Source organism: Mesoplodon mirus (genome assembly GCF_964341445.2).
Source record: "Mesoplodon mirus genome assembly, chromosome: 5".
Classification (NCBI taxonomy): Eukaryota; Metazoa; Chordata; class Mammalia; order Artiodactyla; family Ziphiidae; genus Mesoplodon; species Mesoplodon mirus.
This window is the reverse complement of record NC_138980.1, coordinates 104,224,925-104,369,103: the sequence shown is the minus strand read 5'-3', so window position 1 is coordinate 104,369,103 and position 144,179 is coordinate 104,224,925. Positions and strand designations below refer to the sequence as shown.

Below are 144,179 nucleotides of genomic sequence, written 5' to 3'. Positions count from 1 at the left end.
AAAAAAGATCAATACTGTATGCTTTATTAGAGAGAAAGCAGAATAATTCGGAAGAAAAACATGTCCAAACAGCATGATTACCAGCTATCTATAACTATATAACACCATAACAATTAAAACAGTGTGAAACTACCTCAGAATGAGAAAAATAAGCTAGGAAAACAGAATAGAGGTCAGAAGTTGACCTGAGCATAAATAGGAACTTGATATATAATGGAATTGATCATTCAAATCAGTGAGAAAAGAATGAAGTATTTAATAAAGTGTGCTTGAACTGTTGCTTATTCACATGCAAAAACTGGCATTGTATCCTTACCTCACTCTAGATGAAAATAAATTCCAGATGATTTAAAGACATAAATGTTAAAAGAAAAACCTTTTTAAATTTGAGAAGAAAATATAGATTGATTGATTGATTCATGACCTTAAATTAAGTAAGAATTTCTTAAACCATATACTAAAAGCACAAGAAGCAAACTACATGAAAAAAAGATTGATACGTCTGCAATATTTAACTTTGACATAAAATTTTAGGACATATTATTTTGTTATGTGAACAAAAATATTAAAAAATGAATCATTGTGAACTTGGGAGAGGCATGAAGGGAAAGAGTCTGAGAAGGTATCCAGGAGATTTCAATTATATCTATAATTTATCTCTCAACAATATGTATAACAAGCATATATGGCAAAATGCTATGGTCTGACAAAGTTGATTTACTGGTATGGGTTGTATTGTTTTCTATAACTTCTCTATTTTATGCTTAAAATAGTTTATAGTAAAAACAACTTAAAGAATGCTTAAGAGGCATGCTGATAGAATGTGAGGTCCATCATACGTAAAACACAGGTTCCAGAAGGGTATGTTAGAGCGAATGGAAGAGTGGTATATTCAAAGAGATAATGGCTGAATATTTTCTAAAATTGATGAAAGACATGAATGAAGACATAAATATACACACACCCTCTCATGAATTCTTATGAATACACACTTTTTTAAAAGAGAAATTGAGTTTGAGCTGAGATCTTTTTGGCTACAATTTGTACCAAGAGAATAAAAGTGTCTGGGATGGGACATAACAAACGTATTATGAAACTTGAATACCAACAATTAAATATTCTCATGTGCCTGCCAATGAACAAATCGCTACTGGTAAAATTCCTTATTCAAATGACACTGTTAGTTGTTGTATAATATGAATGGCACATAATGTGGATGAGCAGTCATTTTCTTCTGGGTGCTAGTAGATCGTTTGCTTCATTGTTAATCACCAGTGGTCAAAGTATGGTTCAGATTTTGGCATCTATGCGATACTTATAAGGTAGAAGTATTTGATGATTTACTGTTTATTTGCTTTTTACTGAAAACCCAGGCTACGTAAGAACAGACTTTTCATTTTGTTAACTGGTTTCTTTTTGAGCCATGATATGGGCCAGGGGTTAGAAAACTATAGCCCACAGGCCAAGTCTAACTCACCACTTATTAGCCTACCAGCTAGCAGTAGCTTTTATATTTTTAAATGGGAAAAAAAATTTAAGAGTAAATTTCCTCATATGTGAAAATTATGTGAAATTAAAATTTCAGTGTTCATAAATACAGTTTTTTTTTAACACAAGCACTTTCATCTTTATATTGTTTATGCTACTTTGATGCTACATTTAGGCCTGCAAAACCTAAAATATTAACTCTCTGGACATTTACAGAGGGTTTGCTGACCCTCTGATATAGAGTATAAATGTAGCTCAAAACACTCCAGCTGACATGCAGGAAGGAAGAGACGTAAATTGCAAATAATTTATACATTAATGCAAATTTACACACTGCTTTCTTTACAGAGAACAGTTATGTAGAATATATGACATTCAATCATGATTTGCCACTAAATGAAGTTGTGAAAATTATTAATATAATTAAATTGTTGTGATGACTACAGCTGCTTTTCGTCATGTTATGTGAAGAAATAATAAGTAAATGATTCTGCTTTTACATATCACAGTAAACTGGCTTTTGAAGGGAAAGTTGCTCTCATGAGTTTGTAAAAGGAGAGATGAAATAAGACACTTCATCATGACAATGAAAATGCCAGTGAAGACAGTATTTTTACTTTCATGTTGTGCTATTATTCTAGTGATTAGCCAGAATCTAATAATTCAAGACCAAAATTCCACAAGGCTTAAGGTTGAAAATAAGAATTTGAATGAAAATAATGTTGAAGATAAATTATCCTAAGAAGACAAAATTTGGGTTCAAATCACTGCATTGCTGAGTTTGACTGTTTACAAGCACTTGACTTTTTTTCATCCTTCAGAGAATGAAATCAATGATATATTACAGTCCAAACCTTGTCTCTACTTAAGTGCTAAAACAGAGCATGAAGAAATGTTCCACAGCTAAATGAAACCTATAAGTTCAACTTTATATGTTGAAGCGATCAACTTTATAGGTTTTTATTGTTGCTAGTGTTGTTTTCAGTGTAATAACTCATCTACACAGTGTCCAGCAAAGTGATGAAAGTTATTTTCAGTGAGCAATCTAACTTCAATGTTATGTACAATACAAACATGGAAAACTGATTATCAAAACATTTCTCCCATTCTCTTTTTTTTGCGGTACGCGGGCCTCTCACTGTTGTGGCCTCTCCCGTTGCGGAGCACAGGCTCCGGACGCGCAGGCTCAGCGGCCATGGCTCACGGGCCCAGCCCCTCCGCGGCATGTGGGATCTTCCCGGACCGGGGCACGAACCCGTGTCCCCTGCACCGGCAGGCGGACTCCCAACCACTGCGCCACCAGGGAAGCCCTCTCCCATTCTTAATGATACACAAATGTGATTTTCTACTCCAGTTAAAATAGAGATCAAAATAAGAAATACCCCAGATGTGGAACCTCATTGTGCTACCTTCATGAAGACTGCAGACACTGTCATTCTTCTCCATGGTTTGAAACAAAGATCATTCATGTTTTAAGTATTGTTCCCCTTTTGTAAGTTGTGATGAATTCTTGTTTTTTGATCTGCCTAAAAATTAGTGGCTAAACTTTGGCTATAAAGTGACCCACAGCCACTGTTAGTTTACATAAAATGTTCAAAATGTAATAAGTATCTTTTTTTTTTAAGAAGTAAATGGTGAAAATGCCACAAAGAAAATAGGAAATAAAGTGGGAATTGAAGGACAAGTAAGACTTTGCTAATAGATATATTTCAGGACTCAGAAATGTACATGCAAAGGTACAGAAGCGTGAAAAGTGAGGTAAGCTTGGGGGTGGTGAGTAGACCAGTGCCTGAGACTGAAGAATTAGTATATAGGAGATTGAAAACAACTGCAAAGGTTATTCAAAGGGCAATTCTTTGTTTCCTCATTGATGACTTATAAAACTTCCATTTACTTTGTTTTTGAAACTTTTGAGCTCTTTTTTTTTTTTTCCAAAGCTTTTTCAAAGGTGGAAGCTTATATGATCTTAAAGAATTTGCAGATCAGATTGTGAGTGTCTGGCACAATGAATGATTCAAGAAGGAGGAGAAGAATATGTTACAATATGGACAAGGATTGGAAAGCAACATATTCTCCTAAACCATTGGTTTGAAAAAAGAAAAAATGATTTCCAACCTAGATTTTTAAAGCCTTCTCTATTATCAATTAAGTTGCAGATTTGAAAAAAAAAGATATTTTTAGAAATACACTTTCAAAAACCTAATTCCTATTCATGCTTTCTCAGAATGCTACTGCAGAATATGTTCCACCAGAATAAGGGGATAAACCCAGGAGAAACTAGGGGATCCAAGAACCAGGAGATCCACTGCAGGAAGGAAGCCAACAGAATTCCTAAATGAGGCCATGGTCATGCAGCAGGCTAGAGGCAGCCCCATCCCAAATAGAAAAGGTCAGAAGACTTTGGAAGAGACTTCTTCAAGAAGATGAAATTGAAACCTAACATGCCTGAACATATTAACAGAGGACATACAATTTAGTTCAGGGGGAGTTTGGAACTGAGTTGAGTACATAGAAAACTATTAAAAATTCCAAGGAAAATGAAATGTTGTGCAGGCAAGACAGAGTAATCACAGTGCACTGAGTATGTGGCTCAGGTGCAGATAGTGTTTAATATGACCCTCATAATGTGGAAACTGAAAGTGTTTCCTGCTGAAGTTGCATCTACACAGGAAAGACTGGAGCACGGGAACTCTACGGGGTGCAGATGGAGGTAAAATTGAACTGAATCCTCATCTTTCATAATGGAAAGTTATAATAGTTAATGCCTAAAACTGTAAGACAGAAAAGCAGCAATACCCAGATTTTATCTTGGTATATGTCGGTTACAATCATAAGATGGGGCAAGAGAGTTAAAAAGGGAGGTAAACAATGCTGTGGTGAGGTGATTAAGACCCAGGACTGTTCTTTTTCATAAAAGCTTTGTGGAGGTATCTCTATCTTTATATCATGAGTATTTTTAATTTCAATAAAAAGTATATTTCAAACAGTTAAAATGCAGAATACAAAAGCATATCTATGATGATAGGAACAAGAATTAGAAGAAGGTATAGACTAATAAACACATTGATTTGGAGAAAGAAATTTCTTCATTGGACCTTAAAATAATATGTTTACTTAGGTTAAAATCAGATTTTGGGGCATGCATACTTCTCAGTTTTCATCTCATGTTCTCAACTCAATTGATTTCAAAGGTCTGGAAGTGAGAGAAGTTCTGTGTTTTCATTTTGTTTTAAGTTAGGACAATAATCTTCCAACTGATGCACGTGAAGACTTTCTAAGGCATATGTGCATGTGAGTTCCAGATCCTCTTGTTTCATAGGTAGTATTTCTTAGAACTGTTCTGCCTGAAGCCATCCCTGAAGTTGAAGATCATGCTGGTTTTCCTTGCCTGCTCCCTCTTCATAATCAGCCTTCTCCCAATTAACACCTGAAATGCATATCCCTCAACCATCCCTAGTCTTACCATGGAACAATGCTCTGATTTGAAAAACCTCTGGAGCTTCAAGCCAGGGGACAATTCAAAATATTGCTTAAGCAAGTGAATGACTCTAATGAATGGGTAACAATCATTATGCAAATCAAATAGTTTTCAATTATTTCTTAGCACAAAATAGGAAGATCTAATCCAGTCATCAACTATAAGATCATTAAAACATTTCTGATGATCAATCACTATGTGACTTTCAGCATGTAACCTGGGAGGGGTTCAGATAACTTTGTGACATTGCCTGAACAAAACTCCTTCCATTTCCATCTACTTATTGATATGATCGAGTTTGTCAGCATAATAAAAATAAAATTGATGCTGAATCCTGTCTTATTCTAAAATAAATATATCCTCATCCACCTCATTAATATCTACATTTAAAATACAATTTTACTTTTTAGGTTTAATAATTCTATATCAATGTTTATAATACATGTATGCTATTGTGATTAATTGTATATTAGTAATAACTGTAATAAGTATGGTCACTTGAAGTTTTTAAAAACTACATTTCGATTTATGTATGTATTTTTGTTGTAGGAAAGTGTGAGAGGGTGATCCAAAAAACCCTACAAGTATATGTGATGTAATGAAAGTGGAATTTATATTACAAGTTAAGAAGAAAATAGAAAAATGCAAATTTTCCAATTGCTTAAGAAAGCTTTTTCCATGTATATTTTTTAGGGGTTAAAAAACAAGAGATTGTTTAATTAATAAAGTACAAGGATGAGGCCAGGTAGGGCAGGGGTAGCGGGGAACCACCTGGGGGCCTCCCTCCACTACATCCACCATTTTATTTTTGAATGGATGGTGATGGGTATCAAGTTGCCATGGTATTTAGTTTCCTTTGGATGGGTGGAAAAGGTGATATAAATTTTATTTTAAAATATAAATATTTCAAAATATACCAGAAATGATATCCTTTATTATAACATACAAAAATTATGTCCTTATTTTGAAATTTTTTAGATATGACTTAAACTTTTTGGAGGGATTCATAATTTTAAAAATTATTTTTAAGAATCTCAGAGCAAAAATGTTGCAGAACACCTGTCTTTTCTATGGTTCCTTTTAATGGGTGGATTCATACTGCCCTCTGGTGGTTATAGAGGTTGGAACACATGAAGTACAGATTTGGACCTGTGGCATTTTGGAAACAATTCCATTTCCTTTTTGCTGCATTGAAAAAATAGCAATTTGTCGTAGAGATGACTATATTTCACACATAATCAAAGTTTTTATGAAATGTGGATATAGTGACAGGATTTTGAAATTTAGGATTTGACATCCAATGGATCAAAAAAATCAGCTTGTCCACCTTTAATAACTGTAATTTGGCATTGACCAAGCAAGCAGATTTTTGCTTTCAAGAGATATCCAGACAGTACTCAAGAGTCCTCAGACAAGGGGACTTCCCTGGTGACACAGTGGTTAAGAATCCGTCTGCCAATGCAGGAGACACGGGTTCGCGCCCTGGTCCAGGAAGTTTCCCACATGCCACGGAGCAGCTAAGCCCGTGTGCCACAGCTACTGAGCCTGAGCTCTAGAGCCCGCGAGCCACAACTACTGAAGCCCGCGCGCCTAGAGCCCGTGCTCCGCAACAACAGAAGCCACCGCAAAGGGAAGCCCGTGCACCGCAACGAAGAGTAGCCCCCGCTCTCCGCAACTAGAGAAAGCCCGCGCACAGCAATAAAGACCCAACGCAGCCAAAAATAAATAAAGAAATAAAGAAATAAAGAAATTTATTTTTTAAAAAAGAGTCTCCAGACATAATAGAGACATTCCATCAGCTGAATGTAAAATCGGGCGTTTAGGTTCGGGTTTTTCTCCATGCAATTGTGGAGCTTTACCTTCGTTTAACTCTCCCTATAGCATCCTCCCTCCTTGCCCTTCTCTGCCCCCTGGGGCTCCATGCCTTGAGGCTGTCAGTAACTGGGATGAACATAATGGAGAAAGTGTGGCATAGTGGAAAGAGTGGGGCATAATGAAATTTGAAAGAACTATATCTGAATTTTATCCCCAGCCATCACTAGCTGTGATCTTGGGAGAATTAACTTCTCTTGATCAGTTTCCACAACAGGAAAACGGTTAAACTACTGGCCTCGTAGGTGCCATGGAAAACTAAAAACCACACAGGTAAGGTGCTCAATAAGAGCAACCAACTGTACTTATTCCTATTTTATACATTTGAAAGATAAGCAGGTTTGACCATTTGGGGGATAAGAAATAGAGTCACAGGGAGTCACTTGTTGGGGTATCTTGGTCATTTTTATTTAGTTAGTTACAGCAGTGCCATTATATGTATCTTGCTTAAATATTTCTTTCCCCTTAAGAGAAATAATTCACCATTTTCATCTTTATTAAACTTCCTCTCCCTTCTCCATTTCTCAGATGATTGAACTTGGTTTATAGTGAGAAAATAGATACAGCCTCTAAAATTACCAGCCTGTGAGCAATCACACCCATGTGCCACTCACAGTTCTTTTACTATGGACAGTAACTCCTTCCCCTGTGCTCTGAAACTCTCTCTTCATAACTCCCACCTTTATAAAGGCTTGATCCTTGCAATTATCCCCTCTCCTCTGCATCATGTTTTTTTCTTTCTACTGGGTCATTTCCACAAATGAAAAATATCCTCAAGTATCTCCTTCTCTTTCAAACAACCTCCGCCCCTAAAAAATCTTCCTCGATTCCACATAACCTTGTAGTTGATGACCTATTTCTCTGTTCCCCTTCACCACTGAACTTCTTGAAAATGTCTGTGCGTCACAGTTTCTATTTCCTCACCTCACACGCTTTCTTCAATCTACTTCACTTGCAATAATATCTTTCCATTTGGCTGAGACTTGTCAAGGTCAGAAATTTAATTCTCTGTTACCAAATCCATTAAAAAAAAAAAAAACCCTCTCTGTTCTTATCTTAAGTGACTCAACAACTTTTGACAGTTGACCACATGAATGAGAAAAAATATGGTATGTGAAAATGGCACCGTAGGGATGACTTTGTGGTAAAGAATATAAACTCAGTCAAAGTAACTTAAATAGAAAAGAATTTGTTTGGAAAAAATCTAATATTATCTCACACAGTAAGAGGAGGAAGTACAGCCAAGCCCCATAAGATAATTCACTGGGCTGCTCTAAATGTGCATGGTCTCTTGTTTTTGCTTCTCTCTGCATGTCTGCTTCGTGCTGATGCTCCTTTAAAGATGACCACTATATACACCTTTCTAGGTCAGGGGATCAACAAAGACCCACAAGAGTCCCTAAGTCCCTCATAATAAATTCCCATGAGAGAAACTTGATTAGTCCTGCTTAAAGCGTGCATCTTTTCCCAATTAGCCATGGCCAAGGAGTGGCAGGGTCATGGTGATGGTTAATTTTATGCAACAACTTTGCTAGGGTACAGTACACAGTTGTTTGCTCAAACACCAGTCTAGATGTTGCTGTGAAGGTATTTTTTAGATGTGATTAACATTTAAATCAGTAGCCTTTCAGTAAAGCCCATGACCCTCCCCCCCCACCCCCATTATGTGGGTGGGCTCATTCAATCTGCTGTAGGCCTTAAGAGCAAAGACTGAGGTTTTGAAAAAAAAAAAAAAAAGAAGAAGGGCTTTTGCCTCCAGACTCTGCAACCTAGAAACCCTGACTCACTTTCCAGGCTGTGGGCTTGCCATAAGAATTTTAGACTCACCATGCCCTGCAGTCACATGAGCCAATGCCTTAAACTAAATCGATCTCTGAGAGAGAGAGAGAAAATCTATCCTGTTTCTCTGGAAAACCCTGACTAACACAGTCACAAAGAACAAGCTTGGCCATAAGCGTCTCCCCTATGGCTGGCGAGCAGGTTTAGAGCTCAAGATATGGGCAGAAGTGACCCAGATGTATTATATTTAGGATTACCAGAGAATCTCAAACTTATAACCAGTTTTGCATGCTCAAGTAGAGATTGGCCAACACTAATATTAAAATATTAGCATGTGTTCATTACTATTTATTGTGTCATCAGTTCAAATAAATACAATTAATATTATTAGTTACATAATTTAATTTCAATCTCTTCTATCATTATTGACATAGCTAGAATTAAAGTAGGAAAGATTCTTTGGAACCCTCTGCATTCTTGGAGTAAGAGAAGAGGTGACTGTTTCAAAAGATATCCTATATATAAGAAAGGTTCATTGTAATGGAGCAAAGAGATGAGAAGCACAAGGAAAAGAGTAGGAAGGAATCTGACCTCACTTTCTGACAGCAACTAGTCACTAGTAAACCTCTTCTCTTGCTCCCTTCTTTCCAGGGTAGCAAAAGACTATCTTGAATTCCATTCTAAATATAAAATACTTATCCAGATGCTAAAATGACTGAAGAAATACAGATGAGGTGGTGTTTTGTTTATGTCTGTGTGTCTTATTTTCACGTCATTTATAGTTAGAGTAGATCCATAATTTAACTAGAATTCTACTCACTAGAAAATAAGTTATGCAGGAACTGAGGTGTGGAGAAACGGTGTGAGGAAGGCAAATGTGATGCTAAATTAAAAGCTCGGGGTGCTAGAAGACACCCGTTATGACCCTCCCAAGTCAGCTCCCTACAAGGGGTCTTTCTGCCCAGTGTTGCTCCCGTCAACAGAACGAGATGCAGTTCAGTTCAGAAGTAAAGGAAAGCTTTCTGCTTTGGTCAGAGAACAAGCAAGCTCTCTAGCACACGTGGTCTCCAAAGCCCGTGGGCGGGGCTGCTCTGTAGGGCTCTGGTCCACAGCAGAAGGGGCACAGCTGTGAAGGATCTGCTTCACTGTGGTCTCCTCAGCGGGGAGGGGCGGAGTTCTCGAGGGCTGGGGGCAGCTGAGCTGCTCTGGCTCCTGGTGGCAGAGGCCTGTGCCCGCGCTCCGCTGAGCTGAGGTGTCAGGCGCAGCCATTTCGCGCTAGGAGCTCCAGTCTGCAGCTCCGGGTAGGAGGCTCTGCACGCGCCATCCTTTGAGCAAGTGAAATTATATGACGCACGAAGGAAAAAAAAAGGTTAGACTTTATTTTATTACCCAGATTCCATGTTTATTTCCTGGGAATTGTTAACGCGCTTTGCCAGTGACAAGTCCGTCCTCTGTCTTTCGTCCTGGTCTTCATTCTTGAGGGGCGCTGCGGGGTGCAGCTGCATCTTCTGAAACTGCTTCCTGCTGAGTCTGTGTGTTGTCATAACCTTGGGTGGAGGAGAAGAGCTTCTCCCCAGTGCCTTTAGATGCGTCTGATGGTCACCAGGCCTTAGCCCTGACTGTTCGCGTTCCTGAGTGACCAGGATTTGGAGCTTTATAGATTCTGTTACTGAACCAAACTTGGGTCTACCGCTCGCCCTTGTGCAGTAAAGCTAAATTACCCACCTCGGGTTGTGGTGAAGAAAAGCGCAGTGTTTATTGCAAGGCCAAGCAAGTACTGGTGGCTAATGGTAAAGAGACCTGAACTCGCTGATGGCTTTCAGGTGTCCCTGGTTTTTAAAGACAGGGTGAGGGAGAAGGTTGCACGGTGCACGATCAGCTCATAGATGTTCTTCTGATTGGTTGGTGGTGAGGTAACAGGGTGGTATTTTGGGAATCAACATCATCAACCTGCTGGTTCCAACCGGTCTGGGGTCTACGTGCTTGTGGGCAGTATGCAGTTAACATCTTCCACCTGATCGGGCTTTTAGTGTCTGTGAAACGGCTCAAGGAATTGGCTCAGAATGTTACCTATGGCCCTTGAGGAGGAACTAAGGGTCCTTGACTTTGTTTAATGGCTAAAGTATTATTATTTTGTCTTGCTTGACTCTTTTCCTTTGTTTCTGTATTTTCTCACTTCTCTGATTAAATTTATTCTTTGGAACTCAGGGAAGGCCTAGGAGGCTAAAGATTTTCTACAAACAAGAGGCAGGTGGAGGACATGGGACAGAGGGGGCGTCTGTCCCAGAAAGGCCCCATAGGCTTCTCCTCCCTTTTATAAAACTTTTGAACATGAAGGACACCAGACAATTTAGGATGCATGGCCCAAGTATTAGCAAGGGAATCATGGTCATTAGGGGCCCAGGAAAAGTAAAAACCAAATGATGCCAGGGAGGACTTGTTTTACGTTGCTCCACATTTGTTTGGTCAAATTCGGCTGACTGGTTTCTGCTAGTCAAGTTGCTTTTTCCAGTAGTCTGAAATACCTGACAGGGAAATCAATCTGCCAGTCTTCCCCAGGGTATGCCGCTCTGGCTGAAAAGGCCTTATGTGGGAGCCTCCTCATGGGGGACAGGGGAAGGTGGTCTGGTATTTGTGTTGTTTATTGTGCATATGGGGCATGTCTCGACTATTCGACTGATTATACTTTTCATGCCAGGAGTTACCATGAGCTCCACTAATCAATTATATAGGGCTTCCCTCCCATAGTCAGTTCTTTGATGAGCCTCCCTGATGGCTTGACAAGCTGCAGTTTGGGAGAAGAAGTATTGCTCATGATCCTTAACTAGCCACACATGGCTTCCTAGATTTCTGTTGAAGCCCCATTTCTGGGCTTTGTCTAATTCTTACTTTGTGTAGATTGGGGAGTAATTGGGTGGATCTGGCCTTCAAGGTATAAAAGGTAGTTGCCAAGTTAGTGGTTCTAGGGCCACCCTTTTGGCAGTTGCATCCACTTTTTTGTTTCCCTTTCTTGTCTCTGCATCTCCTTTTGGTGACCCCTGCAATGAATCACTGCCACCTCTTTTGGAAGCTGTACTGCATCTAGGAGTCTCAATATGTTTAATCCATGTTTCACCTGCTTATTCTATGCAGTAAGCACACCCCCTTTTTAAAAAAAATAGCTCTGTGTGCATGTAGGATGGCATATGTCTTCCGGGAATCTGTAAACATTTAAGATCTTCCCTGTCCCGAGCTCTACAGCCCAGGTGAGGGCTATCAGCTCAGCCTTTGGGAAGAAGTCCCTGGGGGTAGGCTTCTTGCCTCCATGACTTGAGTCTGGGAGGTTACTGTGTATCCCACCAGGCTTTTTCTCTCTCTCATAAAATCACTCCTGTCTGTGAACCATTCCTCTCTGGCGTTTAGGAGAGGCTCACTTCCTAACTTCCTAGGTTGGGGTGACTGTAATAGATCATGTCTATAGTTTCTATACAGTCATGCTCCAGGGACCCCGTTTCTGTGGGTAGCAGGCTGTCAGAATTTAGCGTGTGACAGGTTTCTATGCTAGCCACTGGGTTGTCTAAAAGCATAGCCTGAACTTGAATCGACCTTCCAGGGGATATCCACTCTGTTCCCTTAGAACTTACTAAAGCCTGAACGTGGTGTGGGGTCCATATAGTGACTGGCTGGCCAAACGTTAACTTTTCAGCCTCCTTTAGCAGGGTTGTAGTAGCTGCTACTGCCCCTAGGCAAGGAGGCCATCCCTCAGCAGTTTGATCTAACTGTTTAGAGGAATAAGCAATCACCTGAGCAAGGGGCCCCAGTTTTTGAGCTGATGCCCAAAGGGCGATTCCCCGTCTCTCATGAAGGGTTTAGTTAAGGTCAAAGGGTTTAGTTAAATCTGGAAGGGCCAGGGCAGGGGTCTCTAGTAATTGCTTTTTCTTTTTCTTATTGTTTTTTTCCTCTGACATCTTGCACTTTATTTTTTTTTAATTTTTATTTTATATTGGAGTATAGTTGATTTACAATGTTGTGTTGGTTTCAAATATACAGCAAAGTGATTCAGTTATACATATATATATATATATATTCTTTTTCAGATTTTTCCTATAAAGGTTATTACAGAATATTGAGTAGAGGTTTATGTGCTATACAGTAAATCCTTGTTGATCATCTATTTTATATATAGTAGTGGGTATATGTTAATCCTAAACTCCTAATTTATCCCTCCCCTCTATGTTTCCCCTTTGGTAACCATAAGTTTGTTTTCTATATCTGTGAGTCTGTTTCTGTTTGGTAAATAAGTTCATTTGTATCATTTTTTTAGATTCCACATGTAAGTGATGTCATATGATATTTGACTTTCTCTGACTTACTTCACTTAGTATGATAATCTCTAGGTCCATCCACGTTGCTGCCAATGGCATTATTTCATTTTTTATGGCTGAGTAATATTCTGTTGTATATACATACCACATCTTCTTTATCCATTCGTCTGTCAGTGGGTATTTATGTTGCTTCCATGTCTGGGCTATTGTAAATAGTACTGTAATGAACACTGGGGTACAACTATCTTTTCGAATTATGGTTTTCTCCAGATATTTGCCCAGGAGTGGGATTGCTGGATCATATGGTAGCTCTATTTTTAGGGGTTTTTTTCTTTTCTAATTATTTTTGGCTGTGTTGGGTCTTCATTGCTGCGCGTGGGCTTTCTCCAGTTGCGGTGACCGGGGCTACTCTTTGTCGCGGTGCACAGGCTTCTCATTGTGGTGGCTTCTCTTGTTGTGGAGCATGGGCTCTAGGCACTCAGGCTTCAGTAGTTGGGGCTTGCGGGCTCAGTAGTTGTGGTGCCCAGGCTTAGTTGCTCTGCAGCATGAGGGATCCTCCCAGACCAGGGATTGAACGCATACCCCCTGCATTGGCAGGCAGATTCTTAACCACTGCGCCACCAGGGAAATCCAATATTTTCAGGTTTTTAAGAAACCTCCAAAGTGTTCTCCATAGTGGTTGTACCAATTTACATTCCCGCCAACAGTGTAGGAGGGTTCCCTTTTCTCCACACCTCCTCCAGTATTTATTGTTTGTAGACTTTTTGATGATGGTCATTCTGACTGGCGTGAGGGGATACCTCATTGTAGTTTTGAGTAGCATTTCTCTAATAATTAGCGATGTTGAGCATATTTTCATGTGCTTTTTGGCTATCTGTATGTCTTCTTTGGAGAAACACCTTTTTAGATCTTCTGCCTGTTTGATTGGATTCTGTTTTTTTTGAGATAGAGCTACATGAGCTGTTTGTATACTTTGGAGATTAATCCCTTGTCAACAGCATCCTTTGCAAATATATTCTCCCATTCTCCGGGTTGTCTTTTTTTTTTTTTTTTACATCTTTATTGTACTATAAATGCTTTACAATGGTGTGTTAATTTCTGCTTTATAACAAAAGTGAATCAGTTATACATATACATATGTTTCCATATCTCTTCCCTCTTGCATCTCCCTCCCTCCCACCCTCCCTATCCCACCCCTCTAGGTGGTCACAAAGCACCGAGCTGATCTCCCTGTGCTATGCAACTGCTTCCCACTAGCTATCTATTTTATGTTTGGTAGTGTATATATGTCCATGCCACTCTCTCACTTTGTCCCAGCTTACACTTCCCCCTCCCCATATCGTCAAGTCCATTCTCTAGTACGTCTGTGTCTTTATTCCTGTCTTACCCATAAGTTCTTCATGACATTTTTTTTTCTTAAATTCCATATATATGTGTTAGCATATGGTATTTGTCTTTCTCTTTCTGACTTACTTCACTCTGTATGGCAGACTCTAGGTCCATCCAACTCATTACAAATAGCTCAATTTTGTTTCTTTTTATGGCTGAGTAATATTCCATTGTATATATGTGCCACATCTTCTTTATCCATTCATCCGATGATGGACACCTAGGTGGTTTCCATCTCCTGGCTATTGTAAATAGAGCTGCAATGAATATTTTGGTACATGACCCTTTTTGAATTATGGTTTTCTCAGGGTATATGCCCAGTAGTGGGATTGCTGGGTCATATGGTAGTTCTATTTGTAGTTTGTTAAGAAACCTCCATACTGTTCTCCATAGTGGCTGTACCAATTCACATTCCCACCAGCAGTGCAAGAGTGTTCCCTTTTCTCCACACCCTCTCCAGCATTTATTGTTTCTAGATATTTTGATGATGGCCATTCTGACCGGTGTGAGATGTAGTTTTGATTTGCATTTCTCTAATGATTAATGATGTTGAGCATTCTTTCATGTGTTTGGTGGCAGTTTGTATATCTTCTTTGGAGAAATGTCTATTTAGATCTTCTGCCCATTTTTGGATTGGATTGTTTGTTTTTTGTTATTCAGCTGCATGAGCATAAGGTGACCATATGTGCATGAGTTTATCTCTGGGCTTTCTATCCTGTTCCATTGATCTATATTTCTGTTTTTGTGCCAGTACCATACTGTCTTGATTACTGTAGCTTTGTAGTATAGTCTGAAGTCAGGGAGCCTGATTCATCCAGCTCCATTTTTTGTTCTCAAGATTGCTTTGGCCATTCGGGGTCTTTTGTGTTTCCATACAAATTGTGAAATTTTTTGCTCTAGTTCTGTGAAAAATGCCAGTGGTAGTTTGATAGGGATTGTATTGAATCTGTAGATTGCTTTGGATAGTAGAGTCCTTTTCACAATGTTGATTCTTCCAATCCAAGAACATGGTATATCTCCCCATCTATTTGTATCATCTTTAATTTCTTTCATCAGTGTCTTATAATTTTCTGCATACAGGTCTTTTGTCTCCTTAGGTAGGTTTATTCCTAGATATTTTATTCTTTTTGTTGCAATGGTAAATGGGAGTATTTCCTTGATTTCACTTTCAAATTTTACATCATCAGTGTATAGGAATGCCAGAGATTTCTGTGCATTAATTTTGTATCCTGCTACTTTACCAAATTCATTGATTAGCTCTAGTAGTTTTCTGGTAGCATCTTTAGGATTCTCTATGTATAGTATCATGTCATCTGCAAACAGTGACAGCTTTACTTCTTCTTTTCCGATTTGGATTCCTTTGATTTCCTTTTGTTCTCTGATTGCTGTGGCTAAAACTTCCAAAACTATGTTGAATAAGAATGGTGAGAGTGGGCAACCTTGTCTTGTTCCTGATCTTAGTGGAAATGGTTTCAGTTTTTCACCATTGAGGATGATGTTGGCTGTGGGTTTGTCATATATGGCCTTTATTATGTTGAGGAAAGTTCCCTCTATGCCTACTTTCTGGAGGATTTTTTTCATAAATGGGTGTTGAATTTTGTTGAAAGCTTTCTATGCATCTATTCAGATGACCATATGGTTTTTCTCCTTCAATTTGTTAATATGGTGTATCACATTGATTGATTTGCATATATTGAAGAATCCTTGCATTCCTGGGATAAACCCCACTTGATCATGGTGTATGACAGTTTTAATGTGCTGTTGTATTCTGTTTGCTAGTATTTTGTTGAGGATTTTTGCATCTATGTTCATCAGTGATATTGGCCTGTAGTTTTCTTTCTTTGTGACATCCTTGCCTGGTTTTGGTATCAGGGTGACAGTGGCCTCGTAGAATGAGTTTGGCAGTGTTCCTTCCTCTGCTATATTTTGGAAGAGTTTGAGAAGGTTAGGTGTTACCTCTTCTCTAAATGTTTGATAGAATTCGCCTGTGAAGCTATCTGGTTCTGGGCTTTTGTTTGTTGGAAGATTTTAAATCACAGTTTCAATTTCAGTGCTTGTGATTGGTTTGTTCATATTTTCTATTTCTTCCTGATTCAGTGTTGGCAGGTTGTGCATTTCTAAGAATTTGTCCATTTCTTCCAAGTTGTCCATTTTATTGGCATAGTGTTGCTTGTGGTAATCTCTCATGATCTTTTGTATTTGTGCACTGTCAGTTGTTACTTCTCCTTTTTCATTTCTAATTCTATTGATTTGAGTCTTCTCCCTTTTTTTCTTGATGAGTCTGGCTAATGGTTTATCAATTTTGTTTATCTTCTCAAAGAACCAGCTTTTAGTTTTATTGCTCTTTGCTATCGTTTCCTTCATTTCTTTTTCATTTATTTCTGATCTGATCTTTATGATTTCTTTCCTTCTGCTAACTTTGGGTTTTTTTAAATTCTTTCTCTAATTGCTTTAGTTGCAAGGTTAGGTTGTTTATTCGAGATGATTCCTGTTTCTTAAGGTAGGATAGTATTGCTATAAACTTCCCTCTTAGAACTGCTTTTGCTGCATCCCATAGGTTTTGGGTCGTCGTGTCTCAATTGTCTTTTGTTTCTAGGTATTTTTTGATTTCCTCTTTGATTTCTTCAGTGATCACTTCGTTATTAAGTAGTGTATTGTTTAGCCTCCATGTGTTTGTAGTTTTTACAGATATTTTCCTGTAATTGATATCTAGTCTCATAGCGTTGTGGTTGGAAAGGATACTTGATACAATTTCAATTTTCATAAATTTACCAAGGCTTGATTTGTGACCCAAGATATGATCTATCCTGGAGAATGTTCCATGAGCACTTGAGAAGAATGTGTATTCTGTTGTTTTTGGATGGAATGTCCTATAAATATCAATTAAGTCCATCTTGTTTAATGTATCATTTAAAGCTTGTGTTTCCTTATTTATTTTCATTTTGGATGATGTGTCCATTGGTGAAAGTGGGGTGTTCAAGTCCCCTACTATGAATGTGTTACTGTCGATTTCCCCTTTTATGGCTGTTAGTATTTGCCTTATGTATTGAGGTGCTCCTATGTTGGGTGCATAAATATTTACAATTGTTTTATCTTCTTCTTAGATCGATCCCTTCATCATTATGTAGTGTCCTTCTTTGTCTCTTCTAATAGTCTTTATTTTAAAGTCTATTTTGTCTGATATGAGAATTGCTACTCTAGCTTTCTTTTGTTTCCATTTGTGTGGAGTATCTTTTTCCATCCCCTCACTTTCAGTCTATATGTGTCTCTAGGTCTGAAGTGGGTCTCTTGTAGACAGCACATATATGGGTCTTATTTTTGTATCCATTCGCGAGTCTGTGTCTTTTGGTAGGAGCATTTAATCCATTTACATTTAAGGTAATTATCGATATGTATGTTCCTATTCCCATTTTCTTAATTGTTTTGGGTTTGTTATTGTAGGTCTTTCCCTTCTCTTGTGTTTTTTGCCTAGAGAAGATCCTTTAACATTTGTTGTAAAGCTGGTTTGATGGTGCTGAACTCTCTCTGCTTTTGCTTGTCTGTAAAGGTTTTAATTTCTCCATCAAATCTGAATGAGATGCTTGCTGGGTAGAGTAGTCTTGGTTGTAGATTTTTCTCCTTCATCACTTTAAATATGTCCTGCCAGTCCCTTCTGGCTTGCAGAGTTTCTGCTGAAAGATTGGCTGTTAACCTCATGGGGATTCCCTTGTGTTGTTTTTCCCTTGCTGCTTTTAATATGTTTTCTTTGTATTTAATTTTTGACAGTTTGATTAATATGTATCTTGGCGTGTTTCTCCTTGGATTTTTCCTGTATGGGACTCTCTGTGTTTCCTGGACTTGATTAACATTTCCTTTCCCATATTAGGGAAGTTTTCAACTTTAATCTCTTCAAATATTTTCTCAGTCCCTTTCTTTTTCTCTTCTTCTTCTGGAACCCCTATAATTCAAATGTTGGTGTGTTTAATGTTGTCCCAGAGGTCTCTGAGACTGTCCTCAGTTCTTTTCATTCTTTTTTCTTTTTTCTGCTCTGCAGTAGTTATTTCCACTACTTTATCTTCCAGGTCACTTATCTGTTCTTCTGCCTCAGTTATTCTGCTATTGATCCCTTGTAGAGTATTTTTTATTTCATTTATTGTGTTGTTCATCATTGCTTGTTTCATCTTTAGTTCTTCTAGGTCCTTGTTAAATGTTTCTTGCATTTCCTCTATTCTATTTCCAAGATTTTGGATCATATTTACTATCATTATTCTGAATTCTTTTTCAGATAGACTGCCTATTTCCTCTTCATTTGTTAGGTGTGGTGGGTTTTTATCTTGCTCCTCCATCTGCTGTGTGTTTTTCTGTCTTCTCATTTTGTTTATCTTACTGTGTTTGGGGTCTCCTTTTTGCAGGCTACAGGTTTGTAGTTCCCGTTGTTTTTGGTGTCTGTCCCCATTGGCTAAAGTTGGTTCAGTGGGTTGTGTAGGCTTCCTGGTGGAGGGGACTAGTGCCTGTGTTCTGGTGGATGAGGCTGGATCTTGTCTTTCTGGTGGGCAGGTCCACGTCTGGTGGTGTGTTTTGGGGTGTCTGTGGACTTATTATGATTTTAGGCAGCCACTCTGCTAATAGGTGGGTTTGTGTTCCTGTCTTGCTAGTTGTTTGGCATAGGGTGTCCAGCAGTGTAGCTTGCTGGTCGTTGAGTGAAGCTGAGTGCTGGTGTTGAGCTGGAGATCTCTGGGAGATTTTCACTGTTTGATATTACATGGAGCTGGGAGGTCTCTTGTGGACCAGTGTCCTGAAGTTGGCTCTCCCACCTCAGAGGCACAGCACTGACTCTTGGCTGAAGCACCAAGAGCCTTTCATCCACACGGCTCAGAATAAAAGGGAGAAAAATAGAAAGAAAGAAAGAAAGAAAGAAAGAGGATAAAAGAAAATAAAGTAAGGTAAAATAAAATAAAGTTATTAAAATAAAAAAATGATTATTAAGAAAAAAAATTTCTTAAGTAAAACAAACCAAAAAAACGGATGAATAGAACCCTAGGACAAATGGTGAAAGCAAAGCTATACAGACAAAATCTCACACAGAAGCATACACACTCACAAAAAAAGAAAAGGGGAAAAAATAATAAATCTTGCTCTCAAAGTCCACCTCCTCAATTTGGGGTCATTCGTTGTCTATTCAGGTATTCCATAGATGCAGGGTACATCAAGTTGATTGTGGAGATTTAATCCGTTACTCCTGAGGCTGCTGGGAGAGATTTCCCTTTCTCTTCTTTGTTTGCACAGCTCCCGGGGTTCAGCTTTGGATTTGGCCCCGCCTCTGCGTGTAGGTCGCCGGAGAGCGTCTGTTCTTCGCTCAGACAGGACGGGGTTAAAGGAGCCGCTAATTCAGGGGCTCAGGCTCACTCAGGCTGGGGGGTGGTAGGGGTATGGAGTGCGTGGCGAGCCTGCGGCGGCAGAGGCCGGTGTGACATTGCAGCAGCCTGAGATGTGCCATGCGTTCTCCTGGGGAAGTTGTCCCTGGATCCCAGGACCCTGGCAGTGGCGGGCTGCACAGGCTCCCCAGAAGGGATGTGTGGAGAGTGATCTGTGCTCACACACACGCTTCTTGGTGGTGGCAGCAGCAGCCTCAGCATCTCGTGCCCGTCTCTTGGATCCGCAAACAGCTGCTAGTTTATGTGAGCTCTTCCATGACTTGATTTGAAATGCTTTCCTATAGTATATCCAATGTCATTTTAAGAGCAATGAGAGACTCATGACATATTTTTTGGACTGTCGTGCATCTCAGAAGGAAAATAACTTTGATAGATGGATGAATGTTGTTAATGGAAATGTTTTCCTTCAAAAGGGAATTGTTAGCTTGAAATTGTGTGCTCTCAGGGTGAGTGTGTAAATGGCACAACCTCGGAATACATGTGCAGGTTAGACATCTAGAGGACTTTCCCAGAAATGCATCCTGTTTTAGGAGCAAACGGCTCACTTGCTAGTTTAATTTACCTCACCTCTGGAGTCAGCCATTCTCGGACACTATGTAACACAGATATAGTGAGATACACATGTAAATTCTCCTAGATAGAAATTAGCATAAGCAGGACAAGGCAAAATCAGCCCAAGAGACTTGTCTGCTCACCCCCTCGGACAGGTCTCTGGGTTGTCTTTTCATTTTGTTTATGTTTTCCATGGCTGTGCAAAAGATTTTAAGTTTAATTAGGTCCCATTTGTTTATTTTTGTTTTTATTTTCATTACTCTAGGTGGATCTAAAAAGATATTGCTGCAATTTATGTCAAAGAGCATTCTGCCTATGTTTTCCTGTAAGAGTTTTATAGTATCCAGTCTTACATTTAGGTCTTTAATCCATTTTGAGTTTATTTTTGTGTATGGTGTTAGAGAATATTCTAATTTCATTCTTTTACATGTAGCTGTCCAGTTTTCCCAGCATCACTTATTGAAGAGACTGTCTTTTCTCCATTGTATACTCTTGCCTTTTTTGTCATAGATTAATTGACCATAGGTGCTTGGGTTTATTTCTGGGCTTTCTATCCTATTTCATTGATGTGTAGGTCTGTCTTTGTGCTAGTATCATACTGTTTTGATTACTGTAGCTTTATACTATAGTTCGATGTCAGGGAGTCTGATTCCTCCAGCTCCGTTTTTCTTTCTCAAGACTGCTTAGGCTATTTGGGGTCTTTTGTGTTCCATAAAAATTACAAAATGTTTTGTTCTAGTTCTGTGAAAAATGTCATTGGTAATTTGATAGTGATTAAATTGAATCTGTAGATTGCTTTGGGTAGTATAGTCATTTTGACAATATTGATTCTTCCAATCCAAGAATATGGTATATCTTTCCATCTGTGTCATCTTCAGTTTCTTTCATCAGCGTCATATAGCTTTCAGAGTACAGGTCTTTTGTCTCCTTAGGTAGGTTTATTCCTAGGTATTTTATTCTTTTTGATGCGAAGGTAAATGGGATTGTTTAATTTCTCTTTCTGATCTTTTGTTGTTCGTGTATTTGAATGCAAGAGATTTCTGTGTATTAATTTTTTTATCCTGCAACTTTACCAAATTCATTGACTAGCTCCAGTAGTTTTCTGGTGGAATCTTTAGGATTTCTATGTATAGTATCATGTCATCTGTGAACAGTAACAGTTTTACTTCTTTTCCAATTTATATTTCTTTTATTTCTTTTTCTTCTCTGATTGCCATGTCTAGGACTTCCAAAACTATGTTGAATAGAAGTGGTGAGAGTGGACATCCTTGTCTTGTTCCTGATCTTAGAGGAAATGGTTTCAGCTTTTCACCATTGAGTACAATGTCAGCTGTGGTTTGTCATATATGGCCTTTGTTACATTGAGGTAGTTTCCCTCTATGCCCACTTTTTGGAGAGGTTTTATCATAAATGGGTGTTGAATTTTGTCAAAAGCTTTTTCTGCATCTATTGAGATGATCATATATTTTTTATTCTTCAATTTGTTAATGTGGTGTATCACACTGTTTTGCGGATATTGAAAAATCCTTGCATCCCTGGGATAAATCTTACTTGACCATGGTGTATGACCCTTTTAATGTATTGTTGGATTCAGTTTGCTAGTGTTTTGTTGAGGATTTTTGCATCTATTTTCATCAGTGATATTGGCCTGTAATTTTCTTTTTTTGTGGTATCTTTGTCTGGCACAGGTGTGCTGCTCCCAGCACTCCAGATCAAAGTGCCAGATTCTTCACACAGTAAGCTGCTGCCATCTTGAAGTGTCCTGAGCAGGGCTTGTGCACATGGCCCACTGAACTGAAATGCATGTAACCATTTTGCACTAGAAACTCCAGTCTGAAGCACTGAGTGCAAAGCTTCCGCACACAGCACCCTAAGAGCAAGTGAAACTAGACTAAGTGCAGATTCTATTTTCATTTCCCAGGAACTGTTAATGGGCTTTGTTGGTGACATAGCTAGATGAAAATATCCCATGAGCTTCTAAAAACAGCACTCTAGAGTGTGGGAGAGGTTACCATTACAATGCTGTGGAAACCATGCTCTGAAATATAGTACTTAAAGATAGGAAAGTCGATGGGATTGCCAAGGGAGAATGTGTCAAGTGAAAAAGGAGAGCTTTGTACATTTTTATGGATTTCAAACAGGGAAAGAGGTCTGAGATAAGGGAGATAAAACATGCACTATGTAGCAGGCACTATTGTTTGCCTCTCAGGCACATTTTTCCTCTTTCATTTTTGCTGTCCAAGTCCCAGTTTATTCCATGTTGCCGTACTTCACTCAGGGAATGGTGAGCTACTGCCAGCTCCAGGGGTAAATTCTAAGTGACCTATGCTGATCATCATGCTCCATTCCTCTTGCTGTAGATTGATTTAGGCACATACACATACATATATACACATACACACACACGTATACATATACACAAGTCTGGCCAATGGATTATGAGGGGAAACCTGCTGTGGAGACTGCCAGGAAAGATATATTTACTACTAATAAAAAACACATGTGAAGAGGAGGTCCCCTTCTCCTGTGGTTGTTGTGCCTCTTTGAACTGCTGCAACAACCTTGTAGCAATGAAGGAAACTAGCCCAAGGATGGCAGAGTAGAAAGTGGAAGGAATCTTGGCTCTTGATCACATCACTGAATTGTTGTTTACCCTAGAGACAAAATATTTCAGAACTATGGGAGGTAACTTCTCCCCAACGTTTTTAAATCAGTTGAGTAAGATTTTCTATTATTGTATTTGCAGCCAAAAATGCAAATTAATACATGAATTACAGTCAGAGCCTTCAAGTCAAGGTGAGTAAGGATCAATAGTGTCAAATGTTTCTGATAATTCAAGAATAAGGAAAAAAAGTCATTGGTCTAGGTTGAAACTCAAAAATCTAATTTTGTAAAATACACATATGCTATATTAAATGAATGCAGGTTAGAAGTACATTTTAATCATACTTGTGTGAATAAATGAAAAATATATCAGTCAGAGTTTAATTAGAAGAAGAATGACTAAGAGGTAGATGATGGATGGATGGATGAATGATGAATAGGTAGGTAGATAGATAAAATAAGGGCATTTGGTACAAGGATTTGACCTTATTGATTGTGAGAGCTGGTTAAGTAGTCTCTATAAGGTTGTTGACTTTGCATCTGATGCTGTAGCTTGAAGTCCACATAGCAGACAGTTGGGAAGGGAAAATGGATATAAAGTGAGGAAGAGCAAAAACAATCTCAAACTCACAAACATGAGCTAGAGCCCATGAGAACAGTCTGACAAATGTGTCTGTTCTTGTTGCCTCTCACCTTAATGGAATGACTGTCCTGTGGGAACCAGGGCCCTTCATCAAGTCAAGGAGACAGAGACACTAACTCCAGGGGTGGCAGCCTCCAGGGGTGCAGTCCTGGCCACTTCCTCACCCTAGGTGAGCCAGCAGATAAGGAACAAGATGTCTAACACACATATGGCTGCTTCTTCACCTCTGCTCTCCAAATACCCCACAGAAATATTCCTTGTGGCCCACCCTAACTGGCAACAAACAGGTAAAGGAATTTAGGGGAATGTAATGTAGCCTAGCCAAGGTGGCACATTACAAAGTCATCAAAACTTGCCTGTCTCTTATGAAAGAAAGAGTCAATAATATCATTGTGTTACTTTTTGTAATCTAATAAGATGGCCTTTGGAAAGAACATTTAAATATTAACATGCATCCTTACCAGAGCCTTTTAGTAGCATCTGTTTTGAAAAATACTTGCACCTGCTCAGACATCCTACTATTTCAATTAGAAGTTATAAATAAGAGAGCATTTATCACCACTAAACTTGGTGAATATGCAGATAGTAAGAATATATATTCTGAAAGCACTTGCTTTTACAGACATATATTCCTTGCTCTGATGGCAAGAAACTTCTATCAAACTTCCATCCTCTAGTCTTAATTTTGCCCAAATTTATCAAAAGTACTGTTGTCCCCACACAGAAGATTTAACCCCATAATGAAGGTCATGTGGGAACAAAGTAAATGTAAAAAAGATATTATTTAATATCTGAAAAACCTATTTTGCCAAACATGTTTTTCTATGTTATAGTCGAACTAAAGTCTCAGTGGCAAATAAAACATAGATATGTTCAGAACTATATAAAAGGCAAAGAAGTATGTATTTTCTACTGATTTCACAATTAATTAGCCTATATCCACTTAGGCAGGTCAGTTGACCTCTTTGTGTCTCTCTTATTTATTAATTGAAACACATGAAGCAAAGTCTAAGATTAATCTCTGACTCTGATTCTATATAAATAAAAACCTTTAGATGTATCCATATATTTCATTCCAAAATATTTAGGGAGTATAGAATAAAACAATTTAAAACATAAAAATACTTCTACTAATTCCTCTGACACTGGCATATATATAGTGTAAGCATATCATTAAAAGAGGTATTAACTATTTTGTTTTATTTGCATAGACCAAAAAACATAAATCCAGCCAGAGAAATTTTGCATCAATTGTATCACACATTTTTCCTTACACATTTTTATTTGTACAAATTAATTAGAAATGTTTAGTCCCAAATAAATAGACAATATGCAAAGAAAATATATATTGATACATATATATATATATATATATATAGATAGATACATATGTGATACATATGTGACATCAGCTTTGAGAACAGCAAAGAGGGTAGATTTGCCCTGCTACGTAATAACAACTCTGTGATATAATAATAAAGTGGTCAGACAAGTGGATGATGCAAAAAAAATAGGAAGCACAAACTTAGACTCACGTCATGTATACGTAGGAACTTGATATATCGCAAAGTTTACACCACGGATCAATGGGAATAGGAAGGACTGTTACCTGATAGTGTTAGAGGAACTGGTTCACAATATGGAGAAAAGTAAACCTATATTCTCACCTAAAACTATGAACAAAGTAGCTTCTAAATGAATTAAAAAGTTAAATGTGAAATCTAAAAACTATAAAAAGTGAATAGAAGATAATGTAGGAAAACATTTTGTGACCAATGTGCAGATAAAGGACTTTTGTACCAAAAGTACAAACCATAAGGCAAGGAAAAGATAATGGACTTGATTATCATTAAGAATTTTTATTCAATAAAAAATACCATGAAAAAGTTAATGATAATAAATTGGGAGGTGATATTTACAATATTTTAAACCAATAAGGGACTAATTTTCTGGCATCCCAAAGGAATTAAGAATCAACAAGAGAAAAGAAAAGCAATAGAAAAAAATGGTCAAAATATATGATCAGGCAATTCACAGAAGAAACATAAATGAATATGAGATATATGAAGATATGTGAAGAGGATGCTCAAATTCACTGCTAATCCAGAGAAATGCAAAACAAAAATGAGAATTAAAAAAATAACATATGGAAAGACATTCATCATCATGTATCATTAAGGAATTGCAAATAAAAATAACGATGAGATATTACTACACCCTTATTAGTGTGACCAAAATCCAAAACACTGACACCACCAAATGCTGGAAAGGATGCAAAGCAGCAGGAACTCTCATTCACTGCTGGTGAGAATACAAAATGGTAGCCACTTTGGAAGACCGTTTGGTAGTTTCTTACAAAACTAAACATACTCTTACTATACAATCTCTTTGGTATTTACTCACATGAGTTGAAACTTAGGTCCACACCAAAACCTGCACATGAATGTTTATATGAATGCTTCATTCATAATTGCCCAAACTTGGAAGCAACCAAGATGTCCTTCAATCTATCAAGGGATAAGTAAACTGTTACTTCTAGAAAATAGATTATACTTCAGTACTAAAAACAAACAAAAAATTATCAAGTCATGAGAAGATGGAGGAAACTTAAATGTATATTACAAAGTGAAAGAAGCCAATGTGAAAAGTCTACATCCATAAGATTCCAACTGTATGATGCTCTAGAGATGGTGAAAGTATGGAGAGAGTAAAAGGATCTGTGGTTGCCAAGGGTTGGGGGGAGGAAGGGATGAGTAGGCAGAGCATAGGGTATTTTTAGGGCAGTGAAACTATTCTGTATATTATAATGGTGGATACATTTTATTATACATTTGTCAAAACCCATAGAATGTAAACAACCAAGAGTGAACCCTAATGTGAACTATGGACTTTGGGTGATAACAGATGTGTCAATATAAGTTCATTGATTATAACAAATTTACCACTCTGGTGAGGGATTCTGGTAGTAGGGGAGACTGTGCATATGTAGGGGTAGGGAGTATATGGGAAATCTCTATACCCTCCAATCAGTTTTGCTGTGAAACTAAAATGGCTCTATAAAACAAAATCTATTTTTTTAAAGACAGAAGCAAAAAAAAAAAATCAATAAAACCAAAAGCTGATTTTTATTTTTTAAAGAGCAACAAAAATGGTAAACCTCTAGCTAGACTGAAGAAGAAAAGAAGAAGCTACAATGTTCCTGATTAATATCAGGAACAAAAGAAAAGGAAAACATTACTGCAGATCCTACAGAAATTTAAAAGGTAATAACTATAGGCCAAAAAATTTAAAACTTAGAGAAAATGTACAAATTCCTTGAAAGACACAAATTGTCAAAACTGAAAAAGTAGAAAATCTGAATAGTACTATATCTACTAAAACCAGTCCACATGGCTTCGCTGGTAAAGTTCTATCAAACATTTAAAGAAGAAATAATATGCCTACACAAACTGTTTTAGAAAACAGAGAAAAGGCACAGCAAAGGAAACCATCAACAAAATGAAAAGACAACCTACTGAATGGGAGAAAATATTTGCAAATGATATGACTGGTAAGGGATTAATATCCAGCATATATAAACAGCTCATACAACTCAACATCAAAAAGACAAACAACCCGGGCTTCCCTGGTGGCGCAGTGGTTGAGAGTCCGCCTGCCAATGCAGAGGACACGGGTTCGTGCCCTGGTCCGGGAAGATCCCACATGCCGCGGAGCGGCTGGGCCCGTGAGCCATGGCCGCTGAGCCTGCGCGTCCGGAGCCTGTGCTCCGCAACTGGAGAGGCCGCAACAGTGAGAGGCCCGCGTACCGCAAAAAAACCAACCAACCAACCAAACAAACAAAACAAACAACCCAATTAAAAAATGGGCAGAAGAATTGAATAGACATTTTTCTAAAGAGGAAATGCAGATGGCCAACAGGCACATGAAAAGTTGCTCAATATTGCTAATCATAGGGAAATGCAAATCAAAATCACACTGAGATACCACCTCACATCTGTCAGAATCTATCATCACATCTGCTATCATCAAAAAGAACACAAACAGCAAATGTTGGTGAGAATGTGGAGAAAAGGGAACCTTTGTACACTATAGATGGGAATGTAAATTGGTGCAGCCACTGTGGAAAACAGTATGAAGATTTCTGAAAAAACTAAAGATAGAACTACTATATAACCCAGCAATTCCACTCCTGGGTATAGATCTGAAAAAAAACAAAGACATTAATTTGAAAAGATATGTACACCCCAATGCTCATAGCAACAATATTTGTAAACTGTAATTGCCAAGATATAGATGCAACCTAAGTGTCCATTAACAGATGAATGGATAAAGAGGTTGTGGTGTATATATATGGATGGACTTGGGGTGCATTATGCTAAGTGAAATAAGTCAGAGAAAGACAAATACTGTATGATATCACTTATATGTAGAATCTAAAAAATACAACAAACTAGTGAATAAAACAAAAAAGAAGCAGATTCACAGATACAGGGAACAAACTAGTGGTTACCAGTGGGAAGAGGGAGGGGCAATACAGGAGTAGGGGATTAAGAGGTACAAACTATTAGATATGAAATAAGCTACAAGGATACATTGTATAACACAGGGAATATAACCCATATTAACTATAAGTGGTGTATAACCTTTAAAATTTTAAATCACTATATTGTACACCTGTAACTTATATAATATTGTACAGCAACTATACTTCAATTTTAAAAAAACTAAAAATTACACAACACCATAAACAAAATGACAAACGGTTAATACCCCAAATATGTAAGATCCCTTATAAACCTGTAAGAAAATGACAAAATATTCAAAATCAAAATGGGCAATTAAAAAATTAGCCAACATATTTTAAAAAATTTTCACCTTCACTATTTTCAGTCATCAAAAAAGGAAACAGGGATCTGCTGGTGGGAGTGGAAAATGATCTCTCAGAAAGGCAATTTGGAAATATTTGCCCCAAATCGTAAGACCCACAAATTCCACTTCTAAAAACTTATAGTAAGGAAATAGTGATGTGCCAGGTATATTTATTAAAGTTTTATTTATAATAAGGAAAAATAGAGTCTATATGCCCAACAGTGGGGATTGGTTAAACAAACTTGTGTTATGCAGTTATTAAAAAATATATAAAACCCATTTTATATCATATTGCTGTTATATCACATTGTAATATCACATTATTAAGTGGAAAGCAGGCTATAAATTAATACACATCGAACATATAAATACACATACATGTGTGACCACAATATTTTAAACATTATATTTAAAATATTTTAAAAAATATTAACAGCGGTTACCTATAGACAGTGGGGACAGTGCTGGAATTTTTTTACTCTTCTTTGTATTTTCCACATTTTCCAGATTTTCTACCATGGGAAAAGATACTTTTTTTTCTGGGAGTATGAACTTTGTCATTTTCACTATGTCTTATTTTCACAACTTTTGCCCTTTATTTTTGATCCCAAATAAACATTAATAGCTCAAAAAAAAATAGAGAAAAGGAATATACTTCTCACCTCAACCTACAAGATCAGCATTATCCTACTCAAACTAGAAAAAGTTATAAAATAGTAAAACAAAACTACTGACAAATATCACCATGAATATAGATGTAAAAATTTAAATAAAATATTAGCAAATTGAATCAAACAGTATATGGAGAAGGGAAATACACCTTGATAAAATAGGGCTTATCTGAGGAATGCCAGGTTGGTCTGACATTTAAAAACCAATGTAATTCATATTAATAAGAAAGAACAAAGAACACATCTCAACAGATATTTATGATAAAATGTCTCCACAAACCAATAAGAGAAGGTTAACTTACTAAGCCTGATAAAAGGCATCTATGAAAAACTTACAGCTATGATCATACTTAACAGAGCAAGACAAATGCTGAGATAAGGGATAAGCCAAGGATGTCCACTCCCACCCCCTCTCCCATATCAACACTGTACTGGTGGTAAGGAAAGGAAAAAAGTATACAGTTAGGAATGAAGGAATTACAGCTGTTTTTATTTGCAAACAGGATTGTGTACATAGAAAGACCTAAGGAAATTATCCTCCCCCTCCCCTGCAATCTACTGGAATTAATAGTTTAGCACATTGGCAGGATGCAAGGTCAACACAAAAATCAACAGTATAACTATACACTGGAATCAAAAAATTGGTAATTGAAATAAAGTACTTACAATAGCATCCAAAAATAAATAAATTTGGGACTTCCCTGGTGGTCCAGTGGTAAAGCATCTGTCTTACAATGCAGGGGATGCGGGTTCCATCCCTGGTCAGGGAACTAAGATCCCACATGCTGTGGGGCAACTAAGCCCGCACACGACAACTACTGAGCTCAGGCGCACCACAACTAGAGCCCGCATGCCGCAAACTACAGAGCCCAAGCACTCTGGAACCCCCGCACCACAACTACAAAGCCCACGTGCCCTGGAGCCTGTGCGCCACAACTAGAGAAGAGAAAACCCACACGCCACAACTAGAGAGAAGCCTGCACACCTCAACGAAGATCCCGCGTGCTGCAAGTAAGACCTGACGCAGCCAAAAAAAAAAAAAAAAAAAAAATCCTATCAAAAGTCATCTAAAAAAAATACTAAATTTGTAGAGATAACTTTAACAAAATAAATGTAAATCCAATTCACTGACAACTAAAAAAACACTGCTGAGAGAAATTAAATACATAAATAATTGGAGAGAGAAAGCATGTTTGTAAACTAGAAGATTCAGTGTTTTATTAAGATGCCAAGTCTCTCCAAATTTATCTGTAGATTCAACAGAATTTCAATAAAATCCTAAGATATTTTTGGTAGAAATTTACAAGCTGACTAAATGTATAAAGAAATACAAAGGACCTAGAGTAGCCAAAACAATTTGGAAAATGTACAAAGTTGGAGTACTACTCTTAGTACCTGACTTCAAGAATTATTTATAAAGCTACAGTAATCAAGATCACTTTATTTTGGCCCAGGGATATTAGATATATAGTCAATAGAAAAGAAGACAATGTCCAGAAATAGACACACACGTGGTCAATTTTTTTTTTAAATAAAGGAGTCAAAAAATTCAATGAGGAAAGGTTACTCTTTTCAATAAATGATGCTACAGAAACTGGACATCCATATGGAGGGGAAAAAATGAATCTCAACTCTTCACATTGCACAGAAAAAATTAACTTGAACTGAAACAGTGACCTAACAGAACAGCGAAAACTCTTCTAGAAAAAAAAAGCTTTGAGATTTTAGGTTAGACAAAGATTTCTTACATGGGATACAAAATGTATAAAATATTAAGGAGAAAAATTAGAAAATGGACTTCGTAAAGATTTAAAACTTCTATTCTTTGCAAATTACTGTTGGGGAAAAAAAAGGCAGACCATAGATTTGGAGGAAATATTTACAATATACATATCTGATGAAGAACTGGTGTTCATAATATATTAAAAGTGCTTATGGAGGATGTTGATAATGGGAGACGCTATATGTGTGTGGGAGCAGAAGGTATATGGTAAATCTCTGTAGCTTCTGCTCCATTTTGTTAACCTAAAATTGCTCTAAAAAATAAAATGTATTTAAAACTACAACAGAAAAAAAAGCTTACAACTCACTAGCAAGAAAACAAACTACAAAACAGGCAAAAGATTTGGCAGGTACTTTATATAAGACATACAAATGGCCAAAAAGCACATGAAAAGAGATCAATATCATCAGTTATCAATAAAATGCAAATTAAAACCATAATATGACTGCATTACACAACTATTACAATAGCTTAAAAAAACTGACAATAGCTCATGCTGACAAGGATGCAGAACAACTGGACTTTCATACATTGCAAAGTGACACAGCTGTTTTATGTAAGTTTGGTAGTTTCTCTAAAAGTTCATTAAGTACTTACCATATGACTTACCAACTCTTTTCCAAGGTATTTAATTAAGAAATGAAAACATGCAAAAAACGACTTGTAAAGGAATGTTCAAAGAAATTTTATTCATATTAGCTAAACACTGGAAACCCATTTGTGAGGTGAGCAGTATATACATACAATGGAATTTTACAAAGCCATAAAAAGGAACGAACCACGATATATGCAACAACATGAACTAATCTCAAAAACACTATGCGGAGGAAAAGACAAAGTGCATACACTGTATGATTTTTATTAATTTACGTATTAAACTTGTTAGACAAATCTAATATGTAGTATTTTAAAGCAGACCAGTAAGTAGTTTCCTGGGCTACTGTTTAAGTATGGAGTTTGACTGGAAAGGGGCAATGAAAACTTTTGGAGTGACGAAAATATTCTATGTCATGAGTATATGTTTCTCAAACCTCACCGAACTGTACAGTTACAGATCATGCAACTTATTTTACGTATATTACACCCCAGTAAAGTTGACTCAAAAAAACTCTCATTTGAGAGTTTCTCTTCTCAGGATGTAAATAGCTCCAAGAGAACATTCCTCCTGTCCTAACAAGAAAAAAGATGGTTAATCTAAAAAAAAAAAAAAATCATAGTTTTTCTTGAACCCATTAGAGAGCAGAGGTCACCAGGCAACCAAGTGAGCCGAATTATAAAGAATGGCAAGACTCTCCAAGAGGAGCTAATATACATTAACTGTATACTATATTTGACATATTATGACAGGAAGAGAGAGTTTATAAAGCAGGTAAGAATAAATCAGTTCAGTTTGAATGAATTCTTAAAGACTGTGTGTGGGCTACTGCTGTGGTTTGCAAATGCAGCAAAAACACAGGGATGCTTCAGGAAATTTTAAATTTTCAAGGGAAACACAGTGACAAATATCTACTGGCCCCAAACAACACTAACTACCAGCTTGAGATGGTTCAGTTTCATCATTATATCCCATTACATTGCAAAGCTGTTTTTTGATGGTTTCTTTGATAAACAAGTACTGGGAGAAAATCAGTATGAAACAGGTGATAAGGGTGGCTGTCTCCAATCTGATTCCATGATCTGAGAAGTTGTACAACAGGCACACATATCCCATGAAAAAGTACTTAAGGTTATTTTAAGAATAAAAAACAGGGGCTTCCCTGGTGGCGCAGTTGTTGAGAGTCCACCTGCCGGTGCAGGGGACACGGGTTCGTGCCCCGGTCCGGGAAGGTCCCACATGCCGCGGAGCGGCTGGCCCCGTGAGCCATGGCCGCTGAGCCTGCGCGTCTGGAGCCTGTGCTCCGCAACGGGAGAGGCCACAACAGTGAGAGGCCCGTGTACCGCAAAAAAAAAAAAAAGAAAAAAAAATTCTTTTAATACTCCAAAAACTAAGATTAGAAGGGAACTTCCTTAACATGACAAAGGTCATATACAAAAAACCTATGGCTCATACCATACTCAGCAGTGAAAGACTGAATTCTTACCTTTTCCAACCCACATGGGAATAAGGTAAAGATGCCCATTTTTACCAACATTATACTAGAGGTCATTGAAAGGACATTAAGGGAAGAAGAAAAGGCATCAAGATTGTGAAGATACAATTTTTTTCTTTTCACAGATGTGTTTACGTAGAAAATCTCAAAGAATCTGGAATTAGAACTAATTAGTGAGTATAGCAAGGTCACAAAATAAGGTCAAATCCAAAGAACAATGAACATTTAAAAATTGAAATTAAAAAAACATAATAGTAGAAAAATATGAACTACTAAGGGGTACATTTAACAATATATGTGTAAGATTTGTACACTGAAAAACCACAGCACCTGATGAAATTAAAGACCTAACAACGGACATATATACTGGGTTCATAAGTCACAATATTGTTAAATTGTCAATATTCTCCAAATTGATTATAGATTTAATATAATCTCAATAAAGATCCCAGCAGGCTTTTTGGTAGAAATTGAGAAGTTAATCCTAAAATGTATGTGAAAAAGCAAAGGAATTTAGAATGCCAAAATAATTTTGAAAAAGAACAAAATTTAGAATTCATACCACTTGATTTCATGATTTACTATAAAGTACAGTAGTCAAGACAGTGTGGTGTTAGCATAAGGGCAGAAATATAAATAGGCCAGAATAGGGAGCCCAGAAACAGACCCACACGTATATGGACAACTGATTTTCAACAAGGTGAAATAAAAATTCAGTGGAAGAGGACAGTCTTTTCAATAAATGGTGCTGGAAAAATGGGATATACATATTCCAAAAACAAAATACGAAAAACCCACCCGCAGTTTTGATCCATATCTCATACTACATACAAAAATCAACTTGAAATGAATCGTAGACTTAAAAGCAGTTCCTAAAAGTATAATCCTTCTAGAAGAAATCACAGGAGAAAAAATCTTTGTGACATCACGTTAGGCAAAGATTTCTACACACAAAGAACGAATCTTTAGAGAAAAAAATGGATAAACTGGACTTTATCAAAATTTTTTAAATTCTGCATTTCAAAAGACTGTTAAGAAAATGAAAACACAAGCCACAGATTAGGAGAAAATCTTTGCAGCTTTTCTGATAGACGACTTGTATCAACAATCCTGTTTTATGAAGTTGGAAAAAATGTGAACATACTTTACCAAAGAGATAAGGATGACAAATAAATACACTAAAAGATGTTATCACTAGTCACTAGGAAAATGCAGATTAAGTTACCACTGCACACTTATCAGAATGGCTAAGATGCTAAATGCTCACATGAGTAGGGAGTAATAAGAACTCTCATCTATATCTGGTGGGAACATAAAATGGTACATCCACTTTGGAAAATGGTTTGGCAGTTTTTTATAAAGTAAAACATATGATTTACCATACCACCCAGCAATCCCGCTCCAAGGTATTTACCAAAGAAAAATGAGAATATGTCTATCCAGAGAACCTTACATGAAATGTTTATAGCATCTTTCTTCATAACCCGAAGACTGGAAACCCAGTTGGTGAATGGTTAGAAACAAACTGTAGTACATCCAATATGAGAAATGCTACTCAGTAATAAAAAGGAGGGGATTTTTGCTATTTCACTTGGAAAATATTGCAAATGCAACCTATTTCTCTTGCATTATAGTGTCTTTACAAGTTGTGTTCTTTACTTGTGAGTAGGAAAAGATAGTGGCATGCCATCTAAAAACATAATTCCTCTCAAAAGATAAATAAAAGACAAATCAAAATGTTTTATATTTTCCTACTACATACCCCATCTCTGAATATCTTTTCACAAAGTATCATTAAATTTCTTAAGTAACCATAAATAACAGAAACCAATTTTTCATTTATATGTAAGCACATGCATATTATTTGTAACAGTGGAATTAACCTCTATTATTCAAGTCAATAAATATTAAAATCCCTAAAAATATTACTTGGGCCCTTCTCTGCCAATTTTAATTTATGGAAATGACACTTAGGTGTTTCTCTATTTCTCAAGTGTCTCAGGTGATTTGTCAGGTTTAAAAACTGGAAGATAGTAAACAGACTCTAGTAATAGAGATGCTGATTAGGCATACAAAAGTTTCCAATAATACTAAAAGATCACGTAACAATGACAAGAAAGAAAAGTTTGGTAATGCTAGCCATTTATGGAACATAGCATTTCTGGGAGACATCAAAATAATAAAAAAAAACAGATATGTGAGGCACTGTTTTAGGTGCTGGGGATACAGCAATGAACAAAATAAAGGCCCTGTCCTACTAGAACTACATTCTAGTGAAGAGACAACGACAAATGAAAATAATAATAATAAAAAAGTCAAGTAATGGTTAAGCGTTAGAAGAGAAAGCAAGATAAGGAATGTAAAAATAAGGGCACAATACTAATCTGGAGACCTGAGATGACATTTGAGCTGAGACCTGAATTGGGTGAGGGAACAAGTTTTTTGCAAATCAGGGATAAAAATATTCTTAATAGAGGAAACAACAATCCAAAGACCCAAGAGTATTCTCGGGTGTATTCTAAAAACAATGGAAGTAACATGAGTGAGGCAAAACAAACAGAAATAGCTAGGGAGAAGGTGTCATAGATTAGAGAGCTGTGAATGCTGGGTCCATTCATCAAAAATTATGGAACATCTGGAAGTTGGTTTTTTTCTTTCTTTTTTTTTTTTTAACTGTCAGTGATGGAGAAGAGTTGAATCAAGTTTTATTATTTTAAAATTAGGTATCTATTAGATATCTAAGTGGAGAGGACTTCATGGGGAGTGGTTGAAGCTGAAGATACTCAGCACAGAAATGGAAGGAGAAGGAAAAACAGTAAAGCTGTTGAGACAGAGAAAAGAAATTCAAAAGTCGTACGCTAGCAATACCATAGGAATTCCAAAAAGTAAAAAGAACTGGGCAAGAGGCAAGACGTGAGCAAATAAATAATAAAACCACACCTAGACTTAGCACAGTGAAACTGCACAACACCAGAGACAAAGCAAAGGTTTTAAAAGTAAAAAGAGAATAAAGCAATAAGTGCCAATTCAATTCCATAGCTCATTCTACAGATTGGAAACCTAATGGCAGCCTACAATAATGAAATTACAATGCAACCCACATTTCTGCATGTGAAGTGTGTATGTCATCAATACAATCGATTATCCTTAGCTCATTTAATAGAATCATTATAAGCTAGGGAGCTTCTTGAAACTGTTTATACCTCTTCAATTTAATATTTAGATCAAAACTCAAATGTAGAATAGAATTTGGAATTAAATTAAGCATCTCCTTCATTTGGGAGTTTGAACTACCAATCCCATTTCAAGTAAAGGTTGGGTTTTTTGTTTTTCTTTTTAACTGAAGGACAAGATGGCCTTTTACAATAGAAAATCTGGCACATGAAGCCCCACTGGAGAACTTGTATGGATACTTGAAAAAAATCTGAAAAGTATTTTTAAAATTCTACTTTACCAAGTAATCTCATCTTTCATTATTTAACATAGGTATTATTTCCTAAATCTAGGTCTTTCTTTATAAAGAATCCAAAGATTTTCTGTAATAAAATCTACCTTTTAGGTAGGTGCTAAAAAAACAAAAGAAAAAAGAAACAAAATTAGCATAAAGCGTTCTGCAAAATCACTCACTATCAATATATAGTCATTTCCAGGAGAAAATGTAATTTCAGTTGAATTATTTTCTTTTAAATGTCTAAAATAAATGCCTTAAGAATTTAACACAGACGTTTTGACACTGTCTCGATATTTTTGTTGTTGCACTATTGCCTAGTTGCTTCCTTTTAAACATGTTCCATCCATCAATCTTGCATAAAGTGCTGCAATAATATGTAATAGGTTTTGTTTGTATTTTTGAATTGTCTTGAATGTAAATAATCTGTTTGATAGAGGTATCTATGTTAATATGCTTGAATGTATCAATTCAGAAACATTTAAAAATTTTTTTTGCATTATTTGCTAAGTAATGAACTACTCAAAATTTTAACAGTTAAGCCACATTAAGCAGTTTACATTTAACTTTCAGATAAAGCTGGGAAAGTCTAGGAAAAAAATCCTATGTTTAATGATTAGTTGCTTTTTCAAATCCCTCCACCTTAAAAACCCTCATAAAGTTATTTATAGTCCAATGATCATTTTCTAGTCAGAAACAGTAATGTGGTGCAAAGACAGAATTATGCCGTTTACCCTTTGTGCATACTCTTGATAAATTTCAAGGAAATAAAATCTATGTAAACCAGCCTATAATCTACACAAAACTTTCATTACTTAACCTCAAAAACAGATCACAAAAGGGAAATTACATAGGTAATCTATGTTTTATGCAACTTTAAGGTTCTAATTTTATTAAGCCCACTCACTGTGAAGTTAATGAATCATTCACCCTCATTTTCCACAGCTTTCCAGTCTGAAAATTATCTTCTAACATACCCTAAGCAAATAATATTTTCTTTATACGCAAACAGGCCATTGCTTTTAGTAAGAATCATTTATTGTATATTATTAAGATGGAGGGTTAATTGGTACAGTACTATGCATAATCTCTCATTCTCAAAAAATTAAACACAAATGGATAAAAATGGCAGATCAGAATGAGCATGTAAAAAGACAAAAATTAAGCATATTTTATAGAGAATTTTTCCCATTATATCTATGTACTAATGTTCTTCTCCATGTGTCTTAAAAAATTTATGGCTTGTTCCTTTTCTACATAATTGCTGATTCTTAAAAATAATGAACATATTTTCCATCAATTAATAAATGTTATAGTTTTAGATTTTTCATTCAACTCAGCTATTAGTTGACTGAAATATTCAACTAAACGTAGCATTATTAAGAAAGTTAGAGCCCATTCCATTGTCTCAAAAATGTAATACTGTTTTATGAAATTTTCACAATAGGATATAATGCAAATGTCCCAGCTACAAAGTGATGAATTAAAAATGCCAACCCTGATCTGTTTGCTATGTTAATATTATGATTTTATTAAGCATTATAATTTTTTATTAATGCTATCTTGTAGAATAAAGTAATCATTTATACTAATATAGTGGGAAAAAGTGAAAAAGCTTAAAAAATGTGTACCAGCACTAAACTGTCTTATCACTTTTATATGTAATTATAATCAGATGTTTAAAAATTTGAGTTATTCCTCTTGTTACCTGACATACCAGGAAAAGACATTCAGGGTAACTCTGGGTCGGGGGTGGGAGGTGGGGGATAAAGAAGCTCTGTTTTGTACACGTAGTGTAAATTTTAGACCTAATTGGATAAAAGGAAAATATTAAAAAATATATCTATGGACAAATTTCTGTATATCACTCCCACAGCTAATCAAGAGATACATTTAAGAATATTATAGGAATATATCAATATACTTATATTTGTTAAAGTTAAGGTTCAAATTTATTACATCACAGCACACATCCAAGAATGTATGCCACATGATTAAAAAATTCCCACTGAATATAACAAAATAAAAAAATCTGTAAATAAATACAAAGCATTCTAAAATAATATCTGCAGAAAATCAGGAGTCCAACAGAGATTTCTATGATCTAAATTTTACTTCATAGATTCATATATTCTTCAAAATAGATTTAATTATAGTGCTACACATTAACAATATTCAACTGCTTATCAAAATATCCTTTTCTATAAGCTAAATGTTACTACTTAAAAAAAAAAGTTAAGTGCTTGAGGGAATAAGAATGCAGCAGAAAATTACAGGAGCCCACATGTCCTTTTTCTTAAATTTAATTTGTCATATATAAGGTTTTTATATACAATCAGTGTGCATTGTAACAGTTTTTATTAAAAGTCAATCAAGTTTATCTAAAATGTTACCTGGCTGCATAGCACATTTGACATTATTGCCCACATGAAAAGGAAAACAAATGGATTTACAATAACTTTTGGCCATTTGGATTCTGAAAGTGTTCATACACCTACCCTTTTAAACCAAATGCATCTGAAAAAAATGTTTCCAGAGCATGCAGTTTAGATTTTACATTATCATCTCACCATTTTGTTACACAATATTGACTAAAAAAGGGAAAGGAAAGAAGTAACATGTATCTAATAAAATAGTCAATATAAAAAGGACTAATGGAATTAAGTGGCCCCTTTCCCCATTTTTTTACATTCTAAACAATGATTCCATCAAGACAAATCATTAAAAAGTGTTATTACACTGATATATATATTTTTAAATGATAAGAAGGCCTGAGTTGGTAGGGAAAGGAACAGTCAAAAAAAGCCTGAGAAGGGGAAGCAAGTAAGGAAAGCTCATTTAATCCATTTACAGTAATTTACAGCCATTGTTTGTGTGTGTAAAAAGGCATAATAATAGATCACAAACAGGAAATTCCTGGCTATTTTACAGATATAAGTACAGAATTTAAATATTCAAGCTTGTGATGAAAAGCGGCAAGGTGGTCGCAGTGTACATGTAAACAAGTAGCTTTGGAAAGTGAATAAAGTCCTTGAGTGTGTTTTCTTTATTAAGAAAAGAACTCTCTTTCATTCCTTCCTGAAACATGATCACAGGTCAGAGTAAGGTTCATATACAAACATAATTTAAATGGATGTCAGTCTAAAACCACTGACTTAAAAACAGTTTTATCCAGCCTATATGGAAGGGCAGTGTTGAGGTCCCTGTAATAGTAAACATTTTCCATTTCTTTAAAAAAGAAAAGAAAAAGTACTACAATATTTGTAGTACAGTGCAGCATAATCCTTAAATATAAAAATATTTTCTCTTCTGTTGGGATAATAGACCTTGCATCCTGGAAAGAAGTAACAATACTGCTACTGATAGAAGATCTGTTTATATCTTTCAAGTCATGTAAGGCAATTACTGTGTTGGTTTATGATATATGGCTAAAAGAAAAGTCCAGAAAGACACTATCAGTTTTTGTTATGTTTTCCGACTACTCCAGGTATGCTCAGGTGTACTTCTGTGTTCAATTGAGTGTTCAAATGGAGATCTGGAGCCATAAGGAGACCTCTGATCTAGTGGTGATCTAGAGCCACTACTGGAAGCTCTATGGTCCAATTGCCAATCTGAGTGATACCTATAATCCCTGGAAGATTTATGGTGTGTATATTCAGAACTTGACCGATGGTCTGAATGCAACCGATGATCTGAATGAGAACGATGATCAGAATGAGTTCTGTCTTTTAAACTTCCTTCCAAATTTGACCTGTGGTCTCTACTCCTGTGATCATCCAGTTTTCTGTGTTTCTCTCTATCATTATAGTATCTAACAAAAGAGAAATTAGGAATTTTAGTTAAATTAATAATGCTAATTAAATGTTTCCAAATAAAATCTTATTAAAAATAAAACAAAATTACTTTAAAGAATTGTATACAAATTCAGTGTTTAATCACAAAACTTTATAAGTGAGCTTAAAAATCACTGGAAATATCTCTGCATGCCTTTGGAAAAACTATTCCATTCATTAAACTAAAGTGAAACCATACAAAGCACTTCAGGTAGCATCTAATTTCTCATGCTCATTTTAGATTGGTTGCTACTTTTTATTCTATGCATCATTTGTCTTAATACATCTTAACTATCTGAAAGTTGGAATTAAGATAACTACATGAATCTAAAATACCCCTGAAATCAGAGCCTTTTATGAACCTGTAAGCAGGAAAAAAAATAAAAACCTCTAAAACAGTCTATGAAATAAATTTGTAAAAGAGCATTTTTATTGGTTGGTGATGCCTATTAAAAGCTTCCTTAATTTGATTACTTATATAGTAAGACTTGATATATAAGTCATTGTGAAATTTACTCCATACATAAATGTGGCAGTTGGCTAAAAAAAATTATGGCAGTTTAATGAAGAATAATCTCTAAAATGTTTGCCTTTTCAAATAAAATACACCAAATATATTTAATTTAATGGGTTTTGGTTCACAAAAGGTCATTATAAACAATATAAATTGTTATGTAAGTCTGTGAAATTACAAACATTTACCACTACAAATATGGCTTTCCCTTTTCATTGTGTGCCTTTTTCCAATTTTAAGAGCCATTATACAATTGACAAGTTTATAATGTGGCTGTGTTTCTCAGAAGAAATTACTGCAGTGAGCACAACTAAAATACAAAAAAACCTACTAATTTCCTTATTTCTGATCTTTACTTTTACTCTTCTCAGTATTTTTGTTTGGCTTACAGTAATGATCACTATAATGAAAATATTCCCTTACCAACAAAGGAGTAAAGTATATTGTTATTATATTCCAGTTCTTTACTACTTAAAGGCTTCAAAAAAATAATAATATATGGAGAAAAATTCCTGATTTCAGGACTATCTCAGATTGCTTTAAGTTTAACCTCAATAAATTGTTTTCACATAAATCAATTATTCACATAAATATTAGGAGTTTTTTTTAATGGAATAGAATGTAGAATTCACCACCACCTCACTTCAGCCACAGTCCATCAATCTTTTATTTTACCTTACTTACTATATTTTGAAGAGTATTTGAGCCAATATTCTCCAAAACCAGCAATAATGAATCCCATGACTTACAGAACTCCCTATACGAAACTTTTTCTCTTATTGTATACTTTGATCTTAAATTTATAATTAAAAATCCATTTTTATAGAGAAATTCAGCTCTTAACCAAAAGAACTATATTTCAGTTTTTCTTATTTACAAACAAAACCTTTACCTTACATAAGACTTATTTTGATTACCTGAAGACTGAATTGGCCGATAAAGTCAAATACAACAAATAAAATAAAGAAGACATCAATAAGCAAAATTTTAAAACTGTCAAGTTTACCTGCTGTCTTGCTTGTAGTGATCCCAGTCACGATGATCTTTACCATTACTAAAAGAAGAATAGGGTCTTTTCCTAGAGTCACTCTTTTTATAAGAATCTCCCTGATGTCGGTCTTTATGATGATCATGATATTGAGATAAGTGTCTATCAGATGAATAACTGTCCCTGCTGCTATCATCATGATTTGTATTCTCTTTTAATCTTTCCACATCTGTTAGATAGAAGTGTCCAACTTTTGTTAATGACTTAAAAAAATACATGGTAAACAAAAGTAACTTCACTGCTAGATTATAAGAACTCCTGTTTCAACTCCAACTAACAAAACCAGTTCTCAAATACAGGCAGTTACAGCATTTAGAAATGGCTTTATAAAAGCCATACTAAGGCTTACAAATAGGTTACTTTAATCTGAAATGTGAAAAATCACAACCGAAAAGTATAAGGCCCTTTTCCTTCTCAGACTATACTTTTGTGACTCTTACACAGAAAGAATACATTATTATTCCAAATAATGTTTTTTTAGAAATATGTTCAACAATTATTCTATAATTTCTAGAAACTGGTAATAGGTTGATTTATGGGAAAGTTAATAATAAGCTAAAAAGGATTATTAAGATACTAGATTCGATATAATAACATGGGTATATATCATCTAAAACACCCCCTGCCAAAAAACCTCCCCAATTTTAAAATTTACTTTCTAAAACAATTAGCAAGACTTACTTACCTGGATTTCTAATCACTTGAGTATTCAAGTTGCTGTTCTGGTCATTATTTTGCTAAAATAAACGCACATATGTAAGAATCTTTTAAGTGGCTTCAAACACCCTTATAAAAAACAGGATACAGAAAATCCTTATGCTAAAAGAAGTTCTCACTTAAGATATTAGAATGTATAAATGTAATATTTGCAGATACTTTTTAAAAGCATAAACTATTTGTCCCATGACTTTTAAAAAAGTTTGACTTTGAAATAATTTTAGACTTACAGAAAAGCTGCAAAAATAGTACTGAGGGTCCCCATATGCTTTTTACCAGCTTCTCCTACTGTTAATATCTTATATAACCATGGTATAATGATCAAAAGTAAATAATTAATACTGGTACAATACTATTAACTGAACTACAGACTTTATTCAGATTTCACATTTTCCACTGAGATCCTTCTCCTCCAGAATCCAATCTGGTACTCCATTACACTCAGTTTTCATGTCTTCTTAGTTTCCTCCAAACTGGGACAGCTCTTTAGGTTTTTCTTGTCTTCCATGACCTTGACACTTTTGAAGGATACTAGGCAGCTATTTTATAGAGTATTTCTCAATTGGGGTTTGTCTGATATTTTTTCATGATTGGACTGAAGTGATGCTTTTTTGCCAGGAATTCCACAGAAGTGATGTACCTTTTTCAGTACACAGTGCAGGGGGTTCATGATGTCAATGTCTTATTACTGGTAACATTAACTTTGATTGCTTGTTTACGGTGGCGTGAGGCAGGTTTCTCCTCTACAGAGCTATTATTTTTCTCTTTGTAATCAATAAACATCTTGGAGGAGACACTTTTAGACTATGCCAATATCTTGTTTTCTTGCCCACTAATTTTAGCTTCCCTTGGAGGATCTTACCTGCAACAATTTTTATTGTGAGATTTTCTATTTCCTTCATTCCTTCTACATTTATTAACTGAATTCTTCTGTAAGGAAAAATATTTCAATAACATAAAGAAAAAACGATGCATTAATTTACCTGAGATTCCTGCCGTTTTTTAATAGCATGCTTATATAATTTATGTAATTTTCTTGCATCAAACTCAGTAAACTTAGATACAAAAATCCACAGGTTTCTAGAAGAAGAAAAGGCAAGTTAGTCTGGTGGAAAATATTTAGCTTTTTAATGAAATCCCTTCCCTCTACACAGAAATACACACATCTTAGCCCTCTATGGAACAAGGTCTCGGGAGATTATTTCTAGCATTTTTTTTTTAAACTTCATATATGGATAAGATTCCAAATAAAACTGGACATTGTTAACTTTTACTTCTCTTTCAAATTCCTTCATTTTACAATCTTTGGATTTGAAAAGTAGTAATCAATCCTAATTTGAAATCAAAGGGAAGTAAACTTACTTACAAATCAGGAAGGGACTCACATTGTGGTTCAGATTAGATACAAGAGGAATAAACTGTGTTAACAGTTTGAATAAAGATACCATCAGATAATATGGATTAAGCCTGTGAATGAAAGGTCCTGAATAAGGCATTAAAAAGCAACTGTCATTTTACAATTGTGATGTAATCATCATGAGAGTAACATGATCAGACACTACAAACCAAGGACAGTATTGTATCTTTAGGTCTCTCTTCCCATCCCAAGGCTGGGATCAGTAATTGATCATGGTACTCCTTCATGATAAATTCAGATGCAGTCTCTGAATCCTTCTCAACGCAGCTTCCTCAGAGCCACTAATAATCAGTGACACTTGAGTTGAAGTCTATCTGCCATCACTGAAAAAGTAACAGCTTCATATATTTACAATTTTTTCTTGAACCACTAGCTTTACGGTAGGTATGTTAAAGATTTTGAATCTTGCTTATATAACCAGAGGAAAGAAATTACTAATTAGCCAATGATGGAGGTTTAGTGGACTACCCAATATCAACATCTTTGCTGAGTCAAGCAATAGATTTTAAGTGATTTTTAAAAAATAATAAAACTCTGTGTGTGTGAATGACTTCCCAAAAGAAAGCCATCTCTCAAGATATTAATGGAAGAAAGAAGGCCTAAGGAAGCAAAAATTCTTAGCTAGAAAATAACTATTCTCATTCTTTTTTATGGGAGAGATAAAGTTATACAGGAGCACTTAATTGGGGGATTTTTTTAAAAGATTTATTTATTTATTTATGGTTGCGTCAGGTCTTAGTTGTGGCACATGGGATCTTTCGTTGCGGCGTGTGGGTTTCCTCTTCTCTAGTTGTGGTGTACAGGCTCCAGGGTGCATGGGCTCTGTAGTTGTGGTGTGCGGGTTCCGGAGCACGTGGGCTCTAGTTTGTGGCACACAGGCTGTCTAGTTGAGGTGTGCGAGCTCAGTAGTTGTGGTGCGTGGGCTTAGTTGCCCCACAGCATATGGGATCTTTGTTCCCTGACCAGGGATCGAACCTGTGTTCCCTGCATTGTAAGGCAGATTCTTTACCACTGGACCACCAGGGAAGTCCCAATTTGGGGATTCCTAAACAGCTGAGACATATTTCTCTCAAATACCAAGCATCAATTGCCTATGACTACAAAACATACATTGTTACAAAGGCTTGAATGAGATAACTGTATAAAGTACCTAACCTGTGTCTGGCTAGGTACTTTATACAGTTTTCATATTTTCAAAGCTCTTTTCTATTACTTAATTCCACAAATAACCAGCCTTTAGGTAGGCACAGTCAACGTAGCAGACAATTTTTAAAATAAATGAACAAATGGGGTAATGAGGCTAAGTGACTTGCCTAAACTCATATAGCTAGGTAAGGCTAGAAGGCAGGGCTCTGGCTCCTAATTCTCTTTCCACTAAGATGAGTAATTCCCAGCCTTTTGATTTTGGACATTGATATGTGTGAAGAGCTGCTTGCTAGTAAACTCCTAAGTGTTAATAAATTTTGGAAATCAGAAATCTGTGAGTCATACAATAACTGCAAAATTATCCCAGCAAATGTGCATACAGAGATGGATATCTGGTGATTTTCTAAAAGAATTCTTACCAGTGTTGTTAAGATAGTTGTGGCTTTCTCAAGTGTTTTCTTTCCTTTTTATTAATTATAAATTACCATTTATAATTAATTTAGTTTGTGACAGCTCTTTGCTTAACTGTGTATATGATACCTATTCCTTATCAATATTTTGATCTATAATTTTACAAAAACTAGACTATAAAATTGTACTGCAGTTTAAAGAGCAGTCACCCAAACCCTTATATTTAATGTGCATATGTGTGTGTAATACTCTCAAAATTTGCTTCTATAGTGATACTTCATATAGCCTGTAAAATTGGGCTATTAAAATATTATGGCATATTAACAGGAATATCAAGTTATAAAGACTAATATTAGCAGGCTATTTTAAACTAACGGGACATTTTCATAATACATATGCATAGACTATTTTGTTTCTTAATTTTCAATATCATGAAAACCTTCATACATCAAAGATAAAAGAACTTTACAATGATCACCCACCCATATACCTAATACCTAGATTCTCTTATTAGCATTTTACTGTGCTTGCTTTATCACATATGATTCCATTATGTCCATCCCTCTGTAAATCCCTCTAGTTTTTGTTTGATACATTTCAAAGAAAAATTATAGGTATTAGTATATCTCCCCCCTAAATACTTCAGCATGCATATCATTAACTGGAGTCAATATTATTTAGTTTTTTCTTTTGAAACGCTCTTTAGATTATACTACTTTCGGTAATCAATTATCAGTGAAACGAAAGAATGAAGAAATAGCTAATACTGAGTCAAGAAAGATAATTCTTTCAACAAATTTGATAAAAGTTTATCAGATGGCAGTTGGGAAAATGAAATCATTCAACAACTTCAATACTAAATATAGTAAAAATCTCTGTAATTTACATCTAACTTAATTAGCCAAATCCTATTATTATCCATTGTTTGACATTAAATTAGAACAGCTTATTTAAAATTAAAGTATCAAAATGCTGATTAAAAATGGGCAGAGGACCCGAGTAGGTATTTTTCTAAAGGAGACATACAGATGGCTGACAGGCACATGAAAAGATGCTCAATATCAGGGAAATGCAAATCAGAACCAAAATGAGATATATCACTTCACACCTGTCAGAATGGCTATCATAAAAAAGGAAAAACAAGTGTTGACCAGGATGTGGAGGACATGGAGCCCTCATGCACTGTTGGTGGTAATGTAAATTGGTGCAGCCACTATGGAAATCAGCATGGAGGTTCCTCAAAAATTAAAAATAGAGCTACCATATGATCCAGCAATTCCACTCCTCCCTACTTTTCTGAAGGAAATAAAAACACTAATTCGGAAAGATATATGCACCCCCATGTTCACTGTAGCATTATTTTTACAATAGCCAAGACATGGAAGCAACCTAAGTGTCCAAACATAGATGAATGGATAAAGAAATGGATCTCTCTCTCTCTCACACACACACGCACAAATATTACACTGCCATAAAAAAGAATAAAATCTCGCCATTTGCAACAACATGGATGGACCCAGAGGGTATTATGCTAAATGAAATACACCAGACAAAGACAAATACTATATATTTCACTTATACGTGGAATCTAAAAAAACAAATGAACACGTAACAAACAGAAACAGACTCACGGATACAGAGAACAAACTAGTGCTTGCCAGAGGGAAGGTGCATAGGTGCCTGGGCAAAACAGGTAAAGGGGATTAAGAGGTACAAACTACCAGTAAGAAAATAAATAAGTCACAGTGATATAACATACAGCACAGGGAATATAGTCAATAAATACAACAACTCTGTATATTTACAAATCACTATGTTATATACCTGAAATTAATAGGGTAAGTCAACTATTTTAATAACAATAAAGTAAAATGCAAATTTGGTCCTGTTTAAAAATAAATGAAATTAAAATTATGACTAGGGCTTCCCTGGTGGCGCAGTGGTTGAGAGCCCGCCTGCCGATGCAGGGGACACGGGTTCGTGCCCCGGTCTGGGAGGATCCCACATGCCGCGGAGCGGCTGGGCTTGTGAGCCATGGCCGCTGAGCCTGCGCATCCGGAGGCTGTGCTCCGCAGCGGGAGAGGCCCGCGTACAGAAAAAAAAAAAAAAAAAAAAAAAATTATGACTAATGTTCATGGGGTTCTATTAATTTATAAAATACTTGAGTTATTTATTAAAGATAAATGAGTGTAATCTGGTTTTCATTTTGTTACTACAACAAAAAGCTAAAAAGAATCAGCATGTCTTTAAATTGTTAAGAATACTGTGTTAAGGCAGTGGTCACCAGAAGATATTAAAACTTTCACTATAGGTATGATATTAACCTTGAAATAAAATTTATAAGCAAACTTAGAGAAAATTAATTAAATGATACCTGAGTGAAGTGAAATCCACAGCAGCTGAGAAAATTCATCGCCTTTAAATGAATTTATAGACTATCTCTAGACTATCTACATTCTATAGTTAACTCAAAAGAGTAAAGAGGTAGGAATTAATAAACTGTGTTTTTGTTAGTAATTAAATTTCTTTTTAAGAATACTTTTTCCCTAGAAAAAATCTAGTTGAAATTAGATTCTGGTCCTAATTATATCACCTGCTTAATTGTGTAATCTTGGGCAAAACTCCCGACCTGGAACTAGCGTAAGAGTGAGCGCCTTGTTGTTAAAGTTCATGCCCTATGTGCCTCCTTGGCCATACCCCAGTCCCAGACCTACAAAGCTGTTCACCTGAGTCCATTTTTTTCTTCTGTAAAAATGGAAGTATTAACTATTAAGATTTCCTAAATACAGCATTTTTAAAAGGATCAATTAGAATGAAGCATATGAAAGTACTCTGATATACAAACAAAACACAAATACACATTATTATGGTTATCACTTGATTGTAAGTGATTTTTAAATAAAAACTAGTGTTGCATTTCCTCACCAACTATTTGGCCAAAATATTTATATATAAACATCTATAAGCAAGAAATAAAGCAGATAATTATGGTTACCGTAAAAATTTGCTTAACGTCAACTGCTGTATAATTATGGGTGAAGTCCCTATCTTTAAAATTACAGGTAAGGTCTTGCTTGATCTTTCCTTTTGTAGAATCAGTAACTGTAGCTGTGTTCTGTGGGTTGGAGTGGAGTAGGGCAGGGTGGTCAGAAGTTCAACCTTAACACAAGGGACTCTCCCTTGCTTCTACATTTTTCCCCAATCTTTCTCTAAAGACAGCACTCAAACCAGAGCAAAAACTAATTTGTTTCTGAAATATTTTTCAGTTGGGGTCTTTCTGTTCTCCTTTCCCGTTTAAAGGAATCTGGTATAACCAGAGACAGTGGCAGCAGGAATAAGTACCAAGGAATATGAAATCAAGGTAGATTGGGAGAAAAACAAAAGCTAATTTGCCCAGCTGGGTAAAAAGAGGAATAAAACCTTGGGAGGTAAGGGTGAACACAAAGAAAAATGTCTCCTGGCTATTTGGTCTCTCTTCTTTTTTTTTTTTTTTTTTTTTTTTTTTCTTTTTGCGGTATGCGGGCCTCTCACTGCTGTGGCCTCTCCCGTTGCGGAGCACAGGCTCCGGATGCGCAGGCCCAGCGGCCATGGCTCATGGGCCCAGCTGCTCCGCGGCATATGGGATCCTCCCAGACCGGGGCACGAACCCGTATCCCCTGCATCGGCAGGCGGACTCTCAACCACTGCGCCACCAGGGAGGCCCTGGTCTCTCTTCTTTTAAAGGTTTTTTTACCCCCCTCCCCCATTTCCTAATAACAACCTAAACCTGAAATAACACCCAGTTGTATTAGTCGACATGTAATTTCAATGAGATGCTGCTTATTTCTAATCTAGAAAGCAGGTAAAATAGATATTCTGCCTTCTTCACAACCTCAAAAAGCTAAACTCTAATTATATTAAGGTTTAAAAACTGGTATGCAGTACACAATTAAGTTTTGTCAGAGAGAAAATAAGCTCCTTTACACTAAAAAGTAGAAAATAACTTTAATATAATCCTTTAAGTTAACTAAATTTAGCTTTAAAAATAACTCACTGCATTTCCTTTTTTTCCCTAATTTTATCACAGACAAGCAACAATTAAGAATATGTCCGGGAGCCACTGACAGAGAACATTTATTTAATTTTGGATCTTGAATATAAAAAGATAGAGGAATTTATATTCTCATTTAATCCTAGTATATATAATTAAACTCTACTGTATTCATGTCCTGTGGTTCTGTACTTTAGGGGTCCCTGTATGAGTTGATAAGAGCTTGAGAAGGATGGAGTAATTCTATTTTATGGTATTTAAGGAAAGCATTAAGCTCCAGTGTATATATATTCCAACCATAAATAAAAGATTCAACTAGACACTATGAATAGTCCTTGAGAATTATTGCCTCTCATTCTGCATAATACATCTTATCATTATCCTTCAATAACTGAAAAATATGCAGTGCCTTATCATTTTACAGATGATAATACTGGGGGGTTCATAGATACTGGTAACTGTTTAAGGTCACAAAGCCAAAAATTAGCCAGGATGGTTCCTAAGCATGCATGTCTTGTGATGCCAACTCCAGTGATCATTCCATGTCATTATAGGCACATGACTTTAGGCTCTTCTTCATGTCTATGAATGGCTTCAGTTTCTTTAGACATGAGCTCAGTTTCACTTGTTTTCAAAAGCCTAGTGACCACGATCAACTTCTATCTCCTCTTTCTAAAATGGGGGTCCTGGTTGAGTTTAAGAAGAAAAGGGACAAGGATAGAATTTTTTTTTTAACTTTTGTGTAATCATCATGCCTCCTCCAGAAATGTGTCATTGAAGTTTTTTGTTTTGATATGTAGCTGCACTACATGTAGCAAAGAAATCAGAAGGAGGCTAATAAACAGATGTCAATGACTGGTTTATGCTCATTTTATTTCTTTCCTATCCTGTCTAGTAGTCTGGCTTAAGAGTGTCCTGGATTTGGTAATCATTAAGTGATTAGTATCATATTATAGCAGTTCAGATTTATAATTTTAAAATCAACTGTAATTTTAAAATCAATCAAATTGCTGCCACTTCTAAGATGAAGAGGAAAACAGAAGTCTGCATTTTACATTGCTTGAGGACATTGAGTTTTACAAGGCTTTACAATCATACTTAGAAAATGAATTGCTAAATTTATGTAACAAATTGGTACACCAACCTCTGAAGATATTACTGAGAATAATTTGGTAAATTGTGGAGATTTTTAAAAATAAAATGCAACTTGAATTTTAATGAAATGCCTTTCACTATTTAAAGGCAGAGATGCCACCTGTGGTTTATCATGATGCACAATTAAGTAATCACTTATTTATAAAAAGCTTTAAAGTTAAAGGAAAAAGTGAAAGCCATCATCCTCAGGTTACCTTTTTAAACTTTTTGTTACCTAAACTTCAGAAGTAGAAAAAAAATTGAAATACAAGAGACAAATAGATGGTTACAAAATTACAAAAGAAAAATACATCACTTACTTTCTCCACTGCTTGATTTGTTCAGGATTTGTATACTCTTTCAGACATTCCGTGATATGGTCTCCAATTTTTATTAAGCACTGTCTAGTATGTTCCAGTTGTTCTCTTTCTGAAAGGCCTTTCTCGGGCCTATCAAGTTGCTTCAAAGCTGCTTTGACAGGCCTCATTCTTTCTTTACACTTTAAAACAGGAAAATAAGAATACAAATACATGTATTAAAACCATGAATTCAACAAAGATCTACTTCTTTCAATGATACTTACTTACCTGAGTAAATATAGCATTGTCTAATGCTAAAATGAGCATTAACTCTCACCTCACAGCTCTTAAACATCAAGCATTTTTCCTTCAGACTTTATTCAGAAAGCAAGGCTTTCCATTATCACTTAAAATCAGTCTTTGCCTAAGTAAAAGCCTTGGATTTTACTTACTTTTTATAAAAATGGTTACTTTTTACACTCTAGAACACCATTCTAAACAGACTTAAAGAATGTTAAAAGATAACAAAATATTTCAGAGTATAACAATATTATGTATTGACTATAATATAGAATAAAATGTAAAAAAGATCTTTATATAATATATTGGCAAAGCTATTTTTATATATAAATACATAAATAATAATCTTTATATAATATATTGGCAAAGCTATTAACATCAATATAGCTACAAGTATAAACTGTCTATTCTTGGGGCCAAAGTAGCTAATGATGAATTTTGCTTCTATCATATTTGGGCAGTCAGGGACGTGGGGGTGGTTGATGGAAACCAACCTCTTCCTTGGCCTACAGAGCACTAGCATGCTAGTAAAAGGACAACACACCCAAACTGTACCATTCAGTAAAGTCCAATTTGTGTAATAAAAACTGTTAATCTTATACCAAAACCAGAATTAAAATATTACTAAAAAAACAAACTGCAGATAAATTTTATTGTATACAAATGCAAAAACAACTTTATAGTAATTATATCCATGAGTAGCAAGTTGGGTTAGTTTGGGGAATGTAAGGATGGATCAATATATTTAGTTGACCCAATGCCACCATTTATTTGAAAAAAGAAACCCTTACATCACTGCTGTGAAGGGCCTTTCTTATTATCAATTAAGTGTCTATATTATACATGCGAATTTGTTTATGAGTACTTTATTGTTTTATTGACCTATTTCTCCAAATCAGTTGGGAAACTTTCCATCTTTTGTCAGGAATAATTTAAATAACACTGGAATCATTTATTCTTTAGTTAAAATTAGAACTCAGCCAAGCCTAATGTCTTTTTTAAAAAAGGGAAATTTTTAATTTCCTTTCTAAGTTTTAGTGTTACTCATATTTGTTCTCTACATTTTCTGTTTCTTGTTCAATTTTCTAGTTTATATTCTGCTAGAAAATTATTTATTCAACATATGTAGGCTGAATACATACTATATTCTAGGCGTTGTTCTAGACCCAGAAAACAGAGTGGTAAATAAAACGGAGACCCTGCTTCTATAGAACCTGTAGTCTAGTAGGAGAATAGAGCCAATAAGTAAACAAGACATAGTGTTTAAGATGGTGACAACCATGATAAAAAAATAAAGAAAGCAAGAAAGAACAGGGAGCTTTCTACCTTAGTTAAGATTTCAGAGAAGGGTGATGCTTGAGCAGGTATCTAAAGAAAATGAAGGAGTAAGCCATTTCAAGCAGAGGGAAGAGCAAGTAAAAATGTCCTATAACTTGTCTGACATGTTCAAGGGAACAGGATGAATTCCAGTATTGCTAGAACCAAGTGAGTCAGGCAAACAGCAGGAGATGATGGGAGTAAACCAGATGCTGTATCTTTTAGACTACTGTTATGAATCTTTTATCCTGAATGAGAGGGAAAGCCATTCAAGGGTTTTAAACAGAAAAGTAACACGGGGTGACTTTATTATCCCTATAACAGTTATTGTCAGTCTGGGTTGCTGTGTGGAGTACAAACTGGGGTATGAAAAGGGTATAGGGTGAGATGGGAAGGGTGAAAGCAGTGAGAACAGCTATGAAGCTATTGAAGTAATCTAGGAAAGAGATGGCTGTGGCTTGAACCAGTGTGTTAGCGCCAATATGATTTACTCATTGACTGAATGTGAGTGGAGGAAAAAGAGGAATTGATGACTAAAATCTATGCTAAGGTCAAGGCCTGAAGATGGGAACTGGAGCAATGATAACTAATATTTATAAAGCACTTATTAGGTACCAGGGGCTGTGTGTTCGTTGCTTTAAATTTGATTTTGACAATAGACCTTCACAATACCATTCACTCTATTTTATAGAAAAAGAAACTGAAGCTTAGGATGAAATGACATCTGTGAAACCCAGTTTTGACCTCACTTTCTTGACTGCTAAATTATACTGCTATCTAGGAAGACAGATCAATAAGACACAAGAAAATCAAGAGATGCTAAATGAGGCAAAGATGTCAAAGAAAATGAAGACTGAGAAAAGACCAGTGAATTTCTTAATAATCAGAGCTATTCCCGAATACAATAAAATGTATATACCAAGAAAATCTTTTTTTTTTTTTTTTTTTTTTTTTTTTTGCGGTACGCGGGCCTCTCACTGCCGTGGCCTCTCCGGCTGTAGAGCACAGGCTCCAGATGCGCAGGCTCAGCAGCCATGGCCCACGGGCCCAGCCGCTCTGCGGCATGTGGGATCCTCCCGGATCGGGGCACAAACCCACGTCCCCTGCATTGGCAGGCGGACTCTCAACCACTGCGCCACCAGGGAAGCCCCCAAGAAAATCTTAATCATACAAGCTCAGAAAATCTGGCTCTGGAGTCCATGTTTAAAACTATTCCATTATTCCTTTCCATAATACAAGAGATTTTAAATCATTTATGAAGGTTAATGAAGAAGAAATTCATGCACTGGGCACAAAAGGAAACTTTCCATTTCACTGGTTATATGAACAAGTCAGATGGCTAAGGAGGAAATGTGGCAAAGAGGCAAGAGGTGCAATTTCACCTACCTCAGTAATGGAGCAGGTAGTGTAGGGGAAGCAGTTCAGAAGATTTCAGTGTTTTCACCTCAGAAAAGCAAAAGCACACCATCACCCATTCCCACCCAATACAGAGGAGGTAAAAAAAAAACAACAAAACCAATAGGAAATGGATAGAGAGGCTCGATTAAGATCTAGGCCATAAATAGAAAGGTTAGCCTTAAAAGTTGCTAAGGAGGGCTTCCCTGGTGGTGCAGTGGTTGAGAGTCCGCCTGCCGATACAGGGGACGCGGGTTCGTGCCCCGGTCTGGGAAGATCCCACATGCCGTGGAGCGGCTGGGCCCGTGAGCCGTGGCCGCTGAGCCTGCGCGTCCGGAGCCTGTGCTCCGCAATGGGAGAGGCCACAACAGTGAGAGGCCCGCGTACCGCAAAAAAAAAAAAAAAAAAAAAAAAAAAAAAGTTGCTAAGGAATCACAACATGTGAACCTGGAGAAAAGATAAAAATGAAAGTCAAGGGCTTCCCTGGTGGGGCAGTGGTTGAGAGTCCGCTTGCTGATGCAGGGGACACGGGTTCATGCCCCGGTCCGGGAAGATCCCACATGCCATGGAGCGGCTGGGCCCGTGAGCCATGGCCGCTGAGCCTGCGCGTCCAGTGCCCCAACGGGAGAGGCCACAACAGTGAGAGGCCCGCGTACCGGAAAAAAAAAAAAAAAAAAAAGAAAGTCAAGAGATAAGATATATGTTCATTCAAGTAAGTAAGATGGAAGACAGGAGCTGCAACAGCTTACTTGGGAATGTCCCCAGTATTCTCAGAGATTAGAGGGATGTAAACAGTCAAAAGTGAGGAGGACAAGAAAACTGTGGTAGGAACTATGTTATTTAAAGAGCATATCTGGAACTATATTAGGGCATATAATGGAATCAGTAGGAAATGAATAAATGCGTTCTCAGTCTTAATATCATCTAGTCAGAGTACACAATAGGAGAAAATGGGACATGAAGTTGAGCTGGGGATCTAAAAGGACGTAGTAGGTCAAATACAAATATAATTTTAGAAGGTGAAAATTTCCATCTTTCAAGTATAGCATTTGATTAGTATCAGTGATAAAACTGACTTAAGATTACACTCATATGATTATTTGGGTTCCTGAATATATACAGGAAATAAACCCTTTGGAGAAAGGCCAAGATAGATTCTCCCTGACTTTGATGAAAATAAAAGCATGGTAGCATGTAAAACCAGTAATATTTTAGACCAGTGTTACTCAAAGTGTGGTCTATGAACCTGTGTTAGTCCAAAGCAGGATAGGTACAGAAATTTTAGAAACCTTTATCAGTTTGACAGTGCAAATTTATACCTACTGAATCTAGTAATACAACACTGGGGCTTATATTTTATATTCTTTTATTCCTATTTTCATTTTTATTTTCTAAAAACACTGGTCTGTAAAAGATTAGAAAAGAAGAGTCCTTCACTGTAGATAAAAAGCACTGTTATATGGATAATAGGCTCAGGAACTGAAAAGTTTAAAATTCTAAAGTTGGAGGAAAAAAAGTTTATTCCCTAAATACCTCTTCTTAAAATCTTTAATTTATGAAGAAGTTTTTCTAGGTTGATTCTAAATTTATGATACCTTTCAAAATTTAAATCTATTGCTTTTGTCAACTTGAACTGCAATGCTATCAAATTCAAACACATTTCTAAAGTTCAAGTTTTAAAAGATGAATATAAATTAAATAAAATGTTATATGAATTATTCCTAATAACCAGAAACTTTACTACTTACTATGCTGAATGTCTTCTGATCTAGCTCTTCAGATTCTTCAGATATGGGAACTGGTTCACCACTTGCAGTGATATGAACTGGAGCATCCAACACTGAAGATTTCTTAGATCTTTCCCTGCTATCAGACTTGGATTCACTCAACTGATGAAAAAGAGAAAATAAAACAAAAACACAACAACAACAAAGGCAAAAATGATTAACACTTCCAGAAGAATTATGGTCTCATTTTATTCTATAAAGTTTACTCACATTTAACATTCTTATCTATTTTACCTTTCCCCCATTTTATTTGGGAAAACCAAAAATAAAGCTATTCTGTAACATTACTTATTAGGTAAGGCATCTAAAAAAGGATTCAAACCTGTTCTTCTCCTCTACTAGATACCCATATGCATTTTTAAAGAACTCAGTTATTGAGACTAATTGGGCCGACAGGCAATTTATTCTCCTAAACTGTAAACTTTCTAAATTTTATATTATGATTTGCATACCTTTTCCTCCTTTATGTCTTTTTCTTTCTGTATAGCTTCTTTTACTTTGTTTTCTCTTTTCTCTTTAAAATCTTTTTCCTTTATATCTTTCTTATCCTCTTTTTCTTTTATCTCCCTTTTAAGTTCTCTTTTATTTTCCTTTTCTTTCGCTTCCCTCTTTTCTTCTGGTTCCTTCTTTATACAAACATCTGGCTCAGGTTTTTCTTCACTGTCTCTTTCTGTTTTAACTTTTTTATTTGGATGTTTCACAGAAGTGATCTCATCCTGAAAAGTGCAAGTATGGCCAATGTATTACTAACCAAATCTCAACAAAGACTAATTTCTTTTCTTTGCATGACTACGGATTGCATGTATGTGGATTCTGAGAGAAGTAACTCAGAATCCCATTAGTAATGATACATGCAATATTTACCTTCCTATAAAAATTAAGGTAAGCCAATCCCATTCAAAATTCATAACAAAATTAAAGGAGACAGAATGTCTTCAAATGGCAAATGTTTGAAAAGGAAGGACCTTTGCTCTATCCCTCTAGTGAAATATAATATCTATTGGATGGGTAGAATTCTGTTCTGTAAATGAGACTACATAACAAACTATAAAAAAGAACTTCAGCATCTTTAAAGTTTCAAGCCTTACTTCAAACTTCAAATGTAAAGCATACTAAAAATATGCCATGTTCCCTTTCTATGTAACAGGTTGCTTTTCTAAAACACATTCTTACCTTATCATCATCTTCATCAGACTTTTCTGAGGGCAGGGGAGAAGAATCGCTCTTTATTTCCTCTTTCATTTTTATAGACTTCATTGCTTTATTCTTCTTAGCTCTTACTTTCCTCCTTTTTGAACCTCCCTAAAAATAATTATTTTTATTCTAACCAACCCCACAGATTCCATTAAAAAAAAATCTTAAATACCGCATCTATAAAGCTAAAGAACACACACTCCAACCCAATCCTTAATCTGCTGGCACTAAGCTACACCAATCTTAGAAAGTTATTATCAACAAAAGTGATATAACATAATGAATCAAGTACAAATTAATGTGAATAAATGCTAACCAACTGTAATTATTTCTTAAAAAAAAAAGAGTAGAGAGAAATAGGAGGGTTGTTCACCTTCCTAAACTATTATTATCTTCAACTAAATCCAATGTCACCAGAGATAGCCTTAGAAATTATTATTCTTATTTATTTATTTATTTATTTATTTTTGCGGTACGTGGGCCTCTCACTGTTGTGGCCTCTCCCGTTGCGGACCACAGGCTCCGGACGCACAGGCTCAGCGGCCATGGCTCACGGGCCTAGCCGCTCTGCGGCATGTGGTATCTTCCCAGACCAGGGCACGAACCCGTGTCACCTGCATCAGCAGGCGGACTCTCAACCACTGCACCACCAGGGAAGCCCAGAAATTCTTTTTAATAGTACATAGGTAGTTATTGACACTGTGGTCACAGGTAAACTTTCAAGGGTTGCTTTAGTTTCCAATCACCTCTCTTTTAGTGTCTTTTTCCTTCTTTTGTGAAACACCCTTATAAATAAGCTTGGTGATCTTTAATGCTATTCCTTAAGCTGCCCAATGTCTCCAAATGAAACAATAATGGAAGCCTGTCCTCTCAAAAAGCACTCCACTCCACTCCAAAAGTTGCTCCCACTCTTTCTAAATACTAGGAAAAAACAGATCCCATTCTGAAAGATAGGACTCACTAGAGTTTTAACATGGATGCTGAGATCATTTAAGGCAAAATATTACCATATTCAAATAAAGCTAAATTACAGATAAACATACTGATGAGCCCATGCTAACCATGGGTGTCTAGGGTGATCAGAAAACTAGATTTATCTTATTTAAAAGTAAACTGCTCTTAAGCGTATGTTAACTTACTGCACCAGAAAGCCTCTGAGCTTCTTTTCTTGCAAGATCTTTACTAAGTAATTTGATGAGGTAGTCCGCACGAGTCTGTAACTGTTTTGCTTGTGGTTTTTTATCAGGATCATCTGGAAGAATCTGAAAAGCAATTAATTTTTTCATCTTGTCTTTAATAAATAACATGAGAAATAATAATCATCGTTTAAAAAAGGCTTACTCATTTAAAAAATATGTATAATTCACTAACAAGTTACAACTCTTAAAATCTGTAGGAATAAACAGTTTAGAATGCAAAATACATTTTTTATAGCTATGCCACAAAGATTCAATTTCTCTGGGAATGAATTCTAAGTACACGAGAAAAATATCCCTCTATTCAAAATGAGACTATACAGTATGAAGTTAGAAATTTCTTTCAAATATGTAATGGTGTATTGGCATTCAGTGTTATTAAACATCATAGTATTCTTAGATTTCCTTCCTTCTCAACAGTATACTTTAACTATAAAGCATACAAAAATTCCTAGAATATAAAGTATCATCTGTCAGGACGTCCAGGGTGGCGCAGTGGTTAAAAACCCGCCTGCCAGTGCAGGGGACATAGGTTCTGATCCCTGGTCCAGTAAGATCCCACATGCTGAGGAGCAACTAAGCCCATGCACCGCAACTACTGAGCCTGCGTGACACAACTACTGAAGCCCGTGTGCCTAGAGCCCGTGCTCCGCAACACGAGAAGCCACCACAATGAGAAGCCCGCGCACCACAATGAAGAGTAGCCTCCGCTCGCAGCAACTAGAGAAAGCCTGCGTGCAGCAATGAAGACCCAACACAGCCAAAAATTAAAAATTAAAAAAAAAAGTATCGTTCATGTAGACGATGACCCAAAGCATGTACTGTGAGGAAACTCTTACAATGAAAACATAAACTAATTTTGTTTCACAGTAGCAAATGACAAACATTTGAAGGTTCCCACTTGTCCATGAAAAAGTAAAATATAAAAAGATAAATGAAAAGCATAGGGCAATACTTCCAATGTTTTCCATTCTAGGCAAAGAAATGATTATAACTAGTGTGGTGGCATCAAATCACCAAAACTCCTAAACACTGTTTGTTATTTAAAAAATATATATAAACACACACACATAAAAAAATCCTTTTTTGCTCTTGAATAATATAATGACAGACAGGTTTACTTTTAACCTGATACTATGAAGAAAAATATACCTATGCCTTAATAACAAAAATGTAATTTCAGAGGTAAAGCAGAATCTAGAGATCATTTAAATTCAATCCCTTCATGAAAACCAGATTCCAAAGAAGCCAAGGTCACACAGCTAACTAGAGCCATGGTTTCCTGACTCCCAGTTGAGTTTATTTCTAACATAATTTAAAAGCAAAAAATTCAATTTAACATCAGTGGTCAACAGAATCAAGAAATATTTAAGTACCTTGTGTGTCAGACTGAGGTCAGGATCCATTTTAATCATTTCCCAGCTTCCATATCCGTATTCGTAGATACCAATTAACAAATTGGAATCATCTTCTTTGCCCCAGTCTATATCAAAATGAGCTGCCTTCGTGTGGCATGGGATGATATACCTATCATTAAAGTTAACAGCCACTGTCAAGTTATAATTGCCTTATTAAAAATTAATTTTGAAAAACATATATGAGTCATTACAACTTCAAAATACTATGCTTTATTTTTAAAAACATTTTACTCAAATTGGCCAATGGCATAAAAAACATTTTTAACATACATTCATATCCAAATTATTGAATAACAACAAGTATTTTACAATGGCAAAAGTAAACAACTCACTGCTTTCTTTCTTCTGGATCTGAAGGAATGGATTTGTGCAACGGTATTAATTCTTCTTCATGGGAGATGACTAGCTTGGCATTCACCTGTACTCCTGATATTCGGAATGTTGGACCCTTTACTTTTCCAAGTCTACCACCTTAATTTATTTGGAAAAGAATATTAAAAAGTATAAAATATATACTACAAAACACAAAGCAAAATGTTATTACTTATATAAATAAGTACTATTACTTATTTACCTATATTTTTATTTATTTATTTATTTTTTAAATTTGTTTTTGCAGTACACTGGCCTCTCACTGTTCTGGCCTCTCCCGTTGTGGAGCACAGGCTCCAGACGTGCAGGCTCAGTGGCCATGGCTTACGGGCCTAGCCACTCCGCGGCATGTGGGATCTTCCCGGACTGGGGCATGAACCCGTGTCCCCTGCATCGGCAGGCGGACTCTCAACCATTGGGCCACCAGGGAAGCCCCTACCTATATTTTAAAGTATTACTTATTTGTGTTAAGGGGAGGCTTACTGGCAAACCCTAAATTTCACTCAAGATTTTTCAGTACATACTACTGATTATAATATAGCACATGAAGATTCACAAAAAGCATTTCATATACTTTAGCAAATGCACAAGATACACCAATCTATTAATATGTCAGCCTTTCTAAATAAGAGTTCCAGTATGATTTTTTTCAGTACATCTAATTACTGAATCTTATCTATTTTTATTTAGATAGATGAATTACAAAATAAGTATAATGAAGTAACTATGCTAAAACCATTATCACATGTGTATACTTATAATATCTCATCTATACCAAAAATATAGTACAACTAACAATAACTCCTGATGTTACCTCCCAGCCAGAAAATATACCAGGCAAATGGATTCCACTGCCTTCAATAATACAATTCTGCTGCCCATTTTCTATTACCCAGAAATGGCCTTGCTTTGTTGTATAAAGCATCTTTTAAGACTAATGAATAGGTAACTTAAGATATAATACCTAACTAACTCAATAAAAGCATATTTTGAAAATTCCATTTACCTCTTTAAATCACTTTCATTTTAGTATTACCTGTTCGTTCTGTTCCTGAAGAACTGTCCTTTAAAGCTTTAATACAACCATTATGTACCAATTCTCCTAGTCGTCTGAGGTCTGTCTCTGACTTATCAACTAATTCAGCATCTCGAGCAATTGCATCTAATCTGTAATAAAATAATACAATTTTCAGGTAAATATGCAGAATAAAATGGAGCCATTTAAGACAGATATTATAAGAGTAAAGTTCTATAATTTTTTATTACTATACATGAGAAAATATGAATAATAAATGTTCAAAACATTTTTTTCATCATCTAAAATAATTATATAAGTATTTCATTGTAACTTCATGCAAGTCATCTCAAAATAAAACAGAAAATATCTCTATTTTAAGATGGAGTTTTGGGGAGAAAAATAGAATTAAACCAATTTGAGTCTCTGCTACTCTATAATTAAGATAGTGGTTATAGCAGTTATTGAGAATAACCGTTAAACAAAATTGGTCTTTAAGTCAGAGGCTAGGTTAGCAACTTAGCTTCTCTACAGATGAATCTGCTATAAGCTTGTGATGAAAAGGTAAGAAAAAGCATTTGAAAAGTAGCTTACAATTATAAAAATGCAAATGTTTTACAGGCCGTGTATTTTATAGAAAACTTCATTTGTAGACAAAACTTCAGAGACTAGAAAGGATTAAGGATAGTACAAAAAGCTTTCAAAAATCAATCTGAAATTTGCTTTCTACAGGTTAACTTTGTAAAAACCTTTTACAGCAAATTTAACAATAGTATAAATAAAGCTGACAGCATGTGATACATTCTATAGTTCTATTGAGAATGACAGATGTATTTACCTTTCCAGAGGGCCACCAAATTTCTTGTAACTCTTGATAAACCTAACAGAAAATAATTGTTTGGTTTAAATGTGGGCTTCACTATTTGTTAAAAAATAGATAGAAATATATAGAAATAATACTTGTTAGTGTAAAAATTAATTCAAGGCACTGTTACTAACAAAAATGAATAAACTATGCTAGAATCAAAACATTAAAACAGTAAGATAAACCAAGTAAGACAAGATATATTTTTTTAACACCCAGGATGATGTTTAGAAACCAATATAAATAAAACAGAAGCTAAATTTTATTTTAGAAATTATTTTTTTCACAAGACAAAAAAGGTTCAAGGCTACCAGAGGAAGTGTCTCCAGAATTATCAATCATATTACACCTCCTCACATTTCAAGTGTAGCTAAAAGTTTACTGAATATAGCTTTAATTCAGATGTATGGTATTATACCAACAATGGAAAAATAAATACTACTTAAGAACAAAGCTACCCAAGTGGTTGATGGATGAGGGAAAATATCCAGGAAAAGTAGAAGTTGAAATGCCTCTTCAACTAGAGACAGAAAGTCCAGCAAATCAGGTGGTCATAAAAGTACCCTAAACAAAATCTAACAATATATTTAGTTTTCTAGTAGAAAAAAATGAGGAAGAACTTTATCAGTCAGATCTATGATTTAAAAGAAAAGAATTACAACAGCTTGAAAGAAACAACAAACTCTCAAAATACAACAATGAACAACCTTTCACAAATTTCATATGCAAAAATATTACATAAACAAAGTAAGCTGCTATACCATTCCCCTTAAATAAATCTGTATATACGAACAAACATATTTTGAAAGAAAACTACAATTTATCCTGCCTGGCTAATCTAACCTCAACTCCTATTTGGACATATCAGAAACACTTTTAATATGGTTAGTTTCAAAAAACCAATCATCTCAGTGTAAAAGAACTAGAAAAATATGGAACTAAATTACGCCCACGTAAAGAGTAATGTTGGGAGTCATAAATACAGTCAGAATTTTTAATAATCTAATGTACTGAAATATACATTCATTATTCAAAAGGGCCACTATTCTGAACCACATTAATAAAACCAAAATAATTTAGCAGTCTAAATAGAGTACCAATAAATAACACAGCAAAGATTAATGCCAAACTTTTTTTTTTTTTTTTTTTTTTTTGTGGTACACGGGCCTCTCACTGTTGTGGCCTCTCCCGTTGCGGAGCACAGGCTCCGGACACGCAGGCTCAGCAGCCATGGCTCACGGGCCCAGCTGCTCCGCGGCATGTGGGATCTTCCCAGACCGGGGCACGAACCCGTGTCCCCTGGAGCGGCAGGCAGACTCTCAACCACTGCGCCACCAGGGAAGCCCCCAAACTCATTTTTTCACCCATAGTTATAAAGAACAACTAAAAGCAGAAGCACCTAATCCCTACACAATTATCATATATTTGCCTCCTCTAAAACTTTCATCTTAATCTTTAAAATTTATGGAATTTGTTTTAATTTCACCCCCTACTAAAAGCAAGTTGAAGTAAAAATGGTCCTATGTCATCTTACCGCCGAATTTCTGCATCACTAAATCCTTTAATATTTTCCCGAGGGATAGTTCGCGGTCTTCCACGTTTCTTTGGCCTTTTCCTTTCTGAGACTGAATCACTATCAGATCCAGAGTATCTCCTACTTCTACTGCGCCTCCCTTCACTTCCATTGAAACTAATCTGGAATTTGAAAATAAAATTTTGCCCAAGTTTAGGTAAAGCAGACTTCTATGTTAAGGGCAAAGAAAACATTATAAAAGATTGACAAAATTAACAAATATGTATCAAAAATATTCTATAAACAAAATTAAAAAGCAAACAAAACAGAAAAAATATAGCACATTAATGACAAAGAGTTATTAACAGCCTTAACACTTAAAACATTCTCATAAATCAGCAGGAAAATACCTACTGTCCTTTTGTAAAAATATATGAAAGGTTATTAAAAAGCAATTAATCAAATAACATAAACACAGAATTATACAACCTCATTGGTATATTTCTTAAAATGTGAATTAAAGTTACAATGAAATGTAATTCTTTCTTTAATCCATCAACTTGACCAATACTAACTAAGCAATAACAGCCAATACTGGTACTGGTATAGAATAACAGTCAAACACCTCTGGTGTGTATTTAAACTGGGACAGAGGGCAGTTTGGCAATATTGTATCAAACGTCTTAAAATTTATCATTCTGCTGACCCAGCAACATCCCTACTAGGCATTTTTCTTGATATCAGAAATGTAAAGGCACACTGGCCAAGTCATTTTTATCATAAAAATAAAAAAAAAATTGCAAACAATCTAAATGTTCATCAAAAAAAAGATCAGACAAATAATCTATACAATAGAAAGCTGAGAAGCCATTAAAAATTTTGTAGAATGACTAACATTCATTATATACTGTCAAAAGGAAGAAAGCAAGTCCCAAATTAATGACTCCAATTAAACTTGGCAAATGATATGTATTTAAAAAAATACTAGAATTGTGTATACTGTATACTGTAATAATATTATTACTATGATATCTCTGAGTGGACAGACATTTTTCCTGCAAGTCTTTGGAGTTCTTCCAAAGCCTCAGTACATATTCTGAATCCCTAATACGCTGAAAGCTAATTGAAAGTCAATGATGGTATTTAGTTCTTATTCTAACCTTCTCCCATCCTTTCACTAGATCTAATATAATTCTGTGCTTCCCTTGCACTATAAAAAGAAACCACTAAGGGGTTTGCAGAAATAAACACAAACAAGAAACTACACATACAATTACTCTCAGGCCAAACACAAATTACTTGGCTCCATTTCTGCCTGGGATGTAAAAGTTGGTAGGCTGCTCCCGCCCTAACAACAAATCTAATCTACAAAATCATAACTTTTATTACACACATCAAAATCACAAGGCAATCTAGTAGCCTAAAATATAAGGAAATAAAAGCAGATTATAAGAAGAGATGGAACTTGGACACTGGCTCACTTGTGAAGAGCATGAATGGCAGACATCAAGTACCATTCAAGCAGGAAAGAGGAAAGTCAGCTAACATTTGCTAAAGACTGAGTGTGAGCTACCATGAGAGCAGAGGATCCCTGGGAACCAAAGACACAGGGAGAACCTGTACCTACTCTCAGGCGCTTCTCCACAAACCTCCACCAGCTGCTCATGAGACAGACTGGAAACAGGGCTGGAGATTACAGAAAACTTTCCTTCATGGTGAAGGCCTAGATAAAGAGAGTAGTCACCTTTGAGGGGACAGGCAGAAAGCCTGGCCAGACCCTTCTCACCTACTGAACCGAGGACACAGAAGAAGACCTAATATGGTTGTAGGAAAAGAAAACGAAAACAAAAAACTAGCAGGGCAAGGATTAGGGTAGGGTGGGTTCCTCATTTCCCTCAGACTCAAAATTTAAGGAGTTACCAAAAAATTCAGTAATCAGGACAAATAATCTTGTAATGCAACAGTAGTCTAAAAACAGAAGTTAACGCAAAGAGCTCTAATATTAAAGTTTTTCCTTTTGCCACAGGACCCAATATAGCTTGGCATGGCGCTGCTACCATTATTTAAAAATCTACCATTTTGTTCATTTGGGCCATAAAATAAACACCAACAAATTTCTAAAAATTCAAATCACACAAGGTATGCTCTCTGACCATAAAAGAATTAAACTAGAAATCAATAGCAAAGATACTTGGCAAATCTCCCAAATATTTTAAAATTAAACAACACACTTCTAAAAAAAACCCTATGGGTCACAGAGGAAGTCACAGAGGAAGATATCGGAAAACATTTTGAAATAAATGAAAATGAGAACACAACAAAAATCAAAATTTAGGAGATTCAGAAAAGGCAGTGCTTAGTGGGAAACTTGCAGCATTAAATGCTAATATTAGAAAAGGAAAGTCTTGATTTAATGATCCAAGCTTACACCTTTAGACACTTAAAGGCTTAGATGGTTTCCCTAACACTGCCAAACATATAACGAGAAAATAATAACCTATCCTACACAAATTCTTCCCAAAAATAGAAGAGGAGGGAACACTTTCCAACTCATTTTATGAGACAGGCATTATTAAATCAGATGAAGTTATTACTAGGAAAAAAAAAGCTAAGAATCAATATTTCTCTAAACAAAAAAGACAGTCCAGATGTAAATACTCTTACAATACAGAAATATCTTTTAAATTAAAAAGTCACCTGTTTTGCACAGTTTCTCATTCTGGGGAGCATATAAATTTCTTCAAGTTCCTTTTGTCTTTCTTCCTCTTCTAATCGTCTTCTTTGATCTTCTGGAATGATTTCTTCCCAATTCTTTGAATTTCTTTCAGGTTCCAACTCAATGTCATCCTCATCCATATTTGAAAAGTTGGCAACCTGATAAATTCCAGAATTTTAGCAGAATAAGATTAAAGAAGAACTCATCCTTAAATTATATTTTTCTTTTTTAGCGGGAAGGAAGAGGCATACCAGAATAAGATAATATAACTTAAATAGCCTCAGGATAATGAATATGACTATGGGTTAAACCAAATATGACTGCTAAGTTTATTTCTTCATGAGGTCAAAGTAGATCAAACCAAATGACTTCTAAGAATTCTCTTCCAGGAATGATTCTCTTTTGCCTTGCTTATCAACAAAATTATTACTAATAACAGAACTAAAGGAAGTTAACAGAGTAACAACAAAGTAATTTATAGAGTAATATGCTAAATCACCTTCTGCAGAAATTACCACACCAGTCCATTAACTACAAAGTGCTATAGAACAACCCAAGATTATTATTTTTATGATCATAAACGAAGTACCTAAAGAGCTAATGACAAGACACAAGGAGCTCTGAGACCATAGATAAATTTATTTAGGTACCCTGAGCCCTAGTTTATTCAACTCTGAAAACAGGGGGCTAGTAAGAACTCACTAACTTTTGTGAGGATTAAGTAAGATAATGCATTTAAAGAACTGTGCAGAGTCTGATACACAGAAAGCACTCATTAAAGCTAACTGCCAATACTAGTACATTAAAGCTTACAGATAACTGAAAAGACAAGAAAACTATGCTCATGCTATACAAGGAATGGGGCTGAAAATATAGTGCTTATTCTCTCATGTATGCTATCTAAATGTTGATGATAGCCTTAAAGCCAGCTGCATATGAGTAGCAACTCACTGGTATAAACATAATCTGTATTTATTCAAGTTAACTTATCAGTGACTTTTTCAAATTGCCAATTAGTCAAATTAAAAGCAAATAGTATAACAATGTTTTAAAAAACAAAAGCTCATTAGACAATACCCAGAGTGAGTGCCAGTTCCAGAAAACTTTACCTCTCACCAGGATTACTGAAATAGTCTTCTAACTTTTCTTCCTGCTTCAATTCTTGCCCACTACAGTAAATCCTCTGCACTGCAGCCAGAATGATCCTCTGCATTGCAGCCAGGGTGATCCATTAAAATTGCAAAAGTTTCTATTCACTGCTGTGTCTGTGTGTGGCACATTGTAGGTGCAAAATAAATATGTGTGAAATGAATGAATGACATTAATTGACCCTTAAAAACCTCAGGTTGTAAGAAATGGCTAGGATATAGAGGAACCTGCTTCTTTATGCTAAACAATTGGCACACACTTTATGAGGCTGGTTGACTTTAGGACTCCTTGCAACCTTTCAGCCCTCACCTAACCAGGGTATTTGTCAGTGTTACTGCTTACTTTGCTTACTTTGTCTGATTGATTTGAGTCAAACTTGAAAACTTGAGTTTTCTTAGTTGTGAAAATGCTTAAACTAATCTGATGTCAAAAACTGCTCCAATAAAGATTAGCTAAAGTCTTCAGTCATGAAAACGTAACTGTTCATAAATGATTTGGTCCCTTTCAAATCAGGTCACTACTGGTTTGTCAGAATAAGAAAGAAAAATTTTTATACACCATAGCAAATTTTAAGACAAAGATGTTTTTAACTTTTTAGATTATCATGCTGATCCTGCTTAAAGAAAAGATGAATAAAACACTAAATGACCAAAAAAATCATCCCTTATCAATTAATATAATTATAAAGAAAAATTAAAAAAGAAAACTACCTTGAACTGAGAAAGTAATTCATCTCCTACAGTTAAAGGTCCTGGTTCATTTTCATGAGTTTCAGCCCTCTTCAAGATTTCATCTATATCCATTTCCTAAAATAAGAAAGAAATCTTTATTTTAAATATGCTTTATGGTTTTAAAATAAATATACTTTACATTTATAGCTTAAAAAATGACACGTTTTGAGACAAGTTTGTTTTTGTTTGTTTTACCTGGGGCTCTTGTTCTTCTCCCTCGGGCTCCTTAAAAAGCTCCTCAGCACCAAACTTTAAAATGGCTGATAACTCTTCTTTATTGAAAGGAGTAGAACTAAAATCAGGACAAACAAAAATACTTACCACCAACAGTCACAAATTTAACATTTACATAGCACTTCTATGAATTATTGACATAGTCACCTTTACAACAGTTAATATGACATAGTTAAGTGAAGCATTACTAGTATACTTATTTTAAAACTAAAGAACTTGAAGCTTAGGGTTTTCCCCCAAGATCACAAAACTAGAGTGGTGCAACCATGTACTGAATGTATGCCATTGACTAGAAATTAGCTCAGTGCTTTAAAAAATAAAATAACACTAGGGCCTCCCTGGTGGCGCAGTGGTTGAGAGTCCGCCTGCCGATGCAGGGGATACGGGTTCGTGCCCCGGTCTGGGAGGATCCCATATGCCGCGGAGCGGCTGGGCCCGTGAGCCATGGCCGCTGAGCCTGCGCATCCGGAGCCTGTGCTCCGCAACGGGAGAGGCCACAACAGTGAGAGGCCCGCGTACGGAAAAAAAAAAAAAAAAAAAAACAAAACACTAAATATAGTATTTCAATGACCTGTTTACACTATGTAACATTTCAGAAAAGTAAGTATAGTATGATTCTAAAAGGACTTTTTTTTTTAAGTAAAGTAACTACCTTGAGGGAGCAGAACCTGTGTGTAATACTGTCTTCCCAGTTGTGTCCATTCTTTGAATCACAAGATGATCTAAAACCATCTTCTTTTTGGCCCTTTCAAGAATATCCTCTTCAACTGATCCCTTTGTAACTAGACGATAAATGTTCACCTGTAAAGATACACACAATGAAACTTAAAGTGCAGTAAAAAGGATTCGTTTTGCTAATGTTAAATGCCCAAATATTGGTACACAGACTGATGTTCATCCAACGTGAAATTTTCACTGTTCAAAAGCTATATGAAAATTTAAAAATATTAAACTAAGTTTCTTCAATTTAAAGACTGAGAGTATGTCCTTCCTTCTTACATTTTGGTTAATAGACTTTGTTTCTTTTTCTTTTTTTAAAGGAATGACAGTAATTTTTAAATTATCTTTTAGCTGGGAAGGAGGGGGTATGGTAATAAACTTATGACAACCTTATACCAGTTCCCTTAATTCTGATTAATGTTTCGTCATTCCAATAATCCAAAATTCCACAAATCACTTGCCAAGTTAATGATGAAGCCCTGCCATTAAAAAAAAAAAAGAAAAAGTTTTCCAAAATAGACAAAAATTGATGTGTAGTAATTCTGCCCTACTTCTCAAGGTCAGTGGTTCTATATCAAACAATACCACCATATAGGGATATTTTGAAAATTTATGGAAACATTTTTAGTTTTCAGTGATTAGGTGGGCTTACCAGCATTTAGAGCACAGGGACCTGGGATACCAGGCATTCTTCATTAAACTGGACATTTTGGCTCAATGAAAAATTATCCTGTGCCTTTTGAGTCTTCCAAATGATTTTTAAAAACTGTTCTAAATTATTATGAGTCTAAATTATAACTATTTTAATATAAACATGAAGCGCTTTTACAAAGTTACAATACACACTAATTTTTTCAGGATTGGAACTACTGTGTAAATCAGTAGATAACTGGATATTGTATTATTTGCATCTTTATCAAAAGTTATTTCTAAACATTTATAGTACTGGGTCACCAATAAAACTCATCTGTATTAGTAACCTACAACTACTCACTTTGTAGTTGCTGCATGCAAATATTTAAATGGAGATCTTAAGACTCCTTTGATCAGATTTAGAACCAACTACTAAAATAGCAAGTACATGAAGCACAGGAATCTTATATGTCACCAATAATGAAATAATAAAGAAGTTACCTCATTAATAATAAAAACATATTTCATATACATACCTATGTTTAAAAATTTTTGTTAACACAATGGTAAGCAATCTGTATTGCATTATTTTGTGATCTTATTTAGGTATTCACCCCAGAGTTCTACCACACAGCTTTCTATAGTATCTTGTCTTACTGGTTCTTTTCCTAATATGTATCCTCTATTTTCTATCCTGTATTAGAAAATGTGGTAGCCAAGGTCTTTAAGTAGTATAAGTGGAATGTTTAGTCTAGCCACGTGTTGAGGATTTCAATATAGGAGGTATCTGTTCATTGCAATTAATCACTTTTCTCCATCTCATTCAGAATACAGGAATATGCTGTTTTTTCACATATACATTAGGCCCAGCTCACCTGTGAGAATATCCTATTTCCTCACTTCTCATCTTTGACGGTCTATAATTTGTCTTGGCACGTTGTTATCCCTACTTCAAGTTTCCCTCTCTTTTATAAGAATTATCTGAGTAAAACATTTTTTTAGTTTTATATTATGGATTTATTTTTCAGTAGAAAATATGAATGTTTAAAAAGTAAATAAAACATGCCTTTTTGTGCTACTTGCTCATATCTCCTGCTTTGAAGAAGTTTGAGAACACTACTGTAGATGGAGGTAGATGAATTAAAATTACAAGGACCAAGACATCAAAAGGATGACAGATGGTTTTTCTCAAGGGCTATTACAACTGTGCCAGACAGTTGTACAAAACTTATGAGAATGGCTTTTTTGCATGGAGAATCTTGTGGGCACATGGATAAAACACAGCCTAACAAAAAGGAAGCAATGTACTAAGCAAAACTCTTTCAATAGTTAAAATAAGTATATGAAGACATTTTATATACTGAATGAAGAACATTGTATTCTATAGCTGTAAACAGAATTGTGATCAAAACAGAGTACATGATCTTATTTAGGCATAGTTTTCTCAGTTCTGTCAGAATTTCCAGGTGATTCTGGTAAATTTGAGTTCCTCAGTACCCTATCTGTTCAATAGCAATATGACTGTTCCAACAATCTTACCAGAAGGATAAACCAAAATCACTTCTAAACACTGATCATAAAAAAGATTCTAAAAGAGTAAAATATAAAATATTTTACTGGTGGTGCAAGAATCCACCTGCCACCGCAGGGGAAACGGGTTCAATCGCTGGTCCGGGAAGATCCCACATGCCACGGAGCAACTAAGCCCGTGCGCCACAACTACCGAGCCTGTGCTCTAGAGCCTGCGAGCCACAACTACTGAAGTCTGTGTGCCTAGAGCCTGTGCTCCGCAGCAAGAGAAGCCACTGCAATGAGAAGCCCGCGCACTGCAATGAAGAGTAGCCCCCGCTTGCCACAACTAGAGAAAGCCTGCGTGCAGCAACGAGGACCCAACACAGCCGAAAGTAAATAAATAAAATAAATAAATTTATTTTTTAAAAACTTAAAAAAAATAAAAATAAAAGAGTAAAATAAGGAGAATAAAAATACCTGTTTCTTTTGCCCAATTCGATGAGCTCTAGCCTGTGCCTGAAGATCATTTTGTGGATTCCAATCAGAATCAAATATAACAACAGTGTCAGCTGACGCTAAGTTAATTCCTAAACCTCCAGCTCTTGTGGAAAGCAAAAAGCAGAAATCCTGTAAGGAATTACAAATAGGCACAATTTTAAATTTTTCTAAACTGGGACTGTGAATAATCAATGTGAGAATTTTACAATTGAATTTCTGAATTTAAAAAGTATTTTACCAATAAAACTGAAAGGTAGTTTTAAAAATTACTAATAAAATATATAAACATAGAGCAAAACCAATCAACAAGACTCCAAAATACAAATATATATATGGGAATAATAAACAATTCAAAAAGAATTCTAAATCAAAGTGGGCTAATTTATTTTGAAGCAAATCTAACTGTCCTGTATCGTAATAGTATTGATACGAAAGGGTAAAATTCCTCAGATTTAACACAGAATACTGATTTAAAAACCTCACTTGCAAATCGAAACTGGCTACCACCAATAAAAGCCTGCAAGTTATGTATGACTAAAATAATGACTAAAACAATTTATTTACAATTTTGAAAGCATTCATACCTCTGATCCTTCAGCATTAAAATGATCTAGAGCTTGTTTCCTCAGCTCCCCTTTTATTGATCCATCTAATCTCTGGAATAAAACATTAAAATACTGCATTGTAACAGAATCAAAACTTTAAAAAGGAATTAAAATCAATTATGAAATTAAGTATGAAAATGCAGCATCGCTTTTGCTAACACTAGAAGGTACTTATAGGTAGGAAAGCAACGCCCAGGAATTCTGTCTCCAGAATCTGTGCTCTTAACCACTGGAACTACTTTCGCTAAGAGTAAATAATAGCACTGGCTGTCATTTTGCCTGAGACCCACCGTAAGAATACATTTTACATGTGAATGAAGTATACAGCTATATGCCCAAAGCAAGTTTCATGACACAATGTACTGTGATATACCCTCATTGTTTTATGATTAAAAAAAAAAAAAAGTTGGTACAACCCATTAAACTGATTCCCAGTTCCATTAATGGGTTACAGCCCACAGTTTAAAAAATAGAGTCCAGTGTGCTTATGGACCAACACATTGATGTCGCCTGAGAACTTAGAAATGCAAATTACTGAGACCCATTTCAGACCTACAGAATCAAAAACTGTGAGAGAGGGATCCAGCAAAAGCCCTCTGTTTTAAAGTATGAGAATCACTGACTTGGGGCACCATGGCTCTAGATGAATAGCCCACATTTGATTATACTGAATATTCATGAGTGGCTTGAGCAAGTAATTTGCTTTTTTCTCCTTGTAAGTTTCCTTCTCAGTAAATGGACATAGGAAGTAGTGTACTTCCTTCATACAGAGGATTCAGTTAGAGAACACAGTAAAACACTTAGCACAGTGTCTGACATATTGAGTGTTTACTAAGTATTACCTAAACAAGAATGTCCAAAATCAAAAGTTTTTAAAGTACTGTTTCTTTTTCACTAAAAATTACAATTAGTAAAACCTTTCATTCTTTTTACTTTTTCCCCTAAATGACTACATGTATCTCAATCAAGTTTATATCATCCAACACCTGCTCTTCATAGCACTTACCAGAGTCGTAACATTACATTTATTTGTAATTACCTACTTAATGGCTATCTCCCACACCAGATTGTAAGCTCCAACAGAGTAGGGATTATGTGTATCGAGGTTCATCATTATGATTCTACTTCTATTTTACTGCCTGTACTAAATATACATCATTTATTAGCTGTATATGCTGAGTGTCTGCGATGTTCCAGGTACTGTTCATAAAATTGCTCTAAGGATTAAATAAATTAGATGTAAAGTGCTAAGACTGACTCTAATATTAAACACTCATTCATATTAGCTGTAATTATATTGAATGAATTTCAAAATAAATATTGAATAGAGGGAATATAAGCCCATTTTGGTCTTTGGTATATTTTCTAAAGTCATGTAAGTTTTATTCAGCAAACTATGCATTAGAATAACTATGAGCTCATAATCTTCAGAATCTGCAACAGTCCTGGCAACATTCACAAGAACTGCTCTCTCTTGTCCTTCCTAAGACTAAAGCCTAATACATAAGGCTGCCCCTTAGGATCTGAACACAGGAGAGGAATACAAACTTAAAAGACTGCTTTGCTATAAGGTCAAGAAGAAAAAAAAAAAGAATGACAAAAATTTTTTTAACAGATCTATTTTCTTAAAAAGAGTATGATTTATATAAAATCTATTCTTCATTTACAAAAGAATTTCAAAGGTAATTTTGTAGAACACGCCCAGGAATTAGATGAAATTTAAATCAACCAAAAAGACAAAATGAAATGCTTACTTGAAAGGGGAATTGACGATACTTCAAATATTCTGCAAGTATATCTAACATCCGCACCATTTGAGAAAAAATAAGAACTCTATTGCCTCGCTCTCTTAGGCGAATTAACAGTTTGTCAAGAAGAATTAATTTTCCGCTACTACGGATTAAGTGCTATAAAGAAACAATAAATTACAACTGTTATGACACGTTAAAGAACTATATCAAATTAAACAAATGCCCCACAACACCTGTTTCTTTAATTATTTTAAATTGAGATTTAAAATTTTCGTAATGTTGGAAATAGTTTATTTCAGTTTTTGAAATTTTCTAGAAGCTTTATCAATTTGCGCTATGACTTAAGCTAAATTTTCCTTGCCGTTTAGCACCTAGGTTTTTGCTGTATTTTCTGGAGACAAAAAACCAAAAGCACTGTTTCACTCTATTTGCCAGTTATTACACCATTTCTCCAAAAATCTTAGCTGAAAAACAATACACTGAAAGAAGCAACAACTAAGTAATCAAAGGTCTTGAAAGAGTGAGAAAATGTATTCTAATTTATATATGTAAGTCACTGATAGCACTTCAAAGCACTACTATGGCTGGATGACAATTGTGCCTTCTTCACACTCTTCATTTGTCTTCCAGAAGTGACAGGAAAGGTAAGATCTAAAGTCCAGATGCCCTTCTTAAGACTACCATTTGCCATGTCACGAATTCAGCACAATCACTATTAGTGAATTTTTTCCACAATGAAAAATACACTAAGGGGTTTTTGCTGGATAAAGTGTGACAGCCCATGGTTAGAGAGATCTGTTTTTAGAAAAATGATCAAAATGATTAAATGGATAAATTATGATTTTAAAATCTTTTTATAAAGACTAAAAAATAAGCAGCACCGTTATTTAAATATACCAGTAACCAAAGAGAACTTCTAGCCAATATATTAAAGCATTGTGCCATTTTCAGTTAAAACTGAAATAAACCTTCCTAGAATTCTGCTTTACCATAAAGTTATAAAATTTTAAAATTCTTACTTGTAAGGCCTCCTGTTTATTATAGAATTCATTATTATCTGGTGGTTTAATGAGGTAGCAATGGTTACAACATTTCTTTAGCTCCATCATAATATTCAAAAAGCCTGAGGTACTGCCCTTGGAACCTTTGCTGAGGGCTTTGTAATTCCTAGTTAATATCCATCTGTTTAGAAAAATGATTATGAAAATGATGTAGCAGAACAATTATCAGGATGAATTCTAAAACCATAAAAAATCAATTAAGTACCAAAGCAAAACTGCACCATTAAGAAGTTCAACTGCATATACAATGGACCAAACTTTGTTCACAAGACTTATGAACCTCATTCATAAGACTCATGAGAACACATAACTTGTTATCCGAACCATTAACTATACAAAGTAAAGGCTTAACATAACACAATGAATATAGTGTATTAATCCCTTACCCCCAAAATTTATTTTTAAAATGGTAAACTGTATTATCTATCTTAACCTTCCCACAAATTTCACTACACTGGGCACCTAATACCTCATGAGGATATCTGGTTTAGCCCCATTGCCTTCTCTAAATTAGTTATACAATACACATGCAACTTAGAGAAAAATTGTAAGTGGTTATTTTATTACTGCAAATTATATATAACATTTCCTCTCACCATGATCTAACTTGACTAACATCTTTTATTTTCTTCCTTTTTACAAAGTTAGTCTTCGAAGGGACTTGAAACAATTACATCTGATTTGCCTCAAAATGACAGAAAATAGGGGAAGTGGGGGTGGCTAGAGATAAAATAAGACTGGCTATGAGCTGAAAACCAAGCTGAGTGATGGAGTTTAATATATTACCCTATTTTGCATATGTCTGAAATTTTCCATAATAAAAATGTAAAATTTATATAATAAATATATTTTTTAAGTGGATGACACAGATTTGTCATAAAATATGTTTCTGAGAATTCAAATGCATGTAGCAGTGCATTTTATGCAATTAAATGTTTAAACAGATATTAGGACAGATATTTCTTTTTGATTCTTTGAAGTGTTACTATATAGATCCAACATACATAATTTATACAAAATATGATTATTAACATTCTTCAAAAAGCAGGGGAGGCCTAAAATTTTGTTCTAAGTTTGTTTTTCTGGCTTCTTCTATCTGTCAATTATATAGTCATCATAATTACATAATAATGCCTTGGTATCATGGCAATCCTAACACTTAAAAAGAAACCCTCCATAAATGTAACAGTATGAAATAGAGAAAAACAATTAATGATGTGTCATAAGATGAATTATTTAGTCTTATGTCACCCGTGATCTTGGACATGCCATTAAATCTCTCTGCCTCAATCAATATGCCATGGAATAAACCCATTCTAAAATTCAAGAATTGTTACTGCTCTAAGACCCAAATGGGGCTGGGGGGCACCTGGATGAGACAAGGACAGGGGTTATGTACAATTAAATGTTCAGAACATGTGCTCTGTTTACAGCTTACTTGTAATATTGTTTCTGTAAAGCACTCATTTCCATTCTTAAAATCTGCTCAACCTTGGCAGGAAGAGATTTTTCCACATCTTTCTTAACCCTGCGTAACAGAAATGGCTCAAGCTCCTTGTGGAGGCTTGCATAACCATATTCTCTGCCTTTGCCATGTTCTTCTTCAAAATCTTCCCAGGAAGAAAACCTTAAAAAATTAAGCAAATGGAAGAATCACTAAAAGAAGTCAAATTGCATTTGAGATTTTTCAGGATAGTCAGATGTAAACAAAGTACAGATTTTTAGAAAAAAAAATTAGCTAAAATTAATCACTTCTAATAACTATCCTTCCAAGAAATCTATTGTATATCTATATAGAGGTAAAATATAAGGAGTTGTTTTATAAATAACTTTTGACTTTCCTTGAGTTAAATAAAGATGAAATATTTTCAAATACGGGAGTAATTATCAATAAAATATTTCTCAAAGAAAGTTCTGAATCTATTCAAAGAAAATATGTATGTGCACTTGGATGAGTTGTTTATCCTTATTTAGTCTGGTTTTCCTCATTTAGAAAATGGAATTTTCTAAGAGCACCTTGTTACTGTTGTTACTGCTACTGTTAAGTACTAAGAATGATACTATTTCCATTTTTTAAGCAAGGTATATTTTGAACCCAGGCAAAATCAACTGTTGTAATTTATTATACGTGGCTCAAGCTTATTTACAAAATTGAAAAATTAAAGTATTATTTCAAACATGAAATATTCCATCCCATTTCCATTTCTTTTCTTCTTAATAATCCCTGGTCCAATGTTTGGGACAATAAAACCTCCTTCTGACCTTATTACCTACACTAATTATTTTCCTGCTAAGCTTAGCATACAAAACTAACACTAACATTGTGTATCTCAATTTATCTTACTTTTCTGGCATAATGAAATGTAGCAAAGACCAGAGCTCTTTGAGGGAGTTTTGCAGAGGAGTTCCAGTGATAAGAAGACGGTGATTGGACTTAAAATCTATTAAAGTTTTATACAGAAGAGAATCATCATTCTTTAATCGATGTGCTTCATCTACACCTATAAATGCCCAATTTAGACCTCCAAGGAATGCCTTAAAATAAACAGAAAAACATAGTTAATATTTCGAGAGAAACATTAAAATGGGGCAAATTTAAAAACAAACCTATGTCTAATATTCAGATAAAAATTATGTATTATTCTAAGATTTACTGGAATCTTCAAGTCAACTCAACATGCAAAATAAAGTTCCTTCCATGACTAATTGAGCCATTAGAAAAACAAAGTATAATATAATAAAATGAAAGTTTTTTTTTACCAGCTTACATATTAAAAATAAAAACTATAGTATCATTTAAACATTTTACAGAAGATTTTTAAGCCTAAGCCCAGTAGAAACCTCTATTAATGTTAATTTGGAGAAAATAAACTTGGAACAGTGTCTTACTCCAAGTGTAGTTATAATTTACTGTATAATTTTTATGAATTGTATATCTCCAATATATAAACGTGGGTCTCAGAGACAAACCTGATTCTGCTACTTAATAGTTGCATGACCTTAGGCAAGTTCATTAACTTCCTTGAGACTTGACTTTTCTTCACAATAGGGACAGCAGTATATTATAAAATATTTATGAAGAATTAAATAAGACAATAGGTATAAAGCATTTTACCCAGTGGTAGCATAATCCTGTTAAGTATCATCCTCCTCTTTAAAGACTTCACAAATCAACAGACACTACACCAAACTAGTTTCATATTCTTTGGCTTGTTTTTACAACACTTTAAAAATGTAAAAATCATTCTTACTTCAAGGATCATAAAAAAAATAAACAGATAAGCCAGATTTGACTCACAGGCTTTAATTTGCTGACCCTTGATTTAAGTTATCTTCTCATCCTATCCACAACATATGGTAAAGGAAAAACTGATGTACACCAAACAGAGAAACACAGATAATACACACCTTATCCTTCAATAAGATTTCATAAGTTGTTAACAGTATATTAAATTTTAACCGTTTGGTCTGAGGATGCATCCATTCATGAGTTCTTATCTATCAAGAAATTTCAAAGACAATTTTAAGACAAACAGTAAAAAAAAAAGTATACTGTTACTTGAATATCTAAAATAAAATCCATTCAAAATACACAAAAATACACAAAAAACTATGTCTATATGTTTTGGTAATAAAATAATTTTAACTATTCTTTATATAGTCCAACAAGCTACACTGATCTTACTTATCATAAATAAAATATAAATACTCCAGCATATGAAAACCTTCTATAAAAAAAGACACATTTTTAATATACACTTTTTACTGAAGGAAGTTCTCATTTGACGAAACACAAGTGATTTTTTTTTTTTTGAGGATGAAATATTATGTCTGGGGTTTGCTTCAGAATAACTGGGGGGAAAGTACCATGTAGAGGTACAGATGAAACCAAACTGGCAAGAGTTAAAATTGTAAAGTTGGACCTATGCACCTGGAAATTTATTACACTCTTCTGTAGGCTTTCATGTATATTTGAAACTTTCAATAAGGCAGGAAAAAAATATATATAAAGTAACACTAAGCCAAAAATTAATTTTTATTAAGCCAATGAAACACGTATTGAATCTTACTGTGTGGCAAGTTTAATGCTATAAATGTCTTTATAAAGACAAATCAAGATGTGTCCTCAAAGACAAGTTTGTCTAAATTTCTAAATTTGTGGCGAAACAACTTACCATGTTTCTGCTGTTGATGTCACCTAAATAAACCACAGCATTCATTTGAGAAGCCCATGTTTGAATCTCCCTTTGCCAGGAAGTGAGAGTGGAGAGTGGTACTACTAATAGAAAAGGTCCATATAATTGGTGTTCATGAAACAAATAGTTCAGAAATGAGATCGTCTGTATTGTTTTTCCAAGGCCCATTTCATCAGCGAGTATGCAACTATTTCCTCTACAAAGTTAAAAACAAAAATCATGTATGCAATAAAGATTCAAATTTACAAGAAACCTTTTTACATAATCCACGTACAAGTTTATATGAAGTTAAATAAGATGAATCTGATTTTGTATTATGTGTAATATGCCACTTTTATTAACTATAAATAATAAATGTCAAGGCCATTATAATAGTGTAAGAGAAGAGTTTATCATTTTAGACCAGAAGCAGCTAAAACATTAACAGCATTACCTATAATCAGATACGTAGACAAGAACACAACCCATCTACAAGTGGTAGAGCCCAGATAAAACTATAGCTATGGTAAAGTTTAAAAAAAAAAATTGCACCTCAGTCACCTATATTGCCAAGAACAGAGTAGGGGACATAGGAGAGAGGAAAGAAAAATAGAGGCCTAAATGGATATTGAAATAACTGGAAGAGAAATAGTCCAGGACTACTGTGAAACAGAATGTATACATTCTGATTTCAATTTCAATAAAAACTTATTTAAATACTGCAATGATCAAAAGGTTCTTTCTTCTTAATATGTAATAAGTACTGTTTACATAATTGGAAATTCAAAGACCTGCATATAAACACCAAAGGGTCTTATTCTTTACGTTGGTAGAAATCTTTTCCAAACCCTGTATTTGTAAAATTTTTACCCTCTAAAATAGACAATTCAAAATATACTTACTTGCACCAAGAGTGAGCAAGCCAATTTAAACCATTCAGTTGATAATCTCTTAATTCTAATCCCTCATGTCCTCCAATATAGGATGGCTGCTTCTTTAGGGCTACAAATCTTGGCCTTTGTTTTAAAACCTTTAGTAGAAATAAATGTTAATATGAAGAATTCTTAAACATAAGAAATCATATAAAAAGATGAAGATCTTCTATCTTTTACCATAAATTTTAAAATTTCATTTCAAATCATCAAGCCCAGAAATTTCATGACTCAAAATATATCTGAGGATTCAGTCAAAGCAGACTGTTTTCTATTACTGTAACAATGTACAGTAAAATATTTTGCTCTCTTTTGTGAATAAAATGATAGATAAGTTCTTACTGAAATACTTGGGTCTCACATGTTTCACAAGCAAAAGCTATGTTAAACTCATTCATTTAACCATTGCTCCAGCCCTGACCTAGAAATAAACCATAAAACTGGTTTAACTTCCCATTTGATTTCTGATTTCTAAATTACCATTATGAATTTAATTCCATCTTGTAATAAGAAAACAAATTCTAGTAGTACAGACCCAAAACTATTACTAATATTAAGTACAAAGATATTATATTAGGCAAGGTAGTCCTGGATACTTTCTTATGGGGACATCCTTCTTTTCCTACCATCACGGAAAATATTAACTACTTTAAAAAAATAAATAAATAAACAAATAAATTTATTTATTTATTTATGGCTGCATTGGGTCTCCATTGCTGTGTGTGGGCTTTCTCTACTTGTGGCGAGCGGGGGCTACTCTTCGTTGCGGTGCACAGACTTCTCATTGCAGTGGCTTCTCTTGTTGTGGAGCGCGGGCTCTAGGCACACAGGCTTCAGTAGTTGTGGCAGGTGGGCTCAGTAGTTGTGGCTTGCGGGCTCTAGAGCACAGGCTCAGTAGTTGTGGTGCACGGGCTTAGCTGCTCCGCGGCATGTGGGATCTTCCTGGTCCAGGGCTCGAACCTGTGTCCCCTGCATTGGCAGGCGGATTCTTAACCACTGTGCCACTAGGGAAGTCCTTCACTACCTTTTAAATCAAGCATATACATCTAGTTTCCAAGTAATTTTCCCTTTTTGATATCCCTAACCCACTCCCCACAACTACCACCACCAATTTATTATCTTTCTGACACAGATTTACTCACCAAGGCTAAAAGACAGTGCCACATGTAAGCTAGCATAGCAAATACAGGAACATCATTTCCTGTAAGACCTACCATCCAAGCAGTTCTCTCCTTTAGCCTATGTGAAATCAGGATCCAACTCTCTATGTAGGCTTGTAATATTTATGATACATAAATATATTTTCAATAATTTAAAATGGCAAACAATACTCACTTTGCAGTCTTTAAAAGGAGTGGTTTTTGATTGATTCCTGCTGAAATACTCATCTATGCACGCTTGAAACTTTTTGGAAATGAGCGCTCCATCTTCCCAGCTGCACTCTGAGTATGGAAGGCCCTGCCATTTGCAATAATAATCAGGATAGCCAGCAGCTGACTTTTGATTGGAATGAGCTGTGAGATAAATCAGGTATTTACTTTTTACACTGAATTTTATCCAAGGAATAATTCTTGGTTAAAAACTATACAAGTAAAAATAAGCCATCTGATTTACGATACTCTATTATCATTATTATTATTTTTTGCGGCACACGGGCCTCTCACTGTTGTGGCCCCTCCTGTTGCGGAGCACAGGCTCCGGATACACCGGTTCAGCGGCCATAGCTCACAGGCCCAGCCGCTCCGTGGCATGTGGGATCTTCCAGGACCGGGGCACGAACCCGTGTCCCCTGCATCGGCAGGCGGACTCTCAACCACTGTGCCACCAGGGAAGCCCCTATTATTACAGTAAGAGCAAGCTACTGTATTTGATGTGTAAGCAGTAAATTTAAGATTTTTTTCAGATGACTTCAAGCATGGAAAGATAAATGTTTAATTAGAATCATTTATTACTAACCAATTATTCGCTCCACTATTTGATACTGCTTATGGAGATCATCTGTAAGTTCTTGCTGGCAATTATAATATTCCACATCTTCTGGAGAAGCATTTTTCAACCTGAAAGATTATTAATCCAAGAAGAGACTTAAAAATCTCCCCCAAAAACCCATCCCCCAAACACCATCTGTAGCACAAAATCTCCCATTTTGCCACTCATCATGTGAATCAGTTTGAATAATGAAGAAACTGAAAAAGAAATAAAGTTAAGCATCATTAATTTTTAACTCTAATATAAAACATACCATCTTTTTGTTTCCTGATCTTTTTTCTTATAATTATCTAATTTTTTCATTCCTCTAACATTCTGCTGCTTAAGGGTTTCTTCTGTCTCCCAAGTATTGTGGATATGTGACCATCCTTTCCATTTAATTAAATACTGGATCTCTCCTGGTTCCTTGTTTTTTTCAAATCCTGCATTTGGGTCACCATCTGCTTCAACTGCATAGATGGTTGTAGTAGCACCAGTAGCTGGAAAAAAAAAAAGCACAATACATTCCATATAATTCTGTTATAGAAGCATTTCAACTCAAAAATTCAAGAATATAAATAGAAAAATATATGCTCTTTTAAGTAACAGGGTGTAAGAATTTACGGGAAATTATATTTCACATTTATAAAAGAAACTGAATTCTAGAACAGAAAGATTATCTAATTTAATCCCCTCGGTTTTAAAATTAGAAAAAAAAGGTCAAAACGACAGCAGCTCACATGAGATCATACAGCAATATATGATAACTGACGATTGAAACATTAATAATTGGAAATTAAAATAACTAAAAATCATCTTTAAAAACTACATGCCCAAAATCACTATGTGGAAAAGATATCTGCACCCCCCTGTTCACTGTAGCATTACTTATAATAGCTAAGACACTTTGGAACGTTAAGTGTCCACTGACAGATAACTGGATTAAAAAAAACATGATACATATGTATACATATACATGGACATATACAAGGGAATACTATTCAGCCATAAAAAGGAGGAAATCTGCTATTTGTGACAACATGGATGGACCTTGAAGGCATCATGCTAAATGAAATAAGTCAAAGAAAGACATGTTGTGTGATCACACATATATGGAAAAGGGAGGGAGGAAAGGGAATAATTCATAGAATGAGAGATCAGATTCAGTTACCAGAGGTAGGGAAAGTATGATGAAGGTGGTCAAAAAGTACAAACTTCCAATTATAAGATAAATAAGTACTGGGTATGTAATGTACAACATAATGACTATAGTAAACACTCCTGTATGGTATATCTGAAAGCTGCTAAGAGAGTAGATTCTAAAGGTTCTCATTACAAGGGAAATTTTTAAAAAAATTCTATCTATATTGAGATGACAGATGTTAACTTATTATGGTAATCATTTCACAATATATGTAAGTCAAGTCATTATACTGCCCACCTTGAAACTTATACAGTGCTGCATTGTCAATTATGTCTTAAAAAAACTGGAAGAAAAAAATATGTCAAGGTAACTAAAAAATAACTTACATATTTGAGATGGAAGAAAGAAGTTTTAAACCAAACCATATGTCAAACTGAAAATACTTAAAAAACAACTATTTATTTAGGCATGGTAACAGAAAAACTCAAATGCACAGGTTAAAAATTCCCTAATATCAGCAACGTATGATGAGATCAAATGGATACTTCCTGGGAATAAAATATTCAAGCTAAGCAAAGTACATTTTATAGCAAATAAGTAAAAAGAAAAAAATCTATCCTCTTGGCTTTCAAAGTTGAAATATCTTCAAGAAATACTTTACTCTAGTAAATATTACTGAAACAACCAAAAAATAAATGTTTTTTTAAAAAAATACCTCCTTTTCTCCCAATCCGACAATCCATAAACCGTTCTATTGTTTCAAATTCCTCTTCCTCGGGTTGAGGAACATCCTCTCCACAGACTTCAAGTAGGTCATCAGAATCTGTTTTCATTTCTTCGTCCTCCTTATAGCTAACATTGACAGTTGCTTGTCGACGAGAGCTTCTTTTATCATTATCATAGTCTTCTTCATCCTCCTCCTCCTCCTCAGATGAATCAATCTGTCTCTTTTTTTGTCCAATAATCTTTTTTCCATTTTTTGACTTAGATCTAGGGAAGATCAGGGGAGAGAGGTGTTTTACAGAAATACTGGCATAAAACAAGATTTGAGAAACTGTGAGAAAAAAGAACGAATACCTTCTATAACCAACAATTTTCAGAATCAAACCAAGAACATACTATACTTACCTATTTTGAGGTTTTCTACTTTTAACTTTGTTTTTTGGCTCATAATCAGATTCTGTCTCATCACAACTACTTTTATCTCTTTCTTCTTCAGATTCTGAATCTGAACCAGACTGAGATGGAGATCCTGACCCAGACATCTGCCAATCTTCACTGTGTGTAAAACATATAAAGGATGTTTATTCATACTTATCATATAGCAAATTATGTCTGATAAGATATAAAAATAATCAGGCTAAATTACATTCCAGCTGATATCAAAAATATTGCTTTCACCCATTATAAAAATATTCAAATGTCTATAGAATAAGAAAAATGCTAGAAAATATTCTTCATAGATTTCTCCAACTCCATAGTTTCTATTATTTAGTTATACCTCAATGAAAGGCAAATTAAGTGGATGTTTTGATTATTAGTATAGATGAAAACACAGTATGTTAATTTGAAGAGTCACAGTGTTTAACTTTGAAAACCTTGTATAATTATTATACTTGCCATTTCAAAAAGAGATTCTAATCCCTTTCATTTTAATTTTCTGGAAATTGTGATTTTTAAAAACATAGCCTTCAAAAATGATTTTTAAAATACAACACGTTCATTAAGAAGCTTAAAATAAGGTATCAGAAAATGGAAAAATAAACAAACAAAAAATTCCATCTTAACCAACATTCAGTTGTTACCTTAACTTTATTACTATTTTTAGTCTATTTAATTCCAATTAACATGTAAAGAAAAAAATATTGGATGCACTGTTAATATTCTGCTATAATATAAACTTCAAATGAAAGATACACATTAAGTTCTTACGTATACACTACATCCTGTCTCACAGCTGCTGTTGCTACTCCATTGCTCTGCATGGCTTGCATCAATTATGACTGTGTTAAGGGTTACACAAGCAAGCACACATGATAAAATTTGGTTTATGATAAAAAACATAATAGAGATGCTAATTTTTTTATCTTGAGATTTTTTTTCAGAGTTAGCACATTAGACAATAGCAAGAGGCAGGATATATGAAAAAGTCTCTGTTTTACACTTTTATAATAAATATTATGATTTTTATATCCAACCAAATCTATCCATCATCCCAAATTACTTTTGTTTTAAAATATTCTTTGCTTGCACCCATGCTAAGTTCAGAAATTACTAACTCAGTGGAAGAGTTAAACAGTTGATGAGACACAGTAGTTGAAAATACACTTAGTAAAACAGAAGACAGATCTGAAGAAATCAGCCAGAATGTAGCACAGCAATAAAAGGATAAAAAACATGATACAGTAAGATTCATGGATAGGATGGATGATCCAACAAATATATACAATAGATATGGTCCAGTAAGACAAATACAATATATATCTATTAACTGTAGTAACAGAGAAGATTTACAGAATGGGAAAGAGAAAATGCCTAGAGATACAATGACTGAATTTTCAGAAACTAGTAAAACTCATGAATCTTCACATTAAAGATGCATAAAATAAAGTGCATAAAGTGGGATAAATAAATAACAAATCCAAAGCTGGATGCACCAAAGTGAAAGTGCAGAATACCCAAGACAAAGAGAAAATTAAGAGACAAGACAATGGAACAATGAGAAACGAGAAGAAAAATAACTCAGACCATCTAAAATATTGGAACTGAGATCTGAGGTACTCTTAACACTTCCTGGGTCAAGATCTTTAAGAAATTACAGTGAGTTTCTAAATGAGTTCTACAGAAGAAGTAAATTTCATGTGCAGATAAATAGTAAGGATAGCTATTAACATCAGAATCACCTAAAATCTATCATCTGTTGGTCCCTACACTCCTATACAGGTTTCTCAAGTTATCAAGATTTTCTGATATTGTGACTAAGATCTTTGAAGTTTAAAAATATATAGGGGAGAGGGGTTATAGGAGATAAACAAATGGCACAAAAAACTCAGGTTGTCACAGAAAGATAAAAGTTAAAAATTAATGGTTTAAATTAACCTAATAAAATGCCATGAACCAAGAAGTTCACTTTTGGCAACAATTGTTCATAAAGGAAGAAATACAAAATCATTAGGATTTTCTTGATATAAAAGTAATCAGTTGAACAAAATGGCATACTCTTTATGCTTTTTCCTTTTGACCTCACTCGATGAGTCATCGGAATCTTCACTGCTAGAAGAATCCTGTAGAGAAAAATATGTAAAGTTAGTGTTATTAATGATTAGAATTTAACCATAATACATTTTTATTACTTTTATTAACTTTTTATTACTTTACTACTTTTATTACTTTTTATTAACATTCACTTTAATAATAAAAGCTCTTTTTTTCCATGTTATGTTTATACCATTAATTAGCACATAAAGTAATAACATTTTTATTTCAAATATATAACAGCCAGTGAAATTAGGTAAACATCACAATGCCAGCATTTTGTATAAAATCTTATAATCTATGGTCTCTGGAGACTATTACTGTTGCCTAGTATGGCCTCAAAAAGGAATCCTAATTGTTGGTACGTCAAATTTTCATTTAATATTTTTCTTCCTCATCAGGCAGTTTTTGATATACAAATATCCCCCACTCTTTGAAAGTTCAATTTCTACCACTTCACGTTTACAAAAAACCTTCATTGGTACCTGTTTTCACTAACTGAAAAAAATCCAAAGAGAATTTTTACTTTTACAAAAACCAGCAAAAAGCGAAAACAGCGTTCAGCATTTATTTTGCAGAGAGCTGTTATAGAGGCGGCAAGGATGCGGAGCAGTGAGAACAGCACCTCCAAGCTCCTTCCCTGGGAACTACACTCTGCATCTCAGCACTAGCTGCCATAATTCTGAACTGTGTCTGTGAGCATCTGTGCTTTATCTCCGTTTATTCTGCACAACAGTTAGCAAGATGTGTCCTAAGGAAATAGTTTCTTTGCTTTACACCATTTGGCTTAGGGAAGGAACATTCTACCTTCGGATAGCACACATGCAGGTATGTTTGCTCATGTGCACACAGGAACTACACTGTTTACAGTTGCAGCCTATTCTTTTAAAAACATGTTGAAAATTCTCTTATTAATGTTCTGTACAAATATGATTTAACAGTATGGTATTTCTTCATTCATATATGTGAGTGCATACATGTGTGTGTTTGTGTATGTGTATTTTCCTAGTATTCATATTTAGTTTATTCTAGTTTTGCTGTAATGAGCAAATGCACACAAATTTGTTGTTTGTTTTAGAAACAAGAAGGAATTTGGATAAAAATATGTCTACATTTCAAGGCTATTGATACACATATTTAAATGTAGTTATTTTCCTATCCTTTCAAAACCCTTCCTGTTTCTAGTAATTTCATAAATAGCTACCTAAATGATTACATATCATGTCTACTTTTCAGATAAGAGTTTTCACAATGAAAACTCACCTCTTCTGATCCACTATTAGATGAAGCTTGATGTTGCTGCTGCTGCTGCTTCTTGAGCATTGCAGATCTCTGAACAGCCAGAATACTAGGGCTAGATTTCCAAAACTATAATAGAAATATAAACAAGTGAAGAACAAAGTTTTGAGAAAACTGGAAAAAGGTTAATTTATTGAAAAGTAGTACCAACATTTTCACTGCCTCCAAATAATAAATTAAGACTATTTTTGTTACATTATATGTAATACAATATTATTGCAATATAATTAAAATAAAATGCTGAGCTTTAGTTATATATAAATAATTTATGGTGTTTTGAGTTTCACAGACAATCAAACAATATGTTCTTTGGTATTAAGACTTATTTTCAAAAACGATGTGATAATATATGACACCAGTGCTACTCAAAGTGCGGCTGCTATTTTTTTAATTGGTGTGAGGTGAAGAAGAGGAGCTTGAGTCAGAATGCAAATCAACTAAGCACAGTTTTAGTTCAACTGACTTTTTGTTTTTGTTTGTTTTTGGTAGCAAGACTTCCTGAATGAAGGAAGCTGTATGTATATTCTGGCCCAAGCATCTTATCATTACTGATACTCTAAGTAACACTACTGTATACTATTCTGAGGTATAGACAAGTTTCAGTAAATCTTGTGATAGCCTTTTTTAAACAGAATGGCCCTTAGCCGATTCTACCATGTATCTTCAAGGAAGCAGAGTTCTATTAAAGTCTCCTATTAGCAATAAAGTATCTCCTCTGAAGATCTTGAACGTAGAGATCACACTGTAAGATTAACAAAAAGACCTCACAAAGCCTTTAATTTTTTCCATGAGACAATGAATGTTTATGCAACAATTTCTGCCTCAAAAAGAGAAAGTTTTGTATGTGTTCATTTTTGTATGTGTTACAAAGTTTTGTATACTTACAAAGTTTTGTATGTGTTCATATAGTTACACACTGCTTCTCTTCCAAGCCAATCAGTCCACAGATACTGAACCACAAGTTTGAGAATCACTTAAAGTGTATTTTAATATTTGATATTAACATTTTCTAAAAGCTAGATTAAGAATGCTCTAAACCAAAGCTATAAGTTTTCCCAAAGTAATACAAGAAATCTACCTTTCATTGGATAGTTTATTTATTACCTCAGCTCCATCAACTTTCGGTGGTTTTGCTTGAACTTTATTTTCTCGGGAATTGTCTGACTCAGACTCTGACTGACTGCCCGATTCGGATCCAGAGTCAGAGTCACTGCTACCTGACTGGCTACTGCTTCCATCACTACTGCTTCCAGAACTTGAACCAGATCCAGAGCCTGACGCTGACCCAGAATCATCATCCGACTGGCTACAATTTGAAAATAAACAGATTTCAAACAAAATTCATTAAAAAATTTAGTTTTTCTTAACTCAGCAAAAAGCCCCAAATCATTAAACCTTGTTTAGTTCATATGTCAACTGTCTATAACCAAACAAATAGAAAAAGGAAGTAATGTTAATCTCTGGTAATAACTGACATACTAGATAGATTTAGTATAGTTTGGGATAAAACACAAGCAATCAGATCACAATCTTCCTCCAAGATAATGAACAAAACCTACCAAGTACAGAATCCTGGGCTATAAAGTTGGGAAAACAAAAAGTTTAATTAAGCCGCGGTCCCTATCTTTAAAAGGCTATTTGATGTAGTAAATATAAAGAATGAATTCTGTGAAGAAAAGGTTAAATGTGTTAAAAATTCTCATAGCAAAAGGTAGAAAACAAATTAATTTACAGTTTCAACTTGTTTTCAAGTTTACACTTTATGTTCTATCATCTCAGGGGAATGTAAGTTATTACCACTAAACTATGATAAAATACAATTTACTAAAAAATAAGGTCAGTAATTGCTTCTCTGAGAAAATCATTGAATCTTTTATGGTTCCTTAGTAATATATCTGAAATAGAAAATTCTCAAATCTTTCCTAGCCTCTATACACACACATGTGAAAGCAATTAATAGTTCAATGAGAATATCTCATTCTCCAGTACTGATTTTCAGTCCAAAGTAGTCTAGAGATGGTCTGTACTAAATAAATAATTGTATAAATTACTATTATCCCAAAGGCCATTTGTTCACTTGGTGTTTACATTTGAATTGTTGAAAACCAGGGCATTAAATTTTTGAAATACATGGTAGACTCAGCTTTTGATGTAATTTCATCTGGCTTCATGAGAAACATATATAATATAATATACACCAACACACAGCAAAACTCAAGCTTCATGTTCTCTTGCTGTAATCTTCAGAAATACCACCAGATGGAGGTATTACGCTAAGAAAATCCTGCAATATCAAAAAGTAATCCCTTTCTAAAAGTAATTTCTCCTTTTCAAGAGCAAGAAGTTTCTACAATGGGAACACAGACATAAAAGTTTTCAAGAAGACTTTTGATTCCAAAAGTTAGATATAAATTAAAATGCTTAAGGTGTGAACAAACATATGCCTATTTTTAAAATCTGGGAATCTAGTGGAATATATGTTTTTCTACATTTCTCCCACAATTTCTACCCTCTAGACACCTGGTTCAAGAACAGCATAGTGTCTTTTAACTAAAAAACAAAGACAAAATTTACCATACTGTATTTTACTTGGATCCCTTGAAATTTCAACAAGAATATCAGAGAAGATATTTTTCCTGACACACAATTTTAGTTTTCCTTTAACCCACTAGGCAAGAGACGTTTTTCATTTATTCAATAAACCATACTGAGAACTTTCATTCGTTAGGCACTGGGAAGACTGAGATGAGATAAGGTCCTTACCATTAAAAGAACTTCTAACCTGTTATGGAGAGACAGTCATGTCAACCAATAAATACCACTCTAGGCATATTTAAGATAACTGATCTAGGAGTATGCGGACCACTGAAGATACAAACAAGTCAGGTACAGTAATCGGGGAACATTTAGAAGAAAGTGAAGATGAACTAATCCCTTAGGAAAGACGAATTAAGCAGACAGGTATCATTTTAACTGCTTACAAGCTTCTTGAGGGTACTGTTTATTTTTCCCAGCATACCTTACACAGGTGGGCGCTCAGTAAATACCTGAAAAGTAAATGGACGGATGACTGAATTTGGGAACTATCATGAGCCTATATTGTTAATTATATCTTGATTAGTCATAAAGTAGCTAGTCAAAATTCCTTGTTAATAAATCAAAATTCTTAAGTGAATGTAGGAATCTTCCTTTCATACTCTCTAGGCAAAAGTTGGCTGGAGATAAAAGCTAACAGCCTGAGCCTAGACTACTCTAAAGGCATAAGTTTATTATTAGAATGTCTTCACCTTAGGTATTAAAAGTACAAAGTATTTATTTTATTTAGTTGTTTATAGCAAGATTAAGAATAGACAAAGAATTAGTAAGGAATATTTTACATACTGCCATATAATGAACTACAGGATATAGTTAGGTAAAAAGAGCAAGATACAAAAGTGTTAATAGTATGCTTCCTTTGTATATGAAGGGGGAAATGTTTACACATAGTTGCTTATGCTTCTGAAAAAAGCAATAATGGCAGCATAAAACAACAATTAAATTAAAAATGGTTACCTACAAAGGGAGGGGAGGAAGAAAGTAGAGGGAACAAGGATTGAAATGAGTTATCAGTTTCTAAACCATGTAAATGCTTTACTTAATTTATTTAAAAAGGAAATCCTAACAATTGAGAGAAAATATATATAGGTTGGGGGGGGGAATCTATATTCAGACATAAAATTCTGAGCGAAAATAGGTGAAAAGCCTCTCCCTAATGAAGTAATTCTATTTCAGCCCACTGCTGCATATGCTCTTTCTAGAATAAAAATTAAACATGGCCTAACTTGATAAGTTTTCAGTGTTTCTGTAACAAAGGTCAAACACCTATGAGGTGCAGGAATTTGTCTCTGCCAACCTATCTCCAGCCACTTTCCCACCTAAACCCTTAGTTTTAGTGATGGCAAACTACTTGTAATTCTCTGAGAGCGAGTTTCTCTTCCCACTTCCTGCTTTTGCATAATTACTTCCCTTTTTTTCCCCACTATATAATTTCTAATTGAGCCTCACTTCATGGGTACTTCTCCAACAAATCTCTCGACTCCAACATTAAATCACCTGAACATTAAATCAGGCTTACCTCAGCATACCCACAGCATCCTGTACCTATTACTATCTTGCCCATACACACATTATATAATAATCACTGTAGTTTTCTGTTTTCTTTTGTTTTTTGGTATCCTACCTTTGGTATTCTACCATATGTTCCTGGAGTGCTGGAATTCTTACTTGTTCTTTGTATGCTGAGCACTAAATGAAGGGCTCAATATATGTTTGGTGGGTGGATAGATGTATACATAAGCAAACAAATCAAAGATACATATGGATACAATGTCTTGCATAAAATTCACAAATCGAGTTTGACTATAAAAAATATTTCTAAGCTCCAATTAACATTTTATTTATTTAGGTAGTAATCAATAGCACTGATTTTTTAATACAACATAAGTATCTGTATACCACTTAAGAGTTATTACTTATTTTAAATCTCACTAGCCCAACAGTAATAAGGTGGTAGATTATTAAAAACACTGAATTATTTTCCTCACCTTTCTCAATTTACCAAAAAAAAAAAAAAAAAAAAAACCCACCATCATGTTTATGGGTACTTTGATAAAATTATAGTTTTCTTAGGCTAAATTAAATAGAAATACAACATCTAAACATAAAATTGCAATTCAAATTAAAGTTTCTTTTCAAGCTTGTTTCTATGCTCAATTTCAAATATAAACAAGAGAGCAATATAATGAATTACCATTTACCTAACAACCAGCTTCACAATTAACAACTCATACCAATCTTGTTCCAAATAATCCAGCTTCCCACACACAATCTCAAACATGTTAAAATTTCATCCACAAATACTTTAGTACTCATGTGTAAAAACAAACAACAAAAAAACTCCTACTATTTTTAAACATCCACAAAATGAGTATCATGTTTAAAACAAAATCACTTATTCCTTAATGTTAAATATGATATTATTATTAAATAGTATTAAATATCCAGTTTAGTTTATCTCTTTAGTTGATTTTGTTTCTTCATGGACTGGAAATCCAAACACAGTTCATACACTGCAACTGAATCACGTATTTCTTTTTTTTTTTTGTGGTACACGGGCCTCTCACTGTTGTGGCCCCTCTCGTTGTGGAGCACAGGCTCCGGACGCGCAGGCTCAGCGGCCATGGCTCACGGGCCCAGCCGCTCCGCGGCATGTGGGATTCCTCCCGGACCGGGGCACAAACCTGTGTCCCCTGCATCGGCAGGCGGACTCTCAACCACTGAGCCACCAGGGAAGCCCGAATCACGTATTTCTTAAGTCTCTTTCATTAACCTGACAGTTCCCTCTCCCTCTTTTTTTTCCCCTTGCAATTTATTTTGTGGAATAAATTAGGCAGTTTTTCCTGCAGACATTTCCTGCTTTCCAGATTTTACTGACTGCATCTCTGTGGTATTATTTGACAGATTTTTCTGTCCCTTGTATTTCTTGTAAACTGTTAGATCTAGAGGCTCAGATTTAAATTCAGTTCTTCTTGGCAAGAATGTATTTTAAGAGTTGTTGTGGACTTCTATTAGAAAAAACAATGTTTGGTTGTCTCTTTTTGTATGAGGTTGTTTGATCTGTGTGTACAGGTTATTTTCAGCCTTATCCTTCCATTATACAGTTCCTCATAACCCCTACAGGGAATTCATCCACTATTTATTTAGAGGCAGTAAAATGGTGATATTATATCATTCTTTATTTACCCATTATATCATTTCTTCACCAGTAGGTGGAATACTTCTTCTATAAGGAGAAAATTTCCCTCACCATATTTGTTAACTTTGAGGTACAGTTCATACAGGAAATGCACTTACATTTCTTTTCCTTCTTTTCCAGCTTTCAAAATGAGTTAAATTGCTAGCATCCTTTCAGTGTAAGCAGACCAGTAATTTTCTAAGTCTCATTATGAACTCATGGATTTGAAGTTATTTGATGAGTTTTAACAATCCATTATCATTGTTAATGCGCAAATTGTCCCCTCTTTAGCGAACAGGAAACCCTTTACTACTTCCTGAATCCTTTTCACAAGACCTCAAGTCGTCTTTGATAGCTTGCTCACTTTCTGGTCTGATGAGATGAACCACGCTCACTCATCTTGTGTATTTCTTGCCTCAGACTGTAATTCAGGCATTTCATCAAAAAGCCCTGTTTCTGTTTAAGCTGGAAATTAAATTGCAATCTGAGTACTAGGTGAGCCTATTACTACTGGATTGGTCATTGTTTTTAAGATTTTTTTTTTTAATAAGATGAGCTAGGATACGTGTAGTTTTAGAGACAATGAATTAAGAATTTACACTGTAATTCCAAGTCAAATTTGTAGGTTTTTTACTTCTCTGATTTTATATTTATACCATCACTTGGGTTGAGTTTCTTGGTTCCAAATGACACTAATAAAATTATTTATTTGCTTTATCTTAGAATATACATAACAGTTTCAAAATAGCAATAACATTGATTAACAGTGTTAACTAAAAGTTAAGATGTCTTAACTTTAAGTTAAGACGTTTTAACTACAAGTTAAGATTTCTTCACAATTCTTCTTGGCCTTCAGGAATACTTACCCCTACTATCAAATTACTGCTTTGAAGCCAACTAAAATAGCGATATTTTATTAGTGATATTAGTTTTGATCACCAAACTTCTGTATGGTCACTAATTTTGTTTAATTAGGGTCATTTGCTTTTTTTTTCATTTTTAGGAACTGCTTTTTATTCACTTTGATCTAATGTTGCTTTATTATTTACTTGGATCCAACTTGAGAGCTACCAAAGTTATCATCAAAATCCAGCTTCCATCCTTGTATCCTCTACACCATGACCTCTCTCGCCCTTCAGAAATTATTTTTTTAAGTTTTTCACTTATTTTCCCTTTTTCAATATAAGCAAATTATGAATAAGAGTATATTTATATTCCCTTTTCACAAATGATTATTAACATATTTACAATCTTATATAAATGTCATATTATACACACATTGTATCCTGGAGGTCATTCCATAGCAGTGTAGGGATATAGTCTCCTTTCCTTTATGCAACTGCATATACTCCATTTTGTAGATACACCATAGTTTCAACCTGTCCCTCAAAGATGAACCAGTCTTTTGATACCACAAACAATGATACAAAAAAATGACCCTCTGCATATATCTTTTTTGTATTTATGGCAGTGTATCTTCTTATCTGCTATTTATCAACCAATGTAAATATATCCCCTTTGAAGTTTTAAACTTACAATCACCTAGCACCCAGGTCTTGATTCCTAAATACAAATCCACACTTAAGTAAACTAGAAGTCCTATGAGAAATGGCAGATTCTAAGGCTGGGACAGGGAAGGCACCAGACGAACCTAAACAAGCTTGCTGTGCCAAAAAGCAAAATACTAAAGAGAAAAGAAGAAAAAACAGGATATGGGAGCAAACTTGAAGGGGTTTCCATCAGCTCAATCTGATTTGAGCATCAAAACAGACAGTAAAGGATTATTACCTAGTAAATAAAACAGGAATCCTCAAGTCCATGCTGATGATAGGTAGGTAGGTAGAAAGACAGACAGACAGATGGCAGATGACAGGTTGAAAGAATTCCGAATGCCAACTGGTAAATGTGGACAGGGTGGCAGTGTTAGAAAACTACCATTTTGCAATCATCATAGAAAACACTGGTTCAGGCAAAAATCGTCAAAAGATGCTAAATCTAGGGGGAGAGTTTGATGAGTAAGATATTTACATAGTCTCAAAGTATCTTCTCACAAATTGCTTATTAGCTGTATTAATGGATAAGTTAGAAACTACAGTGGAAAAACCAGATATCACCCTGTCCGAATGATCAAAACTAATATCACCAATAGGGACAGACAGACATTATGAGCCTCCAGATTTGATACTTTTGTGAAAGACATATCATCACTCACACAGTCCTCCAGCCAGGGGATGCAGAGTGCAGGGGATGTATAAATTGCATCAAATCGTAAGTAAACATAAGACAAACCTAAATTGAGAAATATATTCTATAAAATAACTAGCCTATAGCCTTCAAAATGCTAATGTCATGAAAGACAAAGAAAGAGGAATTGTTTCAGATTAAAGGAGATTAAAGAGACATGACAGCCAAATCCAATTTTAGACTGAACCCTGTACTGAAAGATGACTGGGATGATTGACCAAACTGGAATACAGAATAAAGATTAAAATATTATATTAACGTAAATTTTCCTGAATATAATAACTATACAGGGCTTATATAAGGGAACTCCTTGGTTCTTAAAAATATATATACTGAAGTTTTTTTGCGGTACGCGGGCCTCTCACCTTTGTGGCCTCTCCCGTTGCGGAGCACAGGCTCCGGACGCGCAGGCTCAGCGGCCATGGCGCACGGGCTTAGCTGCTCCGCGGCATGTGGGATCTTCCCGGACCGGGGCACGAACCCATGTCCCCTGCATCGGCAGGCGGACTCTCAACCACTGCGCCACCAGGGAAGCCCTATACTGAAGTTTTAAAAGCATAAATGGATATGATTTTTGCAACCTACTCTCAAATTATTCAGGAAAAATAAATACATATTACATAAATATCATGTATATAAACATATATGTATAAATAGAAAGAATAAAAGGGAAATGTGGCAAAAAGCTAAAAATCAGTGCATCCAGGCAAAAGCATATTACAGGAACTGTTCTTGCAACTTTTCTGTAATTTGAAATTCTTACAACTTTTCTTTAATTTGAAATTAATTCAAAATTAAAATGTTAATAAACAAAAATAATTTTTTCCAATACCACAAGATTTTGTCACTAATATTCAATATTGTGGTATCTCATATTCAAGTAGTAAAAGGTACAAAGATGAGGAAATTTTAAAGCTGCAGAAGTCAAATGCATATGAAACAGGCAAGTAACTAAACATTCAGTGGCATGAAAAATAAAAGTATCTACTATTCAGCCAATAAAATGGCCAAGCTGAATAGGTAAAAATATAACTGCATAAAGGTTTTCCTTAAGAGATATGGAAAGATAAAAACACTAAGGAAGGGAAATTAAAGACCAGCTGTATACAACAGCTGCCTCAGAAACTGCTGGTCACCCAACTCAGCATGTCTTCTTTTCCTTAGTAACAGAAATCCCAATGTTATGGTCTACAAAGTATAAAAAAAGTGTACAGCAAAAACTCCTTGCAGCTAAGTATGGCTATTAGCTAAAAGTTCTGACAAATGAAACATAAGCAGAAATGTTGGGTTGTACTTCCCAGAAGGCTACTCAACCGGGCTGACTCAGCTAGGAGATGCTCCCTTTTTTGGCCCTTCTGATTTGCCTTCAAAATTTCCAGCTGTCTGACAGTAGGAAAAGTGCTCAAGATTCACATCTGCACAGGTTCTTTTAATATAAAAGCCAATATTCTTTTCCAATATTCCCAAGGTTATGGTAAGTGAATGTTCTTAATAACTTGAGTGACCATGAAAAATTAATATTCTGTTCAGTAAGACATTAAATCCATTTTTAAATTGTTTTATTCAAGCTAAGTTTTTAGGAGCTTTAGTGCAGCTATCGTCAATGGTTTACTTCCTCATGAGTTCCACATAACTAAAATGTTATGATTCTGTATCTATGGATTGGCTGTGAGAAATGCTTTTCAAACTCTAACAAACATGAAGATGACCATCCCTCTCCAAGTTTTCACTTACATATGCCTTGGCCCCATCTCATAGCCTCTGGTGAAGCTAGCACCTTGAGGAGTTTTAATGACTCACTTTTGTTCTTGGGATAAAATGACTAAAATCTGATCTCTGCCTACCTCTCCAATTTATCTTAAATATCTCTATTCTGCACCCTAGTCTCACTAACCTATCCTTTAGCCTTTGAATTTGCCATGCTTTCTCACCTCATAGCCTTGGTATAAAGCAATTCTCCCTACCTGGAAAACTTGTTAATCTTCATCCCACCTTCTTCCCTAGTTCTAGACCTCTTCCCCCAGACTACATTAGACATCTAGCATGGTATCTGGCACTTAGTGTATGCTTAACATAAACTAGTATGAGCACAGGGGTGTTTTACTTAACAACTGTATCCCTACTTTCTAGCACTCTACCTGACATATTCTGAAAATATATTTGTGAATTAATAAATGGCTAATACTACCTCATTACTTTTATTCAAAAACACCATAAGCCTAAGTTTTCCACAGAAATTTTCTTGTTCTTACTCCTGGTTTATCTGCCTCTACTTTTCTCTTTTGGGTTTTTTCTTCCTCCAAGTTATCTAACTTAAAACTGTTTTGGAGAAAATAATTTTAAGAAGAAATTTTTTCTTCCTTTTTTTTTTATTTTGAAGAATCAGATGATCTGAAAACACCAGGTCAACTTCCCACACGGTCACAGTTGTCTATATCTAAGTAGCACTGGTTCCTTTTTTTTTTTTTTTGGTCCGCGGGCCTCTCACTGTTGTGGCCTCTCCCGTTGTGGAGCACAGGCTCCGGACGCGCAGGCTCAGCGGCCATGGCTCACGGGCCCAGCCGCTCCGCGGCATGTGGGATCTTCCCAGACCGGGGCACAAAGCCATGTCCCCTGCACCGGCAGGCGGACTCTCAACCACTGCGCCACCAGGGAAGCCCTCACACTGGTTCCTTTTGATGAAGGATATGACCTCCAATTCACCAGTCACCTCCCCTAAACAAATGTCTTATACCTGGACAGCTTCATTCATTTATGTTGTTTGGCCCTTATGGCTCCTTTTCTCACTTATACTCCAATTAAGACAAAATTTTAAAAATCTCTTTATAGCTTTCAAAATATTTTGGTAAAATGAATTCCATTTTATCCTCACCACCAAAAAATGTCCTTGGAGGCACGTATAGGGAGACTTTATAAACTGTTTTCAGAGAAGACAACCCTCCTAAGGTCCCAGCTTTAAGGAGACAATTCTGTAGTCAAATACTAAGTTCCAGTCCCAATCCCAGCACCCTGTCCAGAGGGCCTGTATCCTTCCAAATATCCTGCGTTGCCCTGTTTGCTCAGAGCTTACTGCTGACTTTGAGTTCCGTTCTGTTCCTGGCGCATCAAAGTTTTCTCTAAAGTTCAGCTGCACATCTACTTTTTTTTCCTTTGCTCTATATTATTTAGCATTTTCATGTGTTTGTGGGTAGGAAGTGCTTCAGAGTGAGAGTCTATGTTAGCTCAGCCCAGCCTATAACAGAATTGCAAGACCTCTTTTCTCTATACTCAACTTTCCACTCTTATCAGTCCTTTGGACTAAAGAAAACACTACTACCTATACTGAGTACTTGAAAATGATGTACTCTCAAGTGAATAAACAAAGATTCTTCTATGTTACAGGAAAAACATGCTTTTTTATCACAGGAATTGGAAACTAGCCTGCAATGGAACATAAAGATAGAATGAATAAAATAATGACCTTCTAAGAAAGTGGCAGCAATGGACAGCTGCTTTCCTTACCACCAGATCGCCAACATAAGAAACTGGCCCTGATAAATCTTGGAATAGATTGAAAAGTCAAAAGAAAGTAATACTGAAGTGGGTGTAGAAGTACTGAGGAGGAATGAAAAGAACATCTCAAAACAGTAGCACTAATGAAGAAGAAAAAAACACTGTGTATTTAAACATCATATGTAAATTAGACTACCTTTATCAAAGGTTTAAATCGACGATTTAATTTAAAAAATGTATCCATTTGTTTACTTCTTTCCTTCCTAATATGTAAAGATTTTCTTTCTAATATATCACATTTCCGTAATTTTTCTTTCCTTTTTTTAAACTGTTAGAATTTAGATGAATTAGACTCTGGGGAGGAGGAGGGGAAGAGAAGTTATAGGGTACATTGATAAAAGGTAAACTGATTTTACACAGATATTATAATAGAGGCTTGTGTACCTGACAATTACAGTAATAATTTAGTTATTATATTACAATAAATAGAACTGTATTTGCAATCAAAGAACTGTACTTATTGTTCTAAAGAACAAGCATAATGCACTAAATTCTCACTTTGCGCCTTGCTCCCTCCTCCTGTTGTGGCTTCTCCCGTTGCGGAGCACAGGCTTCCGGACGTGCAGGCTCAGCGGCCATGGCTCACGGGCCCAGCCGCTCCGCGGCATGTGGGATCTTCCCAGACTGGGGCACGAACCCATGTCCCCTGCATCGGCAGGTGGACTCTCAATGACTGCGCCACCAGGGAAGCCCTTTGAGGGAGTTTTTGAAAGAATTTTTTGACAGACATTTGTGGGGAAATTCGGGACTAACTTGATGGTGTTCTGAAATTCAAATGACTTATTTTCTCCTTGCCTCCTAGCCCTTTTGTCTCATTATATGTATATATTTACACCCATTAGATAAGCCTCAGGTTTCTACCACATGGAAATAATAAACATACTTAAGGATTACTGTGAAGATTTTAAAAAATGTAAAGCATATTATCTGACATATACTAGGAGCTCAATATTAATAGCTATTAGAATTTTAAAAATTGATTTTTTCCCCTGAGTTCAAGATCAGAATCATTACTTCAAAATTTGTGTTAGGTGTTCTTTGGACTGTCATAATTATAAGTATAAATATATAAAATGTGTATGAGTAAAACCTGTAGAAATACTAACATTTTCAAAACAAACTAATAAAAAAAGGAAGACATGGTGATTACTAATTGGTGCTATGTGCCAAACACTGGCTTCTCATCTAATCCTTTCATTTTCATATAATAAACAAATAAACAAACTGAGGTTCAGAGAAGGCTAAGTGAAGAAAACAAATACTAATATTATGAAGAACTGAAAGAAAATTCAGAAAAATGAAAGCCACTAATTTCTTAGGATGATAGGAGTGATTTTTTAATATCCCTTTATGTTGTGCCATATGAATGTTGTCTACTTGCCCCTCCCCACTCACCCAGTATCCACTGTGCTTGCCCTTTGGTATTACATAACTGGCACTCCAGTTTTAAATGGCACATGCCCACACAGCTGAAGATTAGATTTCCCAGCATCTCTTTCAGCTAGGTGTGGCCATGTGAACAGGTTTTGGCCAATGGATTATGGCTAGAAGTGATGTGAAATTTCTACATCTTAGCCTTAAACATTAACTGGCTTGCCTTAAATCCTCCCCATTCCCATTTTCTTCCTGTTGACTGAAGATGGCAACCACTGGAGCAATAGAAGCCACATGTTACAGATAACAAAGCTGTCCTACTAGCCAGAGTACCTGGATAACCTCAAGAGGTAGAGCTCACTTACCTGATAATGAAAAGAAGTAACTATTTTTGAGACCCTGTGTTTTGAGGACTCTAGTATATATGGCACCTTAATTGGTTCTCTAACTGATATGCTATAATAATGTTTTAGCAATAAACACTTTTGAAATAACAAGTTGTATACATATGTAATTTCATACATATGTAATTCGTTTGCTCATCTCTTCAACTAACAAATATTGAACAAGAGTTTCTAGCAGGGACAAAATGCCATGGGAAAAGTAAAACTTGTGAGAATCAATGATATAAGGATGATGATAAAAAAAAGGAAAAAAAGATATAAGGATGGATCGGTTGTTGACTGAGGAACCGGAGGTAGGGCAAGTGAAATTAGGCACAAGGCTCATGGAGGGAGTAATTTTAGAGCTGGGTATTGGTGTATTCCCCACACTTTCCCTCTAGAAAACACTTCTTCTCTGAGGCAACTGATAAAACTTCTCACTCTTTAAGATTACTCAAAAATATCCTATCCTTCACGTAACTTTCTCCAATTTCTCTAGGGACAGGTCATTGTTCCAGCCCATGTGTTCACAATATTTTGCTCGTATGTTACTAATAATTCCTTCACAATATTACAAATTATGCTTATACATGTATCTCTCTTCTAACTACATCCTGGAATTCATTAAGTTGGGGCCTTTAGTTATTTTTATAGACCATTATCCACTTCAACAGGGCTAGAGAAACAATATGGAAATTAGCAGGTATTGAGTACTTACAATTAAAAAAAAAACAAATTAGTGGTCAAAGGCAATGGCTTTTAAACTTTTTGGATCATGACTTAAATAATAAATACATTTTATATCATGATGTAGTATACACATGCACACATGAAACGTAACAAAAGTTTGATGAAGTAATACTCTACAAAAGGAACACTATTAGTTTACATTATTCTCTTTCATTAAAAAAAATTCAGTTATGGTCCTCTAAGGTGTTGCAACTCACTATTTAAAATATATTAGCATAGAAGCAGTCACTTAGAAAATGAGAAGGGTTCAGCTAGATGATAACTAAGATCAGATCACCTTCAAATTCTATAAAGTTACATTGTATTAAAATTTGTTATCCTATCTTTCACTACAGGCTATAAAGTAACTATCAAAGGTTTGAGAAAATCTGGAAAGTATTCATCCTCATGGGTCTGAAAACCAGTTACTGCCTTTGTTAGGAACTAAAGAACACACACAGCAGCTCCTTTTAGCATTCTAAATTACCAATCCAATGCAAAATTCTATCATAAACTCTTCTTAAAGTACAGTATTATTCTTAAAGTCTCTAACTGAATAAATGAGAATAAAACTGCTAGAAATAGATGCTAAGAAAGGTAACATTTAGCAAGACTAATTTCAAAGATGATTGGGTTTAGTCATGCTGAATCTGAGGTAAAGACAGTAAACTCAAAAGTTTCTCTAATAAGCATTCAGGGAATCAGATGAGAAATAAGGACTATGTATACATACACTTCAAAGTCACTTAACAAGTTTCATAAAACATGTATGAAATTTGTTATAATATCAATGATATGATAAAACCCTCTAATTCTATTATTTATAATTATAACAAGTAGGCAAAATTTAACGTTTATATTTTTTCCCCATTAGTATTACCTATCACGCGGAAGTCTAACACGTGTAGAAATTATATGTTTCAAAACAATCCACAAAGTAATTGAGGGGAGGAGTAGTAGGTAGGACTTACAGATTAAACTAGATTGAACATGAGATGAAATATGTTGAAACTAGATGATGTATACATGAGGGTTCACTTTATTATTGTCACTACTTTTGCATATGTTTGAAATTATCCACAATTTTAAAATTAGCACAAAGAATAAAATAAATGTCTACATTTAAAAGTTCAATCTTTAAAAGATAAATCATTTGATTAATTTGCTTTTTTAAAAAGGTTTTTAAAATACTTATATGCTTTTAAATTACTTTAATGAATACTCTCACAAGAAAACAAAGTTCCCAGCACTATACATTTTACTTTCTAACAAAATTATTTGTAATTTGGTATTTCATCACAGTCTGCAGATACCCATGAGAGTGTGCTGCACATAAGAACCTTCATCTACTGTGTCATTTAGTGGAAAAAAAAAGTGAAATGATCAATGTAGTACAGTATGACTGAGATAAAACTACTGCACACTAGGTCAAACCTTTGGTATAAAATACATGCTAAAACTGGAATAAGGAGATTATTTACATTTTCAGCTCTCATGTACCCCTAATTGTAATTCTTTTCTTACAAAATTTCCTTTCAGATCAAACTTCTTCCTTTTATTAATGTAATTCAGGATTTAGTAATTTAGAACTGGAAATACTGTAGTATTTGCATCAGATGGCAATCATCATATTATAATCTACCTCAAGCACAAAAACAAGAACAGCTTTCTTTGAGGGAATTTAGACTAACGCCACTCTTTTCCAATGGCCCCAATCCTTTACATAAAAACTCTTCAGCATAATGTATTGCCTTCTAACATCATTTTTCTTCAGTATAAAAAATTATTCTTTGCTTTTTGCCTAAGCCTGTCAAAACGCCTCACCACCATAAAAGCCACATTACAAGGACTTTTAACATGCGTAAAATTTAAGGCTACCAGAGGTTTTAAATGATCTCTCAAAAACAAACAAAAGCACAAAATTTCATTCTGATATTGGGTTTGATACAGAGATTAACCATCTGTCTTATGATCAAACTTCCTTGTCTCCTACCTTTGAACTGCTGCACACTGTATCTCTCTGTATTTACCATACCTACCTGATACTCAGACATTAAACGTTTAGGTCTGTCTCTTTCTTGATTTTAAGTTTTAGAGAATAACCTCAAATTTTAGCATCTTATGATATTCATCACATAGTAGTTGCTCAATCATCTAAATAACCATCTGAGGACAGAGAAGTGTATTTCTAAAAGCAGTAACAGGAGAGATGTGAAACAGCTAATGGGAATGGTTTTCATTTAGAAAACTGCTCCCCACTATTTTTGTGCCTTATGCCACAGCTCTGATAGATACTGTAGACAGTGGATCCCATAAGCCAGTACTGTTTAGCCAGAACTTTGTGTGTCTCTGTATTTTAACCTCAATAACTGAAACCTCAATCTATCCACACCAAAGAAACTTTCAAATTCAGTTTAACATTTATTTAAAGTTGACTTCTAAGCAGTCACCTCATATCACAATGACAAATAATATACTCCTAATTATAAACAGCAATTTTCTCAGTCATTAATACATAAGAACTTAATTCTGGTACAAGAGATTCCTAGAGTCTCTCTCTGAAACCAGTGGGTCTGACCAGTCCATTCACATGGGTAATATATTCTCCCGTGGGTATCTCTTAATACATATAGTGTTTATTCAGCTATGCTTTCTTTTTTCCTCCTTCCTCCACCTAGGACTAAACATACAAAAACTTCAGCGTGACACTAAACAAACCTCAGGGTAAAGAACTGTGAAACTAAGATGTCCAACACATTCTCTGCAATAGGGAACTTGTACTTCTTTTACTGGGGGACTATGAATCCCGTGAAAACCTTCTTCTCCATCATGTTTCTCGATATACACCATTTGTTCTTCTTTTCTTTCCAAACCACATCATTTCTCATCATTAAGATTACAAAAGTTCAAAAGCTCGATGAAGACTTCCCATATAGCCCATTACCTCACTCCAGTAATTTGCCCAATTCCATTTTCTTTCACCTCACCTGAATGCCTATATGACCCCATGAGTTTGAGTACAGTCACTTGATTGTGTATTTAAACTTGGCTATTCCATTATCACCTCTAGATCAAAGTAATCTTTGTGCAACTTAATTTATAATTTCAAAACATGGCAAGATACTGAATGACTCCAGGTAAATAGTTTCATATATATGCATATAAATTTAATATGCCTATAAATTTCCTTGGGAATTTTGTTAAAATGCAAATTCTGATTCAGTAGATCTGGGACACAGAGGGCAAGTTTTAGGGTAAAGGAATCATTCTGTACAGTACTGGGGTGGAGAATAAATGATTCTATGCATTTGTCAAAACCCATGAAACTGTATATCACAGAGTAAATGTAATATATGTAAGTTTAAAACATAAACCCATGTGACTGAGGATCCCAGGATAGAATGCAAACTAGATTCATAGATATATGAATCTAACTATTACAAATTTATGACATAACCACACTGAAGGGGATGAGGGGAAGAAAGCTACCTTGAGTAACTTTGGAAATCAGTGTTCTGACTAGAAACCATAAGGCTAAATACAATAGGAACTGTACACTGTACATAAACACTGTATTTTAGTTGGTAAATCTGTTTCTTCTGGGAGTATAGCCTAAAAATTCTGAAACTACTTTACTTGTATACTGAGGTTGGAGTGCATGCATAGTGGATGGCAGATGGTGGGAGCCAGGTTTCTCTCTATTAGAGATGGAAGTTATGAAGGTACAAGAAAGGAAGATTAGGATGAATCCTGTAGTATAGGATTATAATTGGAGACAACAGTACTAACTCATGTTTACCCTAATATGTACACAGATGGGGGCTTCCCTGGTGGCACAGTGGTTAAGAATCTGCCTGCCAATGCAGGGGACATGGGTCCGGGAAGATCCCACATGCCGTGGAGCAACTAAGCCCGTGAGCCACAAAAACTGAGCCTGCGCTCTAGAGCCCGTGAGCCCATGCCACCACTCACCATATCCCTTGAAAGTGGGCTAGACATAGTGACTTACTTCCAAAGAGTACAGTATGGAAAGAGAAAAACAGTAACTTTATAGTGGAGAAACCTGGCAAATACTATCTTGGTCAAATGATAAAGGTTAACGTCCTCAGTCATGTCAAGTGGATATTCTGCTCCCCATATCATGTGACCAGTAGAGCACTTCATCTCTGTGATACTCTTTCTAAAAACTGATAACTGATAACCCTAGTTTATCCTAGCAAAAAAAATCAGACAAATCCAAATTGGGGGACGTTTTATAGGATACCTGGCCAGTACTTCTCAAGACTGTTAAAGAAATTAAGGAAAGACTTAGAAACTCTCACAGATCAGAGGACCCTGGGGAGAGTTAACAACTGAATGCAACATGGTACCCTGGACTGAATCCTGGAATAGAAAGAGGGCATTAATGGAAAAACAATAAAATCCAAGTAAAATTTGAAATTTGGTTAATAGTTGTTTGGGTTTTTTTTAAGATGTTTAAAAAGGCTATAAATCTGGTTTCCCCTTCTGGAGAATTGGAAACATAGTACTAAATACATCACAGGAATTTTGGAAGGAATAGCTACAATAAATTAATGTAATGCACCATGTACACCATGGCTCAGTCAGAGTAAGAGCTCAATAATTACTGGTTGCCATTATTACTGAGAAATGAAATGTACCCAGCTTCTTGCTTGCATGGCCTATGACACAGTTCTCTGGGGGGTTCCCAGAAAATAAAAAGCATGTGTAATAACGTCAATAACAACAAGTAGCAAGGTGGTGAATGACTCCATGCAAACAGCTTCATATATAATGCATATGAATTTATTATGAATATATATCACTTGGGAATCTTGTTAGAAAGAAGATTCTGATTCAGGAGGTCTGGCGTGAGGTCCAAGGTTGAACATTACAAACAAGCTCCCAGGTGATGCCAATGCTGCTAGACCAAGTACCACAGCTGGAGCTATAACTTTTCTACTTCTGTAATGTTTTTAAATTTTTCATAAAAAATACAAAAAAAAAAGTTTTCTGAATCAAACTTTATGTCTTCGCCACAAATACTCATATTTTTAAACAGAACTGTACCAGCTATAACCCACAAGTCATCAATATCTTAAATAAGCAGACTTAATCAGTATAAAAAAGGGGCAACTATACATTAATATTTGCCCCCACATTATCTCACGCCTGTGAAGATAAAAATAATGTCTTTGAAAGTCAAATCACATACAATTCTCTTATCTTTACCAATTAAAAATTAGTCTAAATACATTACAGTAATCTAGATTAACCACAATTTTCAAAAGTCCCGGGAAAATTTTAATTCTGTGAATTCTGTTTGGAGAGAGTAACCTATTACCAAAGCTCCTGATTCACAGTTTATTGAGTTTTCAAAGCATAAAAAATGATCTTAATAAGTGATCTGAGATTCAGTAGCATGTACAAGATATTTGAGGAAAGAAAAAACTAGTAGGAAAAGATGAAGAAAGTACACACTGAATCAAGAAATAGGGATTAACAAAATAATGAGATGTAAAACAGTCATACTTTCCTACAATTAATGACATCACAGTTAATTTTAAAAACCAGTTTCTTTAACTCAATGATTTCTAGCCATTCTGGCTTTGTGATTTCACATTTTCCTGTCTTCCTTAAAATGCTTCTTTGCAAAAACTTTTGAAATTTAAGAATAAATTGAACCTTTTTAAAAACACTCTGAGGACTTCCCTGGTGGCGCAGTGGTTAGAATCCGCCTGCCAATGCAGAAGACATGGGTTCGATCCCTGGTCTGGAAAGATCCCACATGCCACGGAGCAACTAAGCCCGTGAACCACAAGTGTTGAGCCTGTGCTCTAGAGCCCATGTGCCACAACTACTGAACCCATGCGCCACAACTACTGAAGCCCGCACGCCTATATATAGCCTATGCCCCGCAACAAGAGAAGACACCGCAATGAGAAGCCTGCACACTACAATGAAGAGTAGCCCCCACTCACCGCAACTAGAGAAAGCCCGTGCGCAGCAACGAAGACCCAATACAGCCAAAAATAAAAATTAATTAATTAATTTAAAAAACTCTGAGATAACATCAAAGTAAGCTCAGGAAATACCATTCTATTGCCTTTAAAAAATGTTCAAATTCATTTAATAAAAGAAACTGATTTTGATGGTAAGAAATCTTGCTGGTATGTGTATACATAAAAGCAATGTTTCCAAAAATGGTATACCATAGAAGCCTTTGATAGGATACTAACAGATATATGGTGAAATATGCAGCCCTGTCTTCAAATTAACTTTGATTTGGCGTTCCTTAAATTTAACAGGTCATTTCGACTATCTGGCTTTTTTCTCAAAGCCTTTAAAAGTGTTTTAGTGACTCTGAATTTCTAAAAATGAGATTTTCATTTAGAACATTTCCATTGATCATATTTCCTGCTCACTGCCTACTCAAAACACTTCAAAAATTGAGACCCAAAGATTCTTGAAGCATAAAACAATTAAAATATTTTCAGTAAGCCAAGGAAATTTAATTTCAACAGTTCCTCTAAGTAAATATAAAATTTACACACACATATATTTAAAACATATTTGTAAGTATATTAGGTCAAGCACTGTTAATGCTATAAAAAGCTATAATATATCAAGGAAAAGAATTCTTTTAGGGACTTCCCTGGTGGTCCAGTGGTTAACAGTCCACCTCCCAGTGCAGGGGACATGGGTTCGATACGTGTCAGGGAACTACGGTCCCACATGCCACAGGGCAACTAAGCCTGTGTGCCACAACTACTGAGCCCGTGCACCACAACTAGAGAGCCTGTGCCAGAACTACTGAGTCCATGCACTCTAGAGCCCGCATGTCACAACCAGAGAGAAGCCCTCGTACCGCAATGAAGATCCCACATACCGTGACTAAGACCCGATGCAGCCAAATAAATAAATTAAAAAAAAATTTTTTTAATTCTTTTAGAACCAGGTCAATATAGCTCAGTTGCCAGCTCTAGATCAAGTCTAAGTAGGTAAGACTGTTATAACACATCACCAAAATTTCCTTCACTCTGTAATAATTTTTCATAAGCGTACTATATAGACTAATCAAAGCAATTAAAATAAATGGTCAAATTTACATGGACAAATTTGCATTATTGAAAATTTAATCTACAGGCAAGCAGAGAAATTACTTCTGAGTATTAAGCATTTATCAATCATCCAAAAATTAGTAAAATGTAATCATGTATTTCTGGTCTTTACCCACAAATCTATTTCTGGAGCAAATCATCATTCAAGTTAACTTTAAAATAAAAAATGTCTAACCAGGCTTTGAAAAACTTCATTACAAATAACAACAGAAATCTACACAGCTGGGAACTGATGCTTTGAAATCTTCCAATAGTATCTTCAGAAAGCTTAACTTCAGTTATATAATAAACTTTGTGCTAGCTTGAAACTGAGGTACAGGTGCATCCTGACACATGTTTCTTACTAAATAAGTTTCAAAATTGTCAGTTATAACATAGCCAAAGAGACATTCTCCTGTGTATTCTTCTTCCTTGCTATTAATGGCTATGGAAAGGTTTTCACATCAGAAGAATCAAAACAGACAGTTTAGAGTAGAAAGCTAATCATACCAACTAAAAATGCCAAATGACTTCTTGCTTAATTCTACTTCATTTCATAAATTTCCATGAAGGAAAAAAAGGAAATCTGAAGCAAAAATATATGTAAAAATTCTAGCCAATAACAATCAAATTCTACAGCATATATCAATTTTAAAAACAAGCATAGGGCTTCCCTGGGGGCCCAGTGGTTAAGAATCCACCTGCCAATGCAGGGGACACGGGTTCAATCCCTGGCCCGGGAAGGTCCCATATGCCACGGAGCAACTAAGCCTGTGCACCATAACTACTGAGCCCGCACTCTAGAGCACGCTAGCCACAACTACTGAGCCCACACGCCACAACTACTGAAGCCCAGGCGCCTAGAGCCCGTGCTCTGCAACAAGAGAAGCCACAGCTGTGAGAAGCCTGCGCACTGCAAGGAAGAGTAGCCCCCGCTTGCCACAACTAGAGAAAGCCAACGAAGACCCAACACAGCCAAAAAAATTAATTAATTAAAAAAAGATGTGTGCTTTATTAAAATAAAAAGCATATTTCTCCCCTCATCACTCTATATTAATATTCATGGTTATGGTGACTTTTGGTTTTTGCAAGAAAATCCCTGTATCTATAAAGTTCACCTCACTCTTTTAACTAGGCACAATCTCCCTTCTCTGTACTGCCTTGTTATGAAAGCTTCTGGTATGGGGGCACTGAGGCTTAGTAACTACGGTAGAGCAAAGGAAAAGGACAGCGTAACAGCAGAAAGGAAGAAACTGAAAGGAAAACAGAAGCAGGTCTCCCTTCTTCAGATAAACACCAAGGCAGTTGCAAGAACTAGATAACCTGACAGCCACAATTCTAAGAAGTACATAAAACCTAAATGGTAGAGATAATGACTCAGAGTAATTAGAGAATATACATTGCATTTATTTAAAATGAGTATGCATTGTAAAAGATTCAAGTAAATTTGATTTCACAGGGTTTAATTTTTTTCATCTCTACTATATCAAATTTGATTTACGACTCCCCTTTGCTTTACATATGGCAGCAAAATACATAAAAGATTACTGGAAAAGGTAAGGGGTCAGAATATAACAGCATGTGATCTCTCTACATGCTCAACCAGAAGATTTACTCTCAAGAGTCTTATTTCCTATTTCGTGGGTAGTTAGGCTCCTGCGTTTCCCATAGATATTTCTACCTATTAACCATTTCATTGTTCACTAATGAACAAGAGAATGTGGACAATGTGACTCTCCTATTCACTTACTCCAGTCAATATACCTGCAGAGATTGGAATCAAAGCTGAAATTCAAAGGTCTTCTAGTTTAGCCCTTCAACTTTGGCACTTCCAGTTAAACTCTGTTGTTAAATACTTTGTATATTAAGTAGTAGGATGAAACTTCAAAATCATTTAATTCAACTCTCCTTATTTTACAGTTCAGAAGTCATTAAGAGAACTAGTTAGTGCAGAGACAGGTCAACTCAGGTTTTGTAACTCCTACACCAATACTTGTTCTACTAAATCATTTTGCTTCCCATAACTGCTCCTTGTTTTCTATGATGTTCTTGTTATCCAAACAGTCTGCCTGTGAAACTGATAAACTAAAGTATACCTAGCATAACCAGAAAATCCCAAGCCTCAGGTCAAATACATATCCCACTGCTTCATTTTCTATCCAACATTTTCCTGAAGCCCTCTTAACTGCCAAAACTCTCCTGTTCCTTGTCCTTCACATTTCTCCATCACTGTAATTAATGTTTCAGTTATGTAATATTCTATGTTATATAAAATATGATGCTAATTATAATAATATAGAGTGCTCATTATATCAGGAACTATTTTAAGACCTTTACAGGTAGCATTTCATTTAATCCTCAACTTTAAATAATACTATAATCCCCATTTTATAAATATAAAAATCAAAGTCTCAGAGGTTAAAAAGTTTTCCCTAATTCACACAGCTAATAAGAACAACTGGGTAAGTAATCAGGCAGTCTGACCCCAATGTCCATATTCCTGACCTCTCTATATGATAAGCGTATATAACTACATGGGATTGCATTATTAACGTGGCTGGTAACTTAAAACTGGGGGGCTACAGAAGAATTTTAAAAGTCTTTGTATTTGAAGAAGTTTCTTACACATTAAAATAGCTTAACATGGCTTACTCCCATAAACCATATCTTCTTTGCAAAGACATGGCCCACGTAAGAACTCTTAACTCAGTCATATATAATTAAAACTCAAATTTGAAAAGGTAATGGGGGAAAAAAGTGTTGCAGCAATACTCTAACAAATGTCCAGATCAGCAGTGTCCAAAAGAACCTTTGCCATGATAGAAATTTTTCTCTATTCATCACGGTAGCCACTAGCCACATGTGACTATTCGGCACTTGAAATGTGTCTAATGTGACTGAGTACTGAATTTTGAATATTTTGCAATTTTAACTAATGTAAATTTAAATAGCCACATGTGGCTACTAACTACTACACTGGACAGCACAGCACAGGTATAGAAGACAAAATGCCAGAAAAAAATGAGTAAAGAAATTCTTATTGCCTTTATTTGGAGAGTGCAGTAACAGTCAAATCAATTTAAATGTTTTTCTTTACTTGCTCTAGTTTCAATTATTAACCCAAACAATATAAACCTCCAAAGAGATTTAAGTATCCCAAACTTTCTATATTTAAATTTCTCTTTGTGCATCTCAATGGAAAAAAATAATTAAACTCTGTATTTTCAACAAAGCTTTATTTATTAGAAACTTTTTAATGTTTGGAGAGCTAACAGTGAATCTGAATCTGAAAACTCTGCCACCTATTAGAAAAACTAAAAAGAGTCACATAAGTTTTCAACTGTTTTCATAATAAAAACTTGATAATAAAGTACTTACCTTGACTCTCCACTACTGTTTCTAACACTTTCTTCATCACTGTGTCCATTCATTGTAAATATCAAGAAGTTTTAAAATAAAATATAAATCTTCCCAGTTTAAAAGATGAATATAAATACTGACTCCTCTTTGAATATCAAAAATTCACAGATGAATTTTCTTCAACATTCACAGGTTTCCTGGGACCCTTTTGACTCACCTAAAAAAAAGAAAAATTAAGAAAGTGAGAAAATTTCCTGTAGACAAAAATAAATAATTCTATTTGGAACTTATACAAATCTATCTAGGCCAGTTAGATTAGAGGTGGTAAGGAAGGGGTAGGGGTCTTTTTCTCAAAATACCTAGGCTTCTATTAACTACATTCTTGACTACTTACTAGAATTTAGCACACCACTGCTTATTTTTGACAGAAAAAAATTAAAATATTTGTGGAGTGATAGAACTTTTAGACTAATTGCAACCGTGTGTATATACCACACAATACAGACAAAAAACTAAAGCAAAATGGTAGTATATAACATATACATACGTTCCAAGAATAGAAAATAGAGTCTTATTAGATACTTGGCCAAACAAATGAATTAAGGAGGAAAAAGGTTACCTTAACCAAGCACTAATTCCTATCACGAAGGACTTCGTATACCAGAGCAAGGGGAAGTGTTGAAAATGCTCACATGAGAAGAGGAGAGTAAAAGTGTATCATATAATCTTAGCCAAAAAAATGTACAGGTCAAAATAAATGTATCCTTTCACAGGTAAACCAATAGCGCAGTTTTAAGTTTAAATAATACAGTATATATATCCAGTTTGGACATGCACAGATTCCTCTGGGGGAAAAAGATAACAGAATATACACTATGATCTTTTAAGTAAGGGGTTTGGGGCAGAAATCATGGACCAAGACACAACATTTCCACCTTTCAACATATCAGCACAACACTGGAGAGTCACCTACAAGCCACCCACTAATAAACAAAGGAGATCTCTGGCAGGGGAGGGAGAGGAAGAAGCGGGGGAAGGAGACGTCAGATCCTTCCCCAGCCAGAAAGTACCGAGACAGACGACTGAGAGCAGAGCTGTCCTCCGACCTCAGCAAAGAGAATTTACTCCTACGATTATTTCCATTCCACAAAAAAAGGGGGGGGGGGGAATAGGCTGCTGCCAACTTAATCATAGCAAACTCTGCATCTAGATCGGGATTTTAATTCTCCAAAAACTACAGTCCAGTAGACTTAGCAAGAACTGTTATCTAAAAATTATTTCACGCAACATTTATTCCTAATGTTAAATATTAATTCCAACTAGCCAAAGAGATTAACTATTAAACAATTAGATCTTAAAAATCTAGGTACTCTAACAAACTGCCTCTCCCGAAAGTCTCTCTTCATTGAGAAAGTTCACTCCTCTTTTCGTTCTTTCCTTTTCACCTCCCTTTCGCCCCTCAAAATGGCTTTCTCTGTAGTTTGTAACTTCCTTTCTCCTCATTTTCCTTCTCAGAGTTAAGTGCTCTTTCTGAGCCCCTTCTTACAACCGTAAGTTTTGAAGCTCCAAGCACCCGTAGCTCTCTCCTGCCTTTCACGCGTCTTAACAATGATTCTTCCCTAAGTCGTTAAACCTCTTCAATTCGCCTTTTCTTTGCCCCGTCTTTTATCAGTTGCTTTCCTCCTGCTAAGTTTTCAAGCGGTTCTCGAAAGGAGGTTGGAAACCTTCCTCCCCCGTCCGTCGCAGCTTCGCTCCAATCAGCCTGCCACCCGGACGCACCCCCCCCCCATCCCTCCCAGGGCCTCCATCCCGGTCCCGGAGTCTCCCTTCCCGCCTCAAACTTCCTACAGACCCAACCCGCGCCCTCCCGGGCTCGCCCGGGCTGCTGCCCCCTCCCCCTCCCCCTCCCCGCCGCTCCCCACGTGCTGGGAGCCCGGGTGGCGGCGGGACCCACGCACCGGCCAAGCGCACCGCTCGCGTCTCGCAGCTTTCCCCTCGCGGCCCGGCCGGCCCCAGGCCGAGGAAGCCCGGGCTCGACCGCCAGCTGCACGCCCGTCCGGAGAGAGGATGCGCTCTTCAGCGCCGGCCTGCTCTCGCCACTCACACGCCCCCTGAGCGGCGAGCCCATCCGCCGCCGCCGGCCCTCTCAGACCGCCCCGGCCTATGCCCGGCGCCCGGCCGCTGGGCCGCCGCCCGGGCACCGCGCCGCCCCCGCCCTCCGCCTGGCCAGCTCCCGTCCTCCCCGCCACATCCTGACCCGCCCGCCGACCCCTTTCTTACCGGCGGGCGTGCAGGCTTCGCGGGGCGGAGAGAGCCAACTCGATCGGCGGCCTCCCCTGTGCCCGGGCCCGCGGTCTCCGCCGCCGAGAGTCCTCGGGCTCCGGGCGTTTCGGGGTAAGCAGGAGTCCGTGAGGGCGAGGGGGAAGGGGAAGGACGCGGAGGAGAAGGGGAAGCCCCGGCCCACGGCTCCAACGCGCTATCCCCTGCGGAGCGGATCCAACAATCAATACATTATTAAAGCACCAACGGCGAGGTCAGCAAAAGCAAGAAGTAACGAGTCGTCGTCTTCACCGCGGCCGCGCGCGCGCTCCCGCTCCCGCCGCTTATCGGCTCCCGGCAGCCGCCATGACGCCGAGAGAGCGAGCGCAACCGTCTCCGCCGTAGGCGCCTCCGCCGCCGCCGCCGCCGCCACAGAGGTAGCCGTCGCCTCCGCCTCCCGCGCGACGTAAGCTTCTCGGCTCACTCCCCTTCCCCACTGGGCGCGAGGCGGGCAAGCGGGCGCGCGCACGCCGAACTCCACCAACTGTCGCGCGGACAGTGGGAGGGGCTACGTTGTGGAGTCGTGGGGCGTAGGAAGAAAACGATTGGTGCTGTGGCGGGGCGGAGGGCGAGTGCGCGCACGCGCATTGATGGGAACGCGCACGCCGGCCGCGCAGAGGCTGCTGGACTCTGGCTACCGTTGTGGGCCGTTGAGCCTTGCTCGGGCTCCCTCCCTTAGCGGCCCGGAGTAGAATTCCGGGAAGTGGGAGCTGCAGGCTCGCTCCTTGCGGGTATGGACGCTACTGTCACTCGGGACGGTTGCGTAAGGACGTCACGACCGAGAGCCCGAGAAGGAACTAGGGAAACAGGGAGGTGGGGAGTATTGAGGACTGATGGGGCTTGGGGAGCCGCGGAAGGGCTGTGTTGGATAAGCCGAGGGGGCGGGGTCGAACGTGGGGTCGGTAGCCCAGGCCTCGGCCCCGCGCCGGGTCTGAGCGCCTGTCTGGAGAGGCGGGGAGGGGGATGCTGCGTCACACCAGGCAGCCTGGGAACCCAACTGTTGGGCCACTGTGGTCACCTCCCGCCTCCTCCTACGCTTAGGCGACCTGAGACAAAGGCTCCCTAAGGGAGGTGCGAGCCGGGCACCTGAGGAGGCGGAGAGAAAACAGAGACCGAGTTGTTGACACCCTGTGACCCTTATTGATTCATTTGTGGGTAGCCCGTGACCGGTTCAGGAAAAAAACACGTAGAACGTTTCCAGGTCGCTTCCTGAAGGGCTGATGGAGGGTGCGGTGCCAAATCACTACAAAAAATGCAACGCGAGAGACGTTAGTAACTGTCGCAGGTTAACGTACTGCAATTTAGTTGACGGTTTCTTTCATAACTGTAACTGCGGGCCTCAATTACAACCTTTTAGATCTGTCCAAAGAAACACTATCTTTTCAAGAACGGGAGTGTTCCGCTTCTCTCCTTTAAACCATTTTTTAAAGTCAGAATTATTTTACACTTCATCATTTTTCTCTTCCACAGATCAGTCTTGAGTCAGCCCAGGTTAATGATAATTTCTGAAACTTTCTAATCCCATTCTTCAGTTATTTGATCTGATGTAAAGGACTGCCTTCCAAGTCAAATGAGTTTGAATGCGGTAGCTTCATTCCCAAAATAATTATTTTCACATGTGGGAAATATTCAAGTTTTAGTCTAATGTCTGTTTAAACAGTTTGTTCCGAGCCCTCAAAAAGATCTCCAAACATAACACCAAATACGTATTTATTATATGGAAAGGTATACTTACCCTTGGGGAGTAGGGGAAGGCAAACAGGTAGACACAGTCTCTCGAAAACTATGTGTATGTCTGTGGTCAATGAATAGTGAAACAAAATGAAACACCACCATAGTTTGCAAAATGATCTATGCTCAGCCTCTTTTTTTATCCTAGTTATTAACTAGCTATAATTCTGGGTTGTGAGGAATAAAAAGATCACTCAAATATCCATCTCTGAAGTCCTTAGAAACTAAGTGCTAATTTTTAATACTGTGCTTTAAAATTATGATAAGGTGCCTTGATAATAGGAACTTCCTGTTCCTCGGACTAATTATTTCTTGGATTATTAGAGTGGTAAGTAAAAAATAAAAACCCGAGGAAAACATGGCAGGTAAAGAATTTTGTAATCAGAAGTGTGATTCAGATAATAAAGACTTCAATTATAACCATATTGCATTTTGTTACCTCACCAAAAAATGATTACTGTATTGACTTAATGTTTTATATGTTTTTTGAAAGCACCTTTTTAAACTGAGTTGCTGTTTGGTTGTGATATGCTACGTATAATTTTGAGACACTTTTTTTGCAGACAAAAAAAAAACTTGCCAAATTTGTAATAATGTATTGAACCTTGGAGACTTATATTTCTTGTAAAATTATAATATACTTTATGACTTCACAGGATTTTAGAATGACTATTGAGACTGTGGAGAAATACAAGGTAAGTGGAAAACTGAAAAATCTTACCAGTTCAGTTTTTTAAAAGTCAGTTGATAAATAAGACAAAAATATTTTTTGACCATATTTTATCTGCATAGTTAAATTCTCAGTTTCACTTTGTTTAAACAAACTGTATGTCTACTTTTTGAAAAGTCTACTGAAAACAATAGACAAACAGTAAATAATCTGAACACATGAATAGCAAAAATCCCTGAAAATTAACATCAACCAGGAGGTCTTTATTACTATCTGATTTTCCATTTGGGAAATTTCATATTCTTTGGAAAGAATATTACTTTTACAAAATCTGGGACAGCACTTTATAGGTTCTTAATTCTGACATGCTCTACTAGGACTAGTTACCAATGGGTATCCTTAGGTGGGAATAGGTTGAAAACCACTTACCCAGAATTGTGAGATGTGCAGCATAAAGACAGTAACAACTCTTGCTTTTCTGTTAACATTTTGGATGCCAAGTTAGGATTTTAATTCCATAATTATGTTCTTGTTGCCTAGAGGATTTGTATACAAAAAGCTGCTAAAACAATCAGGACAGTGTTAAAATACTCTAGAATCTCAATCTATGACATCATTTCCCGGGTTTTTGCCAAACAGAGAAAGAGTCCTGCAAATATGATAGTTAAATTTACAAAGTCTGCTATAAACAGAACCCATGAAATCCCAAGTCACCTTATAGTGAAAATTTACTGTACATTTTCTATTTTCTTGATCTTAAAAATTATAGGAGAGTAGCTGTGGTTCCCAGTGTTGGTCAGGGACAGGAGTCAGTCACCTTGGAAGGTTTTTCCTAATTACACATGCTGGACACTCCCTTTCTGAAATGCACAATTTCTAGGTTCTAAGCAGTGTTTGGAAAAACTAGATTGTTCTGATAACCACCAACAGCTCGTCCACCTTGTTTATGGCCACTGTATTTGGAGATTTTTACTGATAAATTCTTAAATCATAGTAAGTAAAATTTCAAATATAAAGCTCTTAGAGATGATACTAAGAAGCAACTGTGTATAAAATCTAATAGGAAAAAATAAAAATAAAAAACTATAGAGCAAAAAATATATATCTAATAGGTATTGAAGTGGATACAAAGATTCCACTTAAAAATTAAGTGTGCAGATGGGGAAGAATGTTGTTTAAGTAGCTAACCTCAAAATATCAGATTGGTGCCTTGATGCTGTATCATTCCTTCCTCTCCCCCAAATCCTTTGTTTACTGTCCACTTTACCTCATGTATGTTGTCTTCAGCCTTTCTCCTTAATCCCCACTACTTTGTTTACTTAGGTTCTATTCCCTACACTTTTCCCTCCAGGTCACCCTATAGGCTTCCTTCAGATTTGAAATCTAGTGATATCACTCCTCTGCTTCAAATACATATGTTTAAGTGTACCACATATATTTGCATACATAATATTTTAATTACTTCATTCACAATCTGATTCCACCATTGCATCCCATCATTCCTAGCAGACACTTGACACTCCAGCCATACATTTCTCCAGGTCATTGGGAATGTATCAGTATCACTGTAAATGGATATAGTCCATCTGTCTTATGAATCATTTTATTTTAGGTGTAAGTAAATCAATAGCTGTTGAGTACACTGACAAATTGTGCCAAAACCTTACGAGACATGTCATGCAGCTCTCTCATTTCCCTTTTAGGAAATTTTGTATTCTGCAAATGCAGCATATCGTTATAGTGTAATAAAGCATTTGTTTCCGTATTACGTTGTGAGCTCCTTGAGCAGACTCTGTTTCCCATTGCATTATATCCACATTTATTCAATACATTGCATACCAGGCATTCTACAGGGGTGGGGGAGGGAGGGTTATAATAGAGCAAACACAGACACGTTCAAGAGTTCAAGTCTAGTGCAAGAAACAATCACACTTGGAAATCATAACTGAGAAAAATGGTATGAAGAAACATATAGTGCCGTGAGAATTCATAGTTCAGAACCCTAGTCCCAAAAGTCTCCCTAAAAGAAGTGACATCTGAGAACTGAGAATTTTTTTTGAATTTTATTTTTTTATACAGCAGGTTCTTATTTATCTATTTTATACACATCAGTATATACATGTCGATCCCAATCTCCCAATTCATCCCACTGCACCCCCCACCCCCGCTTTCCCCACTTGGTGTCCATACGTTTGTACTCTACATCTGTGTCTCTATTTCTGCCCTGCAAACCATGAGAACTAAGAATTTAACATGGATTAGATAAAAGGGAAGTGAAGAGCTTCATAACAGGTAAACGGTAACAACATGGCAAAAATTCGGGGGCCAGAGAGATAATATCATCTTACATCCCGGTTTGCCAAGGATAGGTCTTTTTTTACTTTCAGAAGTGTTCTGGTTTGGATGATAAATTACATTGTCACTCTATAAGGGACTAAAAGAAGTACAGTACTGCTGGAGCAACAACTGAGGAAGATGAAGCTGCATGGTGGCCAGACCATTCAGGACCCAAGGCCAGGTAAAGAAGTAGGTTCTTTGCCTGGAATAAAGGGAAACCTTTGACAGATTTTAAATTGGGTGGTAATGATGAGATTTACAAATTGAAAATTTTAACTGTAAATTCCTAAAATGGATTAAAGGTGGGTCAAAGTTGACACAAAATTCTTGAATTAGGAGGCTAAAAGATTAGAAATAACTTTAATGAACCAGGGTAGTAGTATGGAAGTAGAGAGAGTAGATTTGGAAGGAAATGTCCATAGGATTTGTTGATGCAGTTGGATTCAGGTTTAGGAGAAGGAGGGAAGCTGTACATACAATGGAATGGAACTGAATGGTAATATGTTTGGAAATGGGTAGGTGTGAAAATGATAGATTTAGTTTAGAATTTAGAGTTTCTCATGTCATTGAGTCATCCAAGAAGCTTTTGGATAGAAGTCTGGACCTGAGAAGGGAGATCTAGACTGAAAATAAAAACTGTTAAGTGTGTAGGGGGAAATTAAAATCTTTAGTATATGTGAAATAGGCTTGGAAGACAGCCTAGGAGTGTACAGTGAAGAAATTCAATTAATTTTTGGCTAGGTAGAGGAAGATTAGCTGGATAAAGAGTTGCGATATCAGAAGGGTGTTGTGCAATAGAGGAGAAAGGTCTGAGTGCTTCAAGGAAGGAGTGGTGAATAGTGTCCAGTGCTATGGTGAAATAAGGCCTGAATAATAGCCACTGGATTTAGTAACATGACGGTCATCAGTTACCTTAGCAAGAACTATTTTGTTGGAATAATAGGGCTAGAAGCCAGACTGGAGTAGAACGTGATAAATGAAAAAAGTGGAATCTGAGTCTAAATTTCTCATTTAGGTGATTTGACTTTGACTTGGGAGGGAATATGTTTTTTTTTTTTTTAATTGCTGGCTTTTGTGGATTTTTATTTAGGTGAAAGATTTAGAGTGTTTCAAAGACAATGGAAAATGTCATTATGAGAGAGATAGTGAATATGAGTTAGCTACAAGAATTAGCCGGAAGGATTACCGCATAATAATCATTCAAAAAGAAAATATATGAACATTTCAAAGTAATTTGGGGAAAAAATAGAATTTTTTTTTCAATCAGGAACTGAACACTAGATAACCACTGTTTATAGTTATAGGCTATAGGTGGCCACTTAATTGCTGTGATTTGAGAGTTTCTGTGAGCCTTCTACTCCCCAAATACATGCCTCATGCTCTACTAATGTTTGAAAAGTTGTTGGTAGAAATCTATTTTAAAGCATATATTCATGGGAAAAGTAATCTGTGAAGAAAGTAGTTCTGAACTGTGCCAAAATTTAGAAATACCTGAGGAACTTCACGATAAAAATGCTGAAGCCCTACTTCAAGGGATTCCATTCCATTGTTCTGAGAAGGGGCCTGGGCATATGCATTCTTTAAACGCTTTTTAAATGATGATTCTAATGTGCCACTGACATTTAAAAGCTATGGACATCATCATGTTAACACTGCATTGACTCAACATTTAGTTTAGATGAAGTAGAGAGAGGCCAGGTCACTTATTTTGAAAACGGTGGTTATTAACAGGGAGATTTTGCCTCTTGGGACATTTGACAAAATATGGAAACATTTTTGGTAGTCACAATGAATGGGAAAGGGTTGGAGCTGCTGACATACAGTGGGTAAAGTCTAGGGATACTGCTAAAGATACTACAGTGCACTGGACAACCCCCCACATCAAAGAATTATCTGGCCCAAAATGACAATAATGTCACTGTTGAGAAACCCTGCTATAAAATAGGATGGCAAGCTAAGTAGTATTTTTTAGTAAAGTCTTAACGGGTGGGGCTTACAGTTTAGTAAGAGTGCTAATGAATGAGGATATACCTAACAACTTAGCTCCATGTAACAACTTAGCCTTATAACCAGCAACAAAAGAGCCTCAAATAAAATAAATTTGTAGAACTACGAAGTGTGACTAGCACAATAGACTGATTACATTATTTTCCTAGTTTAAAAAATATAGTGCAACTGAAACTCTTATTGCTGGTGGGGGTATACATTGATTGCAGTCACTTTGAGAAATTAATAGTATCCATTACAGCTGAATTCAGGCCTGTAATTCAGCAGTTTCTCTCCTGAGTGTAAATCCAAGAAAATGAGTGCAGGTGTCTTCTAAAAGTCTTGTATACAAATATCCATAGTAGTTTGATGCATTATGACCTCAAATAGGAACAAAGTGAAATATATTCTTACAATGGAATATTACCCAGCGATAAAAATGAATAAACTGCTACACACAATAATATGGATGGATCTCATAGGTATTTGTTGAGTGAAATAGACAGAAACCAATTCATTTTGTATTGGGTAGGCCAAAAAGTTTGTTTGGGTTTTTCCATAAGATGTGATTTAAATTCTGTGAACTTTACATATGCCGTACCCCAATCTTTAAAAATTAAAAATTATGAAAAAAATCAGGAAACCTAATTTTGAACTACTTGAAATCTTGTATCTTAAGGACTTGGTTAAATAAAGGGTTGGCTACCTAACATGTTCTCAACAGATAAAAACAACTCTAGTGCATTGTATAGTGAAAGTAAATTTTGGATTTGGAGTCAGACCTAGTTTTGAACCACACCTTCATCCATTATTACCATATGACTTTGGGCAAGTCCTTAAATTGGGACCTTATGTTTGTGATTATGGAAGAATAGAAGATCAGTGAGTTGTGAGAAGTATAAAAAAATTCTTAAAAAAAAATTCAGCCTTGTTTCATGATCCCCCACCACTGAGGAATATCCAGACACATTTAGGGTGGGCCTCAGCAGCTATATATGTATAGGTATCCCTTTTTCAAAAGTTCACTTTATGCCACTTCACTTTTATGAAAAACATACCTTAGTACCTGTTTTCACTAAACAAAAGAAATCCGAAGAGGACTTTTGCTTTTACAAAATAAGATGAAAAGCGAAAATAGCATTCAGCATTTGTTTTGCAGTGAGCCATTGTAACAGGTGGCATGTGCCCTGAGCAGCAAGAGTGGCACTTCCAAGCTCCTTCCCTGGGAACTACACTCAGCCTCTCAGCATCAAGCCATCACGCTTTGAACTGTGTGAGCATCAGTGCTTTATCTCCATTTATTTTGTGCATCCATTAGCAAGATGTGTCCTAAGGTAATTGCTTCTTTGCTTTACCTCATTTAGGTTTGCGAAAGGTTTCATAGGAACACTATCCTAGCTTTAGCCAGGATGAACAACTGAACCCTATCTGGGCCAATCAGATTGTTCTGAGAATTTAAAATTGGAAAGTTCATCAGACAGCTGATCTTTTCCTGAGAAACATAAAGTTAGCCCAGGGTACTTTGTTTGGAAGCAGCACATGGAGAGTCAGAGTTGTGTTGCAAAAACAAGAATAATCTCAGATTACTTACTGTATCACTCTGTTATAAATGTTATAACTCTATGAGATTGGTACTGTTATCTCTACAGGTAAGGAAACTGAGAAGCTTGACTAAAAATAAGTGCTGAAGCTAAAATATTTTTCTTTTCTTTCTCTCTCTTTTTCTTTTTGGAAGCTAAAATAAAACCTGGGCAGTTTGAATCCAGTCTGTATTTTCATGAAGTGCTGACATATCAGACACATGTATAATAGCTGCCTTGGTTCCTGGTTCTTGATAGCTTTCCAGTTCCTGAGCTCAGTCCCTTCAGAAGGGTAGTCTGCTCCCTATCTTTGAATTATTTATCATAACTTATCCTTATAATAAAATTTCATGTCTTTTACTAAGTGGATCAGCCAGTTGCAACTGAATGTCCTGCGCTAGTTTGACTATGAATGGGAATGCAAATAACAAAGCTCAGAGAAACTAAAACTGACTGAATCGAGGTGGGGCTGCCGGCAATAAAGACTTTCCTGCCTTAAGATGGGAACCTGTTAGCTTCTGTTGTGCAGTAGTGAATCTTTTACCCAGGCTTTCTCCAGTATTGTCTCAGAACTCAGACTAATGTAGTCATTGAGGTAGGGCCTAGAGATCTTGGTAGCCAAATATAAAAAATATTGAATGCATTGGTTTCTGTGTGGAGTTTTGAAAAGTATGTTGGAAAAGAGGAATTCTAAACAGAGTTCCTAGGTGAAGGTAGATTGGAACGGGTTGCGCCAAATTTAGCAAATTTGATTTAGCAATTATTGGAAGCCAATTTGCCTTTGGGCTGAGAATATACAACTAGATAAAGAGATTACTCAAGGGGCTCATTGAATGGCAACAATATTTTTTTGGTTTTTTTGCCACCTGTTTCTAACACTAAAGTTTTGACATTGAATACCAGAAAGTGAAATTTTAGTAATAGGAATAGGACTCTCAAGGAAGAACAAATGATATTAAGGACTCTAATTCCTCAGCTCCTTTCAAAATATTTTCCACTTCCCATCCCCTCTCATGCTTCACAAAAGTGTGATGATCCTTCACATTGTCTATCAATAGCCACTAGGATTGGAATGCAGTATGTGTCTGGAATATTACTAAATGGCAAACTGCAAACTGCCTTGCCTACTTTTTCTGTTTGCTTTGAGGCTAAAGCAGAGAACAACGGGGATGGACAGAGTCTCAACTGTTGCTAAGAAACAAGTCCAGATTGACAAGGAGAAACCAGACCCACTAAAGTCTTCCAAACTGGATATAGACAGATTTTCTAATAACTGACTAGGAAGTTGGTCAGTTAACTCATGCCTTATGAGATTTCAAGGGCCATTATTTACTATGCCACTCCTGCTGGGTACAATATATACTTTAGCGAGCTAGTTAAATTTATATTTAGTCCACAGATGGCAGAATTAATCCAAGTATTTCTTGTATGGGCTTTATATACCTATCCTAGGGCTAGTTACATTCAAAATAGTGTTAAGATGGACAAGGGTTTTTCTTACTTGGAATTGACATTCTAGTTTGGGAAAGGAGAAGAAGAGAGATGAATGAGGAAATAAGCTTACAAGCTGGGATGGGCTCTATAAAGGAGAGAGAGATAGTGTACTGTCAGAGAGAGTAAAGAGAGACATACTCAGGGCTTCCCTGGTGGCGCAGTGGTTGAGAGTCCACCTGCCGATGCAGGGCCCCGGTCCGGGAAGATCTCACATGCCGCAGAGCGGCTGGGCCTGTGAGTCATGTCCTCTGAGCCTGTGCGTCCGGAGCCTGTGCTCCGCAATGGGAGATGCCACAACAGTGAGAGGCCAGCGTACCGGAAAAAAAAAAAAGACATACTTAGATGGGAAGAGCAGTGGGGTGGTCAGAGGAGGCCTCTTTGAGCTATAACTGGAAGAGTGAGGTAGAGCCTACTGTGGCAAGAACCACAAGAAGAGTAGGAAGGAGAACAAGTGCAAAGGCCCTAAGGTAAGAAAAGGTTTGTTACGTGTGAAGAACTGAAGGCGACAAATATAGCTGAAGCATAGTGAGGGGGAAGCTGGGTTGACATGAGATTGAAGAGATGGCCAGGGAACCTCCTTTGATCTACAGCCTTGAGGGCTATGGAAAGCATTTGGGGTTTAATTCCAAACACAGCAGGATGCCATTGGAAGTTTTTATACCAGAGAATTGCATAATCTGATTTGCCTTCCATAAGATTGTTCTAGCTGCTGTGTAGAAAATGGATAATAGTAGTAGCAAGAGTGGCTCTCTACTCTCTAGCTCTCCACTTAGGGACCTACTTTAGTGTATAATGGCCTGTTAGGATTAGAGGAGTAGCTTTAGAGATGTAGACAAGATGGAATCAAGATAAATTGGGGATGTTAAAGTAACATTTGAGTTGAGGTCCTCATTTGCCATTCATTAGTATCTAAATATGTTAATTGATAAAAAGCAATACAAACATTTGGAAATGTGGAGGCATATCAAAGAGCTAGAAATGCTGAAGATAGTTGGGAGTGGAGAGGGGTGGGGGAGAGAATGCTATTTTTTGTTATAAATATTCAATATCATTTTCTTATAAAAATTGTATATATGTGAATGTGTTTATGTGTAACCTTTGCTGTGAAAAGTTCAGAGAGGTGTAGTGATAGGTGGAGGAAGAGGATTTTTTTTTAAGTAGGAAATACTAATGTATGTGGGCAGAATAATAACTAATGTATGTTGCATGAATAATAACTAATGTATGTTGCGTGAATAATAAGCAGAGAATGAAAATTTGATGAAGTGCAGTAGACAAATGGAGTAACTGAAGAAGCAAAATACTGAGAAGAAAAGAAACTATAGGTGTTAAGAGTTAGAATTGCCCATGATAGGAAAAATGACACTCTTTCAATTTTTTACAGAAAAGAGGCTGAGAAGGTGAGTACAGATGCAGAGAGGTGTGAATATTGGTTGGAATGAAAATGAAGTAAATCCTCTCTGATGGTTTCTGTATTCACAATGAATTATGGAGTAGGATCACCAGCTGAAAATGGGTAGAGTGAAGGAGTTTGACATAACAGGAAAAAAATATGACATTTTTACCTCAGGGAATGTGAACATGAACTTCCTAGGGAAGCATAGTAGGACTGCCAGGTTGTCTTGAGTGTTCATTTGCAGTCTGTGGTCATAAATTTAAAAAAAAAAATAAGTCAGCTAATTGTATTGTTTCTTTATTAAGTTGCTTGGCTCTCTGCACAAGGAACCAAACTGAGTTCAAGCAGGTCTGGGATTTTGTTAAGTGAGTTCAACAGAGAGAGATGGGAGCCAAGGCAGTTGATTGTGCTTAAAAAGGAATGAATATAATGATGAACCATGAAATTCAAGCTGGGTAAATGTGGGAGTAAATACAGATAATTAAAAAGTAGTGGGGTGAGGGTGGGAGGTGGGGGTCTATGGACTGGACATCTCTAAGAGGCCAAACACTTATTGCCAACCTAAAGTGAGATGGTGGACTGAATAAGATGCCCAGAATTGACATTTCACAGGTAGTGCAGTTATTAGGGCTTACGTGGTCTGGGGTAAGTCTAAGATATGAGTTTAGGTTGTGTAATAGTCTTTGGAGGTGATGAAGTTAGGGAATTAAGTTTTTTCTGGTTCTGCATGTAAGGAGCTTACAAGTTTCCACTCCATCCTAACAGTGAAAAACCAACAACTCTTTTTGGATCCGTAAGACGGGGGAGGACACAGGACAAACCTCTGTCCCCAAGATTGGAGAGACAGGAGAATATTGGGAGTCACAGTTTACCTAAGCAGAGATGAGCATAAACCACTGTGGGAACCAGTCCAGGGTAAGAAAATCTGAACTATAATTATGAATTGCTGTAAGCCCAGTTCAGACAACTCTAAGAGTTAAAAACTTCAGGGGACTCAGTCATGGGTGGGTGAGGAGGACAAAATTGTAAGGTTTACCTCCAGGAGCTCGACTAGGTTCCCACAGTAAATATCTGACAAAAAATCTTCTTGGGCTTCCAGCAGGAGGAAGGGAAAAGGACCCATTCTGAAATATCTAAGAGCACTCTGTTCTAAAGAGAGCCTGCTCTCGGGGGAAACTAGTTAACCAGAGCCCAATCTGCTGGGATATTATCAGAGCCTAACTGACCTAGGGGAAGGGAAATACCCAACTCCAGCCCACTCTAGCCATCCTGTCCCACCTAAGAGGGCAGAAAGAAAACTGAGGAACACTTGTGAAGTACACAGTCCATAGGCATAGGCTCACTAAAAGACTGAGACCTAATCACAGGACTAGAGAATGCTTACTCTGTCCCCACACATCACTGCCGCATTGCTGAAGACCATTTCCAGCAGTTTCTTTTACCCGATGCAACGTATCTAGCTATCAATAAAAAAAAAATTACCAGTTATATCAAGAGGCAAAAAACATAATTTGAAGAGAAAGAGAAAGCATCAGACCCAGACATGGCAAGAATATTGGAATTATCAGACTGGGAATTTAAAACATTATTAGTATCCTAAAGGCCCTAATGGATAAAGTAGACATCATGGAAGAACACATGGGTAATGTAAGCAGAGAGATGGAAAATCTAAGAAAACCAAAAAGAAGTGCTAGGGATAAACAGCCAAACCAAAAAAACAAAAACAAAAACAGTGAAACAGAAAAGAATTAAGGGCTTCCCTGGTGGTGCAGTGGTTAAGAATCCGCCTGCCAATGCAGGGGACACAGGTTCAAGCCCTGGTCCAGGAAGATCCCACATGCTGCAGAGCAACTAAGCCCATGTGCCACAACTGCTGAAGCCCGTGAGCCACAACTGCTGAAGCCCGTGAGCCACAACTGCTGAAGCCCGTGTGCCTAGAGCCCGTGCTCCGCAACAAGAGAAGCCACTGCAATGAGACGCCTGCTCACCCCAACTAGGGAAAGCCTGCACGCAGCAACGAAGACCCAGTGCAGCCAAAAATAAATTTTTAAAAAAAGAAAATTAAGAGACTGTGCTGTTGGATGGGCCATCTACATATATTTTTGAAAGTCACTGGGAATGACTGTATATAGTCTTGAAAAGGGAAAGTATGATAGTAAACCAGGAACTAAAGTTGATAATAAGAGAGTAACCAGAATGGACAGCTACAGAGGACTGATCAGTGGTAAAGCTGATAACATTAGCTTCAAGGGAGCATATATTCTTGGAGAAAGAATAGTGTTCCCAGATCCTAACCCTGAGATTCATAATACAGGAGCAAAGAAAGTCTTCACTTGAAAAGGATATAGTTGAATCATTATGAGTTTAAGACAGCCTAGACTCAGTTAATGTTAAGAATATAGGTCTTAATTTGAAAAGGACACACTATTATTCAACAACTATGTGTTGAACATCTGTGTGTTGTGCTTTTTGTTTTAAGTGTTTGAGATACAGCAATCAACAACAACCAAAAATAGTCCCTGCATTGTTTGGGGCTTATATTCCTGTGAGGGGAGCCAGAAAATAAACATATGTTATACCTAATAGTGGTAAGTGCTATGAAGAAAAGAATCATATGCGTGTGTGTGTGTGTGTGTGTACACACACACATATATATATAGAGAGAGAGATGGGGATGGTATTTTAAACAGAATCACAGAGAGCTTCCCTGAAAAGGTAATAGATATGTGAGCCAACACCTGAATAAAGAAGAGAGACTTGCAGATATATTTCAGGGGCAGGGGCAAGGGCAGGGGCATTCCACCATGTAGAAGAGTGAGAGAAAGCCATAGACTAGAGTGGGCTTATTATGTTTATGGAACAGCAAGGAATCTTATGTGATTTCAGTAGCATGAGCACTCACATACTAATTATAAAAAATTGTTTGCATTTATACTAATTTTTGTGTTAAGACAAATTTTAGGAAGTAAGAATGCTTATTTAGCTAGAAGCTTCTCTTCATATTTTAAATTATCCATAGATTTTAATTTTTCAACCTGAAATTTGAAGTATTTGGAGACTTGGTATAACAGTTATAATAAAGCATAAATGCTTTATTTAAAAAAAATTAGTTTGATTCTATGGTTTCTTAGTATTATTTGTAACTATGGATCACCTATTTTTTCCTCTGTTCAGTTAATATCAGTTTAATTAGAGAAATGTAAGTAAAAATTACATGAAACTATCAATTCATATGTATCACTAGCAAAACTTTCAGAGTAAGTGAGCCTACATGATTCATCTGAAATAATTAGCCAAGACAAATAGACATATTTGAATGGAAGGAAAAATAAGTGTGAGTACCTTGTTTAAGCTTGATGTCCTGTGGGTCTTCATAGTTAAAATTAACATTTAATTTAAAGTGACAATACTTTATTAAAGCTGATTAGACATTTTCAAAACTGTTCAAAACCATAAGTCAAAAAGAGTCATGTACCACAATGTTCATTGCAGCTCTATTTACAATAGCCAGGACATGGAAGCAACCTAAGTGTCCATCAATAGATGAATGGTTAAAGAAGATGTGGCACATATATACAATGGAATATTACTCAGCCTTAAAAAGAAACGAAATTGAGTTATTTGTAGTGAGGTAGATGGACCTAGAGACTGTCATACAGAGTGAAGTAAGTCAGAAAGAGAAAAATACTGTATGCTAACACATATATATGGAACCAAAAAAAAAAAAAAAAAGTTCTGAAGAACCTAGGGGCAGGACGGGAATAAAGACGCAGATGTAGAGAATGGACTTGAGGACTCGGGGAAGGGGAAGGGTAAGCTGGGACGAAGTGAGAGTGGCATGGACTTATATACACTACCAAACATAAAATAGATAGCTAGTGGGAAGCAGCTGCATAGCACAAGGAGATCAGCTCGGTGCTTTGTGACCACCTAGAGGGGTGGGATAGGGAGGCTGGGAGGGAGATGCAAGAAGGAGGAGATATGGGGATATATGTATATTTATAGCTGATTCACTTTGTTATAAAGCAGAAACTAACACCATTGTAAAGCAATTTTAGTCCAATAAAGACGTTTAAAAACCCTCTTTTTAAAAAACTGCATTTATAGGACAAAAAGTACAGTCCAGTAGAATTGCTATGAGGAAGAGAGTGGCGGTAGTACCCTGCTTGATTTTCATACTTCCATTTCTGCCTTACCCTGCCCCCTACCTTCCATCCACTCTCAATATAGAAACCAGAGGGGTCTTTTAAAAACATAAAGCAAATCATATCACTCTACTGTTGAACACCCTTTCAGAAAAAGCCAAACTCCTTTCCATGGTCTTCCAAGAGCCTGCATGATCTCACTTCAGTCTAGCTCTCCAAAGTCTTACCCCCATCATTCTCCCCCCTACTCATTATGTTCCAGCTACTTGGCCTCCTTTCTATCCTCATGCCTGCCAAATTGTTTTCCACTCACTAGCTTTTGCTTTGGTGGTTTCTAGGCGTGGAATGCTTCTTTCAGCTCTTCTCATGCAGGCTATTCGTTATCCTTTGGGTCTCAGGCCAGATGTCACTTCCTTACAGAGGTCTTCTAAACAACATACTCTAAAGGGGCCTTCCTCAGTGACTTTTCTAGTTACTTTGTTTTCTTCATAGTAATGATCATGATTTACAGTGACTTCATTTTACTTGTCTTACTTGCCCATTGCTTTCTCCCCTTCTTACCAAGAAGGTGAGCTCCTTGATAGACTGCTACAGTGAAACATTTGGAAAAGTAAAGGATATGTGGGAAGTAAATTTTGTAGGATTTTCTTTAAAGTAATTAAAAAGTTACAGGTAAAGTAAAAGTTCTACAGAAAGGAAATAAAATCCTAGTACCTTATGGCCATCTTTTCCATGGTCATGTTAAAGTTAACACTGTTACTGTTTTAGATAAATATGATGATGTAATTCTCTCTGTGGTTGGGGTGGGAGGGGTGTGTGAGTGCTAGATGCCCACAGTGGAAGTCAGCATTGCCATTCAACATCCCTTCCACCTTTCCCCCCTGCATAGTGGCCATGTACTTCAGCTTTAGAAGTGGGCCTGATTAATCCTAATTGACTCATGTAATCCAATACCCGTGGCACTCTAATAAATGTATAGGTGGGCAGGTGTAAGCCAAAAAATTCATGACATTCCTTAGGCCATAGGGGATGATTCAGGAATGAGCTGTGACCCAGTTTGTAGTATAAAGCTGTCTAGGAATCCAGAAAAAAAGAGATTTCCTTATTCCAATGTGAAAGATCAGAGAATGAACCTCTTTCTTCCTCTGGATTTTGGGTGTGTCAGTGTGAAACCAGGAGCTGTTATAGGTCTTTGCCTCTACAGGAGAAGCAGTCTAAGGATGGGATGTCACCCAGAGGAGAATAGAACTGAGGAAATGACAGAGAACTGGAGCTAGAGTCACTGAATGAAGCTGACTCAGGTTCATTGCAAACTCTGGGCTTCTAATTGTGGAAATCAGTGCATTTCTTAATTTCTTAAGCCAAGTGTGATTGGGATTACTAGAAATTGAGGCATCCTAACTGACAAAATCCAACTCTCTATTAACAAGTCAAGAGATTTAAAATATGTAAATTATATGTATATTTGTTAATATGCATTATTTAGAAAAGTGGAGCCTGCTAACAGAAGAAATAGCTTTAAATAGTTGAAGTGTTTTCTTCTTGGAAACAGGGTCGAGAGATGGAGGGAAGGGAGATGAGCCCCAGGCTATTCTTTTTCATTGTTCGCCTTACAAAACTATTTGATTTCTTAAACATGTACCTTAATTATTTAGATTTTTCAAAAAGAACCTAATGAAGTTTAGAATTTTAAATTGAGTCCATTTAAAAAATTATTTCTTTAATTACTTTTTTTTTTTTTTTTTTTTTGGTCCTGCCGCCTGGCTTGTGGAATCTAGTCAGGGAACTAGGGATTGAACCCAGGCTCTCGGCAGTGAAAGCGTGGAGTCCTAACCACTGGACCACCAGAGAATTCCCTTTAATTACTATTTTAATAAGGCAGTTTAAAGATTAAAATATTTGGTGTTCTAGATGTAAAAAGGATAAAGAAGTTTGAAGATGTCTTTGTTTAAGTGCCTAATGGCCAATATCTTTAAATATATGCACTATGCTGTGAAAGTGTTGAACAACCGAAAAAGTACTGAATGCTTGTTTATTAAGACAGATTTCTTAAAATGAAATGGACATTTTATATTTATGGTTATCATAGCCTGTTTCTGACTGGTAAGAATATCAGCTTTTCTTTTTCTTAGGGTGATATTGATAATACACTTTCCCTACATAATATTATGGCCCATGTTCCTCTTGTAAAATACTTTTTTATGTAAAGCAAATTTATTACTCCCCAGTAGATGTTCACAGTGCTCTCGTGTTCCCTCTACATAAAATTTCAGATAATGTTTGATACTTTCCTCCTACTACTACAAATAGGAGTCCTACTACAAATTGTGTCTTTTCTCATCCAGATTTCAAATGTCATCTGATATATATTTTAGTGGAGTGTTTCAGTATCTTCCACAACCACTTAATTTTTATACAGTCTAAATAGTTGTAGACACATTGAGTAATTTTTTTCAGTACACGCAGAAGTGTCCACATGAGGGGAAAGCAGTGGCTGAAATCCAGCCTGTGTCCACACACTGTGCAGTCTGGATTTTGCTTCCAGGAAGAAAGGGCACATTTTGTCATTCACACCAAGTTTCTGTATGTATTAGTGGTGAACAAGGTTGGAGAGGGAAATAAAAATAGCAATAGGAGAAGGTCATAGAATATATAATCAATTTCACCTAAGCTTTTTGGAGCACAGGCTGAGTGTTAGGCACTGAGATGACATTAATGAAGCAATTGGTGGGCCCATAATGAGTAGGGGAACCATAGACCTGTCTGCATAGCGCTACCCCAGTTCATACCTGTTTTCTCATCGTCCCATCTGATTAATGTCCCCTTTCACTCTCAAATGTGTACCAGTTTGGACAGTAAATTATGTAAGTTACCCTAAAAAGAAGGAAAAAAGTCATTCTAGACAGAGCAGCAAAGTCATGAGTAAGTGAAAAAGCATGATATTCTCTGGTTTGGCATGACAGGGAGGTTGGTGGGGGGAAATGGCATGAGGTAGAAATATGACTGAAATGATAGGGAGTCTGAGCCGGTGATGGGCCTGATACACTGCTTTTAAGGAGTTTATTTTTCTTGAAGGCATTGGGGACTGATGGTGGTTTGGAAGCAGGCAAATGATAAGATCAGATCTTTTTAGCATTGAAAAAGAGCAAAAGTACATTCCCCTACCACTATTCTCCATGCTCCTCCCACACACATGGGGGAAGGGAGAAAGAGATGAGAATCATGTCCTTTCTGAATGTAAATACACTCATAACTGAGCTCCACTTAATCTTTAAATCTACTCTGACTCCTTGGAATGAATAACAGATCCTCTCCTTTCCATCTGTAAAACACACTGCTGTCACTGGAATGCTGAATTTCTAAATGCTTACAGGTGGTAAACTACTCTAGTACCACATACATTTCTGCTCCTATAAATTGAATTGTGTATTTTAAGAGAGTATGTTTTTGTTCTTAAGGCTATTTTTGCTACTTGTACTTGTTATTGCAATTATGTAATTGAAAAAAATTATGTAAACTGATGAACTAAGAAGGCAAACGGTTCTTTCCATGAAATTTTTGTGGAATGCTTTTTAAAAACCAAAGGCAACTGACGAAAAATATTCAGATAAGTGAGGTGTGGATGAAACAACTATAAAAACAACAACAACAAGAAACAAAAACAGGAAAATAGCATAAACATTCAGGATGTTCTGTGCTCAGTTTGCTTTTTCACATACTGTATACCTGAAGCCATGTTAATATGCTTGAGTAAAGAGACAATTCAAGGTTGCCACCTAACAATTAGGGCTGCTACTTGGTTGGGCTTGCTGTTGTCTATGGTCATTCTCCAGGATTCATCCAGTTTTTGTAGGAGACAGGTGAATTAAATAGGGATATGTATGATAGGGACTTCCCTGCTGGCACAGCAGTTAAGAATCCGCCTGCCAATGCAAGGGACACGGGTTTGAGAGCCCTGGTCCGGGAAGATTCCACATGCCGCGGAGCAACAAAGCCCGTGCACCACAACTACTGAGCCTGCACTCTAGAGCCCGCGAGCCACACCTACTGAAGCCCCGTGCGCCTAGAGCCCGTGCTCTGCAACAAGAGAAGCCACCGCAATGAGAAGCCCACGCACCGCAATGAAGAGTAGCTCCACTTGCCGCAACTAGAGAAAGCCCGCACACAGCAACAAAGACCCAACGTAGCCAAAAATAAATAAATAAATTTATTAAAAACAAATAGAGATATGATAGGGACCATACTAGTCAGGAATCTCCAGAGAAACAGAAACAATAGGATATCTATAAATAGAGATTTATTGTAAGGAATTGGCTCATGCAATTGTATAGACTGAGGTGTCCCAAGATCTGCAGTTGGCAAGCTGGAGACCCAGGAGAGCCCATGGTATAGTTCCAGTCCAAGTCCCAAGACCTGAGAACCAGGAACGCTGATGGTGTAAGTTCTAGTTAGAGTCTGAGTCTGAGGGCAGGAGAAGACTGATGTCCCAGTTCAAAGACAGTCTGGGAGAGAGCAAATTCTCCCTTACTCAGCCTTTTTGCTCTATTCAGTTCTTCAACAGATTGCATAAGTCTCACCCACACCAGGGAGGGCATTTTGCTCAAACAATTCAAATGTTAATCTCATTCAGAAACACCCTCATAAACACACCCAGAATGTTTAACCAAATATTTGGCACCCTGTGACCCACTGAAGTTGACACATAAAATTAACCATCACAGATGACCCTTGTGATCTTTGAGTGGCACTGATCTCCACCATCCTCACCTAAACTATATGTTGCTTTTGGTTTATTTTGTCTGAAGTGGGCTGGGTATAAGTTTCCCAGACTTCTGCTTGGCCTTCCCCACTATGATAGCTCTTACTTCAGGAGCTAAAACCCAGTGTGGGGATTACTCCAACTGCCAAGTGTGTCAATCACAATTGTAACCTTCAGGGACTGAGGAAATGACCACTAGCTATTTCCATGGACCCAGTACCTGCTGTGAGCCAGGATTTAGCCAGGACTACATTTATTTCCTGGCCCCTGAGTGGTTCTTGGTTCTACCCTTAATGGGGAGGCCAAGATGATGATACTCCAGATCTCTTAAGTATCAATGTCAACTCAGACCCTGTGTCTGATTTTCCATGAACTGTCCGGATATTCCCTGTTTCTCAGTATGCAGTCACCTGAGAAAATGGCCTAGATGCCTTTAGGGAAGGACTAGAAGAATTATTACAATATACACTTGCCGTAGTCTTGTGGGGTACTTTCCTCCAGGACCTGGCCACTTCTACAGTCAGCACGTTCTGGGTCTGAACGTTGGCTCAGATTTGGGAAATGGGCAAGAGATCATGACATTCTCTTATTGTAGTAACTACCCTCAGTCTCCTCATCCACTCTTGCTTTCTTTGGTTATGAATGGTAGACAGTACTCTTGTTGCCTGCCCATCGGTTTTTCTCCTCGTTAATACTGGTGTCTACAAAACATCTCAACTAGTTCCAGGTCAAGCTCCCTTAACTGTCAGTCCAGTTTTGTTAGTCATTATAATAATTGTGACTGTCCTGATTTTTGGCATTAAGTTCTGCCTCCTGGATCTACTATGCTTCTAGGCCCCATCATTTCCATTGCAATTTAATACACCAAGCCTGTGATAGCATCTCCTACTGTGAGCCTTGACCCTCAGAGGTGAGCTGTCACTGAGCTTCTTAGTGAGGGTAGTTATCTCTCTTAGCAGGGCACTCCTGATGACCTTGGTGAAGTGTGTACCCTCTGGCCCCTCCCATGGAACATAATCTTCCCTGTGGGCTTCTGGCCTCCCATAATATATTCAGTCCAGCCTGCCCACTTCTCTGAGCTTTTTAATCCCACTCTCCACTGTCTGCGATTCAAGCATTTCAACATCTCAGCACAGACTATTACTTTGTGCAAGCTTTTAGGAACCATCCTAACAGGAAGTTGGCACCATCCCCTAGTGTCAGGGTAATAAATCCCATATTCCAAAAATGCTTCCAACTCAATAAGTTCACCCTTATCCAGTCTCACCTTCTAGCTCTCTTGATCAAGCACCCTCAAAATCCAGTCCCAAATACTCCCCTGTTTCCTGCCAGTATATGCTGACTAATTCTTGCAGTTTCTTTGGGGTATAGATCAGACCTAGCACATTCCTATGTGGGTTATGCTGTGATTTGCCACTAGTTGTTGGTGTGGCAGCCCTGAGAGGAGGTGGGGTAGTTTTTTGAGAGGCCTTCTGTTGTCTTGCTCAGAAACACTAACTGCAGTGGCTTTTCTGCTTAGGGGGAGTGCTAGCTTTTAATAAGGAAGGTGGGTGACCTCTGCAGGCTCCGAGTGTTCAGAGGAGTCTCAGGACCCAGAATCTTTGGGGGCATCCACCCAGCTGTCCCCATTCTGTGTGTCAGGGTACCAAGTTTTCCAACAAGTTATCTATCCTTGGCTTTAATGACCTTTAAAGCATCTTGATGATTAAGTTCTGAGTTTGGTGTTCAATTTTCTGTTTTTCCAGAGATAAGGCCTTCTCTGGAAGCTACTAAAGAAGCCATCAGGCAATGAGTTTTCACTTGTTTGTTAACTGCTTTCAGGTTTTTTATTAACTTCCTGTAGGCCTCAATGCAAGTTAATAATGGCTAGCCAATAATAGCCTGTATCCATTGTTCCATACACATACACAAAGTTTTGAACTGCCTGCATTTTTCCCCAGCCAGGGCATTCCTCCATATCAGAATGATCTTCCAAGTCATAACTGGTGAGAGTTTTAGTAATCAGGCCACCACATTCTGCCAGGGACTATCTGTGCCCCAAACACCATATGGGATGAGGTTCATTGATAGTGGGACAGTTCTGATCTAGCCCAACCCCTATCTTACTGCCTGCTTTCCTGGACTACTCCTTTTACCCACTGTGTCACTCTGGGTGTTCTAAGAAATAGAAGATAACATGAAGTTAGGAGTGCAAGAAGTCTACTGTAAAAAAAAAGAGGGAGAAGGCAGGAATGGGAAACATCTTCAGATTGTGCTACAGATATGACAAAAGCTCAGTCAACACAATGTGGAGCTCTGGAGCAAATATTGCCTGTCATGGAAATCCTACAGTGGGCAGAAATGGCTCGACCCTAGTACCATCACATGCTCAGTCACTGGCTGAGGGCTGCTAGGGAAGAGATGGCCTCAACTGGAAGTCTGTAGCATATCTTAAAATTGCTGCAGATGGAGGCAGTTAGCTTATTAGCATTCATGGCAGCTGAATGGCAAAGTTATATCTTGAAGGGAGATCGACGAAGTGCACTTTCATGGCTGCCCTATTGATCTAGCCTGAGAAGGTTCAGCGGGTACCAGCAACTGGAGCAAGAGAACTTGATCGGGGGAATGGACCTTCATGAAGGCTGGTTGAAAGCTGCTGAAGAAAAAATGAGAATGCTAGATGTCCCCAACTTCTTATCACTGGGCAAAGGCCAACTGCAAACTGAAGTTTCATTGGAACATAGCCATGCCCATCTATTTACATATTTATGGCTGCTTTCTTGCTATGACACAGAGTTGAGCAAATTGAAAACACTTAGTACCTGGCCATATACAGAAAAGTTTGCTGACTCCTGACCTCTGTTCTTAAGTTTTTTAAGTCTGCCTTATTTCTGTGGTAGAAGTACTATAAAATGCTGTGCTGCCACCTATCTCTTCCCAACTCTGCACTCAGAGGAATCACATTGGTAGCTGACATTGGCTGAAATAGGAGACTTATTGCCAAAGAAATAAGTAAATGCTAAAATTCAGGGCATTTTCTTTTTGGAGAGCTGCTTATTAAACATTTACCAGCAGCATTTATTGCTGCATGGTGAGCACTATGGACTGAATTGTGTCTTCCCAAAATTCATTTATTGAAGTCATAACCCCCAGGACCTCAGAATGTGACTGCATTTGGAGATAAGGTCTTTAAAGAGGTAATTCAGTTAAAATGAAATCATTAGGGTAGGCCCTACTCCAATATAACTGGTGTCCTTATAAGAAGAAATTTAGAAACAGGTACAGAGGCAAGACCACGTGAAGAGTTGGGGAGAAAATGGCCATCAGCAAGCCTAGGAGAGAGGCTTCAGAAGTCTACCCTGCTGACACCCTGATCTCAGGCTTCTAGCATCAAAGGACGCTGAGAAAATATATTTCTTTTGTCTAAGCCACCCAGTCTGTGGCACTTAGTAATGGCAGCCCTAGAATATAGTGAGTGACCCAAGAAAGCATTAAAGTTTCTACAGAAGTAAATTTATTGAGATGACTTTCAGAGAGCTTTGATCTAGTGAGTGTCTACACCCCACTCTTTTTACTCCAACACATTTTGGTGACACTTAGTACACATGTTGGGTACTCCAGGTGCCAAGTCAGCCTTTCATACTCCTTGAAGGCCACTTGCCTTAGGAAATAAACAAATACTTGTTATCCTAGTAGAACTATGCTAGTACTAGAATATGTATTTGAATAGACTTTTTAGCAAAGCATCTTTATTACTTCTTTAGACATAATTTGGCTTCAAACACTTTATAAATTCTTTGTTTTTAAAAATGAAGTACTCTAGGGAAGATGCTATTCTATTTTCAATTCAGATTAATATTACAGAAACTATGTCAGAAATACATTTTTGAATGTGGATAGATTTGCATTCAGTTAATAAATATAGTCATCTACCCATGTGTGGGTTTTTTGTTTTTTTCTCTGTAATTTCAGAACCTGAACTTGAGGTCAGTAAATGAAAAATGCTTTCTTCAGGGGGCTTTCAAACATGGACAATTTTAAAAAATCTTCTTGCATGAAAAAAACAGCAATTCCTAAAACATATACCATGTACTAAGAAACCAGTTTAGTGTTTAGGTGGTGTTGAGCCGTTTTCTAGGCAGGATATTTAAACTGTGTGTGCAGTACTAGGTATGTACCTCCTCTGGACACTGTGGAGTAGTTTAGCAAATGCCAAAAATTTTAAATGTGTTTTTTTTTTAGCAGTGAAGCTATTTTAAAACAAGCTTGCTTAGAATCTTATGAAGTCAAAGCTGCTAGAGCAAGTTAGGGAGAGATGCAGAGGTTCTTCTACTTAGCCACCCCTCTATCATCCTAGAAGCCCTGTAGGTTTCTCCAAGAATCCTGGGTCCCTGAGAAATATAGTTTGCAAACTATTCTAGAGGAACAAGCATTAGGTAAGAATCTGAAAGCATTAGGTAAGAATTGAGCTGGACACTAACTCTCTTATGGTCTTTGCTTTCCTGATCTGTACAGTGGAGATATAGGATATAAACTATCTCTAAGGCATCACCCAGTTCTAAAATTCTATGATCTCCTCTTCTACCTGGTGACAAATCATTCCTCATCTGTCCAGCTAATACCAGAGATTTAGTCTATGCTCACGAGCAGGCCAGGCTATGCAAAGGGGAAACAGTTCTTGACTCTGCACATTGTATTGTTTTTAACTTTGGAAGCTTATTCTATTTTTCACATTGGCTAAATTCATCTCTGGTCAGGAACCAGTGATTATTCCAACATTGCCTGGTTTATCTGGCATAGCTATGAAATGTTCATATTGTAATTAGAAAATTCTGACTTCTAGTACATGAATATCAAATTGAACAGAAACCTAGTACATAATAGGCCTTCAATAAATAGTTGCTGTCCCTTGTGGCTAAAAACCACTGAATTGTACACTTTTAAAGAGTGAATTTTATGATATGTGAGTTAAACCTCAATTTTTAAAAAAGTTGTTGAATGAATAAAATAGTTGTATTTTGAATGTAGAAGTAAGAGAATTCATTGCAGTTTTAAAATGCTGATTTCTGATGCTTGGAATAAAACGATAGCAACAACCAAAACAAAAAAACAAATAAATAACACAAGATAAAAACGAAGGAAATTTAAATCAAATATCTAAATAGCACAATTAGTTGTCAGGAGACATTAAGGATACGTGGGATACATCCTTAAACTTTGAGATTTGGCAAGCATATATAAAATACAAATTTCTTTGCTGCCTTTTCAGAGGCAAAATTGTGACTAGATCAACTCTGCTCCTTTTTTGGCATAAAAGTGTTTTTATGCTTTGTAAGTGTTACACTTATATTTAATGACATGAATTCATGATGCCTAACATGTTGCATATTATTTTCTTGGGTAAATTTCTTAATGCAATGATAACCATGGGCTTTCTCATTCACTGTAAAATTTTACAATCAAACCCACATGAATGTAGTATTTTAACATATTTCCTCCTTTCTGAGTAAGTGAGTATTTGTCAGGATGGGTGGTAGGAATCTTATAAGTTAGTTTAAAATAAAGCACTGTGTATTTGGTTTGTTATCTTCACCATATAATTAACAGAAGAGGGCAGTCATAGACTACTTTCAGGAATTCTATAGCTTATATATATTTCAGAGGCAAAATCCTGTAATTCTGCTTTAAAAACTCTTGCTTCAGTAACAGGTGCTTCATGCTATCTAAACTCATTGCTGATGAATCGTTTATACATTGGTTGCCTTTCTTAGACATGAGGGGTCCTTAGTAATTGTCTAACTCTCTCATTTTTTTAAATTGAAGTATAGGTGATTTACAATATTGTATCAGTTTCAGGTATACAGCAAAGCGATTCAGTTATACACTCACACACACACACACATATATATATATATTTCAGATTCTTTTTCATTATAGTCTATTACAAGAAACTGAATGTAGTTCCCTGTGCTCTACAGTAAATTCTTGTTGGTTATCTATTTTATATATAGTGGTATGCATGTATTAATCCCATACTTCTAATTTATCCCTCCCTCCCTCCCCTGCCTATCCCACCCCCACCACTATCCCCTTTGGTAAACACAAATTTGTTTTCCATGTCTGTGAGTCTGCTTCTGTTCTGTTAATAAATTCATTTGTATTCTTTCTTAAATTCTACATATAAGTGGTATCATATAAGATTTATCTTTCTCCGTCTGACTTACTTCACTCAGTGTGATAGTCTCTAGGTCTGTCCATGTTGCTGCAAATGGCAAAATTTCATTTTTTTTATGGCTGAGTAATATTCCATTATATATGTATATATACATACCACGTCTTCTTTATCCATTCATCTGTTGTTGGACACTTAGGTTGCTTCCATGTCTTGACTATTGTAAATAGTGCTGCTATGAACACTGAGGTGCATGTATCTTTTCAAATGAGAGATTTTGTCTTTTCTATATATATGCCTAGTAGTGGGATTGCTGGATCATATGATAGTTCTATTTTTAGTTTTTTAAGGAACCTCTATACTGTTCTCCATAGTGGCTGCACCAATTTACATTCCCACCAACAGTGTAGGAGGGTTCCCTTTTCTCCACACCCTCTCCAGCATTTATTATTTGTAGACTTTTTGATGATGACAATTCTGACTGGTGTGAGATGATACCTCATTGTGGTTTTGATTTGCATTTTTCTGATCATTAGTGATACTGATGTACCTGTTGGCCTTTTCATGTACCTTTTCATGTACCTGTTGGCCATCTGTGTATCTTCTTCAGAAAAATGTCTATCAAGTCTTCTGCCCATTTTTTAATTGGGTTTTTTTTTTGATATTGAGTTGTATGAGCTGTTTATATATTTTGGATGTTAACCCCTTATCACTCAGATCATTTGCAAGTATTTTCTCCCATTCAGTAGGTTGACTTTTCATTTTGTCAGTGGTTTCCTTTGCTGAGCAGAAGCTTTTAAGTTTAATTGGGTCCCACTTATTTATTTTTGCTTTTGTTTCCTTTGCCTTAGGAGACAGGTCAAAAAATATATTGCTATGATATATGTCAAAGTGTGTCTGCCTATGTTCTCTTCTAGGATTTTTATGGTTTCCAGTCTTACATTTAGGTCTTTAATCCATTTTGAGCTTATTTTTGTATATGGTGTTAGGGTATGTTCTAATTTCATTCTTTTACATATAGCTGTCCAGTTTTCCCAGCACCACTTATTGAAGAGACTGTCTTTTCTCCATTGAATATCCTTGCCTCCTGTGTCATAGATTAGTTGACCATATGTGAGTGGCTTTATCTCTGGGCTTTCTATCGTGTTCCATTGATCTATATTTCTGTTTTTGTGCCAGTACCATATTGTCTTGATTACTATAGCTTTGTAGTATAGTCTTAAGTCAGGGAGCCTGATACCTTCAGCTCTGTTCTTCCTTCTCAAGATTGTTTTGGCCAACTCTAACCTTTTTTCTGAGATCTAGATGAAAATTTCCAAAGGCCTTTTTGACCTCTCAACTTGAATTTTCTACAGGCACTTCAAATTTATCATGTTCAAAATTAAACTCATAAAGGTACTGAGTTTATGGAGGAACAAAACTGCTCCCTCACAGAGTCTCCATCTCTTCTTATACAATCACTACCTTCCCAGGTTCCCTACCTTCCCAGTTTCCCAAGTAAATTACCTTAATCATTGTTATTCTTCCTTTATATCATACTAACAATTGGTCACCAAGTGTTTTTTTTTAATTGAAGTACAGTTGTATGATATTATGTAAGTTACAGTTGTACAAATATACTGATTCACAATTTTTAAAGGTTTTACTCCATTTGTAGTTATTATAAAATTTTGGCTATATTCCCTGTATTGTACAGGTCACCAAGTCTTGAAAATTCTAATCAGAAGAGTATCTAAAATCTATTTTTCCCTCTGCTTTATTCAGGCCCTCACTATTTTTTCTTTTATTGCCCCAAACCATACCTACATATCTTATTTCTTTAATCTTATTTCTTTAATCATCCTCCATTTTCTCTTTCAACCTTGCATCTCTTAAGGAGTGTTACTCACCATGCCACTTACCTGTAGGCTATAAAAGAAACTACCCATTGGTGTTTGCAGAAACCATTCTGGCCTCCACTTCCTTGGTTCTGGTCCATTTCTTATACATATTGTGATCCCTCATTCTATCTCTTCTACTTCCTGACCTTGGCATTTATGTGCAAGTTCTGGCCCTTAATCTTGAATTTGGGACTGTGAGTTGGTTTTCTCTATTCTGGACCTTTGCAGGTAATTTAGTCACCATAGTCATGCTCATGCCCAGTGGTCTGCAGCCCAGGCAAGCCTAATTCCCAGTCCCTGTGTGGAGACAATGGATATTTTGCTGCTAACTGTTGATTCTAGGAACATAGTCTTTTAAAAGATATATGCAAAAAATACACTTTAAATCAGCAATTTTTTCAACAAATATTTTTTGAGCCCACACTGTATGCTAAATGCTATTTTGATTACTAATGATAGAGCAGTCAACAAAAATCCTTACATTCTAATGGGATAAGTGCATCTGTTGAAGCTCAGATATGAGGGAGGGGAATGCTGACCACAATAGTTAAACACACCCACTTGGCTTAAAAAGAGAAACTGCTTGTCCTGCAGGTATCAGCAGCTCCTCCCACAGCTGTCTAAGGGATCTGCAAGCTGTCACTGCTTCTTCTCCTCAAATATGTCTTGGGGTCACTAAGAAAAACTGCCTTTTTTTGGCTGTGCTGAGCAACTTGTGGGATCTTAGTTCCCCGACCAGCATGGAGTCCTAACCAATGGACCGCCTTGGAATTCCCAAAACTGCCTTTCTTACTTAAGCAACTGCAAATCCATATGGAAACCCAAGACTTAGAATTGGCATGTTTAATACGGTGATATTTTATTTTATAATATTATACTGTTACTACTTAGTGCTTCTTTGCAGCCTTCCTCCCCCTGGGTTTGAGGCTTATTACACAAAAGGATCCCAAGGCTATTACACAAAGGAAGCTATACCAAAAAAGACACAGATGAGATTTAGACTCAAAAGCTGACTTTCCTGACCTCTCTGGGAATATAATTGTCTTGCAAACCTGGAGGGTGAAAAGGTTTTCCCAATCTTTTTTTTACTTGCATTTAACATATCAAAAGCTAGGCCTGATAGCTACCAGACTTTCAAAGCACCACTAACCATAATAGGAAACATTGTGTTATGACACAGTTCACATATATGTATAATATTCAGTGTGTATATATATATGTTACAGAAACAAGAGTTTCGCATAAAAAACTTACTTTTATTACTTGCAGTGCATTTTGATATAGTCTATGTCCATTACAAATTACAATTTCATTTCTTTTTAATCCACTATTCATGATACATTGAAAAAAAAAAAGAACTTGCCTAGGGTTTTTCGAAAGGGAGGATTCAAAGAGTCAGAAAAAGGAGAGAGGTTAAGTCGGCTTCTGGAGGGGATGATGGGGTTGGGGGCCAGCGCTGAGGGAGAGAATCTGACGAGCTGGATTGTTCAAATTCCTGGTGTTGAGTAGAATTGATCAGAGGGAAAAC

At 36.2% G+C, this 144,179-nt stretch overlaps 1 protein-coding gene and 1 long non-coding RNA gene across 4 annotated transcripts in view; one reads left to right on the top strand and one right to left on the bottom strand.

The window, feature by feature from the left end:
• LOC309804947 overlaps positions 1-3,747 on the top strand; it is a 12,955-nt gene extending 9,208 nt beyond the window's left edge. Inside the window, exon 3 of the long non-coding RNA XR_014294199.1 lies at positions 3,713-3,747. This is a non-coding gene — a long non-coding RNA (uncharacterized lncRNA). The remainder of the gene's footprint in view (positions 1-3,712) is intronic.
• A 34,924-nt stretch (positions 3,748-38,671) lies between these two features.
• On the bottom strand, positions 38,672-116,875 carry CHD1 (chromodomain helicase DNA binding protein 1). 3 transcript variants are annotated; one of them, XM_082623631.1, is made up of 37 exons: positions 114,484-116,875; positions 112,222-112,420; positions 88,793-88,994; positions 87,653-87,757; positions 86,354-86,418; positions 84,263-84,412; positions 83,850-84,124; positions 82,265-82,490; positions 81,979-82,079; positions 81,358-81,536; positions 79,993-80,120; positions 79,091-79,307; positions 78,324-78,413; positions 77,260-77,450; positions 76,354-76,542; positions 74,874-75,036; positions 73,858-74,010; positions 72,083-72,154; positions 71,478-71,627; positions 68,788-68,936; positions 68,097-68,193; positions 67,881-67,976; positions 66,003-66,179; positions 63,327-63,487; positions 61,766-61,807; positions 60,949-61,079; positions 59,873-60,011; positions 59,499-59,649; positions 58,066-58,188; positions 56,906-57,034; positions 56,185-56,448; positions 55,694-55,834; positions 50,955-51,133; positions 43,480-43,576; positions 42,465-42,516; positions 41,738-41,948; positions 38,672-40,195 (listed from the first exon to the last, which is right to left on the bottom strand). In XM_082623631.1, the coding sequence occupies exons 2-37, from the start codon at positions 112,272-112,274 to the stop codon at positions 39,850-39,852; spliced, it is 5,394 nt and encodes a 1,797-aa protein (XP_082479757.1). In that variant the 5' UTR covers positions 112,275-112,420; positions 114,484-116,875; the 3' UTR covers positions 38,672-39,849. The 3 variants fall into 3 exon arrangements, with proteins under 3 accessions (XP_082479757.1, XP_082479758.1, XP_082479759.1); XM_082623632.1 differs by lacking the exon at positions 56,185-56,448 and having other exon boundaries at positions 114,484-116,873; XM_082623633.1 differs by lacking the exons at positions 56,185-56,448; positions 56,906-57,034 and having other exon boundaries at positions 114,484-116,874.
• Between the last annotated feature and the right edge of the window lie 27,304 nt (positions 116,876-144,179).

What these genes read in the sequence shown, in the direction of transcription:
- CHD1 (XM_082623631.1), bottom strand. Translation starts at nt 112,274, where the DNA reads ATGAATGGACACAGTGATGAAGAAAGTGTTAGAAACAGTAGTGGAGAG. An exon ending in ATCAGAAGACATTCAGCATA is followed by an intron (nt 51,134 to 55,693) that starts GTAAGTAGTAAA and finishes CCTGTTTTAAAG; the next exon opens with TGTAAAGAAAGAATGAGGCC. An exon ending in CAAATCAAGCAGTGGAGAAA is followed by an intron (nt 43,577 to 50,954) that starts GTAAGTGATGTA and finishes TTCTTCTTCTAG; the next exon opens with AAACCTGTGGATTTTTGTAT.